The sequence below is a fragment of the Podarcis cretensis genome, assembly GCF_951804945.1.
Source record: "Podarcis cretensis genome assembly, chromosome: 1".
Lineage (NCBI taxonomy): Eukaryota > Metazoa > Chordata > Lepidosauria > Squamata > Lacertidae > Podarcis > Podarcis cretensis.
Genome location: NC_137170.1, coordinates 68,797,973 through 68,930,345, shown reverse-complemented (window position 1 = coordinate 68,930,345; position 132,373 = coordinate 68,797,973). Strand labels below are relative to the sequence as shown.

The window sequence follows — 132,373 nt, the reverse complement described above, 5'->3', positions numbered from 1 at the left end:
CGGACGATCTGCGGGTAGAGCAGCCCCCTGGCCCTGGGGTTGGGAAGGATAATTATTCCCATATTATCCTCAATTAGCCGCACAGAAAGGCTCTGCTGGAATGGGCACAGCCATTTGCCATGGCAGTTAGACAGGAAGTCTGGGTAGCCCTTGAAAGAGAGGACACTTTTAAGCAGAGGATTGTCCTCTGATAGGGCTTCAAATGGAGAGTTGCTCTGGAAAATAGGGCGCATGGCCACCCTAACAATAAATAATTCAAAATACTCCTGTCCTGAAGTGGAAGGGAGTGTGCACATGGATATATAAAGAACAACTCTCAAGGATCTGAGATTGTGTATATGATGATGTGCATATGAATCCGTCAGTGTAGATTATCTTTAGAGTGGCATTACTTAATATTAATAACTAAATCACAACTGATGAATAAAATGTAAGCCAGTATATGAACGGGAGATCATGAGGAAACAGTATGCATCCCACTCAGAACTCCTTTGAAGAATGGTGGGGGTGGGACACAAACATAACAAATCAACATATAGAGATGTATTTCCTCTTTTAAGCTGTATAAAGTAGTTTTCATGAAGAGTTTAACAATAAAAGTTTTGCTGGGATGGGCATGGGAAAGATGCTGACAGATATTTAGGCTCATTAAAATGGAAATCTATCATCACATTAAGAAATAATCTTGGAAGACAGAGTAGCGCCGCTTTAATCTTGCAAAATTGGTGAAGAAGTGAATCCGTCAATTACTGGAGCTGAAGTTACTGACAACATGAAAATGAGCTGAGAATCACAGAATATATGTTAATGGAGAGGGGAGGAAATCAGGACTATAAAACCATCCTAAATTTGTCAATGCAACAAAGCAAATATATTGGAGAAGACAGTCTTCTTTGGAAGTAAAGGGAGATTTTTATTGCTAATTTAGAAGCCACAGATGTTATGGCGTTTTGAGACTGTTTGAAGTTGCAAATGGAGTCTGCAGCTTCCATCCTAAGAGTAAACCACAATAAACTGGAAGTCACCTCAGCACTGGCTCAACTTCAAAAAAAGAAATGGTTGTGGGGGGTTTCTGAAAGACTTGTTTAGGTATTAAAGATGGTCTTTTCAGGAGCTGCTTGTCTCAGACACACTTTCAAAAGCTCTGAAAGATGTGCTTGAAATTAAAAAATAATTAAAGATGGCTTGCTTTCAAACTTTGACTTGACAAGTTCAAAAGTGAGCCAAGGAACATCTCCATGATAAGACTGATTAAATAATTCTGTGTGGGTGGCCAGTATCCAGGAACCCTGCAAGCATAACAAGATTGGCATTTTATTGGAGAGCACAAGAGAAAATTGAGTAGAAATGATATTATATCACAGTGGCTCACAATTTGAAAAAGTTCTTTTGAGGTAAAACCCATGCCATTTCTTAAAGCAAGTAGGCTACAGCAGCTTTGGAGATTTTCTGTCGTCTGGTGCCATAATTTTGGCTCTGACCATACAAGCCTTCTCTTCACAAACGTAAGATGAAAACAGATTTCTTCATTCTCCTTGTTATTTATTTCATAGGATTCTGATTTCTTGAGCCTTGTTTAAACTTTCACCTTTTTCTTCTTTAAATGACCACTTTGCCATTTTATGTCTTTCTTATTTTGCCCTACCTGTATGTTACCTCTTGTTCTTTTCATTCTTCAATTCTTCTTATTAACATCTATTCTACCCAAAACTTTACTGTTTGGTCCCTTTTGCTTTTGCCTTCTTCAAACATCCTCCTATTTCAAATTCACTTCCTCCTTCCTTTCCCACTTCCTGCATTTCTTGTATTTTAGAGAAGCCTGCGGAGAGAAAACATGTCTACCCAGAATGTGTGAAATTGAGACTCTAATTTGAGCAAATAAATTTCTGCAAATTTATTAAACCTAATTCTATTTAATTCAGATAATTCCTTGTTTTGATGGTTCTACCAGACCAAAAAAAAAAAAAAAAAGAGTGTTAAGGAGTTCTTTTCACAGGGCACTGCCTAACAAGGAAAGGCATAATGTGAAAGCTAGCAGCTTGCTTTGTCTAGTTGCCTTAGCAACACTAGAGGAGGCTGATGCCTGTGATCTGCATTCAGAACAGCTGCTTCTGTTTGCAGACTACAGAAGAGCAAAGTGTCAACGGAGTATGTCAAAGGCATGTAGCCTAACAATCACAAGATACTTCAGTTTGGCTTCTGAGCTGAAGAGGTGCCCCAGAGTACTTCAGGAGGTCCTGTTTCAACTAGGGGTGCCTCATGGAGATTTCATCTAAGGCAAGCCAATAATTCCTCTGACGTAACCGGCTGTACTTTTGAATAAATAAGGTATACTATTCATTGTATCGATTTGTAGATTTCAACAGAAGTCTCATAAAGTTCAACGAAAAAAGCAGAAGACCCAATGGATCAGTTCATGCATAAGGTCCATACATGTATAAGTATCTGTCCCATCTATCTGTTGAAAGAGTCCAATAATCCACATGAAGGGTTGTTACAGTTCCACAGAATCCTTTCATAGTCTAAGATAAGGAATACTCCGGAATATTAGCCTTGTTTCGCCCTCCTAGGCTTCATCAGTAGAACAGGCTCTAGCTAATACAAATAAATACAATATTGTAATCTCACACATTTTTACAGCAAAATTAATGTAAAAAAACATAAACAACTGTACATACCATATGCAATATTACAGGATAGTGGATCTTATATCACAGTAGTGGTTGCAGCAAGCAGCGACTGTTACAAAGCAGGATTATATGGACAGACACAATATTGGTTTGAGTAACAGGTGTTGGCAATCCACAGATACAAAATTTCTTTCTTAAAGTGACCCATATGGCACAACAGAAGTAAAGCAATCCATGCTCAGATGTTATACATGTAAACTCATACATAAATGTAATCAATTTTCAGATCTAAAGTAATAGCAGTCCACAGATACAAAATTTGTATACCTTATTTATTCAAAAGTACAGCTGGTTACGTCTTGTGTGTTTTTTGAGTATGTTCCACGTAACTATAGGTATGTTGTTGTTGTTTTGCGAATAATTCCTCTGAGGCACAGTGCTTCAAACTGGAGTTTGGGATTTGTCCAAATCTGATCAACATCCAGATGTACTGACCTTTCTTGTTTTCTCCGTCCCCCACATTTTCACAGGTTCTTAGCAAGGATGGCCCTTGTATTGAAAGGTTCATTTGGGCACAATGATTCACCTTGTACAGTGGTACCTCTGGTGAAGAACTTAATTCGTTCCAGAGATCCGTTCTTAACCTGAAACTGTTCTTAACCTCAGGTACCACTTTAGTTAATGGGGCCTCCCGCTGCCGTCATGCCGCCACCGCGTGATTTCTGTTCTCATCCTGAGGTAAAGTTCTTAACTTGAGGTACTACTTCTGGGTTAGTGGAGTCTGTAACCTGAAGTGTCTATAACCTGAGGTGTCTGTAACCTGAGGTACCACTGTATTTCTTTTGTTACATTATGAGCGGGTGATAGTCCAGGATGGCTGGCTAAGTCACCAGAATATAGGGACAGTGGTACCTTGGTTCTCAAACTTAATCCATTCCAGAAGTCCATTCCAAAACCAAGGCGCACTTTCCCATAGAAAGTATTGCAAATGGATTAATTCATTTCAGACTTTTAAAAACAACCCCTAAAAAAGCAATTTAACACGAATTTTACTATCTAACAAGACCAATGATCCATAAAATGAAAGCAGTAAACAATGCACTGCAGTCACACAATCAATCAATCAATCAATCAATCAATCAATCAGTAGCTGAACTGGATTCCACTCAGTTACAAAAACAAAACAAAAAGAGCTGCAAAAACAAAAATGCAAAATAAATAGGAAAAACAGACAGACTTCACCGTAACACTCAAAATGGAAGTGTGGCACTCAAATTGGAAGCATAACACTCAAAACAGTGCGCGTTCGGCTTCCGAAAATGTTTGCAAACCGGAAGACTTACTTCCAGGTTTGCAGTGTTTGGGTTCCAAGTTGTTTGTGTACCAAGGCGTCTGAGAACCAAGGTACCACTGTAAGAGGAAAAAGGATTCCTGCTTCCCACCCCACTGAGCACTGCATTTCAGTTAGAAATTTCACTTTGTTTCATAGAAGATCAAAGGAATGGCACAAGGTTTATCCTTATTCTCCAAAAGCATGAAAATTTAGACTCGAGTATAATCTCAGCTGAAGAGGAAATGCCAAAGAACTGAGAAAACTGAAAGCTAACAAGGCTTCCAGATACTAAGTGCAGACAAGGACCAACTCCTCTCACAAACTCTTAACCCACTTTCTAGTCTCACATATGAGAGGAGAGAGATCCATTTACATGACTGTTGAAACTTGCTCTGTAACTTTGGAGCCAGAGCCAGAAAGACACAGTAATGACACTGAATGGGTAATTAGTATCTATTAAAATAGTATACAAACTAGGGCGTCGTCAAGGTGCTAGCATCTGGTTGAGCCACCTGGAGGGATTTGGCTTCATAACAAAGAATCCAAGATGGATGGTGCCTCTGCAAAGTTTTTTATATAAATAAATCACTCAGAGAAAGACTTTCAAAGGCGAGAGAATGCACTGAGTTTCATATTCTGCACCCTCATATTTAATAGCCAAGGAGCTGGTGCTTCACACAGTTTGGCTCCCTCATAGAAGAAGAAGAAGAAGAAGAAGAAGAAGAAGAAGAAGAAGAAGAAGAAAGCACCTTCTAACTAACTTCAGGATACCTGGGGAAAGGTCTCCACTTTCCACTCAGGTGGATAGACTTCTGTCTTTTTCTTGCAATTTCAAAGGACTGCAAGGACCCTCTTTTCATTAGTTGTGTGGGAATAGAAAGAAGATTAAAAGAAAAGGAGCCATTCTAGCCTCTCTTTGCTGTAGATGCAGAGCAAGCATTCCTTTCTGATCCTCTACTTCAAATTGAGAATGAATGGCACTTTCTGTATTCCTGCTCAGGAAAGGAGGAGAGCTGATAATTGCCTTCTGAAGGCAGCACTTAACACCTATCCTGTAGGTGATAATTGCAGTGTTCCATGAGGATTAGCCAGGCACTCCTGGCATAAATCCCGTGTCAGGCAGAATCACTGAAGTTAGTCCTTCAGCAGCAAATCACTGAATGGCTAAGAGCTGAATTCTCTGAAGCAAATTTATACTAAAGGCCCGTTTCTCTAAGTTGTTATCTCCAAGAGGAGATGAAAAAAAGGAAATATTCATCAAGTAAAATCTCTGCCAGATGTGGAGCACAGTCCCCTTTTGGCCTTTCAACTGGAAAACAAAGGTTTAGACTTGTTTTTAATGCAGTTGTACCTTGGTTGATTAACGCCTTGCAACTTGAACATTTTGGCTCCCGAACACCGCAAACCCGGAATTGAGTGTCCCAGTTTGCAAATGTTCTTTGGAACCCAAACATTCGGCACGGCTTCTGCAGCTTCCAATTGCTCCTGCAGCCAATTGGAAGCTGTGCCTTGGTTTCCGAACATTTTGGAAGTCAAATGGATTTCCGGAACAGATATGTTTCGACTTCTGAGGTACCACTGTATTGGCTTTTATTGGGTATTGTCCATCAATTCTGTGTCTAGTGAGCCTTTTTTGTTTATGAAACATCTCCTCACTTAAAACAGAAATGCACCATAAAGGCCAGGCCAGCTTTCCTCCTTTACTCATAAAAAGAAATAAGTATTGTCTGCTCAGATGGCCCCAAGGGAGGATTCTCTGACAGATAAACAACTGAGCTTAACTATACAAGATGACAAATTTGTCCTCAAATAAACTATCCAAGTAATTTTGCCTTGGAATATGTACAAGTTATTGGAGGCATCTATAGCAACGCTCTACAGGGTGCCTTCCCCCCCTTCCCAGCACCCTGCCACGAAAAATAAGATAATCAAACCACCTTTTAAAATTTATTGAGAAGAAGGTGAATACTACAAGAGGGGGAATTTGTGAAATAATTTACTATTACTAGTTGCAGAGTTACTAGTTGCAGAGGCAGGTTTCCCAATTTACAGAGCATCTGTAATATGGATATGGGCAAGTTGTAAATTGATTCTCAAAGCTAAATAAAATGTAGGAGATTCCTGCTACCTCACCACAAAAAATGCAGCATGCTCATGATACCGAAAGGTGAAGATATTCTCTCCCCCTCCCCAATAAAAGAGAGGTGTATTTGATTAGGAAATAAGTGTTTAAGGACACAATGTGTCTTCTCTAGAGGAGACAAAAAGACATGAAGAAAGGCAGACTGTGAGGTGCAAGTGTCCTGAAAGTACGGTGGCCAGATTGCATCACCAAACAGATAGACGATAAAAAGGGACAGAGATTCACATAAAACATGTATATGCTACTTTATCCATAGAAACTGAGAAAAAAAATAACATAATTTTAATATAAATACATCTCACCATAGTGAGATGCCGTATCTGCCCAAACTGGACTTCCTGTCATGATGTTTCCTGTTTTAAAGCTATGTTGGTTTTAATGTATCAGGCTCTGGGGTTATATTTCATAAAAACCGAGCTAAAATGAAATAGTGGGAAAAACTGTGACCAGGGGATGTATCTGGACTTTGCTGTGCCAGTTCCAACTGCTCTCGCTCCTTATGGTTCTTTATCATTCAACCAGACCTGAACCAGGCTGCTCTTCAGATAGAGGCCCTCTTCAGAACACCTTCTATTTGGTCCATTATTGTCTACACAGACTGACAGTAACTCTCTATGGTTTCAGACAGAAGACATTCCTAGCCCTGTCTAGATATGCTGTGGATTGAACCAGGGATCTTCTGCATGTAAAGCAGATGCTCTGCCACTGAGCAACAGGCCTCAAAGAGTTCCCTGTAGGACACATGGCCACTTTGCCTGAGCGCCTCAGACAGGCAACATCTCTGGATGAAGCCCTGGCGGCCTTAACTACCCAGACCAACATTAACAGACTACACAGAAGGTTACAAGAGGCAGCCCGGCTGGTTTACGCTCTGGAAGTCTGACGGTTTATAGCACTTCTTTTTAAAAAATCCCATCTAATGCATCTGTGGAAGTTCTCATTATCTTTAAAGATGTCTAATCAGCATTTGAACCCTCTTAAGCCCTTGACCCCAATGATATCCTGTAGCAAGTTAGAGTGTTAATGACATAGTAAGTTAAGCCTTCCCTCTTAGGGCTTAAAGTATGTCCCCATTCAGGTTACATGGAATATTTTTATTTCTCTCCTTGAGAATGGAGCATCTAAATAAGGGTATTCCCAAGCAACCCTGCCCAGATGTAGACTTACTTTAGCTTCTCTCTCATTTTCCTTTGACTTTAGTTAAGCATGCATACGGGATAGACACATTTTGAAAGTTAGGCTTATTGGGGCAGTTTAGTGTTGTTTCCCCAGATTTTCTCCAATGCATCCGCTTCCCCAAAGCTGTGCTTCCTGCTGAGAGAAAGCATGAAAAATGCCATGAAATGGCAACAGAAGAGCCTCTTCATGAATTACCTGACAAAGGAAGCTACAGCTGCCATCTGCATTCCCTCAGTCTCTAATGTCAAAGGGAGTATAAATCTGATCTCTCTGAATGGAAGTGTACACACCCTGCCTTTACAATGTGATGCAGCTGGGGTCCCGGAGCCTTAATTTTAATCAGGCAACTATACATCCTTGAGGATTTCATAGAACTAAGATGAAATGATTTGCTATTTTGTATGCCACTGACTTGAATCCAAGCGGTTGGTGTGCATAAGCCTGCTTCTGTGGGGCATCGGTGTGCTTCTGATGCAAATCACTTCCTGGATGAGGGAGTATGGGCATAAATCTACTTGGCATCTGAGTGCAGGCACTGAGCTACATTGCCTTCTGTAGGGCGCACATTTGAACGCCATAACCCCGCCCACATTCTGCTAACCTTGCCATGCACGACTGCCTTTTTGAAAGCAGAAGTAGAGTTGAACCAGAGCACATGGCCTCAGTTGGCAGCAATCATCTTTAAAAACATGCTCACATAAACATATAACAGCACTTGGGGAAGTTTCTCCAATTAGTCTAAATGCACTGCTGTGTGTGTGTGTGTACATACGGAAAAACCACATGAGCTCTACCCCTTTATCCACCCATCTCTCAGCCCTTTAATCCAATTGAGAGGATTTCCGCTTGCATCTGCTTGTTTACATGCTGCTAGTCACGGCACAATTGAATCACTGGGCTCTGTTAGTGCAAGACACAACTTATTTGGGATAGTTACAGATAGGTAGCCGTGTTGGTCTGCCATAGTCAAAACAAAAAAAATTCCTTCCAGTAGCACCTTAAAGACCAACTAAGTTAGTTCTTGGTATGAGCTTTCGTGTGCATGCACACTTCTTCAGAAGAAGAATCTGAAGAAGTGTATCTGAAGAAGTGTGCATGCACACGAAAGCTCATACCAAGAACTAACTTAGTTGGTCTTTAAGGTGCTACTGGAAGGAATTTTTTTTCTTATTTGGGATAGTACTTGAATGTGCGCAACTCTTCATAAACACCATACTTTTAAAGCATGTTCACTACCCCCTCCCCCCTGATTCCTAGGAACTGTGGTTCATTAAGGGTGCTCGGAATTGTAGCACTATGGTGGTTAAACTACAGTTCCCATGATTCAGAGAGGGTGGTTGCTTTAAATATATGGTTTATAAGCAGCAAAAGTTAACGCCCAGTGATTTCAAATATGCACTAATATGTGCCCATACTAAAGAAAAAGATAAGGTGATGTGGCAAACTCCAGCAATAAGCAGGCATTTCTGACTAACCTGCTTGTCTTACACCCTAGGCGGTTCCCACTTAAACATTCAAAAACTAAAACAAATCAACCCATGCTTTATCACTGTTCTCCAGCTGGTAAACAGGCCCCAAACTCTCTTAAAATGCATTAGTGATATGGTCTTGTTCTCCTACACACAAATTGGCTTGAGGCATCTGTTGTCAGCTTTGGGAAACTTTCGTAAGTTTCAACACGATATATCAATTATGATAAAACAAGGGTTGCGGTTTTTGGGTAGAAAGTAATCTTCTCATGCACAGTACATTTGCAGCCATTGAACAAGCCCAGTCCAAGTGAAACCAAAGGGTAATGCTGTCTGCACTTGGCAGTTGGGAAATATTTATTTAGGCTATTAGGATGAAAGCCAAACAATCTGTCCAAAACGTTATTAAATTACTGAGAACCTAAAGCCAGAAACATGCTCTTCCTGTCCTCAAAATCCTCGAAGGTAAAATTCACCCTAAAAGTTTATATGAGGTTTCAATTTGAGGGTATCATCATATGACAGTATTCCAGATTTGGATTCAGTATAGAGCTGGATCTTTAAAACTACCATGGGTTCCCCAAAGGGAGCACCTTTGGTTCTTTGGGGTTAGAATAGTTGCATTTCCAGCAGCCTTATGAAGGTATTTGAATATTTTACATCCCTGGTTAAAGATACAAAATGTGGAGAAATGGAGACTCTCTAAGAGCAATGTCAAGTTAGGCTTTACATATGGGGTTACTCTTCTATATAGAACTGTTTCCTTCTTGGAATTTTATTTCCTGGTTTACTTTCTATTTCCAAATTGGCAGCTGCCAAAGCCGAGCGTGGCACAGCACTACTGACAAATGCAAAATCTGCATGTTGATTTATATTAATCTAAGGGCATTTTAGGAGCGCAGGAAGTTGCCTTATACTAAATGAGATTGTTGGTTCATCTGGCTCAGAATACTCTATGCTGGCTAGCAGTGGCTGTTAGATTTCATAGTTTAGTTCTTCCCAGCCCTACCAGTCAAGAGAGGAATATAGAAACATGGGGAAACGCCTTATACCAAGTCAGATCATTGATCCATTTAGCTGAGCATTGTCTGCTATAGCTCAGCAGATTTCCAGGCTTTTGGGCAAGGGACATTCCTAACCCTACCTGGGCTTGCCAGGGACTGAAGATGGGGTTTTCTGCATGTGCTCTGCCACTAACTATAGCTATATATAACTATACTACTAACACTAATGGCCCCCATGGCCATTTCAGCACATGACAGCTGTGTAGAAAGGATAATTCCTACTTAGATGCAGCCACCACAGCCTGCGATGAACCTTCTATGTATACTTGCAACTATGACTGGATCTAGACACATCAAAGAAGTGTTTCAGTTTAAAGTATTGTAAATTTAAACAGGGAAAACAGGTAGAGAAAAATGGAACTCCACATCACCATCTGGTGGCACAATATTATATCACACATACAAGGCATATAAATTGCTAGCTAGACTGGTAAAGAAAAAACCATTTATATGCGTTGTATATGCAATATAACATTGTGCCACCAGATGGCGACATGGAGTCCTGTTTTTCTCTACCTGTTTTCCCTGTTTAAATTTACAAAGCTTCTGAAACGCTTCTTTGATGTGTCTAGATCTAGCCTAGCTGAGTCCTAAGTGCTGAGAATGGGTTTTTGGAGCACCATTGCTGCCTTATACAGCCACCCCCCTGAAACATGGCAGCAGGTCACATGACTGCTTCAGTACGGGCTGCGCTAGCAAAAGCTTAGCATGGACTAGAGCTTAAAACCCTAAAATTCCTGTTTTATGGATAAGCATTGATTCAGGCATCGTGACCTTTCTTGTTAGCTATTTCCAATCATCCACCTGCGGATTCTGAAGACTGAGACTGCATTAAGCCCAAAGTAAAATTGTTAAAAGTCATAAAGACATTTCCTGGAGGCATCATATAAATTTATTATGTGCATCAGCATGTAGATTAAGTTTATCTCTGTAGTTCCTATCATTAGAAATGCAAAATATTCTAGTAGATCACTCTTTTGGCACACAGTCAGAAAAGTTCATGTTGAAGCACAGGCAATATTGCCTTTCAGAGAATGAATGTGTATGTTGCATGGGCAAAAGTGTAGCACCCTGCTTGTGGTTAACGCTTAGCTGGAATGAAATATTCAACGCAGCAATAGAGAAATTAAAATAATAATTTATTTGTCAGACAAATAAATATGAGGCACAGTGGTATATGGTTACCAAGCTCTGGCCTGGCCTCCTGCCATTCTGGCCAGCACTTATATTTCCTTAATCCAGCCCCCTTGCTCCTCCTGTGGCTGCCTCTGTCCAATCAGCCTGGTTGAAATTCCTATTGGCTGTTTGCTAGAACCAATCACAAAAGATACACCCATTTCCTTCTGTCCTTTTATGGGAATCAAAAAGCTATATATTCTTCTATCTATAAATGACAAATAAGTAGTAATATATCTTACATGTGTCTCAACAAGGAACCTTAATTACCAGCTCACCTCTTGCCCTCCTTGCCCTATTGCCCTCCAAAACAGATGGTTTAATCTTAAATTTTTATCTTAAACAGATGTCAAGGATCATCATTGAAAGATCTCCTTCCTTTGGAGGTCTCTAAACAAAAGCTTGACAAATGCTCTAATGATGTTTCCTGCTTGGCAAGGGGGGCTGGTGGCTGATGGCCCCTGTGATCTCTTCCAACTATATGAAATAAGAATCTAGCATAAGGATTTAACATTTCTTAGCTTCTAATTCCTTTGCATAATTACATTTAAGCCAATATATTTAATACATAACATAAATAGCCTTTTAAAAGGAAAAGAAATCTTAAAAGGATCTCAGTTTAAGAAAGAAACAACTTTAGAAAAAGACTTCCCAAAATACTCTCTTCTCCAGCCAAGCCAGTTGCCTTTTTCACTGCTCTTGACCTTTCAACCTTAGGAAAATATGGCTCAAGTTTAATGGGAGGCACATGGTTTTATTTTACTATTTACCCACTCTTAATTATGTTTATCTCTTTTTTTATCTTCTGTAATATGTAGGGTCAGTGTAACCTTGGCTGTCAGCCTGTAATTCCCTTTTTTACGACTTTGAGAATTGTTTTCTGCTATAAATCAGGGGGCCCCCTTGTCTAGGAGAAAAACATTTTGCCAAGGTTCTTAGGCAGCTGCTCTTCTGCCTGGCATGAACATTTGAAAATCTTTAAGCTTATTTTAAGATACAGGCCCTGATCAAGCCTTAATAAAAATGCAGGCCTATGATTAGATGCCTCAAAAGTAATATCTCTCCATTAAACAAGTAATCCTGAATGAGACTCTAAAGCAAAGGCAGCTTAATTAAAATGATGATATATTATTTTTTGTCATTTATGCTTTTCAGTCTTTCTAATGTTCAAAAGAGTATTGTGTATACTCAAAGCTGTCACTTATATGCCAGTTTAAAAGAAAAAATATATCTGCACAGAAATTAGTGAATGGATGCCAGTAAACAAGTTCTTTTTTCCCCTTTGTTGTTCACTAATGAATTGGAACATCTATTAGAAAATTTTTATTTCCTGACTTCGCGTGTGTGTGTGTGTGTGTTTGTGTGTGTGTGTGTGTGTGTGAGAGAGAGAGAGAGAGAGAGAGAGAGAATGCCAGCCTCTCTCTCTCTGTGTGTGTGTGTGTGTGTGTGTGTGTGTGAACTATTCTTGCTTCAATTTAGAATTACATTGAGTCCATAGCCACTCAAGAGATGCTTTTCATCAATCAAGAGCACAGAGCAGTTTGCTGGATATGTTGTTTGTTGAGGCTTTGCATGGAATTTGGCACCTAAAACAGGCAATTTAGAAGCTGCTTGTGTGCCATATATTCTTTACAGTGTCAGATACGGTATTTATTTCTCTACGTTTTCAGAGTCATAACCTAATTTATACTTCAGTGAAATGCTGAAACAAGCCCTTGCTCATAAGAATTTGTAATCTAAAGTTGTCAGGTGTTTCCGCTTTAAAAAAGATACTTTGTTAATAATGTTTGGGAGAATTTTTCACTTGTCATAAAGTAAAGTGCCATAGCTTCGTCCAGGTAACGGGCCTCCATTATTTTTGGCCGTTTCAAGTGGGGCCTGGGGGGGTAGAAACATTTAGAACCCCTGTTCTGGAACCTTTCGTATTAGCAATTATAGCGCTCTAGTTCAAGGCATCTCTGAAGAACAGCTCCTATGTTTCCTATGTGAGGAATATAATGCTGCAGTGATGTGTGTGCGTGTGTGTAAATCATAGGTAAAGGTAAAGGGACCCCTGACCATTTGGTCCAGTCGTGGCCAACTCTGGGGTTGCGGCGCTCATCTCGCTTTATTGGCCAAGGGAGCTGGCGTACAGTTTCCGGGTCATGTGGCCAGCATGACTAAGCCGCTTCTGGCGAACCAGAGCAGCGCACGGAAACGCCGTTTACCTTCCCGCAGGAGCGGTACCTATTTATCTACTTGCACTTGACATGCTTTTGAACGGCTAGGTGGGCAGGAGCAGGGACCGAGCAACGGGAGCTCACCCCGTCGCAGGGATTTGAACCACCGACCTTCTGATTGGCAAGTCCTAGGCTCCGTGGTTCAACCCACAGCGCCACCCGTGTCCCCGTGTAAATCATATATACGCATAAATAATCCACACGACACATCTCCTCTTTTGTTGGAGATAGTAGATTATACAATGAGACATGCTTATAGGAGATTGCACAGCAATACATGCTCAATGTATTGTGTGATGTCTTACATACTGTGGGAAAGTGCATGCAGATGCAAGTTTTAGTCTCCTATACCCTGTATACAGAACTTATCAGCAGGGATCTGTATGAACCAGCCCTGGAAGAAAGTAACAGGGAATGTGGATGCGGGGAGAATGGAGGCACTGGGAAAGGTCTTGGGTGAGAGGGAGATAAGTAGGCAATACAGAAGGATGAGAGAAGAGTATAAGGAAACAGAGACGTCCGTCACTTCTTGCATGCATCACAACCAGAACTGTTTCCATTCTGCTACAGTTCAGCTTCCACTACAACCTACCTCATTCATCTCACTATCTGCTACAGCCAAAGGAATGTAATTAATTATGTATTGAATTTCACTGCATTTCAATGGGAGGGAAATGTCAAAAACAGTGTAGAAAATAATGTGCTTATTTACATAATGTTTGCAAACTAAAAGAAGAAGAAGATATAATTCACCTTCAGTTGCATCATTTCCTTCCTGCCCTCTAACAAACATGCAAAATGCTGCAATCTCCACTCTTCTTTCTGATGGAATTCTCTGACATCTCTACTGAAGACACAATTAATTTTGTAGGTGTCTTTTCATTCTACTGCACATCATTGCCTCTGCAAAGCTGTGCTATTTCCCAACATTTAAAGATTGATACAGCTGGATAACCTAGGTTGTCCTATTACAGTATGTCCAAAAGGGGAGAATATTTGTAATTTTTAGATAGGGTGGGAAAGCATTGTTCCACCCCTTGTGACAAGATCCATAACTAATTCAACATTTACAGAGCAGGTGAAAAAAAATATGGTCTTCATTGTGAAGTAAGCTGATTAAGTTCTTTGTCTCAATCCATCTGCTCATTTCTAGATACAGACATATCCAGACACAGAGTTCCTTTGAATTTGCCAGCTCTAGGGAATATTCTTGCTTGACAACAGGGGGAAAGGGGAACAAATTGTCTCCCAAGCTCACAATCACAGGTGAAAACAAAGTAAAAACAACAAAATGAAAACAGAGACCTACATATAAAACAGAGCCAAGTATCCCTACACATTTTCTCACAAGAAGAAATGAGGCTGGGGGGAAATGTGTGAATTCTCCTGCAATGTCAAAAAAAAAAACCTGCCCACAGGAAACAAAATGTCGGGGAGAAAGATCCTACTCCCAACATAGCTTCCCTCTCTTTTTAAATAAATTTATTTACAATGATACCTTGGTTCTCAAATGCCTTGGTACTCAAACAACTTGGAACCCAAACACTGCAAACCCGGAAGTAAGTGTTCCAGTTTGCAAACTTTTTGCGGAAGCCGAACATGCTCCATTTTGAGTGTTATGCTTCCAATTTGAGTGCCACACTTTTCTTTTGAGTGTTATGCTGAGGTCTGTCTCTTTTTGCTATTTATTTTGCATTTTTGTTTTTGCGGCTTTTTTGTTTTTGTGACTGTGTGGAACCCAGTTCAGCTACTGATTGATTGTGTGACTGCAGTACATTGATTATTGCTTACCTTTTAAGGATCAGTGGTCTCGTTAGATAGTAAAATTCATGTTAAATTGCTGTTTTAGGGGTTGTTTTAAAAAATCTGGAACGGATTAATCCATTTTGCATTACTTTCTATGGCAAAGTGTGCCTTGGTTTTGGAACACTTTGGTTTTGGAACAGACTTCTGGAATGTATTAAGTTTGAGAACCAAGGTACCACTGTATTTGGTTTTTCAAATTAAAGTTTTACAGTCACATATCCAACATACAACATGAAAACAAGATTCCAAAGAATCTCCCTCTTTACAGTGGTACCTCAGGTTACATACGCTTCAGGTTACATACACTTCAGGTTACATACACTTCAGGTTACAGACTCCGCTAACCCAGAAATAGTACCTTGGGTTAAGAACTTTGCTTCAGGATGAGAACAGAAATCATGCTCCGGCGGTGCGATGGCAGCAGGAGGCCCCATTAGCTAAAGTGGTGCTTCAGGTTAAGAACAGTTTCAGGTTAAGAACGGACCTCCGGAACGGATCAATTACTTAACCCGAGGTACCACTGTATTGAGTTTTCCTGGTTTCCTCCGATTCCCAGGGGCGAAAGGCTCACCAGATGAATGCCATGTGGTCCTTGTTCTTTGGCGATCACTCGTAGCTGAGTAAGATTGTCTTCCAGAAACATGGTTTTAACAGTTAATCCGTAAGTGACTGTGGAGGCCAATTCTGGATCCACACATCCTTCCACAGTGGGGACATTGGTTTCCAGGTGGGAGTTGATCACGGTGTGGATTTGCCAAACGTGCCTTCCTTTTAGCACGTTTCTCCCTTGCGTCCTGAGTTTGAGTGTCTTCAAAGCCCATGAAACCTTGGGTAAAGGCTGCCATGTGGTAACTGCTAACCCATTGTCTAGCTATCTTTATTTAAACTGGAACACAAAAACTTAAAGGATATGACTGATATACCATACCACACTTTCCAAGCACATCCAACAGACATTTAAAACACATTACTTCCCCACAAGAATCATGGGAACTGCCGTTTCCCTGCCACAGAACTACAATTCCAGTATCCTTCAACTACAGTTCCCAGGATTCTTTGAGGGGTACAATGTGCCTTAAATGTCTGTTGGATGTGCTTTAAAGGTACAGTGTGGATCTGGCCATAGTTACACTGGCTTTTCCACAACTGCTGGAGGAAAAAGGACCTCTGGGTGGACGTGGAAAGGACCATCAATTCCCCAGCTGTGGCCAGGTTCTCAGGTTATGCACAAGCTATAGGTAAGTACATGGAGCTCCTTTGCAGCCACTTCACTCATCCCTTTGTGTAAATGGCTGCACAAGCTGGAATTCAGCTCTCAATCCTAGCTTCCCGTTACACCGAAAAATCTAGAAATTATGGGCTACACAAGGACTTCCCCTCCCCTCCCACACTCCCTAAAATTGGCTTTGGCAGGCCAGGAGAACCCTCAGAACAACATGCAGGGGGAGAAGGGGAGGGCGGGTTGTCCCATCTGTCAAGCTGAAAAGCTTGCACTGATGGAATGATCCGAAGAATCTCTTTCACCATAGTAGAACATGCTCAGAAGTCCCTCTAATTTGCTCCCTGCAGTGTACAGTATGTGATTTATTTATTTATTTTAGATGAAGTGATTACCATTAGATTTTCTCCCCAGATGGCTAATCTTTAGCTTTTCATTGTTTTAATTGGATTTTTATGTTGCCACCACCAAAGCTTTTAACACAGGCATATTTTGTTTTTTCATGGGGAATGTCTCTTAATTTGAATGTTCTGTTTTCATATATTGATGTTTTTGGCCGCATATACTTCCAGTTGCCTATTTATTTCTGTTTGTTGTTTTTTTGTACTACAGTTTTAAAATTCCTAGACTATTATCCAGCGGATCCAATTCACACTAGGAGATTTGTGCATGAATGAGCCCCCCTCCTTCTCTATTTTATAATGTTCCGTAAGCACAATAAAAGAATGCTCATGCAGGCTTGATACATTCCCTGTCACTAAATGGCACAGGAATTTCTCATGGAGTGTCTCACTGCTCACAAGCATCTAAAGGGAGATACCTTTACTAAAACAACAGACAATCAGTAACAGTTTATCTGTCATTCCTCATCCCTTGTCGCAGGCCACTTGATATCTCAGAATCAAGGAACACTCCAAAGCTGTGTATGTGTTCCTTCAGAGGGAGTGCAACCTCATCCAAAACAGGCTGTTTACCTAATTCCCAGAACCAGGAACTTCCTACCCACAACTGCAATTAACAGGACATTCTTTTGGGGGAGTGGGAGTACACGGAATTAGGCAAGAGATTATTTCAGGCCTTACATGTTATCATTTCAGAGAGAGAAATTAATGTCTCCATCAGGAAAAGTATAATGTTTGCAGGAATATATGGTGAGAACGTGAATCAGGAAATGGTTTGCACCATGGTTAACTTAACTTGCATTTAGCTTTCCAAAAAGCTATCTTTCTGCCCCAACTATAAGCAATGAATTGTTTAAAAGTACTTTTTCCTGACTAGTTCTAAAGATGGCTTTGTCTAATCCTACCAATTTATGTCTCCCAAGAATTTGTTCAACCTCAAAGTAATTGTGCCTCTGATGTCAAAGCAGCAGCTCATCCTAACAATTTGGCTGATGACCAAAGAGTGCTTCTTTCTTTCCAAAGCAGCAGTCCTTGACATTTAACACAGCTACAATCCAACACGTCACTAAAGGCATAAATGAAGGATCATGTATATGAAATTTTATTTGCTAGGCAAGCAGAGAAACACATCCAGCATCAAAGGTATCTTTATATAAACCACCAACTTATTTTTCAACACAGGCTTTTCAACAGTACTTATCTATACATGTGAAAAACCTCACCACACATAACTTAAATACATGGTCTTTCAGCAAAATGGCGTATCCATAGGATTCAAAATATATAGAAGGGGGAAATAAAATGTCATATCTTCAACAATATATTCAATAATGTGCCTTATTTAAATGTGCCTAAATTAAGAAGATATATTGGCAAGCAGAAATAACCTGCAGCACTATGAAATTCTGGAATCATTGCGTAACTCCATTGTATGGATGATAATCATAAGATTACAAATTTAATGAAGTTCTTAATGCTCCATAAGTGGAAATAAATTAGCCACTTAAAGGCCTAATTTGAAATAATACTTTCTCACAAACACGACACTTTTTTTGCTACTAATTGTCTTTGTATTAGAATGATTCTAACAGGCAAAGATTTGTTTGAATGTGTTATCAGTGTAGAACCAAAACGGTAAGATACTAGAGACTAAAAAGTATTGTATTTCCTCATCTGCAAATTCAATTTTAAAGTATGCCAGTGAATTTTGTTTGCAAAAGATTTAAGCCAGCAAAGTCTTAAGTTTTAGCTCCGGATAATTATCTATGGAAATATGTAAACAAATTATGTGTGAACATTTATAAACCAGATTTTTATTTCAAATACAGGTATGAACTCAAACAACAAAGATGCTAAAGTCTGTTTGCAACACAAGGCAAAGCCAATTTTGGGGAAAAACCTATAGTAGTTCTTAATGCTCAGTAAGAACTATGCCACCCCTAAGTCATGTTCCAAAAGAACTCAGCAGTGACAATGGCATGTAGCAAACGAGAAGAGACAAGCAGGCAATTAGAGCCATGCGTCCCAATCCACTCAGAAATATTATACAGAACAGTCATTTAATTTAATCTTCAAACAATTATTGGTAAATCCCCATTGTGCTCGCATCTTAATTCCTCAGCTACAAAGTCACAAAGTTGTGCTCAGCAGAGCAAAAAGGTGAACGAGGCTTTAACAAGTGAAAGCCAAGCGGCCATCTTACACAATGGTTTTATAAGCTAGCTAAGACATAGGACAGTACCTACAGGGAAGAACACTCTTCCCATGGTGACATTCCAACCTGCTAATTGAAATCACAAGCTTCTAAATTTGGGCCAAATCAAACAATAGTCAAATCCTTTGACCTGTGACTTTTGAGCATCAGGGATGCAGTCCTAAATAGCTGAAATCAAAGGCGCTTACTTCACAAAGCTGTGTTTTGCTGCCAAATTCAGTATGCGACAGAATGGGTAACACAGTTTCTAAAGAGCCAAAATAGCAATGAAGAATTCAGAGACACCTGCAGCTGCCTAAATCCTGAAGAAGAAAATGTTAAGGTGAAGAGTTCAATTACGTACAATCACTAAACATCACAAAATAAAGAAAATCAGACCATTGTGGTTAAGACTCAATGAGAGATGGGTAGAAGATATTTCCGCCTGAAAAAAAAGTTTATGGTTCTAGATGTTGCATCTCAAAGTTTGTTAAACTCGCCACCTTGAGTTTAGCACGAAAAGAAAGAAGGCAAAAAAGCAGTCTGGTCTCCAAAGATCCCAGCACAAGCCAAAATCTGTTAGAAAAACTCAGAGCTAAGCAAAACTAAAATTAGGCAAATAAGAAATTCACTTCGGGTCCAGTTTCTTTTTGGTTTCGCTACACCTCCCAATTTTGTTGTCTTGATTTACCTTTTTCCTTTCAGCCCACCTTTTCTCATGGCCATTCAATTCTGTATTGGCAGATGGTGTCAGGAGTGCAGTCCTGTGAAACAGGTGTTTCATCTTATTCCATTTTAATTTTAATGGTTTTTGAGGAGTGACGTGTTCTCACGCCTTAGCAGGGTACAAGGAGCCCCGGGAAGGTGATTTGGAGCCACTTATGTGCCTACTTCATCCTGGTACATAATCTCAGCCACATTAAAGTCTTGTCAGTTTTTCTGATCTCATGGTCGATCACAGGGTCACCAGGCACTCATGGTTGGAGGGAGTATCATACCTTGCACTTCCTTTGCACAGGAATACTATCTCAGCTTGACTGAAGCATTGCTAAGCCTTCTGTATCCCATGAACCAGCAGAGTCCAGTCAAACAGAGACATTTCTGCTTTTGAAGCAGGCATCTGGGCCTGCTTAAACTCTGAGCCAGAGTCCTCTTAACCACAGTTTGCCTCCATTCCATTCCCCATCCCCATTATTATAATTTTATTATTTATTGAATTTATATACCACCCTATACCCGGGGGTCCCGGGGCAGTTCACAGAATAAAATCAAAACATAAAACCACAAAATACATAATAAGAATTAAAACAAGAACCCAATAGCTGCCCTGCCCCCCCCAAAAAAACACATTTTAAAAGGGCATAGGATGTAAATCAGATAAACCAAAGGACTGGTTAAAAAGGAACATTTTTGCCTGGCGCCTAAAGGTGTATAATGAAGGCACCAGGCAAACTTCTCTGGGGAGAGCATTCCACAGGCAGGGTGCCACTGCAAAGAAGGCCCCTTCTTGTATTGCCACCCTCTGGATCTCTTGAGGAGGAGGCACACGAAGGATGTGGCATACATGCAGATTTGCTCCCCAAATGACCTAATTAACACTAACCACACACGCCTGAAAGCAAACTGAACTGAAATGCTTTCCTCCACTGGAGGAACCGCTCTCAATTCTGCTGAATCTGGCCTGTTTATATTACTGTATAACAACCAACAAGGTAATGTCCTGCTTTTGGTGAAACAAGGCAAATAACAGAGCTTCATTCTCTCTAAGGCTGCAGCTAAACAAACCTGAAATTAAAGTTGCTTTCTTTAAGTTTGTGACAAAAATAGAGAGCCTTCTCAGCAAGAACTGCATCTGCTTGGCACAAAGCTTTCATCAAATGCTTAGGGATTCTTGGGAGAGAAGGTTTTATCTGCTTATGTCAGGAAATTTAAAACTTTCTATTTGCTATGTGAAAACCCTAAAATATCAATTAAATCTGATTTCCAGTTATTAACATAATTGTAGAGAAGCAGCGATTCAAGCTGCGCTAGGCAATTTTTCTTTGCCTGCTCTCTCACAATGCAAGCTGAAGCATTTTTAAATCCAGAGGCAGCACTTTACAGTACTCACAAATGCAAACTGTGTATACATGGCAGTTCAAAGTGGATTTGATGCACCGATGATTTGATGATTTGAATATTTAATTTCTATACCGTTTAATATATTTTGAAAAATCTCTAAGCAGTATGCAAAAAACCGAAGCAACAACACACAACTTAAATTAAATATTACAGAAATACAGCTACATATGAAAACGTTCTATTCACACAAAGTTTCATATATATGTACATCAATATCAATTCATTTTCCTTCTGACATATGCTCCCTCTCAGCTGCTGAGTTCTCACCCAGGGTCCAAACAAACTCTCAGCTCATCCACAAAAGTCTCACAACGAGAAGAATTCCTGGAAACAGCAGACATCACCCTAGTTTCTCACTCTATTCTTGCCTTAATGGGCAGACCCAAGATGAATGGTAATTCCTCAGGCTGCTCACAAGCTGTGCCCCATCCAGCTGCACTCTCCACACCCAGTTCCAGGTACAGAAGGTTTCCTGAGTTTCCCAGGGGCTCCAAAGGATGGGGAAATGGTCCCTCTCCACTCAGAGCTCTTTTGTCTCTCTCTGCCTCATCCTCCAGCTGCTTTTTCTTCCTTGTTCACCTGTCTTATCAAAATCTTGACTGCCACGGGCTCCAAATGAAGGAGTGAAGCAGAAGGCAACTCTAGCACCTGCAGGAGGGAAGGAAAGTAGGTTTGTGTGATTGCCCTGATGAAAAGAAATGGAAAGATGAAAGAATCCAGAAAAGGGGAAGTCGTAAGAAAAAGCTGAAGAGCAACGAAAAAGACTTGCCAATTCTCACACTGGTTGAGTGTGTGTCTATTTTTAATCACATTGGTGAGATGCCGGAGATTCCTGCCTCGCTCACCTGTACTCCTCTCTTCCCCAATAGTGCTGAATGGGACTTTCCAGTTCCTACTACTTAAGGTGAGAGAGAAGGATGGAGAAAAAGACCCAGCAAAAGCAGGCTGGAAAAGGTGCAGCTCATCTGCAGTATCTGCAGCATTGGAGGTGTGAAATACTAACAGCTACGTCTTCTCTTGTTTTATCTGAGCATTTTCATGCAAGAAGCTGACTCTTTTCTTTCCCTGCTTTAAAATCTCAGGACAGTGGTTGTCAACCGACTTAATCACTCTGCTTTTGTGCATTTCCGTGCGCTGCTCTTGTTTCGCCAGAAGCGGCTTAGTCATGCTGGCCACATGACCCAGAAAAACTGTCTGTGGACAAATGTCAGCTCCCTTGGCCAGTAAAGTGAGATGAACACCACAACCCCAGAGTCATTCGTGACTGGACTTAACTGTCAGGGGTCCTTTATCTTTTTAACTGTGAGGTGAGACGTAAAGGAAGCCTTTCTCAGCATAAGGACAAAATTATTGAGAAAAGCTTCATCTGCTGAATCAGGGGTGGAGAGCAGGATCAAGACAGCTGAACCCGGACCACCCCCTACTCCCCCTTCCAATGGGGCATTTTGACAGGTGGGTAGGGCCACCACCTGTCAGTCATGACCCATAGAGCTGCCACCTTCTTTTTACTCATCTTGCTCCTATGCTAAATGGCTATGTATCATGCTGCCGTTAAAGCACAGTATGTAGGGGGGCCACTAGGTGGCGCATTGGAAGATGGCTGACAATAACACCTCTCCGACCCACACGAGGTAATTTGGAGGCTATGATGGGGGTAATTAGCCTCCTTAACCCCCCCCCAGGATTATGGGGGGGATGGCCCTTGCCTGCTGTGCCCTATACCACCCCCGAATTTGTGGGGGTGGGGGCACTAGGCACAAAGCCCTCCTGTGGGATTTTCGGCACTCCTCGACGCCGTCCCCGATTCGCGCCGCTGGTTGCAATGATCTTTAAAAGAAATAATTTGGACATGATTAATTGCACATACATCAAGGAAAAAGGGGAGTAAATACTGCTGACAGAAGAGATCTCTGATAACAAGACAACAATAAAATACGAGAAGAACGTCAAGATACGGTAATGACTGAGGGGGGAGGGGGGGAAAACCTGCCTCTACCTTTTTATGCGATTTAACAAGAATCCCCCTCCCCTAATGAGTCAGAAATTAAGGACTTAAGCTGTGGATTTAAGGCTGTGTGGAGATAAACTTTCGATCCAAAGCAATGTTTCAAGATGAAGCTGGAAAGCTAAGTGTTTTGGAGTGACGCAGTCAGGAAAAAATGCCGTTCACCATTTTGTGAGGCATTGTGGGAGCTCTTGGGTCTGGGAGGAGAAAGAGAGAAATAGAGTTGTTTACATATCGTGAATCAACTCCTCGGTGGGACTTAAGAGCGACAAATGCCAAAATTTACGATGGATAAAGTGATGTTATCTACGAAGGAGATATATGGAAACCATCTGGACTTAGTGGAGGAACGGGAAATCCACACAGGATGTTATCTACGAAGGAGATATATGGAAACCATCTGGACTTAGTGGAGGAACGGGAAATCCACACAGGATTATTACACTTGCTATCAGCTTAAGGAGACTAACAGAAGAGATCGTAAAGGAAAAAGAGAAATTATACGAACAAGATATGATGTGGCAACACCAAGATAAGACTGGATAGAATTATGAACTTTGTTTGGACTGATTGGGACTGATTTGGACATTAACGCAGTAATAAGATGATGATCTGAATTCCCCTTTGGATCTTGAAGTATGGGTTCCCCCAACAAAATTTAAAAATTTGGCTTTGTAATTCGGAATTTATATGATGTGATTTAATTTGATGTGATTGGCCAGTTAATAAAAATTATTTTTTAAAAAAATAAAATAAAGCACAGTATGTAGGCCAGTACAGTGGTACCTTGGGTTACAGATGCTTCAGGTTACATACACTTCAGGTTACAGACTCCGCTAACCCAGAAATAGTGCCTCAGGTTAAGAACTTTGCTTCAGGATGAGAACAGAAATTGTGCTCTGGTGGCGTGGCGGCAGCAGGAGGCCCCATTAGTTAAAGTGGTGCTTCAGGTTAAGAACAGTTTCAGGTTAAAAACGGACCTCAATAATGAATTAAGTACTGTACTTAACCAGAGGTTAAAGAAAGAAAGCTGGAACTCTCTTTTTGGGGCTCACCTAAAGGTAATTATTCCATTCTCCAGGGTTTCCTAATCAATGTTGCTGGTATTTGAACATTCCAAGATCCAATGCCAAACACTTTGCACCACAGCTCCTTTTCAAGCAAACTAGATTATTGTACTACCTAGGAACCCAAATCAAAGTAGTGTTTTGGGGTTTTTTTTTAATGATAGAGAGAATGGGCAGGGAAGCAATGCAGCTGCACACTCTCTTAGTGCCTCAGGCCACTCGAAAGCGTAGCCCCATGTCCAGGCAGGTACTAAGGAGCAACCTTAATTAACCCTAATTAATATCATAATACAAACACATGACGATATGACACTGCCTTATTATGAATCAATGCATTGATCCAACTGGCCCAGTATTGTCTTCTTTGCTTGGCACTTGAAAAGGGGGTAATTGCTCCACAAAGGGGAGGAAAGGCAATGGCATTTGGGGCTTCTTAGTTTAGGGGAAAGGTGAGTTAAGAGGTGACATGATAAAAGTGTATATACAATTATGCATGGTGTAGAGAGAGGTTTCCACTCCACCTTACAAGAACATAAGAAGAGCCTGCAGGGCCAGGCCAATAGCCCATTGTGTCCAGCATCCTATTCTCAGTGGCCAGCCCTGATGCCTGCAGAACACCCGGAAGCAGGACTTCAGCAAAAGAGCCCTCTCCCCTCCCGCACTTTCCAGAAGCTGACATTCAGAAGCTGGCTCTTTCCGACAGCAGAGGTGGAACATAGCCACTGACAGAAGACTCATTTCAAACCATCTAAGTTGGCGCCCATCACTGCCTCTGGTGGGGATGAACTTCAAAGTTTAGTTATGCGCTGTGTGAAGTAGTACTTTCTATATTGGTTCAGCTTCACTGGATGTCCACAAGTTCTCGTGTTAGGAGACGGATAGGAAATAGATTCTCTATCCACTTTCTCCACAAGTGTGGAATGCAAGCAATGATGCCTCGAAACGTATATGCTCAAATGCCTGTCATACTGGTTCTGAAATCAATGGGAGAAATTGGAGTTAGAATGATGAATGTGAGAAAAGAGTTATATGTATAAGCAAACAAAAGCGTACAATATATGCACGGTTCCCTTAAGGGGGAAAGTGCACTATATTCAGAGTTTTAAATGGCACTGTGCTCTGAAAGTGTGTAAACATGAATTTCATTCCAGCTTATGATTACGTACAGTTCAATCTGAGTGCAGGCTAACACAGTAATCATCAAGCCCTATTCCCACCCCTTTTGTGTTTAAAAATGTACTGTTTCGTGCCACAGGTCTGGGCACTGTTCCCAGGAAATCTTTCCCCTGGTACACACTCTTCAGCAGCTCATTCATATGATGATATATGTAGCAAAGCTATTCCCACTTTGCACATTCTGGAGCTTTTCAAATGTACTTTAGATTATCGTGAGACAAAGTTGTACATTTCAAAAAGAGGAATGAATTCCTACATCCCGCCCCCATGCTAGTTGCAATTCTCATTAGATTACTGTGTAAAACTGCTATCAAATACTTTTGTTTCTTAGAAGTTATCTAAGAACCTGGAATGTGATAAGCCAGTGTTTCCATAATTCTGTTAAGGAACTCCCCCCCCTCCCCGATTCAATTCATTCTTAAAAACAAAGTAAGTGAAAACTACACTGCTGTCTAAACCACAGAGCCTTAGGGTTTGCCGATCAGAAGGTCGGTGGTTCGAATCCCCGCAACAGGGTGAGCTCCCATTGTTCGGTCCCTGCTCCTGCCCTCCTTGAAGTTTGAAAGCACATCAAAGTGAAATTAGATAAATAGGTACCGCTTTGGCAGGAAGGTAAACGGCATTTCTGTGCGCTGCTCTGGTTTGCCAGAAGCGGCTTAGTCATGCTGGCGACAAGACCTGGAAGCTGTCTGTGGACAAACGCTGGCTCCCTCGGCCAATAAAGCGAGATGAGCGCTGCAACCCCAGAGTCATCCGTGACTGGACTTAACGGTCAGGGGTCCCTTTACCTTTACAGCTGGTAAGAAACAGTGATTTAACCAGAAGTTCGTAAAATTGACCCTGTAATTTGAGGAGAATGTTTCAGGAAATGCCCCACCAACCTTTGTTTCACCAAATAATTTCAGTGATTCATCATCAATTTTAATTTGGAATGAGTCTCATTGGGCTCAGTAGGACTTACTTTCATTAGACATGCATAGGATTGCATTGTTGATTTGAAAACAGTTTTCACAAAAATGAAAATACAACCTAAAACCAATAAAACTAGTGAGTAAAGAATATAGAAGAAAACAACAAAACCTTGAACATGGCCTGGTGCTGACTGGCAAGCCAATGCTGTTCCCTCACTTCAGGTGTAATATCTGCGCATCCAGATATTCCACTCAACAACCTGGTCACAATATTCAGCATTCATCCTTATCCTTCACATAGTGACTTGGGAGTAAGATCAACTGAAATTAGCAGGGCTTTTTACCAAGGAAACTTAGTTTGTGGCCGCAGGACAAACTAGTGATATTGAAAAAGCAATACTCAGCCTCATATTGAATCCTGGCTGCTGAGATTAGGTTTTCTGGCATCAGCTGAGCAAAGGGAACTGCAGCCAGATAGAAATCAAAGGTGGAGGGCCTTCTTAAGACTCATGATGAGCTAAATTTGTAATGTGTTATTTGCAAAAGAAACACAGAAAGGCATTTGAGGGTGCTGAACTGAGAGGTTGTTGAATGCTATAAAAGCATTTCAGTATCATAACAGTAGCTCCATGCAAGGTCTGTAATTTGCTTAGCACAGTTGAACTGAATCAGACTAACATCACATCAAAGCCAGCATTTTTTGTTGCTTGCAGTAACCAAATTTACATTCCTGGGAAGTTTATAACAATTTGGGAATCTCATCAGAATCTTCCATGGGTATGGGGAAAAAGGTTCCCAAGTATTCCACAACTAAATATTAAACTACAAATGTTTTATTATTTAACAGGATTTGCTGTAACAGAAGGTTTGCTTTTCTGGTTTACTTTCAAATGTATCATAATCTTATTTAAATTTTAATTCCATTCAGAATAAGTTGTAATATGTAAGGGTAAACCTTTATACAGTGGTACCTCTGGTTATGAACTTAATTCGTTCTGGAGGTCCGTTCTTAAGCTGAAACCATTCTTATCCTGAAGTACCACTTTAGCTAATGGGGCCTCCCGCTGCACATGCACCTCCAGCGCGCAATTTCTGTTCACATCCTGAGGCAAAGTTTGCAACCAGGAACAGCTACTTCCGGGTTAGCGGAGCTTGTTACCCAAAGCGTTTGTAACCAGAGGTACCACTGTAATTTCTTCCTTCTTCTATCTCTAATTTTCCAATTGGATTTGATTATTGCTTCTGGCTCTGTTTTTGTACCCTTTCCCCACCTCCCTTTAATAGACCTGAGATGTGTTGAACCTGTAAAAAAAGAAAAAGTAAAGTAAAGTAAAGTACTTTTACAAAGTAAAGTTTACATCTTCACAAAAAGAAAGTTTGCAACTTCAGAAGTTCTTAGAGTTCTACCCAGTTCTTACATCTATTGCTATAAACCTATGCAACTATGCCCCCTTGTGTTTTGATAGATATATACAAGAACAAATTGGTCAATGATACTGTATTTCTCAGAACCATTTCAGGGGTATGAGTTAAAATCACTCCTCCACTCACATCCGCAGTCGTGTCCTGGTTCCTTCACAGGGCGGGGGGGAGGGGGAAGAAACTAGATGTAGCAAATGCAATAATGTATTAAACATATTGTCTTGCTTGACTTGCACTCACTTTCTTATACAGTTATACCTTGGTTGTCAAACGGAATGTTTTGGAAGTCTGTTCGACTTCCAAAAACATTTGACAATCAAGCTGCGGCTTCCGATTGGCTGTAGGAGCTTCCTGCACATAATCAGAAGCCGCGGAAGCCCTGTCAGACATTCAGCTTCCAAAAAACGTTCGCAAACCGGAACACTCACTTCCGGGTTCGCGATGTTCGGGAGCCAAAATGTTTGAGTCACAAGGCATTTGGGATCCAAAGTACGACTGTACAAACTTCTATAGGAACCTAATCAAGAGAAAGGTTGTCCGTCCGTCCCACCGCTTTGGTTCTTAACCTCCCCCCAATTTCCTAGAAATCCTCTATCAAAGCCTCACTGACCAGAAGCCCACAGTCTGCAGCAGTTCCTGCAGGGCTGGTCTTACCATTAGGCAAAGTAAGATGACTGCTTTATGCAGCCACCTACCTGTGCCAAAGCAGCAGGGGCAGCCCCTCAGCCATTCCTCCTGAGCTCCCAGCTATCCTCCCACTGAACAACAGATCAGCGTGTGCCAGGCAGCGTGCCTTATATCTCTTAAGCAAACCTGCCACCTTTGGGATGCTCTCCCATCACCACTCCTGAAGTAATACAGGGTGGGACGCCTGCCATCTTACCCTTCGCCTCAGGCATCATGACAGCATCACCACCTGCACAAACACTTCCAAATGCATTTGACACCAAAACATTGTGTGCTTTGGCTGTCTCCTTTTTCTCCCATGTTCCACCACCCCCTTCTCTTGCACCTGCCCACACTAGCCGCCGTCCATGTCAAACACTGATTTATTGATCTTATGTATGATATTCAATATCTCATAAGCTGAGGCACAGTACGATCATGTCTTACATGCATTTAACTTGTGCAATTTCAATTATACACAGTAGAAGGCCAGCTGGTTGAAATCCCACAAGTTAAATATGGATCGGGCACGTGCAGAGGGCCATTTTTTGGGGAAGCAAGGTAGAGAGCTTAAAAGAGTAATGTTTGCATCAGGGGATTTGGTCACAAAAAGAGCTTTTAAGTTCTGTGCCTTGCTTCCCAATGGGGTGAGTCCAGCGGTTTGGATATACATTTTTTTAAGTATATGCAGAACCCTTGGAACCAACCTCCTGTGTAAGATGAGATTGTACGGTATATTGGATCAGCCATTAAGCCAGAATCTGCAGAGGTTTTTATATATATATCTCTATATATGTATGGAACTTTGCATCACAATACATATTTTGAACACATTTTCTTTCTTTCTTTCTTTTAAAAAAAGGTATTCCTAAACATTTCCTTCTCTCAAAATGCACATTTCTAAACTGTTCTCTTTCAAAATACACATTATAGAATGCATTTTGATACTTTTTTTCAGCCATGAACTGCTGCACAAAATCCATAGAAGTGCCAAAGCCAAAGAATGGCAATATTCTGATTTGCACATTGGTCCAGGTGGTGCAGGTCCATTTGTACTTGGGTTTGCAAAAATGAAATTCTGCAAACATCCATTTGCTTTCTGGTGGTTTTGATACATGTATGCCATTGCTCCACATTGCCTGATGAATGTGAACATATGAACCTGCAAGGCTTTTGTGGAAAATGGGGAGTAGGAGATAGACAGCATAATAATTTCTTCAGTCTGCAGATTCTGATGAGTTTGGTTCTAAGTAATCCTATGCGGTTTCTTTGTGTGTGTGTGTGTGTGTGTGTGTGTGTGCGCACACACACACATACAGAGAGAGAGAGAGAGAGAGAACCATATCCATTCAGTATGTTGTATTAGGCCCAGCTGCTAAGGTAGTAAACTCAGTGCTTTTGTTCTGGGGGTACGCAGGGGTACGCATACCCCTAAACATTTGGCCTCATTGAGGGGCAGTATTTCATTATGAGTAGGAAAATGAGAGTACCCCTAAACATTTTTTTAAGGGAAAAAAAGCACTGAGTAAACTTATACAGAATTTGGAATTGTGGCATCTCTCGCTTTGAACAGCAGGTGGAGGTAAATAGCTAATCTGAAAAGGGAGATAAAGCAGGGATCTACTACTACCATTAGTTTGCTCTGATGGAGGGGGCTGGGACAAGAAGTTGGTTAATCTCAAATAAACCCATCTTGACTTGGGCTTGCTTGTGATATTTGGCTTGTTCTCTTCTCCCTATGAGCAGTGTCCAAGCAGTCCATGTGCCCTTGCATGAACTGTGTGCATAAGGCACTGGTGGGAAAGGAGCAAGCACACCGTGGAGTGTTTGTTAAATGGAAATAACTGTGAATATGACCTGGGAAAATTCTGGTTACAAATTTCACTTGCACGATCCCACTGTAATTAAATGTGGCGCTGTCGGGAGGATGCAAATCTATGATGCAAACACAGTTGGAATACTGAGTACAGTTCTGTGTGCGGTGCCTCAGCAAGGAAGGGAAGGGCAACCAAAAGCTCTGATTCTGGGAGAGGAGGTTTCAGCTAAAGAAAGAAGGTAGGACTCAAGAACCCCTCCCATGGTACCCAGGGTGAGCCCAATACATTTTGCTGCTTGATGACCACCATCACCCTTCTGTACACAGAACTCAAGCGCAGCGGCTGCTAAATATTACTTCATTGCTGGCAATGGGACAGCCTCCTTCAATGCATCTGAGGATAGGAGGCTAGTTATGCAGGTGCAGAACAGACTGTGTGGCATGTACAGTTCAGTCTTCCAACAGTAGGATATAGCTAGGGGGCTCAGGTGGAACACATGCTGCCTCCTTGTATATACCTAACAATAGGGCTGGCCCTGATAGTACAATATTTTTTTTTAATCCTGTACATTTATATTCTTTGGCATAGGTTTAGCAAGTGGCTCACCAGGGCCAGCCTATCACAGAATGGTGAACAGCTCCCCTAGTGATGGGTGAATGTCAGTTTCAGTTCCTATCCATATCTCGTTTTTCCAACACTCACAAAAATTCATCAGCATTTTAGTGCAAATTTCTCCTTCTATAGGCACATTTGTATTTTTTGCATACACTTCTGCAAAGCAATTTCCCCTTAATACAATGCATTTTGTATGTTATTCTCACTAATATGTGCATTTTAATGCACACATTAAAATGCACATATGCATGTTGGCACAAGTTACATGGCTGGAGAGCCGCATTGCAAAATTCAGTCCACATATTGTTTCAAAAAGTGTAAATAAATCAGATTCACCTTTAAACATGAAATGAATTGAACTTGTCCCCAACCCCAGGACAGCCAAGTTATTCTGGCATCTGAGGGAGAAAACCTTGCAAGTAATTCTCCCTTTCCCAGGGAGTAAAAATAACCCCACAATAAATTTAAGATTTTAACTGATGCAAAGGATAGAGGGGGGTTTGCCCTGCCGGACTTAAGACTTTATTATGAATCGGCAGCTTTCTGCTGGTTGAAACACTGGCTACTTCTTGAGAACACTGACATTTTGGACCTGGAAGGGTACGACAATAGCTTTGGTTGGCATGCATACTTATGGTATGACAAGGTAAAGGTGTATAAAAGTTTTAAAAACCATATTGTGAGGAAAGCATTGTATAATGTTTGGATTAGATATAAAGATCTGCTGGAAAGTAAAACCCCTAGGTGGGTGTCACCAATGGAAGCTAGGGAAGTAAAAAAGCTTAATATGGACTCTAAATGGCCAAAATATCATGAAATTTTAGAATATGATGGTGAAAGGGTGAAACTTCAGAGTTATGAGAAACTAAAGCCTAAGGTTCGAGATTGGTTGCATTACCATCAGATAAATGAGACATTTAAACAGGACAGAAAAATAGGATTTCAGAAAGAGAAGTCAAAACTAGAAACAGAACTGTTGGAACCCAATACTAAGAACTTATCAAAAATGTATAACTTGCTGTTGAAATGGAATACACAGGATGAAACGGTGAAATCAGCAATGATTAAATGGGCACAAGATATTGGTCATGATATTATGTTTGCTGACTGGGAACAGTTATGGACCACCGGTATTAAATTTACTGCATGTAATGCTTTAAAAGAAAATATTATGAAAATGATCTATCGGTGGTACATGACCCCAGTCAAGCTTGCAAAAATTTACCACTTGCCTAATAATAAGTGTTGGAAATGTAATGAGACTGAAGGCACTTTCTACCACCTTTGGTGGACCTGCCCAAAGGTTAAAGCTTTCTGGGAAATGATCTATAATGAAATTAAGAAGGTCCTTAAGTGGACTTTTCCTAAGAAACCAGAGGCTTTCCTCTTGGGCATGGTTGGCCAAGTGGTGTTAAGGAAGGACAGGATTTTCTTTATGTATGCCACTACAGCAGCAAGAATTCTACTGGCAAAGTATTGGAAGACGCAAGAACTACCTACTCTGGAAGAATGGCAAACAAAGGTGATTGACTTTATGGGACTGGCCGAGATGACGGGCAGAATCCGTGACCAGGGGAAAGAGACAGTGGAAGAGGACTGGAAGAAATTTAAAATATATCTTAAAAATAATTGTAAAATTGAGGAATGTTAAGATGTCAGGGGGTAAGAGGTAAAGAATTGCAGCAGTAATCAAAAAAACTAAAGGAATCTTTATGAAAGGGAATTAAGATAATGGACCTAAGGGTTGCTAAAGAACTATTAAACAAGGATGCAGGGATGGGGAGGTATGGGGAAGTCAAAAGAAAGAAGGGTATGAAATGATGAGATTGAAATTATACTGTTTTGTATTGTTTTTGGTATCTATCTGAAAAATGAATAAAAATTATTAAAAAAAAAACCCACAATAAATAATAATAAATTAAATAATGCACCATTTGCTGCCATTTCATGCCACCCAAAATCAACTGCCTAAGGCAGCTGCCTCAGCCTACCTAATAGTAGGGCTAGCACTGAGGCTCATATATACATCCCCTTACATTTTGATTTTTCTTACAGAAATGAAGAGAGATAGCTATCCTGAGGCCAACAACTATAACACTGGGGAAGGCCTTAAGCAGTTCTGTTAAATAAATACTATCGTGATCAACAGTTGTTAGTTGACTTTTTTTAAAAAATAATAATCAATGAGGAGCTGATCTGTACCTCAGATCACAACATGGGGAGCCAGACTGACATTTGAATGTAACCTAATTGGCCAGTTTTGTACTACATTCAGGAAAGGAGAAATAATCAGTGTGCCATTTGAGGGGTGTTAACACAATGATGGTGACTAATAGTAACCATGGAAATGAAAAGATAGCGGATGGAGCCCAGTGCGCAAACCTCACTGGCGTCCTCAAAGAGCAGAAAATAGGAGCATGATTAATTTTGTACACATCAAAGCAAACTCTTGTCAGTGGCAATTATATGAAGGACAAAGAAAGCGAAGTCCATGGAGCCTTTTCAGTGGTCTAAGATATTCGGGATATATTATCATTTCCCATTGCTAACAATGAAAATGCCTTTGATGTCAAGCACTGAGTGTGCACAGTGAAGATTTGCCTTGAATTTACAGCATGCAGAAGTCGTGAGGTAGAAACCACAAATTAGCTTTGAAATAGGATTGATAACAATGCGCATTAATGAGGGGGGGGGGAGAGAATAAATAACAGCATCAGTGGGTGAGAGTTCTTCCTTGAAATGGAAACCAGGAAACTAGTGGCCTACACCAAATGACATCCCATGGGCGATGCATTGTTGAGAATTTAAGAGAAACAAAAACCTGGAAAGTCATCACTTGAGCCGTGAGGATGCTAACCAGGCATCTCATTATATATGACTGCAATCTACAGAGTGGCTTAGTTAAAAGAAAGCAGCAGGTTGGTTCATTTTGAGTCTCCTCATAATCAAATTGGCTCAGAAGTCTCCATTGTTTGAAAACATTAGCTGGCAAGACCTAACAAATCAGAACAGAATGTGTTTGCAGTTCCCAATAACATCTTCTGCCAATTTGGAAAATGGAGTGTCCCACCCTGTGTACTAGGAGTGGCTAATATTTTTTGGTTCAACTACTGGATTTGTTTTGGGGCGATCATCTGGGGTGGGAATGCCATACCAGTGAGGAGTGTGACCACCTCACTGTCTTGCATGGACCCCCACCACACACACATGCATACAGAACAAAGACACATGTGCAGGATTCACCCACCCACAGGGGACACAAAGACACGCATACCCCCAACTGATCCATGCATTCACTGGGGATGGGTTTATCATGCCCTTCCCATTCATCAAATGACTAGGGAAGGGCACTGGGCTGGGTGGAGCCTTTTTGAAATTCTTTTTCCACCACCAAAATCAGCAGGGATCTTGGGAGAACAATTTGCTTACAAGTCAGATCATGCACCTGAGATGGGGAGGGCAGCCATCCCTGCTCTCCACATGATCTAAATCCTGCACAATTGAGGTTCCAGGTCAGACAGAAGCCTTTGTGTGTACAGCTGTATGTTTGGAAGCACCATCCTTGCAGGCATGCTGGATAAACAGATGCCAGGAGCCTAGTTGGTGTAATGGCTCCCATTCCTGTAGATGTTTGTGTGGTACCTAAAGATGCTAGAAGCAGAGCAGCTGGCGTGTGTGATGCTGGTGGCAGGGCTATGGAGTGTAGTCCCATTCTCACAGTGGGAAAGTGTGTGGGTGGCCTTCTGAATCGCATTTGTATCACTGCTCAAGTGGCCATGGAGAGCCCTGTTGTTGTACTGTAATAAGGTAAGGTAAAGGTACAACTCCCATCATCCCTAGCTAACAGGACCAGTGGTCAGGGATGATGGGAATTGTCGTCCCAAAACATCTGGAGGGCCGAGTTTGGGGGTGCCTGTCCAAGAGGCTCAGTGGTTTAGACCACAGCGCTACCTAGAGTCCAGACTCCCTCATTTTGTATTTGTTTGTTGTGCACCTGAGGATCCTCCGTTCTAGAGCCACCCTGTTCTTTTGCATTTCTTTGTTTTCTATGGCTGCAGCTGGCCTCGGATTCCGGAAGCCAGAATGGCTTTTTGGTAAGCTGGGGTAAACTCAATCTAGCTGGCTTCTGATTTAGGTGTCGTTTTTGCACATTTGAACCGTAGGTAATTCCAGAAGAGATCACTGTAGCCTGACTCTGCACCCCTGGCTGTAGGTGATCTTTTCTTTTCTTTTCTTTTCTTTTCTTTTCTTTTCTTTTCTTTTCTTTTCTTTTGCACTTCCACATCCAGTGGTCTGTGCAAGGTAAAGCCATGCTATGGATAGTGAAAGCCTGCTATTTCTACCTCCTTTTTTTGGATTTATCCTGATGCCAAGGATAAATCCTGCTCTTCCTGTGCTTTTGCCAGAACATTAGGAAAGAAAGGTATAACTATCTCCCTCTCTTCTTCCAGCTAGCTTTTCCAATTTTCCAACAGTTTCATTATCTTGCTTTCCCCCTGAACGCGGAAGCATCACTGCATAACCTCATTTGACTTCTTGCACCTTCATCTCTAAACCCCCTCAAGGTGTCTTCTGAAGTAGGTCACTCCACCCAGCTGCATGGCAAGACCGGCCCTGCGCTGGCATGGAAGATAATTCAATGCGAAGGAAGAAATTCTGCTAAAGTTGAGCAGCTCCATAGCCGAGATCCTGAAAATCTCGGAAGACATTAATTCTGTTCAGCATTTACCATATTTTTTGCTCTATAGGACGTACCCGACCATAGGACGCACCTTGTTTTAGAGGGGGAGAACAAGAAAAAAAATTTCTCCCCCTCTCTGCTCAGCGCCCCTTCAGCGAAGCGGCAGGAGAAACGGAGCCCCTTCCATTTCTCCTGCCGCTTTGCTGAAGGGGTGCTGCACAGCTCTCCCTGTCTGGTGAAGCCAGGAGAGTCTTGCTCTCCCGGCTTCAGCAAAAGGAACCCGAAGCCTTTGGAGCACAGCACGAAGGCCCGCTGTGCTCCAAAGGCTTCAGGGATAGCCACCTGAAGCCTGGAGAGCGAGGGGGGTCAGTGCGCACCGACCCCTCTCGCTCTCCAAGCTTCAGCAAAAGCAACGCATAGCCTCCAGAGCACGGAGGGAGTGTTGCTATCGCTGAAGCCAAGGAGCCTGCATTTGCTCCATAGGACGCACACACATTTCCCCTTAATTTTTGGAGGGGAAAAGGTGTGTCCTATAGAGCGAAAAATATGGTACATTTTGGCAAAGTTTGCTTAACTCTGCACAGAGGCATCTTTCCTACTGGGCTTATTGGTGCTTTGCGCCAGGGTGCTGGCCTCTCAGGGGCACCCCAGCAAGTGGAGGAGCTGCGCGGCTTTGCCAGCGGCCTCCCCTTTCCCTGCACCCGCCAGCTGCGCCTCGCCAACCATATGGCTGGCGGGCGTGCAGCTTGCCTCCCAAACCTCTGCAGGAGGAGAGCAATCTCTCTTTTTTTTAAAAAAAAATAATTTTTATTAACTGGCCAATCACATCAAATTAAATCACATCATATAAATTCCAAATTACAAAGCCAAATTTTTAAATTTTGTTGGGGGAACCCATACTTCAAGATCCAAAGGGGAATTCAGATCATCTTCTTATTACTGCGTTAATGTCCAAATCAGTCCCAATCAGTCCAAACAAAGTTCATAATTCTATCCAGTCTTATCTTGGTGTTGCCACATCATATCTTGTTCGTATAATTTCTCTTTTTCCTTTACGATCTCTTCTGTTAGTCTCCTTAAGCCGATAGCAAGTGTAATAATCCTGTGTGGATTTCCCGTTCCTCCACTAAGTCCAGATGGTTTCCATATATCTCCTTCGTAGATAACATCACTTTTTCCATCATAAATTTTGGCATTTGTCGCTCTTAAGTCCCACCGAGGAGTTGATTCACGATATGTAAACAACTCTATTTCTCTCTTTCTCCTCCCAGACCCAAGAGCTCCCACAATGCCTCACAAAATGGCGAACGGCATTTTTTCCTGACTGCGTCACTCCAAAACTCTTAGCTTTCCAGCTTCATCTTGAAACATTGCTTTGGATCGAAAGTTTATCTCCACACAGCCTTAAATCCACAGCTTAAGTCCTTAATTTCTGACTCATTAGGGGAGGGGGATTCTTGTTAAGCCACATAAAAAGGTAGAGGCAGGTTTTTCCCCCCCTCCGCCCTCAGTCATTACCGTATCTTGACGTTCTTCTCGTATTTTATTGTTGTCTTGTTATCAGAGATCTCTTCTGTCAGCAGTATTTACTCCCCTTTTTCCTTGATGTATGTGCAATTAATCATGTCCAAATTATTTCTTTTAAAGATCATTGCAACCAGCGGCGCGAATCGGGGACGGCGTCGAGGAGTGCCGAAAATCCCACAGGAGGGCTTTGTGCCTAGTGCCCCCACCCCCACAAATTCGGGGGTGGTATAGGGCACAGCAGGCAAGGGCCGTCCCCCCCATAATCCTGGGGGGGGGGGTTAAGGAGGCTAATTACCCCCATCATAGCCTCCAAATAACCTCGTGTGGGTCGGAGAGATGTTATTGTCAACCATCTTCCAATGCGCCACCTAGTGGCCCCCGAGGAGAGCAATCTCTGCAGAGGCTTAGGATGGAAGCTGCAACCCGCCAACTATATGGCTGGCTGGTGTGCAGCGCTCTCTTTCTCTTTCTCTCTCTCTTTCGCCCACCTGCCCTGTGGGAAGAGGGAGGCGGGTGATGGCAAGGGGGAAATGGAGCGCGAGGAGGAGGAAGGAAGGAAGGAAGGAAGGAAGGAAGGAAGGAAGGAAGGAAGGAGAAGAAGAAGAAGAAGAGAGGCATCCCCCCCCACTTGCCCCCTTTCTTCCTCTGGCCGCAGAGCCTCCGCGCTGGGTTTGCAGCCCTGCTTGCAGGGTCCCCTTGCCCGTCCTGTTCAGCTACATCTAGCCCGAGCTGTGAGTAGCAGTAGCTTCTGCCCTGGTTTCTCTCTCCCCCTAGAATCAAGCCCTGTGTTTAATGTTATGGGCAACTCTATCCCGGGGAAGGGAAGCCTTTGCTTTTCTTCTTCTTCTTCTTCTTCTTCTTCTTCTTCTTCTTCTTCTTCTTCTTCATCATCTTCTTCTTGGAGGGTGGGCTCCTTCTCTGCCCTAACCCTAACCCCACCAACAAGGCCCCTAGGGGTTGTAAAGCAAGCCAGATCATTTATCACCAACCTCATTCATTCCAGCAGCTGGCCATCACCCACTCCAAGCCCTGCGAAAAATATCATCACCATTATTAGTATTACTACTAGTAGTACTAGTACTATTACTACTGCCCTCCACCCATAGATATCAGGACGGCTCACAGCCTGAAACTACAGTACTAAGCACATGCTAAAAATTAGAACAAAGGCAAACCAAACCAAGCCAGCAACCCTCCTTCTCCCTTATTTGTTAATTGCCTATCCAACTAAAAAAAAAGGCACTGAAGGTTTTTGAGATCAATGCAAGCTAAAAAGCATTGCAGGGGGTTGGGCTAGATGACCCGCAGGGTCCCTTCCAATTCTACGTTTTTCTGAAAAACACACACGCACAACCCAACTGTGAGACTTGCTCCCCAGAAAGTGTGCCTTGTCTTGCTACCTGTGGTTTTTGGTCTCTTGTCAGCCCCCTCCCCCCCAATCTATTCATATTCCTTTCTCCCTAATCTCCAATATTACATTTCCCTCTGGTTGAGACTTAAAACAGAAAGCTCTAATTCCCAACTGTGTTTCTTGCTGCAGTCCTACTGTCTACTCAGAAGTAAGGTCCTATTAGATTCAGCAGGACTTACTCTCAGGTAAGTGCAGTTAGGGCTGCAGCCTTTGTGACCCATGTTTCAGGTCCTTGTTAGGTTCAGGGTGTCACTACACAATATTTGAAAACGTCAGCTTTGTACTTAAACACAAATTGGCCGGGAACTGCATTGTCTGTGTCTTTATTAATTTATTTAAAGAACAACAACAAACACGTGATTGCTTTAACTTTTTGATATGTGGTTATTTGAATCATGAGAATGAATTAGAAGAACTGCTGAGTCTTGAATGAGTCTTGTTTTAGAATTGAGGACTTAATTAGATTTTCTTCTACCTTTTCATTTTATTTTGTTCTAAGGGCTTGTTAGAGATAATGTGTAAGAGTGGTGTCAGCTCCCAAAAAAAAGGTTAACAACTCTGGGGAACCTTTCCTTAAAAAGGTCAAAAACTTTGGGGTTCCCCCCTTAAAAAAGGTTGACAACTCTGGGAAACCGGGGTGGGGGGCGCCGGAGGGATCTTTGCACCACAGCTCTGGATATGCTTAAGACGGCCCTGTCTCTGCAATGCTTACAGAATTGGGGGGGGGAGGGGCGTGACTAAGGTTTGCTTGGGTCTGATCTAGCAAGCTAAGTGGAACTGTCCAAGACACAGCCAAAGTCTGGAGACTAGCTTTCAAAAGGAAGAGAAGGAGATAAATCAATTGCCCCCCAAAGCGAATTTGCTGATGTGTTTAGAGCTCCTTCTCATTGTTTCTATTTGCTAGGATGCCATCTGCTGCTGGCAGATGGCACAACTTAACAGTAGCCCAGCAGCTATAAAAATAAGGATGCAAGGAGGGAAAACAATAAAATTATTAGTGAATGTGAAGGTGTAAGGAAACGAGATATCTGACTGGATTTCACCCTTTTAAGAAGTGCCTGCTTGGAACAATTGCCATGTAAGGGCGAGGTTTTTTGGACCCCTCTCTCTTTTAAAGGTTTAAGGTAAGGGGCTGAGACTTTTTTATGTCACCAAGCTTTTAGTATAGGTTACAATCCTGTCTCCCTGCTATAATGCTGAATGCTTTTGACCTCTTCTTGATTTTAAAGCATTGGTTTTAGTAATTTGAATTGGTTTCATTGTGTCCTGGTTTGTTTTTTCCCTTTGTGATTTTGAAAGTTGCTATTGAGTTTATTCTAGAAAGAAAAGTGGGGCATAATTTTCCTTTTTAAATAAGGCTGCAAAGCAAACCCCTGACCCACCATGCTTAGTGACTGTGTGGATGTGTGGATGGGGCAGAAGTATCTCTTGGCTTAGCCCAACACTACTCTGCTAGTTTCTGCTTGTGGAGGGATGCTTGTGTCATTCCTCCAACATCAAGCTCTGTATTCTGCCCACTGAAATTACCACTTAAAACAACAAATTGGGGTCTGTATAACTGCTTGCAATGGGACATGTGCTATTGCTATATACCATAATTCAATCGTTCTCAATTAGCTAATTACTGAGGAACCCCTATTTTTCAAAAGCCAAGCCATGGACCCCCTACTTTTGAAAATTTTGATAACTCTATGGTAGTTACCTGTGCAAAGCATTTTTTTTTTTTGAAGAAAATGTGGGGTGAATCCTAATAAGCAAAGGTATACTAAAAAGCAGACCATAAAATTTGTGATATTACCACAAATTGCCTATCCCCAGACAGTAGGGAAAACGTCTCTCCATTGCTCCACTACAACTGAATTTTTAAAAAGCAATTGTTTCCTTAACTTGCAAGTGTTCTATATGCAGAAGTCTTTTTATATGAGAGGGTATTCAGACATGCTATTCCTTACTTGTAATCTGAGATGGTACACCTTAACAAAAACTTTGCAGCATATGGTTCTGCTAACTGAGGGATCATGCACCTTCAAGACATAGGTGAAGGCTTGGTCGGGGCTTGATGAAGTATTGGTGAAGACGGAGTAGAAAACAGCTGGAATTTTGTAATGTTGGTGATAGTAGTAGTAATTTGTTGTTGTTGTTGTTTAGCCCTCCTGTGCCCAAGTTTCATCCCTGGTTTAAAGAGATTAATTAGTTAAATACAGTACTTACTTGGAGTGAGGTTTTTATTCTTGCTGATTACCCAATAGGAACAACCAGCTTTTTAATTTATTAGGATCTGTTTCCTCCCACCCCCAAATGTAGCCACTTTGCTTCCTACAGAAAACAAGAAAACAACATCCATGCAGACTATCTTCACACAAAATAGGCCTGGATGATGTATTGATGCATCGCGCATGACTGGTATGAGGGGCAGACTGCGATGGCGAGTGAAGCCACCACTGATTTTTACTTCCTCCAGCCGGCGCTGGTAGCAGAGGGACTCAGGAGTGGCAGCGGTTTCACCAATATACTGTACCACTGAGTGAAGCCATCCCACTCTGCCCTCATACTGGCAGAGGGAGAAACAAGCTGCACTGGTGAGGCACAATACAGCTTATTCCTCCCTCCCTCTGCTTCTTTAAACTGCTTGGCTGAGGAGCGTGTAGCTGCCCTTGCCTAAGCCAAGCAGTTTTATGGAGACCTGTCCTGCCACCGGCTCACACGAAACCGCTTCACTGAGGGGTTTATGGTTGCTGCTCCCCTCAGTCAAACAGTTAATGGAGTCCCAGCCCGCCATTGGCTCGTTCAGCTAGGGTGGGGTGGGGTGGAAGCCCTCTTCCATCCCCCAGCTGAGCAGTTAAGCAAAGACCCGATGCTCCTCAGTTCGCCCGTGAGCCCGATAGGCATCAGGACTCACTCACTGTGCAGGGCTGGAACTGTCCGAAGATGGGACAAAGCAGCCAAGAGAAATTCCAGCCATCATGATATATCAGCATATACTGGTGTTTAGTTGCTGATATACCACAAAGTTGAAAAGAAAATATCGCCCAGCCCTAGCACTAAACTAAATCATCAGAGGGTGAGCTGTTGTGCTAATCATAGTGGCAATTAGCTTAGCTATTTCCCCTGTTGGACTTCCAAGATGAGACATGAATCCCAAACTCATCAGGAAAGATTCACTGAAAACCCTACCTACAGTACAAGCAGTGTGAGAGTCCTCTAAACTTGATAGCTGTTGAAAGCAATTGGTTCTTTTCAGTTAAAAAGTAGAGAGCAAGGGAAAGGAATCCCTTACATTTTTTTAAAAAATGATAAGCTTGTGAGCTGTTTGCCTCTCTTCCCCCCACTCGCCCCATCCAATCACAAGAACCCTAAGAAACTGTGTCAGAGGTTTGTGCCCAATCCCAGCTCACTTGCCATCCAGCAGCTCTTTCACAAGTTTTCCCCCTGCCAGCAAGCAGGTGCTGGTTGTGAGCAGAGGCTGGATGAGCCATGGAAGGCTTTCACTGTGCAATTAGAAAGATAAGTGAGTCCCCTCGGGTGCATTCCATGGACCCCCAGGGATCCCCGGGCCCCTAATGGGGAACCACTGCCATAACTGGATCCCTTCAGACACCCTGTTTCCTAGGGATCCAGCTGAACTGGGCATGAAGAGTAGTCTTTCTTCCTTGTCTGCACAAGGTGGGTGGCATAAAAATGCTTTAACTAAACATTTGAAAGTTAGTACAGAAGGCTGTTCCATTAGAACAGCAGTATGTAGGAGTAGGAGTATGTTTAGAAGTTGTGTATGTGCAACAGGTATTCTGTGCATTAAAGAGCACTGTGCAATTTATGGGATTCCCAAAGTTCACTCATAAGTCAATGGTCATGGAGAGGAAAGATGTCAGAAGCATTTATCAGGATTGTGTTTTAGGAGGAAGACTCTAAGAAGATAATCAAGATGAGTCAAGTAAGAAAGGCAGAGTGGTGAAGCAAGAAGAGCCAGTGGAGCCAAGGGATCAAAACCATGAAGTCAGACTGTAAGGTAGACAATGTGGACAGGAAGATATGGGCAGGAGCCTGGGTGGAGCACAGCCCAGGAGAACTGAATATGAAATTAGGCAACAGTCATTGCTGGAGTGAAACTGGAAGGTACTTTGGTGTAAGAACAGAAGAACATAATGCGGGCGGCCACCCTGGTCCTTGTGTCTGGGAAGGCAGGAAGAAGAAGAGTGCATGAACACATAGTGAAACAAAAAGGACAGTGGTATAAATAGAATATTATGCTTGGGGACATTGATTACAATTAATGGAGAACTAATGCCTTATAGAAGTATCTGAGAATCTTATCGAGAGTTATACAGCCTCGTTTAAAAACAAATTTATTGAGCATAATCATTATTTGGGGTTGTAGTAGATAGCTCAATGAAGACATCAATTCAGTGTGCTTGCAGCTGTGAAGAAGACAAATCCCATGCTAGGGATCACTAGGAAAGGAATTTAAAATAAAACTATCGACACTGTAATGCCATGGTGCATTATCTATGGTGCATTATCTATGGGCTCTTGTGCTCAGGTCCTGCTTGCAGGATTTCCACAGGCATCTGGTTGGCCACTGTGAATACAGGGGGCTGGACTTGATGGACCCCTGGCCTGATCCAGCAGGCTCTTCTTATGGTGTTGTCATTGGTGACTGAGGGCTTTAACAACATTTCAATCGAGAGGTCAAGTTCCTTAATTATAAAGGTGAGTTCACACAAGTTAAAAGCAAAGTTTGGGATTTTATGCGACTCTGGGGGGCAATATGCAACAGGGAACACTTAGATGAATTTTACTACAGCACTTGACTCACAAAACTGCCAGTCAGCAGATTGGCTGATAAGATTAAGTTGCATTGATTGTTTACTGCTCGGCCCATGTTGGGCCCACAATGGCTACCATCTGAATTATGGATAGATGGGGAGAGTCAGCCGCAATGTTGTAACTAGTGTTATGCAAAATAGGTTTTATAGTAAAAGAACTTTTGAAAAGGCTGTAGTTTATTTCTTGAGCATGCCCACAATACATTATCCAGCTTTCCTGGTTTTCCAGGATGAATGACTGTGCTGCTTGTGCAGTTAAGATCAAGTTCAATAGGATTGTTCAGCACTCTTAGGGAACTCCCTTCTTGACTACAGTCTGATTCACAAATACAGATGAATAATGTTCCTGGAATGTTTCCCTAAGTACTTCCTGTCCTCCTTCATAAAAACACAATAAATATAGGGTGCTCCCATGTTGTGTATTTACCAATTATCAGGCATACACCCTTGGGTGGAATGATATAGGTTTTCATGGGTGCAGTTTAGAACACCAAGGGCACAATCCAGGCATATTAAACCATTTCAAATCCCATTCATCTCAACTCTCAATAGGAGTGTTAATAGTTAGCGCTTTCATTATAAGTGCTTAAGTTCCGCTGAACCCATATTGCTAGTTGCTTCTGTTCTCTACACCAATATTTCCCAAGTTGTGGTCCGTTAGCTCCATTCAGATGGTTCACAGCATATCTGTAGATTTGTTGTTGAATATGGGAGATAGAACATCCATCACATAAAATGGTTTTAATTTGAATTTTTGTTGCTTTTTTGGTTTTTTAAATATTGTATTTTATTGTATTACACTTTGAATTGTAAGAAATAGAAAAAATAAAAACATAATTAAAAAGCATACAGCCTCCGGTGCAGTCTGCTACAATTACTACAACAGATAGAAAAATTGTTAAGTTGGTCCTCCAAGACCCAAGGCATTTTTCAGGTGGTCCATGGAGGCAGGGGAGCTTGGAAAACACTGGAAACACATGGGGTGGTTTGGGGAGCAGATTGCACAAATGGAGGGGAACGAGGGGGCATGGGCATGGGCATGGGGCAAAAGTGAAAATTAGTGCAAAATGGGACTGCAGAGAGAGAAGCGGCTTCAAAAATGGGGTTGGGAAGCTGAAAATTGATCTCAGTAGTTGCGCGGAGTGGGAAGGGGAATCTCTAAATAGCCCATGCAGAGCTTGTCTGAAGCCCGGGGAAGGAGTCTTGTTCTTGCCATGACAGCCTAAGTTCAGCAGGGCCCTGGTGCCCACCGCCTATGGTCAGCTTAGCCCTCTGAGGCCCAGGGCAAGTGTACCCTGCTCCCCCCCCAGGCTTGGTAAAGGGGGGCAAGTGGAGCAAATAGGGGTGCAGCTACTGGTATAAAATATGCACAGATAATTTAAGTGCATAGGGCAGTAATGTGTTTGTTATGCTGATGTTCCTATGTGCCTTGTGAAACTCTGAAATACTTCAGTGGCAGTTTAATGTTACGGCATGTGAAGATGGCGAGGATGGGCAGCATCCTTGGCAGCATGATGTCATTGCTATGGCATTACAGCAGTGCTTCTATGGCACTTTGCGGAGGTTGATGTTGCCATGGCAACTACAGAGTTGAAGCTGTGGCAGTATGAGGGGGTGGTCACAGTAGGGATGAGAGAAGTTACTATTGTAGCAGCACACAATGATTTTTGTGGGAATCTTGCAGCATATTGTTGTGATGTAGTCTGAGATACACTGCAGTGGAATTGTGGGGGACAAAAATGGCAGGACAGATAGAAACTGAAGAACAGCAGGATACTACACTCTGCTTAAATGGTAGAAAAAAGTAAAAGGCTTGGGAAAGGGGGGGGGGAGTATTTTCCTGACACTGTAATAGCAGCAATGGAGGCAACAGATGAACTTCTCTGGAGAGTATGATCCAAACACTGGAAGCCACAACTGGAAAGGCTCTATTTCAAGGTGTCACACATTAAACTAAGAAAGTGGGACACCTGGAGAAAGGCCTCAGCTAAAGATTTCAGTGAACGAAGGCATTGAAAGTATACAGTAGGCATCTGTGTGGGGTTTTAAAAATAAGCAAAAACACTTGGAATTGAGTTTAGAAAGTAACTGAGAACCAGTGGAGATATTTCATCAGATATATGATCCCTTAACTCAGCTTCTGTTAGCAGTATAGCAGCTGTAAATGAAATCCTACTAATAGTGAACCTTTAGTTTGTAAGCTGGGACGCAGGTGGCGCTGTGGGTTAAAGCCTCAGCGCCTAGGGCTTGCCGATCGAAAGGTCGGCGGTTCGAATCCCTGCGGCGGGGTGCGCTCCCGCTGCTTGGTCCCAGCGCCTGCCAACCTAGCAGTTCGAAAGCACCTCCGGGTGCAAGTAGATAAATAGGGACCGCTTACCAGCGGGAAGGTAAACGGCGTTTCCGTGTGCGGCTCTGGCTCGCCAGAGCAGCGATGTCACGCTGGCCACGTGACCCGGAAGTGTCTCTGGACAGCGCTGGCCCCTGGCCTCTTAAGTGAGATGGGCGCACAACCCCAGAGTCTGTCAAGACTGGCCCGTACGGGCAGGGGTACCTTTACCTTTACCTTTTTAGTTTGTAAGCTTGATGGCAGCGACTGTCTTTTATATCACTGACATGCAAGCTGCTTCTGGCTAACAGGAAGATAAAAATAGTTATAAAAATAATCTAAAAATACAATCAAGGGCCAAGAGAACTGATGGGTTAGTCCCTTTCCCACCGCCCTGGAGCTGTTCAACACCCATCTGCCCTGAGAGGAGGAAGAAGAGGGGAGGAAGCCCAGGCCAGAGAGCTTGTGCCACCAGCTCCTAAAGGGGGACCATTTGCACCATTCCTCAGTTTTCGTGTTTCACAACTGTAAGTCCCCTGGGCAAAAGAAAGAAAAAAGAAAAGGAACCATGCAAAGAATGTAAACAAATGACTAAATTAAGGAGCATGCATCGTGGCCGAAGTCGCAATGCATCTGTTCGGTCTCTTATGGCACCGCAAAGAAGTCCGTGTGGGCGTTTGCCGCAATAAGCCGTCCTCTGGAATTTGTCGAGATGGAAACAGAGGGCGATGGATGGGGACGTTTTCACAGCGCACGTCGGGAGAGGCAAAGGGTCCTGCATGCGGAGTTGCACAAGGCAGCGCAAAGGAGGCTTTGTTTGCGATCAGCAAATAATTTTTCCCCACGGGGGTATTCCGTGTTCATAACATTAACTTGTGCCGGCGATCCCTCAGGCGGAGCGGGAAGCCAATAACGCTTCAGCACCGGAAGCAGCATCTGCCCGAGATGAGCGGAGGCTGCTCGGGTGAACTGACGGGCAGCCTTGTCCGCCGTTTGGCACAGGCGCGAGAGGGCGCCGAGAGCGGGAAGCCGCGCGCCATTCCCGGGGGAGGGGGGCGAAAACGCGCGGAGGCAGCGAAATCCCTCAGAAGAAAAACAGACTCCGCTGTCTCCGCCCAGCTCTGACGACAGCGCTCTGACGACAGCGACGCTCGCGCGCGCGCAGGGAAGGCTGGAGCCCGCGCTCGGCGATACAGCAGGGAGACATCCGGGTCCCACCCGTCCCGAACAGTCACTTACGCAACCGTTAAGAGGAGCAACAACAGGCCGGCAGGAAAGAGCGCGCGCGCGGGGGGGGGGAGCCTTGCTCCTCCCCCCCTCCTCCTCCTCCTCTTCTCCTCCGCCCCCTCGCTTCCCCGCCGCCTCACAAGTTACAGCCCTTTAAACAGGCGGGAGGAACGAGAGCGTTGGTCCCCCGTTCCGACGCGTTTCTCTCTTCTGCCGACGCCGCCGGTTGGACGGCCGGGGCGGAGGGCGGGACCGCGAAGCCTCTCCTCGGCTGCCCATTGGGCGTCGTGCCCGCGTAGCTTTATCCCGCGATTGGTCGGGAGGCGGGCTGGGGCTTGGTGCGGGGGGAGAAGCTATTGGCTGGAAAGTAGGTTAGTGGTGCGACGTTCAGTGGCAAGCCAGGCGGAAAGTAGGTCAGGTATAGGGGGCTGCTCGCGCCGGGCGTCGCTTGTGTTGCCATCCCGCGCGCCGTTGTGGGGGCCGCGCACTGTCACCCCCACGCACCTCCCCCCCCCGCTCGCCGCCGCCGCCCTTCTGAAACGGTGAGGAACGGGACCGGGGGAGCGCTTCCCTTCCGCAGCCAGGCTGGGGAGGAGGGCGGAGATGGAGGTGGCGAGGGAGGGGAGCGGGAGAGCTGGTGGAGGAGATTCCTGCTCGGTGACTTCAGTGCGGGGAAGCGGGGGATCCCTGCCGGCGGCGAAATGCGGAGCCCCTCTCGACTCCTGACAGGTGTGGGGAGAGGTGGCCCTGCGCTGCTGCCCTCTGCGTGTTGCCCGTGGGCGGGTGGGAGTGCGCGGAAAGCGCGGGTCTGGGTGCATGTGTGAAATCTGTCTCACGCAAAATACCAGGGCGCTTATGCCCGAGACTTTTCCGGGGCGGGCGGGTTGCCCAACAGATTAAACGCATCTACTACTCTGGATGAGGACTTGAGGTAGTTTTCCTCCTCGGGGCCTCCGGGTCGGTGCACTGGAGAGGGAGAAGGGGGCTCGCATGCACACGCGGGGAAATTATCCCCTTTCCCTGTGTTTCTTGGGCTTATTTCTGGGATATTTGCTAAGGAGCGATAAGGAAACGGGATTAGATTGTCTTCTTCTGGACCAGAGAACAGGGAGCGGAGTATGTTTACCTAGGGCTGTCTTATTAACAAAACAACAGAAAACCTATATACATGCAGTGTTACTTGGGTGGTATTCTGGACAGAGGTTTTTTCAAACAAAAATTCAGTGGACAGGGTGGGAATGGTACTGGCATTGTAAATCCACAGCCCATCCTCTTCTTATTATTTTAGAAACAAAGTTGTGGTCAACTGAGCAACTAGTAAGGCCTTAGTAACTGACCTTAATTTTAAAATATAACTTATGCAAACTTAGTAAGAGGCAAAACTTGGGAGACAAAAGATGAATGGGCCTTGTGTTTCTGGGAGGATAAAGCTGACTTGCAGTGGGACTTACTCCCTGCTAATTATACATAAGATCACGATCTTATTTCCTTTTCCTGGGTTCTGGTTCTTTTAGTGGGGATGTCATATGTATTTCTTAATACACTGTTTTTTGGTTCAGATTTATGACCAAGGGAAATAATTATGTGTTGGGTAAAATGATTTGTCCTGCTCATAAATCTGAACTAGATACTATGATTGTTCAATAAAGATAGCATTTGTGTCTTCTTTCTTGCTCTTATTGAGTTTGTATCCATCAAGCATATTACACTCTTAAAAACCTTGTCTTTTGTATCATTTTAACCAATACCAAAATCACTCTCTTGCTACACTGCATCTTAATGCATGGCATGGTGATATATTTGTCAGGTGGCCCCTGAACATAGGAGGATTTACTCAAACTCACTCTTAAGTAAAGTTTGAAAAGACCCTGGTGTAAAATAGCAAAATCTCTGATGTATTGTAATTTTGTCAAGAAAAAGTACCGAAAGAGGATATTAAAATGCTTGAATGGGAAAAAGGCAAATAGTTTTGTAAGTGCTTGGTGAGTTAAATTCGTAGTTATTAATGAAGTTTCCAAAGCTCACTTATAGGGCATTTGCTTGGCATGCAAAATCTCCAAGTAGGGCTGGGAATGTCACCAGTCTGAAACCTTGGAAACCCACTCCCAGTCAGTATAGAGGATACTGAGCTGGATTGACCAATGATCTGATTCAGTATAAGACAGCTTCCTAGATAAGAGTGATGCTTAAGAGCATAATCCACTCTTCATCGGGGTGGATAACTGGTGGCCTTCCAGATGTTGCTTGACTGTAACTACCGCCATCCTTGACCATCAGCCATGCTGGCTGAGGCTGATCAAGTTGTAGTCCAGAGGTTCTCTACCCCTGTTCTACATGTTATTTGTAAGTCCTACTGTGTCCAGTGGAGCTTACTCAAAGTGTATTTAGGATTGCAGCCTATATATTCATGTATGATAACCTGTTGACTGAAAACCATCTAGTGTATGCGCCACCACGCAATAGGAGTATGTTCCATTGTTCACATTATCTCTGCTGGGGGATTCTGTGCCTATTAAATTGAGTCAGTAATGGATATATTGGCCATTTGCGTAACCTTCAGTGGCTATGTTAATTTAGTTTCCCTGTTTTCCTGAGCAAAGTGAGCTCCTTGATTCCAGACTTTGATCAAAATCAACATTTGTGTTGTGCTGATTGCTTATTCCAGCAATTAGAGCAATCAGAAGAGATATGGAAGGTGCTTACAAGTTGTTCAGATGAGGTAGAGGCGAATTTAGGGCAATACAACTGGTTCTGCCACATTGGGTACCAAGCCTAGGGGGTGCCATAGGATGTCACTACTATGAAATAGTGAATTAAGCAGACTGGAAGGTGAGAAGGAGTGGTACCGAATTTTGACCATGCACAGGGCACTGCTGAAATTTAAAAGACCAAAGTCCACCCCTAGATGAGGCATATTATCAGTCCATTTGTCCTTAGATGAAAGAGAACCAGAGAGGCAATGTACGGACTAAGAATCAATTTCTTACAAGATTAAATGCACTTGTTCTTATGTGTTCTGGATATAGTATGATGCATGTGTAAGCCCACAGGGTATATGTAGTTCTGCTTGATACATTGAAACTTGTTGAGGCTGCAATTCTAACCATACTTAAATTGAGCCACACTGAGGTCCAATGAAGTTCTTCAGTGGTAATTACATATGAATAAGTATGGTTAGAATGGTAGCCTCACCTGGGATTAAGAGATTTCTAAGCATTTTATAAAGTTCACTTTAGTGTTGTACTTGCATTGGTCCCAATGCAGTGCCATTAATATGACATCCTGAGTTCATGTAATAGATGTGGGCTGGTGGAATTCCCTTGCTGCTGTTCAGAATATTTATATTTGTAAACAAGGCAAGATGACAGCTCTAGTTCTGGCTTTGCACCATGGGAAGTCCACATCAAGCATGCACATAATACTATAATTGTAGTTCTATGTGCACTTACTTGCTGCATTGAACTTTGTGGGACTTTAATTTATGAGTAAAAATGTGTAGGCTGTTGTAAAAATCAAATTTGAGTTAATATTTTTTAAATGCATGGTGGGAAAAGGGGGTAGGAGTTACTGCTTTAAACAAAAGAAACAAACTAGTGCTGCATCAGCCCTCTAGTGCTTTAGCAGCATAGAAAGGAACACACAGCCACCAAGGGTCTGCATTTCCAAAAATAGCATGGATATGGGTCAGGAGCCATGGTCTTGTCACTTAATGCCACAGGCACTATCCAGTGAGTGCTCACCATGTTTTAACACCATGTTTCAAGAGTAGCAATGAGTGCTTGCTTAGAGGAGGATCACTTCCCCAGCAACAAAAATATTTTGAGTACTAAAAAAATCACAAACAGAAATATTACCTTGAGCATAGTTCCCATGCAACAAATTAGTCACACATACATTTTGCTGTAAATTGATCACCTAAGAGATTACTGAGTGCATTGAAACCAACGGAAATGACTTCCAAGAAAGTGTGTTCAGAACTAGGTTGTCAATGAAAGAGGATAAATCTAATACTTCAGATAAACTGTTACTTGATGTAGCTGTAATGGTCTAAAAATAAATTGTTTTATTTGGTTTGAGAACCTAAGGTAAAAGGTAAAGGTACCCCTGCCCGTACGGGCCAGTCTTGACAGACTCTGGGGTTGTGCGCCCATCTCACTTAAGAGGCCAGGGGCCAGCGCTGTCCGGAGACACTTCCGGGTCACGTGGCCAGCGTGACATCGCTGCTCTGGCGAGCCAGAGCCGCACACGGAAACGCCGTTTACCTTCCCGCTGGTAAGCGGTCCCTATTTATCTACTTGCACCCGGAGGTGCTTTCGAACTGCTAGGTTGGCAGGCGCTGGGACCGAGCAGCGGGAGCGCACCCCGCCGCAGGGATTCGAACCGCCGACCTTTCGATCGGCAAGTCCTAGGTGCTGAGGCTTTAACCCACAGCTACCCAGTAGTAAACTCCAAATTGATAGCCATAAATGGTGCCCTTAAATTAAACAGAGTAGAGAAGGTAAAAATACTACAGTTAAAAATGCTGCATTTATAAAACTCTTCATGCTTACTGCATGCTTAACCACAGTTTCTAGGTGACAACCCAAACAGAAAATGCTACAGTCTTTTTTTTTGAAATAATGGCTTTGGGAAGGCTAGAGTTCTGTAGTGTAGGGCATTCTAGAACTGGAGTATATGGTGTTACTGCCTTGCATGGTATTTTTTCAACTTTCGAGACCATGTGGGAAAAGCCAGATATGTAAGGACCAAAGCATGAAGGTCATATTTATTCGAACCAAGTACAGAATTGGAAGCCTAATGGTGTGTTTCACTAGGTGTCCATAAAATTGATCTTGTGCCTTACAAGTTGTTGTTGAATACACACACACACACACACACAGAGAGAGAGAGAGAGAGAGAGAGAGAGAGTTGATATCCTCATAGGGAGTTTATTGAGCCTTCCCACCCGCTTCCTCCTCACTGAACTCCATGTGCTCTAGAACAGACCCAACCATTGCCATGAATGTGAGGCCCTTTGGTGCTAGAGAGGAGCAGATCTCTTGATAACTTCATGGGAAATGTTATTCAAGGCACCTCTCAAATGTACATAAGTATATTTCTGGTATTAAAAGAGCTAGAAAGTTTTCATGTGGGTAAGGGGCCAAATCAAGAAAGTGAGGAAGAAACAGTCAGTGCTTTAGAATAGTATTTATATTACTTCGCAATGCATTTTACCAACTCCCAGGGTAAACAAATAACCAATTGTGTCTTGTAAGTGATAGAAAAGTGTTACAAGCCACATTTAGTAAGTTTACATTTTTTTGCCTTTTTGATTTTGTTGGAAAGCAGAAAGCAATAGAATACACTTATCTAGATTTTTGGTAGTGCATACTTCCTTGATAGAAATTAAGCCCATTGGCTATAAAGGTATGCTGTGGTAATTCTAATAAATTCTTTGAATAGAGAATATGGGCAATATTTATTCTGTACTCAAATTTTAAAGTTTGACCTACTTCTGTATAATTTAGGTGGCCACAAGCTCTGTAAAATTTTCATTTTTTGAGTCAAACATTCTGGAAGGTATTGAACATTAAATTTAAGAGCTTACATTTATGTAACGATACTTACAGGGTGTGAAAGGTACCTTCTACCTTTTTATAGGGTATGTATGTAGATTGGAAATACTGCTTCTGCCATGCTCCACTAACAACCACAATGTCATTGGCTATTGTAAAGATGCAACCTTTGTTCCCCTTACCAGAACTTCCCTGGTAAGCCTATCCTACTGCATAATAGTTTTACAAGGTACATTTAAAGCATCTTCCATCCTAGGTTTGTGACTTGATCCTTTTTCCTGCAAAAGGATAGGAAAGTACCCTCCTACTGAGATAAATGGAAAAATCCAGCAATTTCCTCCATTTCCTTCCATTGATTTGTGTGGGTATATTTTTAATGTGGTTATATTGCCACTGATGTTTACCTTCTTTTTCTATGCAGAATGCCTGCAGCTCATTTTTTCATCATCCCCACCACACACACATTGTTATGAGTTCCAGCAGTTCTCCCCACAGCTCTCTTAAGATGTGAGTTGATGCTGGCTTGTGTTTCATCTCATTCTCACCAAGTTGGGGGGGGGAACCACCCCAGGTTGGCAACATATTAGCTTGGTGCACATGAACTTGCAGAGAAGTTACGGCAAATGCTGTTTGACTACTAAGTCATTCTTCAAGGTTAAGATACACTTTTGGGGTTACTTGTTTGGAGATGGAAAGTGTGCTGGTTAAACAAAAAGACTTGCCTTGCTTGTGAACTGACTTAAGTCAACGTTCAGTGGAGTAATTTTTCTTAGTAATTTTTCACCTCTTACTAAATGTACACAGAACAATGGGAGAATGTATAGCACAGAAATGAGCACATGTGTTGCAAGTGGAAAACCACAGAGACAATTTCTGGCATTTATCTCTGGTTGCAGGGATGGAAAAGACTTGTGGTTGAGAACTTAAAGACTTATCAGCTAGTCAGCATAGACACATGGACTTGGATTGGTAAAGGTTTGGTATAAGGCAGCCTCATTTATTCAGTGAGAGAATCTCTGTATGGTCCCTATTGCATTTTTCTAACCTGTTTTTCATTTTTTCCAACTACTTCTAATGTAGCATACACTTGGCAATAAAAAAATATTCAATATATGTATTCTTCTCTTTGGAACTTTGTTATACTTAAACAGTTTATAATGGAAAAGGAAAACCCTTTGATATCTAATAATTGAGTCTCAATAACGTGATACCTAGGATCCCTAAAAGCAGAGCAAAAATGTTTGTGACCTTTTCTGTAAACCTGAAGGAGAACGTCATCTCCTTTGCGCTGCTTTGGGCAACGAGTAATACCTAAAATGAGCTTTGAACTCCTTTAACACTGTCAGACTCTTGGCTGTCCTCCAACAGTGAAGCAACTAACATGAAGAGCAGTAAAACTTGTTGATAAATTATCCCTCCTTCCTGCTTTGTTCTTATAAATAAGCCAGTGTGTAATTCTGAGTTAATTGTGTCCGGAAAGATCATTTTAGGAGAAAAAGGAGACACTTCCAGGTCATCTTTTCTCACCTATGATGGCAATGAGTATTAGCTGGCACCCACGAACTTGGTAACCTTTTCAGCCTCCTGCTATTTGAGAAGTTTGGTATTAAGAGACTCAACAGCCAAGAGATGTTTCCAAGTCAGCTGCAGGAGCTGGAACAGCTTGTGATGTTGGTGTGATGCCACACTGTAGTGTGTTGGGTTAATTTCTAGTAGGAATGGTGCCAGTGGGCTACTCCTACAGCAAACAATATTGCCTGTGAATGGCATATCCTAGTCTAAAGATCTTGTAACTCCATTCACAACTCACTGAAGCTTATTCACACTCTAGTATACACATTAACAGCCTGATCCTGTGTGTGAATACTGAAAAGAAAATCCTATTGATTTCAGTGATACCCTCAGGTAATTTTGCAGTCTTACTTGAAGGGTGAGGATTATTGATAGCATTGGAACTTGCTTTCTAATCAGTGCTTAGGTTACCAATCTTAGGTTCCAGTCCTGGGTACTTTTAATATATTGATGTGATTGATTGATTTAAAAGCATTTCTAGACTGCATCATATTTTTAAAGTTCCCTAAGTGGTATATGAAAACAGTATAAAAAACAAAACAAAAAACCCCAATATAATAAAACCAAATCAGGTAAACACAGGAATTTAATAGCACAATCCAACCTTGTGTATAAATGAAAGCCTGAGCAAAAAGATATGCCTTCACAAAACATCTGAAGCAACTAATATATGGCAGGGGGAAGAGCATTCCATAGTTCAGGGGCAACAGCAGAAAATGCCCATTTTCTGGTCACTGCCCTGTGATAGTCTGTTGGGTATAATTTCCCTAGGTGATATAAGTGATTACAGGTCTATATAGGGCAGCCGGTCAGGTTACTTGGTCCCAAGCTGTTTAGAGCTTTATATGTTAGTAGCAATATCTTGTTGTCTAGCCGGAATTAAGATTGCCGGAAGAAATATCAACAACCTCAGATATGCAGATGACACAACCTTGATGGCAGAAAGTGAGGAGGAATTAAAGAACCTTTTATTGAGGGTGAAAGAGGAGAGTGCAAAATATGGTCTGAAGCTCAACATCAAAAAAACGAAGATCATGGCTACTGGTCCCATCACCTCCTGGCAAATAGAAGGGGAAGAAATGGAGGCAGTGAGAGATTTTACTTTCTTGGGCTCCATGATCACTGCAGATGGTGACAGCAGCCACGAAATTAAAAGACGCCTGCTTCTTGGGAGAAGGGCAATGACAGGCCTAGACAGCATCTTGAGAAGTAGAGACATCACCTTGCCAACAAAGGTCCGTATAGTTAAAGCTATGGTTTTCCCAGTAGTGATGTATGGAAGTGAGAGCTGGACCATAAAGAAGGCTGATCGCCGAAGAATTGATGCTTTTGAATTATGGTGCTGGAGGAGACTCTTGAGAGTCCCATGGACTGCAAGAAGATCAAACCTCTCCATTCTGAAGGAAATCAGCCCTGAGTGCTCACTGGATTGTGAAGCTGAGGCTCCAGTACTTTGGCCACCTCATGAGAAGAGAAGACTCCCTGGAGAAGACCCTGATGTTGGGAAAGATGGAGGGCACAAGGAGAAGGGGGCGACAGAGGACGAGATGGTTGGATAGTGTTTTCGAGGTTACCAGCATGAGCCTGACCAAGCTGCGGGGGGCAGTGGAGGACAGGAGTGCCTGGCGTTCTCTGGTCCATGGGGTCACGAAGAGTCGGACACGACTAAACGACTAAACAACAACAACAAGCAATATCTTGGAACATGGCTGGTAGCTGTTCTATCCCTCAGTACAGCTTTAATATTTATGTGTCCAGGTGCTCCACTCAGCAACCTGGCTGCAGCTTTTAAACCAGTCTTGAGGGAAGCCCCACACAGAGCACAATTCAGTAGTCCCATCACAAGGTTATCAATGCAAGGATCATGGTGGTCTAGCTTTCCCTTTCCAGGAAAGGGCGTAGTTGGCATACCAACCTAAGTTAATAATAGGCTACTCTTGCCACAGGGGTTACCTGGGCCTCCAGGGACAGATGAATCTAGGATCACTCCCAAACTATGTACCTGTTTCTTCAGGAGAGAGCAACTTCATTCAGTGCTGGCAAACTCCTCACCTCCCAGATGTGGGAACTGCTCACCCACAGAGTCTCCACCTTACCAGGATTCATTCTTTCATAGCTGGCCCTCACTTAACACACCACTGCATCCAGGCAGTGGATAGGTATAGCCTCTACTGATTCAGATATAACAGAAAAATAGAACTGGATGTCAGCAGCATAGCGGTTATTTATTCTACTTAATGGTAATACTAGGCTAGACCTTTTTTTATTGAAAAACATCATTATTGCTGGATAATAATTCTGAATCATTAGCATTAAAATGGTTTGCTTTTGCCTTCTGGAATCTTCAGGCATTATCCGAGATGTTTCTGAAAGCAGGTTTGCTCTGCCTATATCACTGTCTACAATTATTTTTCCTTTTAATGTTTGCTGGTAAGCCTATATTGCTTACCATTTAAACATGGATTCATACAAAAGCCCACTAAACCTGCAGCCCTGCTTGTATTCTTAGGGCAAGATCCAACATTGCACTAGCAGACCTTCCCCTTCCTCTTCTTCCCCCATGCCTTCAATGTGCTCCAGAGGTTTTGACAACTCCTGAAGCAAATTTTAGGGGCATGCATGGTGGGGGAAGGAGAAGAAGGGCCAGTCCTATCTGCACAGGTGAAGAGCCATAATACAAGTGGGCAGCCAATATTTCATATCACCCTTATTATTCTCTCCACTCTATAAACCCAAGTTTGACTTGGGTATAGCTGTTCTGCATTTTGGCAAACACAATCATATTGTGCCCTCTGTCTGGAGCAAACTTTTATTTTCCTTTTTATACCCATGAAAAATAAGGTCGAGACAATGGCATGGAACTGAAACAGCACTGAATATGCATGGGTTATGTGCTGCCTTCTGATCCTCTGGTGAAGGATTGCAAGTTGATCTCTGTCAGAATCCCTGAGAAATTGTTATCCATAAGTGCTCAAGTACTTCACAATCTGAAGACCCAGTTTGGCATCAAGTTATGGACTGGTTGCAGCCTGAGTTACAAACTGACTTGAGATATCAGAAGGCAGCCTTCCCAGCCTGTTGGCCTACAGCTTCCATTGTCCCTGACCATTGGCCATGCTGGCTGGGAATAGTGGCAGTTGTAATCCAAAACATCTGAAGTGTTGTCCTAAAACAACATTCCACACACTGCTTCCTCCTAGGAATTAAATCAGTTTACTCCCATTGATTTGAGCGGGACTAATCTAGATGTTGCTTGGATTTGTATCCAGTTGGGTTTACTGCATAGGAAGCCTGTTTAGAATTGAAGCCTAAATTTATACAGCTAGGAGAATTAAAATTTTTAGAGTTTTTTGTTTGCTTTGCACAGAACGCGCATCTGTAATGTTTTTTATTTTGCTTGTCACATAATTGATTTGGTGACATTTGTTCCACATAAGCAGTACTGTCAGTTCCCATATGTTCTTGGCATAGTGCATTTTAAATTGGTTCATGTAAGCACTCATGTTTCAGTAAGTGAAGGGTAGTTAATAACTTCATAAGGGCGGGGGTAGACTTTAGTTTCAAAAAGAAAATCTGGAAACTACATTTAACCTCATTCTCTGCTGCAGCCTGTCAATCTGATTTCTGAATTGTCTAGTACATCTTTGCCTTAGTTAATTTGCTTAGTGGAGAGGTTGGGATCTAGGATGGCAGCTCCAGTCCTTCTCCTCCTCCCCCCCCCCCCCATTTCCCTCTCTTTCTCTTTTTTCTGTCTCCCCATGTGGAGAGCCCTATGGGCATCTGATGGCTCATTGATGAAGAAGTTTTAGATTAGATGGCTTGATCCCATAAGACGGTGCCTGTATTTTTAGGCAGTACCAATGGATCTGTGCAGGTTTCATTTTGCAAATCATAGAAACCCAGGCCAAGTTGCAACATTAACATATACTGTATGCAGCCCCTGATGTTTGAAACTCCTCTGTTTGGAAAGGGCCAGCGGTAGAGCACCAGCTTTGCACAGTACAATTCCTGGGATCGCCTGGATAAGGGAGCAAGTGAGGCGAAGGGGAAGTCCTCTGCCTTTGGAGATCTGTTTCCAATCAGAGCAGATCATATTGGATTAGGTGATGCAACTGTCTGATTTGGTATAGGGCAGTATTTTCCATTATAATTACCTATTTGGGTAAAGGGTGTATAAAATTGATAGCTTAATTTTTTAAAAAAACACACACACACTGTAATTCGAGGTAGGGTCATCTAGATAGCAAGCTTGAAAATTTATTTTTGGTATTGCCTGAAGTTGAAGGGTGGTTGTTTTTTTTAATCATCGCAATGGCATGAATAATATCCACTGCCAAGTGGTGACTTGCCACAGTAGGTTTAGAAGTGTCCCGACAGCAACTGCTCACATTATGAGACTTTTACTCACATTTCTGCATAGGATCTAGAATCTAAGGAACCGTTGAAAATTCTCCTTATGCTGTAGACAGCTACTACAGTAGGTGGTTGCCCATGTAATTGTGTGTGCCTGCAGAAGGGTGGGAAACCTCAGACTCTCTGTCTAGCCTTTGGGACTCTCCCCATGCTACACCCCATCTCCAGCATTATTTTCATCCTCCTGGAGTGTTGGTGCCTGGCTGGAATGTGTACTTGGAACATTATAAAGACTGTTGTTTGCCTGGGTAGAGGGTATAACGAGGTATGTGTAGAAACCAGTGTATTTTACACAGGTCAAATGTCTATTAATTACTCCACCCACTCTTACCTTTGTCACTGTCCACCACTGGCATGCAACCCTGGAAGACTGCCCAGAAGGCCTTTGGTCCTAAAAGGTTCCCACCCCAGCAGTAAATCCAGCATTTGTTGAACTCTTATCTGCTTTTGCCCAGAGTGTCTCTTTTCTGGCATAGGCCTCATGTCATTCTAAGGCTGCAATCTTAAGCATGCATTATACCTGATGCATGGTTGTAATCCTAAGCATACTTGCTTGGCATTAAGCCCTGTTGGAATCAGTGGTTTCTGTTCCTAGTAGACATAGTAAATATAGTCCTAAAAAGTTGCATACTTGATCCCTTGGGGGACATTCTATTAATTGAACAATGGTGGACAGGCTTAGTTCAAGGATTTATGTTCTTTATTCCAGTGATTTCTCTAAATAATGTTGTGCATAAAGCACATGTTTTAGGATAAGTGACTGTGGCAGGTCACCAATTCAGATTCTTCAGGAAATACAGTTTGTTTTGGTAACTGACAAGTAATGTGAAATGCTGAACACAGAAATATGTGTATGTCTATCCTGTTATTATGTGAGGTGTAAAAAAAAATGTGGAAGTCAATGCTGCTTTTGCCAACTTGGTGCCCCATGTGATGTTTTGAACTACAGCTCCTATCAGACCTATTCAGTAGAGCCAAGCAGGCTGGCGCTGGTGGGACTTATAGTTCTAGACATCTGGAAGGCACAAGGTTGGTGAAGGATGGCTGGCCAGATGTACAGTAATGGTTTATGTTTAAAACTTAGATTTCAGAATATCTTCCACTAGGTGAATAGGAAGCTCTATTTGATGTTCACAAGGTCCATAATTTATAACTGTAGATTAGAACGAGACCTTTTCCAAGGTTTTTGGCTTAGGGTGTTGTTTACATACGCAGGAAAAGTCAAAGTGCAATCCTTAGCACCTATGCTAGTGAGTAAGGCTAAATGAAAATTTCCTCTGATTATACATGCCTGGATCACACTGCATGCATCCCTTTAAAATGTACCAAAAGCATCATGGCGGTCCTGCCTTTACAGTGATTGTTATGCAGCTTGAAATACTGTTTTTGTAAAGCTTGAGGTGCATCTTTTGCTCACAGTGTACCTCTGTGAATAATCCTTACCAAAATGCATAAATGATATGGGAAGGCATTATACAAGCTAATGTCAAACCATGGGCCAGGAGGTTGGTTTGGTTGAACACTTAACTGTAAAACTCGAACCACTTCCCCTGGTTTGGATGCAGTGCATGTTAAGGGAAAGTGGGAGTAAAAGCTTTCAAAATCCTCCCCCCTTTAATGAGTCTGGGAGGAGGCTAGTTTTGATCATGTCTCACTGAACCATGGTTCAGTGTAACAACTCAATGTGATTAAGTGTCTTATAGACACTTGTTTCTTTTATAATCAATCCTGCAGTTTTTGGATAGCGTGAGAAACAAATATACAGAATAAGCAAACATGAAATGTAGGGTGATAGATTTTTACTACAATTAAGGAAAAATGTAAAGTAAACTGGGACCTTTGCAAAAAACAATTTTCTAGTAAATTCTCTAATTCTCTAATAAATAGTGTAAATCAGAACGCAGATGTTTACGTTCTCTAAATTTGTTTTGTTGCTCCATTAAATCTGGGTCTTTTAATATGATACAGTTGACACAAGTATTTTCACAATTACATGAAGTGTGTGTGGTTCATATGATTGTGTCCCTGTGTGATGAAATGGGCCATTTTGAGGGCGGGCGAGGCTGAAAACAAACATAGAAAATAGTTGCCGATGGCTAATGCCAATGGCTAATGGAACTTTGTATAGGCATGCAGGCAAATAAAAAATGTAATGAGCTGGTTAGTAAGATCATTGCCTACTAAGAACATTTGGTGAAGTCTTTCTGCATGTCCCATCACCTGCTGAGGTACAATTGGCAGGGATGTGCAAGAATCTCTTATGTCATGCCATCAAGAATGTGGAACTCTTTGCCTTGGGAGGTTTGTTTGGCTTTTACGAGCTTTTGATTTGGTAGCCTAAGGTAGAGGCAGCACAGGTGCTAGTATTGCTCTTGAAGTACTAAAACAGATTGTTGCTAGCCACAAAGCTCAGAGCTGCACTAAAAATCAGAATGGATGTCTAGAACTGTAAATTGTCTGATACTGTAGCTGCTTAAAGATTTGCTTGCACTACTTGCAACAATGTATGAGGTTGTGATTTGTGGCCAGTTGGATAAAAAAAAGCACTTACTCCTTTTTGAACCTTTATTGTGTTTATAATTCCTTGACTGTGTTTCTTAACCATCCCCTTGGACTTGTTCATATCTTTCCAAACCTATAGGTAGGTCAGGTTTAACATGGCCAGAATGCAAGGCGGTAACTCAGCTGCTATGGAAAGATGTCAGAGCTTTGAGTGAAGTTCAGTACACTATGAAAATGTGTATTTAACCTCAATGTGTATATATTTTATGTAATTGCAGGCCTTTCATTCATTAACATTTCCTATTGTTTATTTGGGGGGGGGGGGAATACTTTATTATTTTGGTGAGCCATGAGCCAACTTATAGCTACCTCCTGAGAGAAGTCATTTTAACATTCCGTATCTCAGAATTTTATAATGTCTTTTTGGTGGGCTTAGACATGCTTCATTCTGGGAGGGGCAGTCTTAGCATCCTTTTTTTAAAAAACCAAACCCATTACATGTTGGGAGGCATTGGGAAGGAATCATATGCACCACCCTCCAGTGATAAGCGTACATTCACCAACTTGTAAGCCAGCTCGATCCTACTCACCTAGCAGCCCACCATGGATGGACAAATCCATGTCCAAGCTTGATTGATTAATTGAGAAGTCTATGAGAGGGTCATATATGGTTGTATAATGAAATCAACTACATATCTATCTGGACAAAATATGGTGAAACATCCATAATAATGGTCTTCAACTTAATATAGATGCTGACAGACACTAACTTGTGGAGCCAACTTGGGGTCTATCCCATTCCAAGGCATCAGAAAAGGTGTTGTCCCTTTGCCCGCTCACTTAAAGCAAAAACATTCATTGAAACAGCCTCCTCTCTCCTTTGAACAAGCTACAGTATGTTTAAAAGTGAGAGAGAAGTTGCTTCAAAAAGCACCTTTGCAAAGGGCTTTAAAACAGCCTTGTCTCCTGTTTGTGCCTCTGGAGGTTCAAATGGGAGTGGGGGAAATTTATCAAAGCCTTTACAGGTCTCACAGTGCTCTCCTTTTAATTTTAATGGGATTTGTATTATGGACCAATGGCAGACTTTTTGCTTCCTAATTTCTGATTACATTACGGTTTCTTAGTTTTGTCGTTATTTTATGTGCTTTATTGGGATAAATTATGTGGATTGGTGTTGCCTAATTCTTGGGTGTGGGGTGTGAGTTCTGGCCATTTTCTGGTTTAAGATATTTGGGAAGGCAGACTTTTTGGGTCTGTTGTTCTAAGTAGCATTTGCTGCCAATGCCTGCTGGCTTATAAAAAAGGAAATATAAATACAGATATGGATTTCATTGAACTATACAACTGATAGTCCAGTGTGCAGGAATATTTTACATTAGTGGCAATAAAGTTTAGGTTAAAAGGGGGCTCTCATTCTAAAGGTTGGGAATTACTGCTCAGTTTTCTTCTGTCTCTTCTGCCTCCTCTTCCCACCAACCTCTTCCTTTTCTCACTTCCTCTTCCTAGCCTTTCCACTTGCCCAAGTACTCACTTCCCTCAATCTTTCCCCCTTCAGTTTTACTGTTTGTTTGAAAAACCCTTTAAGCATTCATTTCAGAGAAGTGTTTTTGAAAACAGGATTGCATATGAGGCTGTAATGAAATGGCTATTAGTCATGATGCCTTAATGCATGGGTAGGCAAACTAAGGCCCGGGGGCCAGATGCGGCCCAATTGCCTTTTCAATCTGGCCCGCGGATGGTCTGGGAATCTGCGTGTTTTTACATGAGTAGAATGTGCCCTTTTATTTAAAATGCATCTCTGGGTTATTTGTGGGGCACAGGAATTCGTTCATCCACCCTCCCAATATAGTCCAGCCCCCCACAAGATCTGAGGGACAGTGGACTGGCCCCCTCTGAAAAAGTTTGCTGACCCCTGCCTTAATCAAACATCCATAGTCGGAGACTTTTTGCAGCTGAATGCTAGTTTCTGGGGTGTGACATTCCTGCTTGTGGGTTCCTGGAGGCATGTGCTTCTCCCCTTTGGGGCAAAGAGTGCCAGTCTAGATGTACCTTTGTTTTCATCCTGCAGGGCTACTCTTACATTTTCCATAATTTTCCGTTCACAAAACATATGCAGAGTTATTTGTTGGGAAGTCTGCATTGTATACTTTTGTCATTTTGGGGTGCATAATGAAAGCAGGCACAACTTTCATCGTCGTATTTCTTTTGCTAAAAGAAGTGCAGTGCAGACATTGTTGGTAATTGAAAAAGAATGCCTTCGTGGTGTGGTGCACTTGTGATTCAGCAAGTGAGGAGTGATGTCTCGTTGGAAAGAAACAAGCATTGTTTTATGGTGACAGTAATTTTTCCTGTAGGCAGTGTTGGAGCTGGCAGCGCTTGCGTGTTGAGGTCTCACCTCCCAGATGGGTGCCTCAGCAGACTTTTTAAGTTGACCTACTTTTTTTTTTTTTTGCTCTGACCTTGATTTGCTCATTGAGGTGTTTATGTGCTCATGATCTGATTTGCTGCGTGATTAAATCAATCATGTGACGATGGGCAGAAGCCCTGAATCCAAATGCAGGCAGAGTCTGTGACTTGATCCCTGATTTCTATTCAGTATCTCTCTGAGAAAATGTTTTAAGATAAAATAACAGAGGGAGGGTTGCAGCGGCGGCAGAATGCGATCCATCGAGAGCATGCCTTGGTTCTCTTCTACCAGGACTCTAATCAGGAAGTGGCCTAGATGGCATTCTTTCAAATAAATCCTTGAAGTATCTTGGCAACAGGCTTGGGGTCACAATATGAAGAACTTGGCTGTGTTTGGGACTGTGGGTGTTCAGAGTATGTTACAGCAGGGCAGTGTTGCCTTGTTTGTGAGCTGTTTTGTGCAGTGCCTTGAGAAACAAGAGGAAAGATCTATTGTCAGTGTTCCCTCATTACATTGTAATAAAATGAGTAGCTGCCGCCTGGCAGTTAACAAGTATTATACCAGAGGTTACTAATGACAGAGTATTTTTTTTAAAAAGCAACCTCAGTGTAGTGGATTTTATAATGGTTATTGTTTTTAGCACACGGCTAGTGTGAGGGAAGCAGTGCAGAGGGGGTGTTAAAGAAAGCAGAGTTAGAAGACATCCCAGATATGCATTGAAAAATATAGTGGCTTTCAATACATGTCCCGCTGGCTTTGTTGGAAATTTGTTATTGTTGTTGTTAAATTTGTTATTGTTGTTGTTAAATTTATAAATAAGCCACTCATCTGACCCATTAATAAGCCCACCCCAGCAAATTAATAAACCATAGTAAACCATCACACATAAAAAAATTCCCTATACAAGGCTGCCTTAAGATGTCTTCCAAAAGTCAGATCGTTGTTTATTTCCTTGACATCTGATGGGAGGGTGTTCCACAGGGTGGACGTGACCACCGAACAGATTCTCTGCCTGGTTCCCTGTAACCTCACTTCTCACAATGAGGTAACTGCCAGAAGGTCCTCGGAGTTGGATCTCAGTGTCTGGGCTGAACGATGGGGGTAGAGATGCTTCTTCAGGTATACAGGGCTGTGACCACTTAGGGCTTTAAAGGCCAGCACCAACACTTTGAATTGTGCTTAGAAACGTACTGGGAGCCAATGTAGATATTTCTGGACTCGTGTTATATGGTCTGGCAGCCGCATTCTGGGTTAGTTGTAATGTCTGAGTCACCGTCAAAGGTAGCCCCGCATAGAGCATGTTGCAGTAATGATAATAATAATAATAAATTATTTGTACCCAGCCCTCCCTGGCCGGAGCCGGGCTCAGGGTGGCTAACATCATAAAACTAACGCAATATACAAAGAACATAAGAACATAAAAACAGACAATTAATTAAAATTAAAATAGTAGTCCAAGTGGGAGATAACTGTAGCATATCTACTTAATATTTTACATGATTCTCGTACCTTAGTTATGTTAGGCTTCCTAGCCTTTCATCTTGATAGTGTAAACATCTTCCTGTTTCTTACTTATACCAAGAGTACAGCCATAAGCCCCACTGAATTCAATAGGACTTACTTCCAAGTAGACATGGTCAGGATTGCCGTGTAAATCATTAGGGCTGCCATGTTAATTTAATCCAGAGGTGGCTAACCTAAGAGGTTATTTTGTACCAGCTGTCAAGACTCCTAATCACCTGGCAGTCATTTTATTTTAGTTCATTTTAAAACTAAATGAAGTGAAAGTCCCCTCAGCTTTGGAGAGACCATCAACTCTTCAAAAAATATAGGCACCTCTACCTTGACTTGCCTTGCAGAGACAACTCTTCTTGCTCAGGAGCAACATAATTTCAGAAAGGTTTTAGGGCTCAGGAAGGAGTGCTCAAGCTGATGGGCCACAGACTGTAGGTTTATGAATTTTTCTATACTACAGTTGGCTACAACAAGAGAAATCTTTTTCACATCCAAATTATAGAAGTCCTTGCCCTGTGAAGCTCATTTGGGCCTTTTGCCACTTTCCACTGGTTGGTAAATGCTTTTTTCTTCCAGCAAACTTTTACCTTAATTAGTAGATGCCATTTTACCTCATTATTCTTGTCTGTTCTGTCTTAAACTGTTTGCTTCTAATATTTTATTACAAAGGAGCTATTTTAATGGTTTTTAACCACCCTGAATTATGAGTAAATATTAAAAGGGTGGAGATATACATTCTTGTGCAAATAAGCATACAATGTGTTCTTCTTGGCTGCATATCAGTCTTACTCTAGAATATGAAAATCTAACAATTAAAAAAGTTTTAGAAATTATGTAAGGCAACATACAAAAAGCAATGCTAACACTGAGAGCAGGAGGCTAAGTAGTAAAATTACATTTTAATTAGAAGTTATTGAAAAAATTGTGTTTTGTGAACATGTAAATATTGAACCACAGGTGGTTTGCATAGTACGCTTTGTTGGGTTGGATACAGAGTAAAGTGTATAGAGATGGGCTGAAGGAATTAAGCTTCCCAACTCCATCTTTCCTGGAGGTCAGGAAATGTTGTTGAATGGGATGAGGGGCTGAGGGAAAAGGAGGTTCCCAAAATGGGGCTGAGAAGCCTTCTGTAAGCAGGGTTTCCATTCGTGGAAAGTGCCTCAATCTAATGTTTGGCTGTCTGTGTGCCCCCCCCCCCCATTTCCAGGGGCTTCATTTCAGTATTGACCCCCAATTATGTTCCAGTCCATACAGGAGAGCTTCTGTACATACATAGGTTAGGGGCCTGGCAGTTGCCCAGTCACCTATCTATAAGAGTCTCCACCAAGGAAGTAACCAGGCTGAGAAACTTTTCTAAGTTGGGAAAGGATTGGTACTTGTTCAGGCTGTTGAAAGTGCCTGGCACAGGCATGCTGAGACTTGTGAGTTAGTAAAAAGTTTTGCCAATATAGTTGCAAGGTTGCACGAGTGAGTTCCTCATTCACAGTAGCTCTGCATGGCCTTCCTTTGTGTGCATGGAGCTGTTCCATTTGTTGAAATTAATGGAGATGGGGAGTTTCTGTATCTGAGCACACATCCTTGCACATAATTTCGGACTGGGCCATACAATCAGATGCCAGCCTGAAGATACATTTAATTTTGTTTGACTTCGCCTTGAACTATGAATATTCATCATCCAATGCCATGACGCATGGATGTGAGGGGTGGGTTTTGTTTATGGTCTCTTGGTTTAACTGATTCTTTCATTCATCTTTATTTGGTGTAAAGAGAGGCAGCATTTGGGTCTGTGTAATGACAGACATGCTTATGTGTCTGTATTCCTGACTACTATGTATGTTTGTATCTGTTTAAAATACAGTGGCACCTCGGGTTACATACGCTTCAGGTTACATACGCTTCAGGTTACAGACTCCGCTAACCCAGAAATAGTACCTTGGGTTAAGAACTTTGCTTCAGGATGAGAACAGAAATCGTGCTCCGGCAGCATGGCGGCAGCAGGAGGCCCCATTAGCTAAAGTGGTCTTCAGGTTAAGAACAGTTTCAGGTTAAGAACAGACCTCCAGAACGGATTAAGTACTTAACCTGAGGTACCACTGTATATGCTTTTCTGTTGAAACAATATATAAACAGAAACAGAACTATGATAAACATAATATCAGGCATCTTTCAAAACCAATAAATGAGCAAAGTTTATAAAGCTTAAAACAGAATCCATAAAACTCACTTAAAATTCACCTATTGCAGCAGCAATACTTAATAAACAGAAAGCTCTCTCAAAAACACTTAAACCACTATTGCACTCTAGATGTTCTGGGCTACACCTGCCATCAGTTCTAGCCAGCATGACTAGTGGTTGGGGGTGATGAGTGTCGTGGTTCAAAACGTTCAAAAATGTTCAAAAATGTGGAGGGCAGCAGGTTGGGGGAGGTGGGCAAAGTCTTGAAGAACAGAATGGGCTTGATTGTGTTCAAATGATATGTGTTCCCCTCACCTATTGTGCGAAGAGCATTCTAGGCAGACATCACATATAAACAAAAGAGCCTTTTTGCACCCATACAACCTTGGTATGGGTATTTGCCAAAGGGGTATTTGCAGGAGGGGTCATTTGGGGTGGGTTTCTATGGGACAAAAGGGCCTCAAGCCATTTAGGGATTAAAAGGTTAAATTCAACACCTTAAATTAGTGCAGTGCAGATTTTTTTTTAGATGCTGTTAATTGTCCAGAACGGCCATTTCCTTCCCTGCTGTGAACCAACTGAAATTTCTGAGCTGTCTTTGCCAGCCTCATGTAATGTGTAATGCATTACAGTATTACAGCCTGGGTGTTACGACACCTCTGATAAATTTGATGTAACTAATATCTGCCTAGAAAGTGCCAGACCTGGTACATCTCATGGATGGTATTTTGACCACCCACAGTATCAGCTTGACGTAAATGCTTTTCCAAACTACAAACTTGCTTCTTCATTGGGAATACAACCCCATCCAAAGTTGACAGCTGAAGGCCAACTATGAACACCTCTCTCTTGTCTGGATTGAGCTTCAGTACGTTAGCCTTCATGCAGGGCATTACTGAGTCGAGGCATCGATTCACCACTGCCACCCTCTCACCTGATTCTGATATAAAGAAGTGGAATGTTTCCTAGCAGATTAAGGTGTGGACCCTTTGAACTGAACAATGTTAATTAGTTGTCACCTTGAACATTTTAAAAAAAGCATCGGAAGAATATATCTGGTGATGTAATAAAGGAAATTGACAGTGTGACATTTGTTTTCTACAACCCAGGCATTTAGAAGCTGCTGAGAAACAAGGCTGGAGGAAATGAAAGGAGGGTTAAGGTGATTGGCTGCTTTGCACTGGCAGCAGGAGTGCACATCCTTCCAGAGTGAATCTAAGATTCCAGAAATCAAGTCTACAGGTAGGAACAGCCATCGGGGTTTCGGTGCTTTTGGCTTGCGTTTCTATATACTCTTACTATATTTCACAAAGATGGAAATAAGAGTGGACTGCTTTGTTTGCTGAACTCTTAAGAACTCTAAAAATGCTTATTACACAAAACCATAATTGAAAACTAATTATATTGCCCCACCTCTTTCCCCTTTTAAGTTACTTGAAGCTTTTGCAGCTCTTTTTCCATGGAGAAATTTGTTTGCTTTCTACTACTCTCTTTTATCATTTGCCTGTATTTTACAGATGTCTTGCCATCCTGTCAAATAAAGTCCCATCACTTTTTACCTTTTTTTAATGTATCAATTCTAGGCTTCATATAATATTTCAAGAACTTGATATCCATGGTGTGTTTTATGAATATGAGCACATGATGCAACGTCAGCTGGTATACATTCAGAAGTCACCAGGAAATTACATGACAATTAGTTTTTCAGAGCAATCTTCTTGGCTACAGCTTTAGTTTAACAAAGAGTACTGTAGCACTTTGAAGACTAAAAAAAGCATAGCAAAACCATTACCAGAGTCACCTTTCTCTTTACTCGAATTGAAATTGTAAGCTTCAGCCATGGTCCCAGTGGCAAGAGTGTTAGACGTGGACCTGGGCATAACCACTCTGTTCAGCAGTAGAGTACTTAGATGATCTTGGCATGATGACTTTAAAAACAGTCTGTAAAAATTCTCAAAGGATTATGGTGATTAGTCTTCATGGAACATCCAGGTTCGGAACCCCATGTACTTTTGACTGCCACCTCATGGGAACAAACAAAATGGCTGTCTCCATCTTACCGCTCTTGTGAGCTTTTTGGGAACACCGGGATAGACATTATTTCTGATACTGAATGGCATTTCTTATCTATTCCTTCCAGTAGAACAGGGGAAATGATTTCTTATTATACTTAATAGAATTGTTGTGGGCTGAGGTGAGAAATTATTGTAATGAAGTTAACTCTTAGGGATAGCAGGGGCTATATGAACCCATTAACTATTCTTGTGGTGTAGCCATTCGGTAAACCAATTTCCTGTGCTTCTTTTCTTCTTCTTTTTGTGGTAATTCTAGACAATCCAATGGCTGACCAAAGGATGGACATTTCTTCTACAATCAGTGATTTTATGTCACCAGGCCCCACTGACCTAATCTCTAGTTCTCTTAACTCTTCAGGAATGGATTGTAATAGGAAAAGGAAAGGCAGTTCTACTGATTATCAGTAAGTGCATTTCCTATTAGTATAACCTTTCAGCTGTGCCTGTTGTTCAAATTCCATTTTTATTTGTAGTCCGTTTTCCTTCCAGAAATAGTGGAAATAGATGAGGTGTTTTTCATCCTGTAAAAATTTCCTACAGTGATCTATTAATTCATGGGAAATCACAAATACACTCTTTTGAAGAGAATTGAGTTTTGGAGGACAATGGACTTTCATAAATAATGACTGCTTTGTAAATGTGGCACAATGGGTTCTTATCCCAAATATTTGCATTTATAGGGGCTATTATTTGTTGTATTATTTGATAAACAAGTCTTTACTTGTAAGTTGAATTAAAGCTGAAAATATGATTCAATTCTTTGCTGATTATTCTAGTTCTGCTTTCAGAAAAAGTTCAGAGCTGTTTTGTCAGGCCCAAAGCGCACATTGTTCACACATTACTTTCTTTAGGTGTCCACCTGAAACAAAATATCATGAAATAAATAAAATATTTCAACTTTTTCCAAAGTCTTAACTTATTGTTGTTAATTCTTATTGATAATTTTATTGGGGGTTTTTTGTATACCACTCTGAGGTGTCCTCCCCGCAATCAAGCAGTATATAAATTTTGTGAAAGAAATATAAATAAATAAAAGTTGTGTGTGAATAGAACAGACCTGTACCTATGTTTGCAAATGCAAGTATCCTACTGAAACATTAGACAGGAGGATCAGATTTTTAATAAAAATCTTCTCAAGGTACACAATTGCAATGATCAAATAGTAGAAATTAAGATTCACTGAAAACTGAATGTGGATAGAAAACACTTTTCATCATTTAGTATAAATTGAACAATATTTTTCTCTCTTTTCAGACTCGATGGCTTTTCTTTTGAGTAAGTACAAACATCATATGGGGAAAGGGGGGCCTTGTTACAATGCTCACTGTGTAAAAGAATTGCAAGAGAAAAAATATGATTGTTTTCAAGCACAGTCTATATTAACTGTTGTTTATCTGGCTAGTCACTAGTAAACAAAGTTCATGATTCTGATAAAATGCCTTTTTAAAGAAAAAAGCTCTTGGGAAGGTATATATATATAAAACACAGTACTTGGATTCCTGTTGTATGATTAGTATTGCACCCTCTACGCTCTGTCCTCAAATGTAGAAAGGGCTAGCTGAGGGGGAAATGGTTTGCCATTTTCAGTGGCAGGCCAGTCCTGTGCAGGCATTTCTCATCAGATGATAGAAATCTTGTGCAGAAGAGACAGTGGGCCTGTAGGTATCTTACGCCAAATGCACATAGGCCACCCCCATGAGAGCATATAGGGTTCCAGATCATGGCGATAGCCTATACATATTCTGTAGATGTACAGTGTTGAGAAGGGGACATTGTGAAGCATAATGGGGAGACAGGGCATATGGCCCCTTGTCACTTGCTGCGCTATATCAGTTGTGTGGAGAGAAATGCCTGAACCAGGCTCATGTGTTTAACTAGATAGTCCTTAATGTATCCACCTCCTAAAGTCAGCTGCTTTTTCTTTTAAATTAGGTGGATATATCAATGCATTACAAAGGATGGCCAAGTTCCAAGGATACATTTAAATGTGGGGTGGAGGTGAATGTCTGCTCATGGCCATTCAACAGCCCGTTTTTTATCTTGGTTATTTTCAGAAAATATAGATATAATGAATGCTGCTGCAGCACACCATCTGCTTTTACTTGTGTAAATGATTATGTTTTAGCAAGGTGTGGGAGTGAGGATCATTGAAGCAAATTCTGCTGCATTTTACTATGTTGATTTTTCTTTTGTTCTGATTTTGTAGCGAAGGTATGGATACAGATAAAGATGATCAACATGGAAGGTATTTATTTGTGCATCATTGCTGAATTGATTGTGCATCTTGAAAAATAAGTGTATTCAAAGTAAAGCTCGGATAATTCTAGAGAGTGAGATAAGGAGATGTGGAGTGTAATTGAGGTCTGTGAGAATCTGGAGAGTATACAAGGACTGGGGTAATCCTACTGGAAGATCAAGTCTTAATATAACACCTAGATGAAATAGAAATCCTCACTTGGTGAGAAAATGCGAAGTTGTGATCCTTCTGAAATGTAAGTGGCTGTGATCCAAAGCATTGTGCAGTTAGTTTTACATATTCAAGTGGGCTTTGGGTATAGCATCTTTCTTCCTCACCTTGTCTCATGGCAAAGATTATATTGCTGTATCGACTTGATTTGTATCACTTTTGTTCTCTGCTAGGTTGGAATACACAGACCAGCAAGGCAGAATAAAAAATGCAAGGTAAAACAATGAGTCTTTATTTTAACTCCGTGAACAGTGAGTGAGCTTATGATGTGATCCATAAAGGCCTTTTGGATGTGTTCCTATAATGGATTTTTATTTCTTTAATAGAAAATTATGCTCCTACACTCATGAGAAATGAGCGTACCAGGTTATATTAAAAAGCCATTTCATTTTTTGATCCAGAGATTACAACATTTATCTCTTCTGCCAGCGCATCCCATATAGTTCCCACTAACAAGGATATTTTTCAAACCCTGCAGTTTGTGCTTCCTTAGTGTTTCCAGTTTATAGATTGTGGATTAAGTTAAAGATTTAGCTAATTATGAAGTATTTAAAATATATCACGTGACAGAGAGATTTATACAAGTAATAAATGTGCCACGTATAATAGATGTGAATTAAACACATAATTTTACAATAATGTTTGCTGCAGCAAATCATAGAATCACTTCAGAGTTTGAGACCACGACCTTATGTTGGGTTCAGATTCCAAAAATGTTAAACAATATGGTAATTGAGTTAGAAGTGCAGGCTCAGGTTCATCCCATACTTTTCAAGATCAGCATCACTAAGATTCAATACAGTGATGTACCTTTCTTACATGATATGAAACACTCTTATGCAAAAAGGACATTTAATTAACTATGAAGTACATATCTTCAGAATATATATAAATTATAAATACATATTCATGCATGATATTTATTGGCATGGCAAAGTTATATTAGAACAATTACATTTTTAACTTTACATATTTTCGAATATTTGATGAGTAGACTCATCAAAATATTTTGCAATACGCACCTGACCTATATGATCATTTAAGGTTTTTGAGTTTGGTAGGTCCCTAGAATCTGTGGGTGCTTGTGCATCACACACACGGCAACACCTATATGATCATCACTGAGCATTACCCATTCAGCATCTTTCTGGTGAAGCCTCGCCTTCATGCTGTGTGGAAGTCCAATTTAGAATTTGATTGGCAGACAAATTGAGTGTTCTATATTGTATGTGAAATGGCTTGAAAGCTCCTCTGAAATGGTCTGTCTGTTTTCCTGCAGGCAGGCATACCCGAGGCTCAGGGTTGTCTAAACTAAAATAATTCATTTCAGATAATTGCAGTGATTCTTGAATTCTTTTTCCCCCTTTACATGACCAAGACTATATCCTCATTTATAGTTGGTTTCCCTCAATTTACTCATCAGCTTTCATCCTCCTATTTACTTTGTTTCATTTTTTCATTATGTAACCAATGCAAAGTAAATAAAGGTTTATCTCCTGATAACTGATAATGTAAGCAATCAATCCTGTCTCTTTTTTCACAAAAGCAATTAAGATTTGTGATGTAACTCTGGATACCTGAAATGTCATGATCCTTATTTCATTATTACTTAGGGAGGCTCACAGTCAGATTGAAAAAAGACGTCGTGATAAGATGAACAGTTTTATCGATGAATTGGCCTCTTTAGTGCCAACATGCAATGCTATGTCCAGAAAACTAGATAAACTTACGGTACTAAGAATGGCTGTTCAGCACATGAAGACGTTAAGAGGTAAATTTTAAAACAACCTGTGTAGTTAGAGAGGTTCCTTGTGGAACTTAAAAACCAGGGAAAATGTTGGTGTGTTGGAGCAGTGAAAGCACTTTGCACTTATTATTTCAGTATTGCTTACACCATTGTGGTAAAGTAAATTAGTATTATTTTAGATGGGAGAATGAAAGAGCAGCAGTTTACCTGAGGGCACCTTGTGAGATTTTGACTGAAGTGAGATTTGAACTAGCTTGCACCATGTGATCTACAGATTTGTTAAAGGTGCTTTCATACCGGTAAAAGATACAAAATAGATATTTTATCATGCCAACCTTTATTGGTAAAAGGTTTGTAAGTTTCTGAATAGAAAGAAATTACTACTGTCTCATAGTAGCTTTGGGGAGCAGCATCTACTTGGTTATTAGTATTTGAGACATCATTCTAAGCATTACTAGAAAACAGACTAGGGACACTGAAAATAGTTGTGCAAATAGAATGTAACACATGCTGCACCTCGCACAACTGGTTTATTTACTCAAAGAATAATTACTTTTCTTTCCTTTGCCTTGAAGGTGCCACAAACCCATATACAGAAGCAAACTACAAACCTGCCTTTTTGTCAGATGATGAACTAAAACATCTTATTCTTAGGGTATGTGTTCACTTCAGATACATGAAAGCATGTATAGTGTGCAATGAAAGAGAAGATTCTTGTAAGTATGGTGGCATTTTCATGTAGGGTGGAGTTCTCTTATACCAGACACTGCAACCATAAATTCCTCCAGTGTAGGAGATGCATGCTATATGCAAAAGCTTCAGTCCAGGGCTTTCTTCAGCTGGAACGTACTGGAACACAATTTCTGCACCTCTCAGGTGGGCGCCATTGTAAGAGAGCAGGGGAGGCGTTCATGGTGAGTTCTGGCACCTCTTTTTCCAGAAAAAAAGCCCTGCTTCAGCCCTTTTTAAACCAATGGACTTACCAGCAAGTCGCTGTCTACCTGTTATGAGCACACTGTGCTAACCCCAATATAGTGTTGAGTAAGCTTCCCAGTAACATGAAACTCTGGATCAGTAGCCAGCAAACCAAAAAATCGATAATAAATTACCAGGGACTACAAAAAGTGATTATATAATTCATAATGCTCTATTGTTTTGAGGTTGACTAATGTGATTCCTGAGCAGAAATGCTAAAGGGAGAGGAAGTACCTTGGTTTCTAGAAACTGGCCTTTGATTTCGCTGTCTATTCACCCCACTCCAGTGTTTTCTTCAGGCAACAATGTATTCTGTATTGAATAGGGAACCTCTGATTTTGCTTGAAGTGCATGTGAAGGATGACACTGACTATAATTTCTTGTCAGGCTCAAGGTGTTTTTTATGGCAAAGTGTGATATTTAAAACTTAGTGGAAACTGACTTGATGTTTATTAAATTTGGGGTGTCCATGCTGTTTCAGTGAATTATAGTAATAAAGCCCATCTGCTTACCTGTCGGTAGAAACATGGTATCCAATAGTATCCTATACAACATAAAAATGCTCCTTTTCATTGGTTGCCACAAATCTTCAAAATCTCATTTGCGTTCTGCAAATTTGATCTGACTGCCCTGCAGGTTTTACCCTCTGGTAAACGAATGCCGAGTCTCTGCCCTGCCGAAGCAGCTTTGGTGTGCAACTGATACAAATATTCAGGCTTGACTCTGTATGCTTCCATATGGACAAGCACTCCAGTGAAATTAAGTAGGATTTATAACCCTATTTTTAAGGTCGGAAGAGAACATCTCTTATGAAACTTTAGAGAAAGGCATCAGTAAAAGGAACCCAACTCTCTCCCACCCTGGGTGAGATTCATCATGGTCAGATAAAAGGTATAAACCAAGCGATAAAGGGGTGCCATCTTGTGGTGTAAGACAACTTCTTCCCTCCTCCCCTCTCTAATGTGGTGAAAAGATCTAGCAAGATCTTCAAGCAGTATTTTCATTCTTTGTTTTGCATGCATATGACCCCTTTCCAAGTGTCTGGTAAGATACTCCACAAGAATAATGTTCTGGAGTCTCCCTTGCATTAATCTAGCCTATTTCCAGCAATTCCTTTTCTCCTGGTTTCCTAGAAGCCCCTTTGGAAAGATTGCTGGCAACGGCCCAATGAAAGTGAGTCATTTTTGCCTTCCCTGCTTCTATGGCCTTTTCCACCCACCCACATGAACAGCTCCTGGCAGACTCTTAAGATCCTGACAAAGGTTTTGTTAGAGTGAGAATAGGAAGATTAGATGATCCCTTACTCTCCACCCCACCCCCCACGTCACCTCCTGCAGTTTTTGGAACTTTCCCTAAAGAAAGGTTTTTTAAAAAGAAAAGATCAAGTGCAGTAAGGTGGTTTTTAAATAATTGCTTAGGTGTGACTGAATGTTACCCTTTACAAATAGACATTTACCAATGACATTCAGCCATTTTGCCTTGCCATTTTCTGGCATTATTATTTAAAAAATAGTGTCGCCATACTCAAGTCCCCACTGATTTTTTTTGCCGTGTGCTAATCTAGTTACATTTAAATGCAAAGTGTTTGGTCACCGAAATTCAACTGCATGTTGTGAATAATTTTAACAATGTGTAAATAACACACTATAACAAAGTGGCCATCCTGTGTTTCCCAATTAGGCTGCAGATGGTTTTCTCTTCGTTGTGGGTTGTGACAGAGGCAAAATACTGTTTGTGTCAGAATCAGTCTTCAAGATCCTCAACTACAGTCAGGTATATTTTGTCTTTCTTATGATGTAGAAAAGAACAGAGTCTTGTAACATATTTTGTTCAACTCAGTGGTGGATGTAGATGACTCTGTGCTTAAGCTATCAATATTGTTCTCTGTTTTATTTTATGGGTTGAAGTGAAATATTTCAGTTTACAAAAACAGTATTGTTTTCATTCATTTAAAATATCAGTTAATTGAAATGTTACAAAAATGCCATTAACAGTGTTTCTTGCATGCCTGTAATAATTTAATTGGTTGTTAACATTATTTATTGACAGAATGATCTGATTGGTCAGAGTTTATTTGACTACCTTCATCCTAAAGATATTGCCAAAGTTAAGGAGCAACTTTCTTCTTCTGATACTGCACCACGGGAAAGGCTCATAGATGCGAAAAGTGAGTGACTGGAATGTTCATTGAGCTCCACAGGCTAGTTCACAGGTCCTGATGATTTTAAGCTAGCGCAAAATAAAGTGGAACTATTACCTTTTGTTACTTGGAAACTGTGGTTCAACTCAGGAAGCATGAAATCACACTGGTCCTTTTTACAGCAGTTTCACACTCCTGACTCATGTTTGGTTTGTAATCGACTGAAATTCCATTATCCTTTTCATATGTATTGTTGCTAAGCCAAGTATTTCCAATCCCGTAATTGCTTTCCCTGAATGCAGAACTTTGCTTTTGTCTCCATTCATTCTGTTGAGTTATGTTCATGGATACGAAACTATCTAGTTACAGATCTGTATATTTGAAAATAGAAATTTAAAGCCAAGCCAGATTCACCATTTTGGATTTGTGTTCTTTCACTCCACTGCAGCTGGACTTCCAGTTAAAACAGATATAACGCCTGGACCATCACGACTATGCTCTGGAGCAAGACGTTCATTCTTTTGTAGGATGAAATGCAACAGACCATCTGTGAAAGTAGAAGATAAAGACTTTCCTTCCACCTGTTCTAAAAAGAAAGGTACCAGTAGTATGCCTTGATTAATCTAGAAAAATAATTTTGGTTCATTTCTACCAATTAAGGTGTTTATCCGAGATCAAGTAAGACCCTGCAAAGTTGTAACTATGTGAAAAAATAAAGAAGAAACCTGACTCCCACTGGCTTACAGTTTCTGACCTTATGAAGCAATTCATAGGTTTTGCATATGGGATCAGATTTGCACTGGCTACATAAAGCATCATTTGGAAAATGAGACTTAGCTTACAGTCCTTCCATGACTTTTGAGTCCACAAATGGTTGAAATAATAACATTATAATAATGCTATTGCTAAAAACAGTCAATTCTCTTAAGAGTTTCTAAGACTTTTTGCTCTCAAATAGTATATGTTTGGTGACGCAAGTCAAGTTGCTAGTGAGGTCAGAATATAGTTTGTAGACATAACATTTAAATTGTTGATAGCAAACTGCATTCAGAGCCATAGATGACAAAACGTGTAATTTTCTCTGATTCGTCCTTCCCCCTGTGTCCCCTGAAACTCTGCTCTAGGGTGTTGGTTGCCCTCCAAAGGCGGATGGGAAGAGATACAGGGAGCTTCAGAGAAAAGGGAAATCAGGGAAATATGTCTTCCCTCCCCTGAGAATTTCAGCTAGATTGCAGTTCCTTCTGAGAATTCAGAAGGAGTCCCAGGCTCCAGCCCCAATGGCACAGGAAGTTGCTCGGGAGCCTGGGGGCGGCATGCCGAGGGGTGGCAGGAGCCGCACAAAGGGGCAGCATGAGGGTGGGGTGAACAGCCCTCAGGGGTGGGGTGCACCTCGAGGCCCCTGGAGTCTGCCTGCCTCCTCCCACTCAGCCTCCCTACAGCTGGGGGGAGGCAGCAGGCAGACCGTTTGGGCAGCTCAGCGCCTGCATGTGCCCAAGCCAGCGCGTCTCTCCCAGGAGAGACGCGTGGCTCAGGCGCACTGCAGGCCCCACAGTGAGTGCCGCCCGGCACTTTGTCACCCCCCTCAGTGGTGACACCCGGGGCGGCCCTCACCCACCGCACCCCCCTTCCTCAGTCCCTGTCCAGCCCATTGACATGAATATCCTAACCATTTTACAAAGACCAGAAAGGTTGTACTTCACCTACTACAGGTAGAAAACCAGTATCACAAACATGCCCAGGAAATTCAACGTAAACTGTCTAAATTGGATGTATTGGGGATTCTATGGCAAGCTTGTCCACTTCTGACTTACAAAGTAGCAAAGTTGACTTATCCAGCAGTAGTCCTTCTCTTCCTTTTCCTGTATTGCTCAGATTATGTTGCCTTTGCTTGGAAACAAAATTATTTGACAATCTTAAGCATGGATATTTTTAAGGAAAAAGATTGAACCAGCCAAGTACACCATAATGAACTCAGCCTAGAAAATCAATATCTTTAAAATAAAACTGCACTTTGGAAGTGCATAATCAGAGTTATGCTATGTTCTAAACACTTGAAATGTTGGTAACTCCGGATACGGAGGGGATTGCATAATTTAATAATTAAATGAGTTGATATTTCAAGAAAATCTAGATAGACCTCAAACCAGTGAGGAGTTCATTCGCATGAAACTTATTTTTTAAAAAAGCTTAGTATTTTTAAATGACCATTTTCTCAATATATCTATAAATTCTACTGAAGCAGTGTGCATTACACATACTGTCAGAATGGGGTGTGTAGTCTGATTTTCTTATTAACAAGGCAGCACATGTCCTCTTCTGAAGGTCCATGATCACAACTAGGTAGGTGTGCAAGAGCTGGACTCTGCTAATGGGAACCTGATATTGCTGCCTGTGGTGGGCCACAAAACAGCATTGGCTTCTTTTGGCATGACCCTTTTGGAGCCCTCCATGAGGAGCTTTTCCTGCAGACTGTTGATGGATCTCTGGTTTATGGTCAGATAAAACTACCAGCTGCTGACCGAGATGATGATCCAAGAATTGCATGATACCACTTTGGCAGATGTCTTTGTTCAACACTGCTGTAGCACCTTCTTGATCCTCTTCCTACCCAACCCAGGAGTTCTTGGTTTCTTCAGGGCTCCCATACTTTATGGGAGCCCTGAAGAAAACAAGAACTCCTGGCCCTGGACCAAGCATATGCATGGAAGTCTGCATACATACAGCCTGTTGCACATTGTACAGCTCTTCAGAAGTTGAATGCTTAAGATGCCAGATGTTTCATGTGCCTGAACCCCAAGCTGCCATTTTCCTACCAATGCAGTACTGATGACATAAACCTTATTTTCTTTTGTAGCAGACCGGAAAAGCTTTTGCACTATCCATAGCACAGGATATTTAAAAAGCTGGCCACCAACAAAAATGGGACTAGACGAAGACAATGAGCCTGATAATGAAGGCTGTAATTTAAGCTGTCTCGTTGCAATTGGACGGTTACATCCTCATGTAGTTCCTCAACCAGTAAATGGAGAGATCAGGGTTAAACCGACAGAATATGTTTCTCGGCATGCAATTGATGGGAAATTTGTATTTGTAGACCAGAGGTAAGAACAACATCTTTAATTCATGCTATCAGGACAATGGTCTGTTGACTTAAGTTTATTCTTTTACCTACTAATGTTTTTATTCAGAACAGCAATAATATTAGTTATGGAAATAAATAATTGCAAAGTACTTTTGGAGCAATTATGTATCCACAGTTTGTGACTCTAAATTACTTCTCACCCTGAAAGGCAGAATGCCTGTGGCATAAATGTAATCATTTGTTGCTCAAGAATATTGACACCTAGTTTGCTGAATAATAATTAAACTTTTTGGTTAGAAAAATGGGATGCAATCCACAACCCCCCATGGTGCTCATATTATCTCCTTTTCTCCTAGCATAGCACAGGAAACAAAGCACAATCTGACTGATTTGTTTCTGGGCCAAATTCAAAATGCTGAATTTAACCCACGAAGTCTTCAATGGCCCAGACATTAATAAACTACGAACCTCCTTTACCTATATCTAGGGCTTGAGGTAAACACTGGAGGCCCTTCTCAGCAACAGTCCAAAGGGCCTTTTCAGGGGTGACCATCTATTTGTGGAATGCTCTCCTCCGGAAGGTTCACCAGCCCCAGGCATTGGCATCTTTTCGGTGCTTGGAAAGTCATTTCTCCCAGTCAGTTGTGTATTTATCCCTCGTTGCATTTGTTGTTGTTGTTTATTACCTGCCTTTTGTCCTAAGGCCCCAGAGCAGGTAGCAACCATTTAAAATGCAACATTAAAAACAGTTTTAAAAAAATTACAATTAAAAGGGTTAGTCTTTGGCAGGGATGCTTACGTTGTGGGGGAGAGCTCGTGTTGTGTTTATAATTTGATTATTTTTAGTGTTGCTTTTTGATTTTAAGATTATTTGTATTATGGAATGTTATTTTTATAAGTCGTTCTGAGACTCCTTGTGGGAAGAAACTGATAAATTAAATGATGAGACTGGCCAGAGTAGGTGCAAGAGCTCTCAGTCTTACAAGATCATAGTTAGCCCCACTGGGTTGTAAAAATACACCCATGGCTTCCCCAAATTAAATCCTTTGAATTTACTTTAACTTTATAAAAGGTGAGGAATAGAAGGGGTTGCTGATAAAGAGAAAATACATGAAACTTCCACATTTGTTGCATTATCATTCATTTGCACTTGATTTATTAAACCAAACTATGTCCCTGCTTAGTATTTAGAAGGGAGGTTAAGAAAGGGATATAAAAGAACAAATGTGATTCTTTTATGCAAAGATGCACAACCTGCCTTTCACTCTTTGTTTGGTGCAAGTGAAGGTTGTTTTGAGGGTGAAGGAACTTTTCACAGTCATAACTGAATAATTAGCATGGCTGTGTGGCATATTTGCTGTGCACCCCTTTCCCCCTTCATTTTTGGCATGCCAAAGAGAACATGGCATGCCACAAAAATAAAATCTTGACTACAATTTCAGCTTTGGTTGAAAGCTTTCTGTAACGTTACAGCAAAATGCCACCTTTGTAGCCTTCTACTGAAGTGAGCAACATCATTGTGGGCAGCGAACTCCATTTCTATGTTGGAGCTACTGCTCTCACATGTTTTCAGTTTTGTGCAAGGAGGGATTATATCACTTTGGATTTCTAAATATATGAATACATTGGAGAATTGCTATACATTTGTTAATTTGGTAGTGTTTCCATTTTAACCCTTGCCAGTTAAATATTAAATGGTAAGAGCTAATAACTGGAAAATGTTCTCCAATGTTAATAAGTTACCATGGGAAGTTATATCCCTTATTGTAATATGAAAATAAACCTTTAGCTTTCTGGACTATAATCTATTCAGCCAGTTGGCAGCTGGAAGAGCTAATCTGGATTTAGTGGAAGACAGGAACTTATTTGGATCTTTAACCTCATCATGTTTATTTATTTCCTTGAGTACTTTCATAAGTGAGTTTCTCTTTTATGCCAATAGCTAAATTGAAAATACTTGGCAAAGCCTCCTCAGAGTTATCTGGAATACAGATGCTAAAACAGATGGTACCTTAAAAACTACTGATACAATATCAGAAGAAATATATTTGCATGCAAGCGATTTCCATGCCAACCTACTGTCCTGGCAACAGGAAGGAAGATCCTATTACTAGCAGCTAAATCATAACATGCAGATTACAGAGCAGAGGTGGAAAAGAAAAGGTTTCATGAATAATCTCTCAAATAATATACATTTTTGTCACTTCTTATTTTACATTTCTTTGTACATTTGGTCTCACACTCAATGCACATTTGCTATCACCCCTTTTTTAACACTGCACCAAAATCATGCACATACATGAACTTAATTTCTTGATTTGTTAATAGACTGAGTTTTGACAGTAACCACAAAATCCAACATCCAGTTACTGGCATTTGAAGCCCATTGAAATCAGTGGCATTGTGCTTGCGTACCTCTGTCCATTTGTGGTTGACATATCTCTTTTGGGACACTGCTTGGAGATTTTTGAAATATTAAGTAGTTTATAAATGCCTTTAAATAAATCCATTAAGTACATGCTTTTGCTCCACCCCTCTGCCACATTTTCTGAAACTGTGTTCCCATGTTGAGCTGTTATATACTGAATAATTAGCATTGGTTGTGACAACAAAAGGGAGAGGAAAGAGCTTCAGTGTGAGGGCCCATGTTTTTTGCAGTCTTTCTCTCTGACAGTAAAAGTTTATCCTTGTAGGCAAAGGAGCAGGCCATGCCAATCTGTTTCTGGTCTGTTGGCACTCCTTTTTATATAGTAGTTTTTGCCTAAGTATTATTTTTTTAAACTAAACAACTTTTTATATTTTAGGGCAACTGCAATTCTGGCATATTTACCACAGGAACTTCTAGGTACTTCGTGTTATGAATATTTTCATCAAGATGATATAGGGCATCTTGCAGAATGTCATCGACAAGGTAAAATAAGCTAAACAAAAAATAAAAATGCAAGGGGGTGGTAGTTAATTCCAAACTCTTTTTATTTCTGACTTTATTTCTGTTTTTTTATTAAGAAAGAGTAGTTAGGAAACACAACCTGGATAAATTGATTAATGGGAAAATTTTAAGTTGATGTTGTAATTATAATAGTGCATATGTAGGAAATTTGCCACAGTGGGAAGGAACACACAATGGGAAGTGATGAACACACAAGACTATCTAGGGAGTGTGCATTTATATTAACTTTTGTCCCATTTCCCCCTTCTTTCAGTTTTACAGTCGAGAGAGAAAATTAATACTAATTGTTACAAGTTTAAAGTCAAAGATGGATCTTTTATTACACTGAGGAGTTGTTGGTTCAGTTTCATGAACCCGTGGACCAAAGAAGTAGAATATATTGTCTCAACTAACACAGTAGTATCGTAAGTATTTTTCTTCAGCTGATAAGCTGGGCACTTACCGTAATCCTCCGTTCTATGTCTCAAAGGAGTTATAAGCAGACATAGAAAATCAGCACATTGTTATCTGCTTGGTAATGAAACATACACAGACATTCCCATTGACTTCACAGTTTCGTTAGGTCCAGCAGTATGAAGTGGCCTGCAAAACTGGACCCTACATGCTGCCTGGTTTGGGGCTTCAACATGTCGACAAGACAGTATTTTACGTAGGTCCATACCACTTCATTGAGCCACTTGATCTGCTTTTCAATGTCAAGATATATTTAATCAAATAATGACAGAACTGGAAACAGCCAAATAGTCCTGATGTTCAAATATAGCATAATGCTCCAATTTAGACTAATTGTTTTCCTATCCCAAAGTTGCCGGAAGGACAAGAAAATATTTAACCTTCCGCAAAATAAGCGTCTTTACCTTGTTGATTGCCTTGTGTCATGGAAGACAACTACTTCTGTTGCTATGCTCCATTGAAATGTAGGCTCTGGCCTATAATTTAGGGGTATCGTTTCAGAATTTCTTCAAGGGACAAAAAATGAGTAGGAAAAACAGAAGCATGAATGGGAAGGGGCAAAGCTTGGTGGCGAAGCATCTGCCTTGCATTCAGAATGGCCTTGGTTTGATCCTTGGCATCTCCAACTAGGGGTGGGAGAGACTTCTACCTGAAACTCTGGAGAGATGCTGCCAGTCTGTGTAGACATGACCAAACTAGATGCTTTGATTCCACATAATGCAGCTTCCTATGTTCCCTAATGCTCCAAGCATGTAAACGGCCTTTCTGCCTTCCTTGATTCTGCTGTAATGTGTAGTGGATCTCACCCCTGCTGCTGCTGAGATCTGGAAATCCCAATTCTACTTTACGTATTGCAAACAGAAAGACAGAAACGTGATATTTACATTTTTGTCTTTTGTGCAACATATGATCTGTTTCTTGATGATCAGTTTGTAATGCAAAGCTTGTAATTTCTTCTGTGTGTCTTTTGCTTTGTGGCTATGATCTGAAAAGAGAAAACACGGTGACTGGCTGCATTCAAGCCAAGGGTCTCATTTGTCTTTCTGTTTCTTTTGAAACCTCCCTCCCTGCAGTGCCAATGTACTTGATGGGGGAGACGCGACTTTCCCACAGCTTTCAGCTTCACCGCACAGCATGGACAGTGTGCTCCAGGCTGGAGAAGGTAACTAGAGCACCGAACAAAGCCATTCATAGTCACCTTTTAGCCCCTTTAGCCAATTTGGTGTTCCACCATCAAAGCTAAGTCAGCCAGTCAAGCCCATGTTCTAAGTGGCTCTTTTTGAAGCCAAGAAGCTCACTAAATTTCATGAGCCTCAAGTGCCAAATATCAGAGTCCAAATGAGCCCCTGAGCCAAAGAACACACATGAAGTTAGTGTAACATAGAAGTTAAGTTTTACTTCATTACTGAGTGAAGATTTGAAGCTGGATCTTCCTAGTCTTACTCTAACAAACTCTAACTTGGCTCACTTTAGCTGTTAATAACATATCCCTTGTTGGTCAAAATATGTAGGTGTCCTGTCTGTCATTCTATATGCCTTCCTTTGGGAGTCATTTGAACAAGTAGCCCAAGGAAGGAAAGCACAGACAATTTCACAGAAGTTGCTCCTCTTGGTTGTGGCAGCAGCTAGTTTGAACTTTGGGGGGGTGCATCTCATAACATCAAAGCATAGCTAATTAGGATCTGCATCACGATTCTAAAATCTGTGAGCATTATTTTTTGTGTATGACATTGGGGTCTATCTTAATGCTCAAGCAAACACACATGGCACTTAATGTAATGTCAGAAGGGGGCCTCCAGGCTTCTACTGCAATGATTGGAATCATTGGGCTATATCCAACAAACTCGTCCCAACGGTGCAAGGATTTACACAACAGGATCTCACCTCTTTAATAATAATAATAATAATAATAATTTTATTTATTTATTTATTTATACATACATACATACATACATACCCTGCCCATCTGGCTAGGTTTCCCCAGCCACTCTGGGCAGCTCCCAACAGAATATTAAAAACATGATAATACATCAAAGATAAAAACTTCCTGATACAGGGCTGCCTTCAGATGTCATCTAAAAGTAAAATAGTTGCTTATTTCCTTGACATCTCGTGGGATGGCGTTCCACAGGGCGGGCACCACTACCGAGAAGGCCCTCTGCCTGGTTCCCTGTAACTTCACTTCTTGCAGTGAGGGAGCCGCCAGAAGGCCCTCAGAGCTAGACCTCAGTTGGGGGATCCCAGAACAGATTTAAAGGATGCACAAAGGAATCGGGGTGGGGGGTGGGGAGTCCTGTTGTGCAAGCAGAAATCCTTGCACTGCCAGGACCCTAACTTGGTGCTACATTGGATACAACCCAATGATTACTGAAGTAAAGTATTTAACACTGGAAATGGAAGAGAGAGTGCTGGACAAGGGACATTTTCTGCTTTCTGCTAAAATTTTCATGTGTGTTAAAATTTTCATGTGTGTTTATGTTCTCTCCTCCCCCCTTTATAAAGGTGGTCCTAAAAGGTCCCTTCCAACAGTCCCTGGTATTCCAGGTGGAACAAGGGCAGGAGCCGGAAAAATTGGCAGAATGATTGCTGAAGAAATTATGGAGATTCACAGGTGAGGAAAGCCCCAGTGCTGTTCTTCCATCTCAAGCTCTATATCTCGAGAGAAAAAGGTGACCAGCTGCTTCCTTTCCATAAATAGCAAGTATCCCTGTTTAGTTGCTTTCAGGTTACAAGAAATCAATAGCTGCTGTAGTGTTACTATTGGTCGCTGCAGGAGCAGGAGGCAAACCTGACAAGCCCAGAACAAATATGCATTCACTTTTATCACCAAGTGTGTTCTCTCTCGATGCATTTACAGTAGTCTGTGTAAGTGGTGTAGCTGTTTTTGTAGAAATGTGGAGAGAAAAATGTGTGGCAATATATTGGGTTATGTTGAGAGCAATGAGCCAAAATGGTTAAAACCTCTGCCTCAAAATTATGTTGATCACTGATAGGGGAGAGGGAGAAAAGAACCATAAGTGGTATAGTCAGGGCTTTTTTTTCAGCTGGAATTTGCCGGAACTCAGTTTTGGCACCTTTCAGGAGGGCACCATTGCCATTCTAAGATAATGAGGGAGGTGTTCATGGTGAGTTCCGGCACCTTTTTTTCTAGAAAAATATCACTGGTTATAGTCAGTGGGAAATTCCTCATGTTATGTTTTCTACTTCCAATAATGTACACAGTTGAGAACACCAAGGCAATGTAAACCAGAACAGGTTAACACATCTGGCAGGTTAAAATTCAAAATGCTAAGCCCTAACCAGAGCATCATCTCTCTCACACCTGATAATGAGAGAGATAGGACCTCCTTGGGTACAGTGTTCCAAGGTGGGTAGGGGACAGGTTGCCATGAATACGATAAGTTGGTCAAACATTAATTGCATTGTTTAGCATAAACTTTCTAATCTGACTGCTTTTGTTTTGACAGGATAAGAGGCTCTTCGCCTTCAAGCTGTGGCTCTAGTCCATTAAACATGACCAGCACACCTCCCCCTGACACTTCTTCGCCAGGAGGCAAAAAGGTGAGATGGGGTCATTAAAATTGCTAGGCTTCTCTCAGCAGTCTCACATATTTGTTCTGCGCATGCGCAGACATCCTGTGAGAACTTCCTGTTGCTAAATTGGTATTCTGTAGGGCTGAATTCTCAGCAGCTCAATTCAGGGGAAGAGTAAGGTCCATTCTGAATATTTTTGGAACACGTACAGCCAACAAAGTTACTTTTCAAATTGCCGGAAAGTTATCTCTCTACAGCAAATGCGCAAGTTTTCAATTTTCAATGTGATTTGCCGCCTTGGCCCTTACCCCGATGCGCTGCTGCTTTCATGCACCAATTCAGCATTAGCACAGCTCCATCTCATGGTCTAGAGAGATAGATCTGGATGCTATCAGCATATTGATGCCTCTGGGCTCCAAACCACCTGATGACCACATCCAATGGCAGTAGCACTGGGGACAAGATGGAACCTTGTGGGACTCCACAGCTCAATTCCTGATGGGGCCAAGCAGAAATTGGCCAGTCCCACACCCTAGAAACAACTCTGCAGGTAGCAGCAGAACCACTCTATCTCAGTAGCCTCCAGACCACAGATCCACTCCAAGAGGATATCATGGTTGACAGTATCAAAAGCTGCTAAGATACTGAGGAAAATCAACAGGGTTATACTCTCCCTGTCTCTCTCCCAATGCAACTCTTGCCACCCTGTAGCAAGACCAAGGCTTCCACAGGAGTGTCAGATAGGCCAGCTGGAAACTCACCCAAAGCATTTAGCAATCACTGGAGTTGGTACTGCCACCATTAGTCCAAACCACCAGGAAGTGGCCTGTCCATGACACCTTCAGCCACAGAGTCACATCCAGTCTACTCAGTAGCATACATCAGATGCAGTGCATTAACCTGCAACCCGTGTTGAGCCCATGGTGTACTGAGACAGCCCCATGGCTGTTGCCCGATAGCATGCCTTTGGTGTCACTGCTGGTCCCTCAGAACAAACCCTTTGGGGTTCTCCAACATTATTGCTGCAACCAGATTGGACAGGAAGACAGTAGGGTGGTGGGACAGGCAGTGCACCAATAACATTCCTATTCTCTTTCCCTGGCCCAACACCAGGCACATTGACTTCCTGTTGAAAGACATAAATTTAGGAATGACAGTAATGGCCACCCTTGAGTTCTCCAACCAATGCTCGTGCGGCACTGAATACCCAGGTGTGCTCAGCTGAAACAGGTCAAGTCTGCTCACCCACCTTCCCAAGTTTCCGTAATATTTGCCACCTCAGTCCCCTGAGCCATGGTTATTGTCATGGATGATAATTTTTTTATTGTCGGCCAACCTGGCATTCGCCAGCTCCACAAGGGAAGTAAGTGGGCATGGCTGTCTAGGACTGACAGTTATTTGGTGGCCTACAAGGGACCACAGTCAGCAAGTGCCAATTGGCTCTTTTGCTCATCTCGCCACACCCTCCCGCATTGCAATATTTCCAGTGTGGTGTAGTGGTTAAGAGTGGTGGACTTGTAATCTGATGAACCAGGTTCGCTTCCCCGCCCCTCCACATGCAGCTGCTGGGTGACCTTGGGCTAGTCACGCTTCTCTGAAGTCTCTCAGCCCCACTCACCTCACAGAGTGTTTGTTGTGGGGGAGGAAGGGAAAGAGAATGTGAGTCGCTTTGAGACTCCTTAAGGGGAGTGACAAAGCAGGATATCAAATCCAAACCACCACCTCCTCCTCCTCCTCCTTCCTCTTCTTCTGCCCATGACCCTCCTGATTTGCACACCCCAACCCTTCCTCCCTGTGAAGCAGATTTTGATAATGCTGCACACAGATCCACCTAACACAGCAAGCCTTTCAAACATTCTTACTGATGCGATGACTCCTTTTTGAAATGTGCTTCTGCCATCTCCTGGTGAACATTTAGTACTGGCATGATCTTCCCGGCTGGGTTTTGTTTAGGTTTTAGGTTCCCTCCTCTCCTCCCTTGTCCTCATTTCAAAAGTGCAGAGTAGGTGCTGAAAGTTTCCTAAGCGACATTTCAATTGAACTTTGTTTGTATATGAAATGGTAGTAAAACATGCCAGTAGTAGTTACAATTAGGCTCCCACAGCAAAAATTCTGTGTGTGCCCAGGCCCCTAGGGCCCCCTGGAGGTGGCACCAGTGCCTGCATAAGAGTGCAAGAGAACAAAACTTATTTAGACAGGGACTGAGTCTTTTTTTAAGTTTGCAACCCCCAAATAGGTATGTGACTGCAAACCAGGTGACAAACCACATTAGGAATCTGTCTTTCTACCAGGTTAGACCAATGGCCCACCTAGCTCAGTATTCCCTACACCAGAGCTTTCCAAACTGTGTCGTGACACGAGTGTGTCGGCTGCAGTGTGTAGGTGTGTCGTGCTCCCCACACTCCTCCAGGAGCTAGAAAGGGGTTAGTTTAACCTCCAGTTTGCTAGTGGAACTGAATTACTGTGTCGCAAAATGATGCATATCTAAAAAGTGTGTCCCCAACATGACAAGTCTGGAAAGCTCTGCCCTACATTGACCGGCAGTGGCTATCTCCAAGTCCTGCCTGGAGATGCCAAGAATTGAACCTGGGGCCTTTGGAATGCAAGGCAGGGACTTACCAGGTCATTTTACTGCCAGAAATAAAAATTTAATTCCCTGTAACACCATGTTTTGTAATTATAGTGCTAAAAAAATAATTTGGCTATTCAGAGATTTTGTATCGATCTATTATTGTTTCACTTGCAGCACATTTAAATCATTCCGATGACAGTATAGCTTGACTAGCAGAGCTATTAACATAAGCACTAAAATAAGCTTTCATCACATGTTGACTCACCTTTCATTTCCGCAGCCTGGCAGGTTTCAGTGGGAAGAAAAACCCCATGTGATGACTTGTTACATTGTGAATGGGTTGTTGCTAGGCCCAAAGGGAAATTCTTGCGGAGTCATAATGTAAATTTGAAGTTAATAATATCCTCCGAAAGTTGACGAATGGTTCCTCTGCTTCAAATTCAGGTGTTAAAGCCACAAAGTTCCTAAGATTCACCATAGCATGATACCATAACATGTAGAAAGCAGGAGAAATTATGAAAAGGTGTACAATTTTTTCGGTTTTTTAAAAATTTGGCCCGTTTATTGTTAACTTGCTTAACTTTCATTAGTATTGTGTAAGTCACTCTGTCCTGAGCCAGGTGAAGGGCAGCTTAATGGTTGAATAAATAAGTAATGTCAGAACATAAGCTCTGTAAATGTTAACAGTTTGTAACAGGGTCATGTGTGCAAAACATGCTACGATCAGAGCGCTCAGATCATGCTAGAGACTAAAGTCTGTTATGTTTTATCTGTTTCTCTTTAGATTTTGAATGGTGGAACTCCAGACATTCCTCCTGCTAGTTTACTATCTAGCCAGATCCAAGACAATCCAGGCTACCCATATTCTGACAATTCTTCCATTCTTGGTAAGTATATAACCATGTAAGACAAGGTAAGACAAATAAGGAATGGAGAATTGAACTACTCACTCCCAGTCACTATGTAGTAAAAATCCTTAGGGTTAGGGTCCTATCCCTCTAACTTAAAAATATTGGTGAATTAAATCTTGAGGGCAAACTTCTCTTGATAGAATCCTGGGAAAACTTCAGGGTCACCACCCTGATGTCACTGATACAGGAAACACTCTCTCCAGATGAGTCCCTCCCAACAAGTAGTATTTAACCCTCTGCTTCTTCTCTTATAAAGATATTCTACAACTTTTCTAGAGCACCGATTCATTTGCATGTTTATCTGCATCAGATTATTATTTTTTTTGTAAGAAAACTAGGAATATTTCATCTTTAAAACTTGATTAAATTTCTTAGAACAAAGTATGCAGAACAAAGGGAAAAGTAATGCCTCTTTGTAGTTTGGCATTGTTTTATCTCAGCTGTTTTTATTTATTAAATTTATATACCACCCTATACCTGGGGTCTCAGGGCGGTTCACAGAATAAAATCAAGATATAAAACCACAAAATACAGTGGTGCCCCGCAAGACGAATGCCTCGCAAGACGAAAAACTCGCTAGACGAAAGAGTTTTCCGTTTTTCAAGGCGCTTCGCAAGACGAATTTCCCTATGGGCTTGCTTCGCAAGACGAAACGTCTTGCGAGTTCTTTCCCTCCCCCCCCCTTTTTCTAAGCCGCTAATCGCCGCTAAGCCGCTAATAGCCGTGCTTCACAAGATGAAAAAACCGCAAGACGAAGAGACTCGCGGAACGGATTAATTTCGTCTTGCGTGGCACCACTGTACCTAATAAAAACAGCAACGCAATAACCCTCCCCAACAACAATAACAAAAAACACATTTTAAAAGGGTATAGGATGTAATGGATCAACCAAAGGTCTGGTTAAAGAGGGAACGTTTTTGCCTGGCGCCTAAAGGTGTATAATGAAGGCACCAGGCAAACTTCCCTGGGAAGAGCATTCCACAGATGGGAAGCCACTGCAGAGAAGGCCCGTTCTTGTGTCGCCCCCCTGTGGACCTCTTGAGGAGGGGGCACATGAAGGAGGGTCTCAAGAGATGATCTCAGGGTCTTAAGTATACTGTTTGGACAGAGTTCATCATACTACAGCTTTCACTTTTTTCACTTTATTTCCAGGGGAAAACTCGCATATAGGGATTGACATGATAGACAACGACCAGGGATCCAGCAGCCCCAGCAATGATGAAGCAGCAATGGCTGTAATCATGAGCCTTCTGGAAGCTGATGCAGGGCTAGGGGGCCCTGTCGATTTTAGTGACTTACCATGGCCCTTGTAAATGCTACCCAATAGCTTTAAAATATGGATATATCAAAGTGCATTATTGGTGGAGTTCTCCAATCTGTGAAGCTTGTTGAATTGCTTTGATGTTTTACTTTCATAAAAAGCCATATCAAGAGAACAGTCATCCTTCTCCCATGTGTAATTTCAGACCACCAAGTGGAGATCAACCTGCTACAGTGTTCCTCCTACGTCTTTGATTTGGTTAGCTGTGTATAGCTTGCGTTAACTGTATATTTTGGATTCTGTTTTTGTGTTGACATTTTTTTAAAAAAAGGAAAAGATCACTGTGCGAACTAAGCACTGGCATCACTGGTAGCTTTTATATGCAAATGGTCATTTCAGCTGTATGGTGTGTTTTTACACTACAAAAATGGTCCCCCATGTGGATAATGGATATTTCTTATACTAATGTATCAAAACTGTTTCTTGTAAGATCCTTTACTATAAATATTGTTGAAGTGTAATGTATTAGACAGTTAAATATTTTTAAAATAAAATGTTTTCCCTTGTTCTAAATTACATTTACTTGGATTGAAAAAGCACTTCTGGTTGAAGTGCATAATGACAACGGCGAAAGGAACAACAAATGTATTTCCGAAGCAAGGGGCCCCCTGAGCAAGTGATGACCTTACCTGAACAAGTATGCTTACGGGAATCCTTTGAATTGCCTGGCATCAATGTGGGTCTGCAATTTTTAAAATCACACACAACCAGGACTTCCTACAACGTATTTCTTCAGTCAAACACCTCCAAGTTTCAGCCTAGCTTCTGAAGCATGGGAAAAGATGTGGCGCATAGGAGATACTCTGGGGACAAAAGCAGGTGGTTAAGGTTTGACTGAAGAAATACAGGCTTATGAGATGAAGTTTTGCCTAAAAGCGACATGCAAAAACCTTCATACAGGGGAGGAACTACAGTGTTAGGTGCTGCTAACCACCAGGTCACTGCACTTGCCTTGTTGGCTTCTACTTATTCTTGACTCTTGAGGATTTTCATCTCATGATCATAATCTAATTGTCCTCCTGCACTTTACTGCAACACCTTCCAATACAAAGATGCACATCCCATCCAGTCTACCCTCATTACAATGAATAACTTCCACATACCATTTGTTGTACTGGTCTTTTTTGATTTTACAGAGCTGCATATATAATCTTATACTTTTAGAAATATAGGAAGTTGCCTTACAACAGCGTCTTTGTGTCCTCATATACTATGACTGCAACTGGGACCTAGGATATAGGTCCCTTCCATACCATTAAATGCTTTCCCCTAAAAAAGACCAGTCTTTTGTCAGATGTGGATTGTCAGGGCATTTTATTTTTAAAAAGAGAGGGGGAAAGGGCATTGATTTTGGCACTAAATTCTGTTACTAGTTTTACAAAAATACGTAATAAATTACTGTCACAGCTAATATTAAAATAATGGAAATTTTTATTTGAATGAAAAACTCATTTACAATCAGTTAATAAATGAAGAGTGAACAACTTGCATTTTCCTATTCCATGACACTTATGAAAAAACTCAGTAAATAAATATTTCTGTGAACAGATTTAAGGTAAGGCAGAATTTTAAGATAAAGCCCGTATCGTATGTTCCTGACTCTTGAACATAGCTCACATCAAACATGAAAAAACCCTTCACTGAATAAATCTGAAAAAGAAGGCTGTTGGATCTCAACCTCACAATCCAAAAGCCCCAGTGGCAAGAATTAATTTTGTGCTCGTCCATAAGAGAACAAAGTAGGCTCATCACCTCCATTCAGAACAAACTATTTACATTTAGCTGAATAGAAAGTCTCTGAAAGAAGCACACTGTTAGACTCAACATTGTGCATCATGACTATAAAAATGGCTTTGAGAATTCTTTTTGTCCACCATTAATAAAGTGCCACTATCAATTTTAAGTCTGCATTTTGCCCACTCGTGTACCAAAATACTGAATAAACTGTAACTTCCAAATCCTGCTGTGACAGAGAGCCTTAGGATGAGGACAGTCCACCATACAAATAACCAATACCACAAAACCTACTGGTAAACATATGCAGGTATGTAACTGAACCTCAGGATGTTGTTACACATGTACTCCCACAAACCATAATCAGATCCCACTTTGGTCTTTTGTAAGTCCATACTGCAATATCCTAAAACATTTTATGTTCATTACACAATGGAGAGAAGCTGGAATTGTAGTGCAGTATGAGCTCATTACAGCATCTTCATTTTTATAATAGCATGCTTTTGTTTAACCAAGAGTTCAGATCAGAGTGGCAAGTTGTGTCCCTCAGGATCCACATCACTGTTGCTGGGTTGAGGGGGGACAGGAAGAATATCCAACTCATCCACTTGGGGAGTGGGGTGCATCACCACCAGCTGGTCCTGGGGAATGTCTGCTGCAGCTGCTGCCAGGTTGGTAATAGATTTACTTTTTACACACTGGAAATCAACGTGCCGACTTTTCCCTTCTTCCTTCTCCCATGACATCCTGATGAAAGGTCTTTGGACGTAATTATAGATGACTTCTGGCCGTCCTCCAGGCCGCTTCTTAACCTTTTCCTTGTATGTGGGGTAACCTGAAATATTAAAAGACAAACAAAATTTGCACACATTTCAACCAGAAGTACTTCATTTCCAGGGCAGCTAAAAGGATATAACACTTTAAGACACCAGGCAGGTGTTTTAGCTTTAGGCACTGCTCCATGTAAGGACCTCCTCCACCCTCCACTGAAGATATTATTGGCACTCTGCCTTCAAGCAATATATTTTTGTCATTTGTGTGTAGGGTCATATAATATATAACAAGCTAACAGACCACAAGAGGTAAAACACTAACATTTCAAGCTATGCTTATTTATCAAGGTAGGCTTTGCACTGGTACTTACGAAGGAAGATTTACTCATGTACACATGAATCATTAAATGGTCCATACATTCAGAATGATCAACTACATTCTTGTTCAAGGCTTCTCTCTTTTTTCCTCTCTCTCTCTCTCTCTCTCTCTCTGTTGCTCTCTCTCAATCTAGTTATCTGCCTTCCAGCACTACCCTGTCTTATTCCATTTGTGTAAATGCAGAAGTGCACACACAGTGATCTGTTGTTGATGTAGCTTAGGAAATAATTCCAAGACCTCTTACCTTCTATACCTAATCGAATCTTCTTAAGGCCTCTTTCCTTCAGGACTGACTTGGCCACATCTCTGTTTTCAATGTACTTGAAGAATCGATACAACTTTGTACTATAAATAACTGGGGGGAGGGAACACAATGCACCGATGAATAAAATGTTATACAGTGTTTACTCCTGGTTCAGCAGCAATGGTCGATAAAGCAACGGATGCAGCATTCTCCTCCAGTGTTACAATGCTTGCAACTTTAATTGGAAGACAATCCTTTGTACCCACTTTGCCACACAAATAACAGAGGTCAAGCATTGTAAAACTGCAGGCAAGCCCTGTTCCCAGTGTCTCCAGGTACTTGGGCTACCCTTTACACCTTTGGACAATTAACATGAAGCTCTAAAGAGGTTTTTAAGTGTGTTCTACTGAATACAATTAGAAACTCTTTGTGAGGAGGTACCCTGATAAGACAGAAACCCTCTTGTGAGCAGCAGCTGTAAGAACATTCACTCAAACCCTTTAAAAGTCCCTTCAGGCCTTCCATCTCATCATGCAAAGGTTTAAAAAGCAGCTGATGTGCCTGGGGCCTCCTTCTTGAAAGCTTTTCTATTATTTAAAAAGTGCATGTACTCTTTTCCCAGATTTGTTTTTCTTAAAAGCATGTACAACGTGATGGGCCAGTGAGTGCTTTTTGCAAACTGGCATAGCAAAAGATTTTAATCCAATGTGAGATAATTAATAGAAATTGGAATAGGTTTTAAGCACTGCCCCCACCTCAAAATTTTGTGAATGCTCCCTTCTTTACTTCTAATTTAACTGGACTAACCAAAATTTGCTGCGATGTAGTTCACACTTTGCTGATGGGATTTATGCAAAGGCTGCATTTGGAAATAGCAATAGGTCAGTAATCGTGGTTAAGCAAAATTAGGCTTTGCACAAGTTCTATGCAGAACTTGAATGCTGTTGCTCCTTGAATGCGTCAGCTTGAATGCTGTCGTTTTGCTCCTTGAATGTGACAGCTTGAATGCTGTCATTTCGCTCCTTGCTTCCTCCAACTATCAAGCCAGGTTTGAGATCCTTGCATTAATTTACAAAGCCCTGAACAACTTAGGTCCTGGACACCTCAGGGATCACCTGAACCCTTATATGCAAGCTCGATCACCAAGATCCACAAGAATGGCACTAGTCATTCCCCAAGTTGACAAGGTTCACTTCATAACAAGACACAGAGCTTTTAGTGTCATCTAAACCACTGAGCCTCTTGGACTTGCCAATCAGAAGATCAGCAGTTCAAATCCCCATGATGGGGTGAGCTCCCGTTGCTCTGTCCCAGCTTCTACCAACTTAGCAGTTCGAAAGCATGCCAGTTCAAGAAGAAAAATAGGTACTGCTGAGGTGGGAAGGTAAACATCATTTCCGTGCACTCTAGTTTCTGTCAGTGTTCCATTGCGCCAGAAACAGTTTAGTCATGCTGGCCACATGACCCGGAAAGCTGTCTGTAGACAAACACCGGCTCCCTTGGCCGGAAAGCGAGATGAGCGCCGCAACCCCATAGTTGCCTTTGACTGGATTTAACTGTACAGGGGTCCTTTACCTTTTACCTTTATTGTGGAATACTCTTGCCAATAGGCACCTTCAGTGTCAACTTTTAGACACCTGCTGAAAACTTTTCTAATACACTAGTCAATTAAGTATGTTCTGTATAGATAAATAAATTCCCCACATTGAACAAGAACCTTAACTGTATTGCAATGTGCGCCTAATTCATAAACACCACTACCTATTTAGTTAAAAAAAAAAATCTTAGAGATCACCATCAGGTGTTTTCTAGTGATGTTTGTATTGTTTGTTTAATGAAAATTATCTGAGGATATGTGCATGTATTGTTGGAGAAATACCCCAGAGCCAAATTTACTTTCAAAAAACCTCAGTGACTTACTTTGTGAGTATTCTTCCCCCATCTGTGGAGGGTATTCTTCATCCCAATCGACCACATCATCGTCAGTGAGCACCACAATGTGGCACTCTCTTTCCCCGCTTTGAGCACTGGCTACCATCAGTGGCAGTATCATTTCTTCAAGGTAAAATTCAAACTGTTTCCGAGCGCCGTCATTTGATAATTCATGCATAAGAGCACCTGAAATCAAGAACACCAAATCAATATTACTGAACACTTATTTAAGAAAGACACTTTAGTCAGTACACTAAATACACTTTAGACACTAAATACACTTTAGTCAGTACAGTTTTTCAAGACCAAAAAAAGGAGAAAGCTTCTGCTGTCGTTCCCCTGACTAGGGAAACTGAACAATATGGTTTTTGTGGTAGAGAAAGAATTTGTTGGGAATGCTTCAGATAACAGGCTATGTAGGTTTAAAGATTCATTTCCCCATTGAGCCTCTCCTATGTATTTCCATGATGTTAAGGAATTATCTACAAGAAAATAATGCCATGATACATATGGAGAGTCATCTGGAAATGAGGGGTTCTTTTTAAGGAGATAGCTGTATTTCTGCATAAATATTATTCCAGGAAAATATTTTGCAGTTGGAACAAGGTATATTGAAAACACGTACATATAAATCCAGTTTCAGCTGTGTACTTACTGAGGTCTCTACATTTGATAGTGCTATAATCAAAAGAAATACAGAGATAGTCGCAAGCTTCTCTAAGTTCAGGAATAGATATTCCATCTGGACAACGGATCACCCCAGTCTTGTAGTAATCCTTAGAAAAAGAAAAAGGAAAATTATACTACCATGAAACACTGGAAAGGAGCATCTAATTCCTTACTGAAAAGTTTTTCACTTCTCCAAAAATTCTGTTTTACCATCTTAAGACAAAATTAGCTTACTATTATACCTTTACATGGTAACAGAGCAGAAAATAGAGCTAATGCAGAAAGTTGCAGCGTACCTTCTGTCAGGTGTGGCATGAAAGGAACATAGAAGGCTGAACCTGAAATGACTGTACTGGATGCCAATTAGCTTCTGGGTACAACCCAAATGGCCTGCATTATTGTGGTTTGTGCATCTCAGGGGATGCCTGCCTGTCCTACAACATTGGCCAAAGATTTTAGCTTCCTCTTGTCATGAATTCTACTCATATTGAACCAGAGCAGATTCCAAAGTATAGCTATCAGAGTAAAAACCTAAACATGTTGCAGGATTCCCCAAAAATAGACCAGAGGCAATTGTATTTCATCCAGCAGAGCTTTACTGCTACTGAAAGCAAATGAGCATAATGGTCACAAATCCAATACATTCAGGATTGGCACTGTCCATAAGAAATCCAGTTGCAGCAGACCTAACTGAAACTTACAATAACTTATAATAAAACTAAACCTTAACACTAAGCATAGTATATACAGAACACCACACCAGAACAGAAAGAGAGATAGAAAAGTGTGAAACCCAGGCTCCTTGTGCCCTTACTATTATAGTCAGCATTAACTTCACAGAAAAAGATAACAGAACCAGTTTAAGCCAGCTGTACTCAGCTTCTCTAAAGGAATAACCCGAACATCATGAACTAGTACTAGTTTCTTTCACACAGAGAAGCTTCCAGAACCCTCTCAAATTAATTAGACTAGGAAAGGTCTCTACACATCAAATCAATACTTTCTGCACTAAGAAATGCAAACTGACACCTCTTTCTATCTTTTCCTATTGGATTCACCCTCCCACTTAGCCATCCACAAACAACTCTGTGTGGGGGTGGGATCCTGATGTTCCTTGGAAGATTACTGGAGATTCTTCAATGAGAATATCAGTAATATTGAACAGTGGTTCTTGAAAGACAGCTTGCCTGCTATTCCCCCACAATGTTTCAACACAGTGGTGCTGGCTGTGTTCTATAACTCAGCTTACAGAGCTCACGTGACACTCAATAGGAATGGGCAGCACCTCAAGCAAACCAAGTGTGCACTGAAAAACACTCTGAAATACCCAGCAGTTTCATGGAAAGAGTTCTGTGAACAAGGAAAGATGAAAATCACTGGTCTAGAGTCAAACACTGCAGAAATTAATGTCTGGCACTAGAACAGTTCTCACAGTAATGAAATAAGTTATCTCAACTGCCATACTGTGATACAAAAGGTCCATAATAATAAGCTTTTATGTAGAACTTCTTTATCGTTGGAGACAATAAAATATCTAAAAATAGATACCACCTTTTATATCCCTCAATTTCAGTTGAAGCCTTTTGATTACACAGCTGGAAACAAAACTGCATTGTAAAGGATTTTCATATTACATTTATTCTTTCAAACAATGTCATTCAATATATGTGAGAATGAATGAGAGAGATGCCACACACAATGGAATAGCAGGAATCCTTAGTCACCCTCAATCACAACCCGCACAGGCCCTGGATATAATAGGATGAATGTTCAGGTGTTCTTTTTCAAGTCTACAAAACCATTTAAAAATCTGTACCTCTTGTACATAAACTTATGAATGTGGAAAGAGCAGCAAGTAATGTAATCTCACCAGAATAGCACGAAACACAGTAGAGCCAATTCCCTCGGCCACTTCATACTCTCCTTTCTCATTGGGCCGTGTGAAATTATGTTCTCTTCCTGATCCAAACATCCTAGATAGATATATATAAAAGGTTTGCTTAGAAGTCATTTCAGATATACAATGTTCATTAGTGTTCAAATCAGCAAGGTGAAACTGCAGAAAGAATAGTAGCAAGTTAAGAGCTACAGAAAATAATAACTCTTGCATCTTCTCTAAGATAATATTTGTGTGACTTGTTACTTCAAATAAAATATGAACACATAAAATACAAAGAGACTATTCAGGAGAGTGAACTAACCCATATTAATTATTGTATTTTTCTATGTATAAGACAACCCATATTTTTTTAAACCCGAAATTAATAAATTAAGTTGTTTAGCTTGGGGGGGGGGGTGTCACTTCCGCCAATTGCTCACCCACCTGCCTGCCACTGCCAATCGCACACCTCGCCGCAGCCAATTGTCTGCCCGCTCACTGCCACCAACAGCCCACCTGCCCCAGCCAATCGCCAGGCCTTGCTGCAGCCACCAATCACCCACCCAATCGCCACTGCCAATATCCTGCTTGCTGCTGCTATTAATTGCACATCCTCCCTCTGCATTCACTATCCGTGTATAAGACACCCAATTTTGCCTAATTTTTTTTTTAGCAAAAAGCATCGTCTTATACACAGAAAAATATGGTAATATAGGTTTAGTTCACTCTCCTGCATGGTCTTGTCATTTTGATCTACAACGTGTCCTTTAATCCATAAGTAGCAGGGACAAATACATGCTTTCAAGTAAAATGTCAGCTTAAAATGGACAATGATCAATCCATAAAAGGTTTATTACCTCCTTTGCTGAATTTGATAAGAGCCAACTCTACTCAGCACGGCCATTAGAAGTTACCTTACTGGTTTCTAGAAGAACAGACCTCGATATGTCCCTAATACTATACACTATCTAAAAATGAATCTGGTAATTCACTGCAGAACAATACCGCCACGGGTCACATCCCATGAGGAAATTCATTATAAGGTAATTAACTACTGTAGAGAAAGTCATGTAAGATATATTCCTCTCCAACTGAATTGCACCATGGACAGGTTTACCTAAGGATAAAAACACCCAATATCTAAGTTGCATTTCATGAGAGAAAAGGTACCAACTCTAAAAGAGGCTAATTTCACCTGAAATGTTGCACAAAAATATTTAATCAAGACAGCTGTAAAACTGAGGTATAGAAAATTGAATAATTTATTTCATAAAACAATTTATTTCATGATAAAAATATTTAAATGACTCCTATGAAATATGCTACAATTTGGAATTCTTAACAATCTTTTAGCTTTAAGAATATCATAAGACCTCAAAGACAGTATCTTGATATTTATAAATAATTTTTTTAAAAAAACGTTATTGCCCTCCAGCATCAAAATAATTACTGTTTTTTCTGGGGAAAGTAAATGAAACAACTCAAATTTGTACTTTGTGTATGTTTAATTTTAGTTTTCATTCATTCTGTTGGTTTTTCCTGTTCTTTTGTGTTACCAAAGTGTACATCCTTGTTTAAATAAATAAAAATGTTTAAACAAAGAAAAATATTGAACAAGACAAACATTTGTTCTGAGCAGCAATTCAGGGAGTACAGTTTATGCGTATGCAGTAAAAAAGAAATGCTGACCTGCCCAACATTGTATTTGGCTGTGCAGTAAAAACAGAAGGATCTACAACAAATCGAGTGTTGTCCACTATGAGCGTTACTCTCTCAGAAGTCCTTATGTTCCGAGCTCCCTCTTTTGCATTCTCGTATACAAATACCATTTCGCCAGCATTCTTGCAATTTCCGTCTGAACTTGACTGGCTGCTGTTTCTACTGTTCCCAATACTACTACTGGAACCATTTGGAGAGGTTTTCTGAAGTCGAGGGCTGCTTGGACGAGATGAGCTATGATCCTTCTCACGTTCTGCAACAAAAAAAATTTAAAATATCGTAAATGGTGTTGCAGTGTCCAAATATTCTACACTATCAGAACGTACATTCTCACAGGGGGCAGCTATTATTGTGACCCTACAAGCAGAGCTGCCACTGTATTGATTAAACCACATAGATCTTAGACTTAGGTACAGTGGCAGCAGGGTGTGACCTTGTGGTGTGAAGGACGACAAAGGGGGGAAGTCTCCTAACCTTCGCTCTGCTTATCATTACATGGGTGAAAGCTGCACAGAATGGAATCTTATTGTTATGAGCGGCAGTGGAAGGGTTCTCTGTGCACTTGTCCATGGACATAGGAAGTGAAGATCAGCAGTCATTATCGCTGCCACAGTATAGGAACTCCTGAGGTTAAGAGTGGAAGTGGGTGATCTGTTTCCCTTCCCACAGACTGCTGGGACAGAACACTTGGGGAGGGACAAGTTGTATGAATGGAGTGGTATTTCACACATACAACTTTTTCTCAAACAAGCTTCAGTTATCTCTAGTCCTAGGTATCAGTGTGCAAACCTATACATGCAGGGGAGGAAGGAATAGTCACAGCTTACATTCAAGACTTGAGATAATCAACCATGGTTTGCTGTTGGCTTATGAATCCTAGCCTGTTAGGGAACAAGCTAAGATCTCAGGTTCAGACACTGTGACAAGTTTCAAGTTGATTTCTTTTTGTACCGCCAGGCAAAGAAAGAAGTGAGAAGAGACTGGGCTGTGCACACCAGCATGCTGCTTGCTCCTAGTGAACCACAACAGGCCAGAAGCCCTGGTTCACTGTGATAAGCAAATAAGATCACCTCATTTTACAAAAGTGCAAATCAAAAGTATGTTCACTTAAAAAGTGCGAAGAGTGTGCAGTACTTGAGGTGGGTATGTTTAGCCTGAATAAGGGGAGACTGGGGAGGTAGGATAGCCATCTTCAAGTATCTTAAGGGCTGTCACATGGAAGAGGGAACATGCTTGTTTTCTCTCGCTCTGGAGGGTAAAACTCAAACCAATCGCTTCAAGTTACAAGAAAGGAGATTCCAACTAAACATCAGAAAAAAATTCTGATAGTAAGAAGTGTTCAAAAGTGGAACGGACTTCCTCTGAAGGTGGTGGACTCTCCTTCATTGGAGGTTTTAAAGCAAAGGTTGGATGGCCATCTGTCATGGATACTTTGGTTGAGATTCCTGCATTGCAGGAAGTTGGACTAGATGATCCTCAGGATCACTTCCAACTCTACAATGGTTGATTACTATCCCCTGATAATAATAATAATAATAATAATAATAATAATACTTCTTCTTCTTCTTTGTATAACACCCTACACCCACAGGTCTCAGGACAGTTCACAATATAAAACAACTGTTAATAAATCTATTTAATTGTTTTAGTGCTTTCTATTATCATATGATTCAATGAAGGCTCTGACAATATAACCTATTTGGGGTTGGGATTTCACATACTTTTGATCCAAGTTTTGCATATGAACACAGAACAAATTAGTGAGGATATTTTTCATATATGAAGCTTAAATAAATAGCCTCCGGGCCTCTGTTGCACTATTTATGTTCACAGCTAACTACTGGTGTGAAAATAAAGTGGAGGATGGACATCTGTAATGCCAATGAACATACTGGCCAATGCAGTTTTTACATTTGCATCACATGTGTGAAATAACCCTAGATTTAACCTCAGTTAAGAAGACAAACACATATGTCTTCAGGAAATGTAAGGATCCATTCATACATATGGCAATGTCAAGATTGCTATTGTTACTAAAAAGTACACTTAAAAAAAAGACTTTAGGTGCTGTTCTCTCCTTACATACCTCCTTGATGCTGTCTTGTTGGTGAAGTCACATTTCTGATACACGGGGTGAGCTGAGACTCGAGCCTTTCATGGGAGGAGTCACGTGATCTATCACTTGATCTACGTCGGTCTCGTGACCTTTCATGCCCACCACTAGCACCATGGAGACTCATTTTGCTACAATCTCCTTTAGCAACACGTGAATAAGAACTAGAAAGACAAATGTTTATGTTTAGTTTACACTTGTCATATTAAGATTTACAAAGCAATCTATACACTGGAATATCAATAATTAACAGGTCTATTTCCAATCTTTCGTTAGCTGAAATTATTTCCTAACCTCAGTGGCATCCTAACATCAAGTTCTATTTCTGAAAAATTTAGAAAGAGGCACATTGCTTGTGGGAAAGTTTAAGTCCATCCTGGCAGAATCATTATGTTGCTCACCTCTTTATTACAGCTTGCAATACCCTGTCTATAGAAGATCCTATGGACCATTCATTGGAGCACACTGAAAAGTATATTCACAACATGCAATATACTAAGAATATGTAAAACGCCTTTGAAACAAAATTTAAGATACTGACACAGAAGTAAAACAAAATTGAGATAAATATTATTTGAATTATTCCTATTTTTAAAAACCCTCAAACTTTTTGAAATAGTTTGACAGAAAGGATACCACAACACTAATATTTATAATTAGTACAATTAATAAGTTTTAAAGGTCAGCTGAAAAATTAATTACAAGGGGAACCAGAGAAATGCCACATCTGCACTCTAGTTCCACAACCTCTTCTACATGCAAGTGGGGAAGGAAGTCTATGTCACTCCCAAGACACATCCTTGTGCCACAGCCCTTGGCTCCATTCTCCCTTGAAGCAATTGTGACATCAGCAGCAGATCAAACAATCTCTCCCTGCTTATTTGCATGCTTGGAGCCTTAGACCATTTCCGAAAGCTTCAAGGCAGGTACCACTAACTTGTACATAATTCACACAGCTAATATAGCTCCTTCCTTTCTGCAGAAGTGGTGTCTTACCTTTAAAGAAAATTAACAGTGATTTGACATCATACACTCTGATTGACCCTAGCTTCTCCTCTAAAATCTGAGCAGTCAAATTTAAAAATCACCAATCCAGTCTACTTCTAACGCGGAATTGCTTTTTAATAGAATGCATATTAAATTGGATGAACAATAGAGCTGTAGGCAAATGTAGTAAAGCTTGTTCAAAACAGCAGGACAGAAACTGTCCTGGTGCAAAGTCTGCTTGTAAGAATGAAACACGGTACATAATCTTATTTGTAATATAACACAATTTAGTGGTCAGATTTGCACCACTCTTTCTCTCTCTTAAGAAATGTGAAACCTGTTTTAAATCAACTATTTAGATCAGCTTTTTGTTGCCATTTTAAATAGATATAATTGCCTTGATTTATCATCACCTCCCCCCAATAAGATCACAAAAAGAGCCAAGCAGACCAAAGGCCTCTTCAATCCAACAGTCCCATGCTGTCAACTAGATGCCTACAAAAATCCACAAGTAGGATAAAAGGGCAATATAAATGGTCCTGGTTTTTATATACAAATTATCAACAGATGAGCAACAGGTGGCTAACTGACCGTTTCAACTGTCCCATTATATTGCCTCAAAACCTGTGTAGTTCTGGGAGCAAGGTCCTGGTACAGGCAGAAGAGGACTGAAAACTGGTGGGTGAAGTTCATGTACATTCTGTCCCATCGCACTGGATCACAGAAGAGGCCTGATATGATGGGGGATTCCACCCCAATTAAAAATGACTGGGTGGAGGGAGAGGTGTGTGTGGAGGAAATAATGATGTGGTTAAAATGTGCCTGAACTTCAATGTAAGCCACTCACACAAATAGCCTCCTTTGCCTCACATGGATTGCTGCATGGATGAAACAGGTCTAAGATTAAATGTGACAAGCAAAAAGTATTTGCGTTCCACAGAATTATGTCTTCATCTATCAAGGAGGAACTGCAGTGTCAGAAAGTCCAGCCTCTAAGACTAGATCCTCCACACACTGGCTGACGGAAACTAGACAACGAGCAGATTACCCGCTAAGGTGGTATACTACCCCAACATATCCAAAAGACCTAAGAAGCCAACCCAAAGACTAAGAGGAATTAGCTAACCTGATGAAGGAGAAATTTCTTATCATCTCAGATCTCAAGCATGAAGCAAAGCCTATATATTTATTAGTTGCATGTTATGACTAACACATCGCAAACCCTCTCTCTAACTGTGATGGTCCTTTATGCCAAAAAGGGAAGGGACACACACCCTCAAGATCTTAGGTGGGAGAAAACCCCTTCTTGACTTCAGCAGAATGTAACTAATGCATGGCATCAAAGGGACACTTTTCATATTACAGGAAAGACAAGCTCCCACATTGCCACAATATTTCAACTAGGTTATTTCTGGAATGTTTTATATGTTTGCACACTGGAGGAAACAAAAGAAACCATGGCGTCCATATGACGGCATCCTCACCGCTCCCTTTACGATTGCCAATAAGAAGACACATCAGCAAGCTGGAGAAATACAAGAACCCTCCTGTTCCATAAAGTGTGAAGCAGGCCTCAGAGTGACAGACGGCCCACACAAAACCACCACAGGATGAATGCACCCTACGCCCAGTTGAAAAGGCAGGAGGGAGAAACACCCTCCTACGCATATTGACAAACCTCTCAAAACTTCTGCAAGATATGAGGGAGGGGACCGAAAGTGCAGTTACCTAGATCATTCAAGTGTGTGCCCGAAGTAGTTTACTGATGGAGAAAAAAGCTGGCACTACTCTGTGCTGTATTTATTATTACTGTCCATCCCTTCACTGCATGCTAAGCTGCTTTTCTGAAAGTCATTTTCCAAATCTATAAGCAGCTTAAGACAAAGAGTGAACATTAGTGAAAGATAGAGATCTCCAACTCTAGAATGGGAAATAAGAAAGCAGGAAACACGACGTGACACGACACATACGTTAGCTAAAGGAAGTAAAATTTCATAAAAGTCTAAGTCATGATTTTGCATCTGCATTTAGACTTAAGTTTTTGTTTTGTCCCCTAAAGGTCCATCCTGCCCCAGAGCAAGTCTACACAACCCACAGAATACAATTCTCTTTGGCTGTTTTCAAAAACAAGCCAACCTCATGCATATTAAAACCTGGATATTATCTACTGTAAACAGGTGCAACAGGAAGTATTGCAGATGACTCACAATAATACACTTCCTTAGGCAGCCTGAAACTCTAGAATAGAGAATAATCATGCTACTGGAATTTTATTCTGAACCACAGTAAAAAATATATATTTTAAAATCCCTAAACTCTTTGTCAAGCTACTGAGATGTGTATTTTGAGGAGGAAAATCTAAACTAATTTTAAAACATATTTTACTCCCATTTTATATTGCTAATATTCTCTATTTCCTCTACAAAGAATATGGCATATGTTTCCAGATGGAAATCACAGCAAACGTTTGTTTCAGAAATTTATACCCCAAAAATTATAGGCAAACAACAACGAAACAATAGCATAAATTGAAGTGTGAAGCTGAACTGAGAATATCCTTCAATTCTCTTCAATTATGTACAGGAGAATTAAAGAAACAACTCTACTCTTGAGTGCTTCAAGAAGTTATTTTCACTGGGAAGAGCAGAAATGAAAGAAGTTTGTATGCACTGAGTGTTGGCAGCAAGGACCAAGAGAGTATTGGGGATGAGCAGATACTTGCCACTTCGAAGGCTATCCCTGTGTGCCAAAGGAGGAACCATTCTGAGACTTCAGAATGGAAGATGTTTAATTTAATGAAACAATGAATTTCTAATAATTAATCTGTGACAAATCAAATTGGACAAACTGGAACGAACACGGAATCATTAAAATCTAAAATCAAAGTTGTACTTAGCTTTCCAGGTGACTACTCCTAGGAAGCTATTCGGGGATATTAAAATGATTTATTCAATATATTTATACCCTACCTTTCTCCCAAGTTGGGGTTCAAGGCAGCTTACAACATTAATCATAAAATATAGAATAATAAAAGCAAACTAGTTAAAAGCAAAAATAAAATACATTGTAACATATTTACAACCAACAATTAAGATACAATTTGCCCTGTGATCAGAACTGTCTGCACCTTAGTTTCCAAAGGCCTATCTGAAGAGGAAGGTCTTAGGCTGCCATGGGAAAGATTACAAAGAGGGAGCCATTCTAAACTTTGTTTGGAATTCCACAATATAGGAGCAGCCATGGAAAAGTCTCTCTTTCATGTCACCAAAACTGTGCTCCTGTTGCTGATTAGTGTATTAACAGGTCTCTGTGCCTTCATTTGTTTTCTTAAAATCTAAAAAACCTCTGAGTACGTTATTCAACTGCCATGACTCAGAATGAAATCAAATGTTTTAAAACATTTTAATAAAAATAAATTTCCAGGTGAAACATTGGAACTTGTTGAATGTTAATATTTAAACTCAGTAAGTGCACTTAATTGATTATTTACCCCCACATCAAATATTTCAGTTCAACTTCCTTTGGCTATTGGAAAAATGATGTATTTATTTATACACTTAAATTAATAATAGGTAGACACTGGAAAATGGAGTTGGCTCAACTCTTAGCTATTGGCATTGCAATGTCTGGTAAACTGCACAAGCAGAAAAACTTACGATGGAGGACCAAAAAAAGTGACTTTGCTGACACATGGTTCAACTTCCTATCATTTGTGAACACACACTCAACTCCAAGACCACTGACAACTCATTACTCAACCAACGAAAACTGCTATATCAACAGAATAACTTGTATTTGAGATTTTGTATACCTCCATTTGGGATATTCTTATTTGCTACTGTTTGCTTGTATTATGAAAAAACAGAAATTAAAATATTCTTTAAAAAAAATTACATGACATATTTTAGTCTTTGCTAAATATCAGTCAAATTACAAGTTACTTAGAGGAGCTGTTTGGAAACATGCACTGTAATGTAATGTAAGGGATGTGGGTGGCGCTGTGGTCTAAAACGCTCAGCCTCTTGGGCTTGCCAATCAGAAGGTTGGCGGTTTGAATCCACACAATAGGGTGAGCTCCCACTGCTCTGTCCCAGCTCCTGCATACCTAGCAGTTCGAAAGCACACCAGTGGAAGAAGATAATTAGGTACCACTGTGGTGGGAAGGTAAACAGTATTTCCGTGCACTCTGGTTTCCGTCACGGTGTTTTGTTGTGCCAGAAACGGTTTAGTCATGTTGGCCACATGACCCAGAAAGCTATCTGTGGACAAACGCCGGCTTCCTCAACCTGAAAGCGAGATGAGCGCCACAACCCCATAGTCGCCTTTGACTGGACTTAACCATCCAGGGGTCCTTTACCTTTTACTGTAGTGTAGGGGGGGCTAACCCCCCAGTTAGGGGGGCGTGACTCAGTCCCCCAAGCAGTTTTTCTGCCCTTTCTACAACCCCACCCATTTTAGTGCCCGTAGCCAAAAGAAAAAATGGAATTGGGATAGGCACAACCCGGGGAAGAGCTTCCAGTTTCCTACTGGAGATGCAAATCACCCACTTCCCAGTCATCAGACTGATCATTTGGGCTGTGTGTCTGTTGATATATGAATGGGGTGGGGGCACCTCCACCATTGGCATGCAGCAATCAGATGTTGATTAAGAATGAATGTGGCCCTCAGGCCAAAAAAAAGTTAGCCATAGTACTTTAACACATGTGCACCTAGAATACAGACTGCTGCCCAAACCTGGTAATTTGAAGGGGGCATAATCCCTCGTTTGTAAACTCAAAACATTATCACACAGAATCACCCAGCCATTCCCATGTAGTAGCTTGCAACATGAATGGATGACTCCACACTATTTGTCTTCCTACAACAGCAAACCACATAAAGCAACTGTTTGTTGCAAGTCACTTCACACAAACATATTGATGTGCACAGAGCACATGCCATACATGTAACCTTAAGAAGCCTCTATATGGTACAGTATTAGTTTTGAACTAATCCAAACTAGTCTTAAGAAAAACAACCCATTAATTTCTATCAGCTATTTTGTGTATAAAACCATCAATTTTCTCATATTTTAAACAACTTCATATCATGCTCTACACTACAAAAATAATGCACTAAAAATGCAATAAAAATAAAATGATGCAATAAATGATGCAAATACAAAAAAATATTCAAGTCAACTAAAATGAAAGCAACTATTTTATCAGCCATAAGCATTTATAGTATATACAGTACAACTCTAGGAGCTGTAAAGCAACATGTTAAAACTACAGATTTAAGAAGCATGTTCAATATTCATAGTTTAAAGAAGTGTGTAGGGACTAACAATGAGAAAACTCAGATTTTAGAGTACCTTTTTTTAAAAAAAAAATGCCAACACTTTCAGAGACTTACTAACCAAATCTTTTTATCTTCCTGATTAAGTGATAGAGTACATTTCAAATAAATATTACACCTACAAAAACTTTTGTCTATGAATCTTTCAAACAACAATAAAAGAATATTCTGTCTTGCACTAAAAAAGCTAGTCAACCAAACTTAAAAATAGCCCCTTCTAAGAAACTGTATTTGAGTGGATCTACAAACTTCCAACTCCTCTTAAATTAAGCTAAATAAATGCATCTTGACACCCAACAATAACATTTCTGTTTATATTACAGTCTTTCCTTGAGACAAAAGATCATGCACACACACATCTGCTCTTTGTCATATCAGACATTTAAAGAGATCAGACTACACAAAGGACAGTTAGTCTCCTTTGCATTCCAGCTCCTGCTAAATGCTGTTCAGATTATTAATGGTTACGCACCTGCTTTTGGCGTAGAACAAGGAAGAAACACAAAAACATGGGGAAAATATCGAGACCAAAGTACAAAGGAAATCCGCTCCCTTCCAGGCAGTAGATTTGGAAGCCAGCTCAGCATCCTCTGGCATTACTTGCTAAGTTCAGCATATTTGCTATTTCCATCCTCCTCTCAGTACTCCTCTGCACCATTAGCCTGCCTTACTTTCTAGCATCCTCTTTTCGTCTCACCCTCAAGGGTAACAATCCTGTTACAGCTATTCAGTTCATTAAGTGCTCAGAGACGCAAGCCCCCTAGATATTAATTCAATTCATTTTCTCACAGCCACTGACTCAGCCGTGCACAGTGCAGTACTGACGTCTGACCTCACAGCCTCCTGTAAGCTGAATTCATGCTTACCATTTCCTCATCTCTGAGCAGCCATTGGCTAACAGAGTTGATGGACAGTGTAAGGAACGCATAAGAGAAGAGATGCTTGGTATATTGCCAAATGCCATCTGTGAAGCTATTTCTAGTCCTGCCAGCTTGTCAGATTTCAATAAACTAACAAAACAAGGGAAAAGGTTTATTCTATCACACATCTTTCATGTCTGATTTTGTAGTCATTCAAAGCAACACAAACTATCAAAGAGCTTCATTTGGGATCATATGGTTTGCTTGGATATTTAAAGATATTTAATAAAAGCCACCCTGTTTAGAGATATAGGAGAGAAAGGCAACAGTCAAGATAACTCAGGTTAAGAAACTGCCTGTGCAGAATAAGCAGGAGCCACTGTAACTGCTCTAACCAGACTTTCTTACACAACTTCAATGTTTCTCAGTTATACAATTACAAACCAAGATCTAGGCTGCTGATGTGAGGGGACAAGACTTGCTTGTGGGCTTCCACAGACATCTGGTTGGCCACTGTGAACAGAATGCTCAACTGGATGGGCCTTTGGTCTGATTCAGCAGAGCTCTTCTTAACTCAAAAATGCAAGAAACTATTGAAGCAAACAAATATTTAGCTCTTTCTAACTCCAGAAAGGACGGAAGCCCCTCATAATAAATTATGCTCATCTGTAAAGTGTCACATGACCCCAAATGCTAGATTATTATTTTGTTTGGTTGTTGCAAAAATAATACAAGATTGATAGAGTATTTAATTCTCTAGCAAGCAGCTTCCACAAATGTTCTTCTGCCATGGCATATGTCAGGGAAGAGTTAGAAGTTTCCAGTTTCTCAGAGGGAGAAAGCATTCCCCAAGGGGGGGAGGGGAGCAGTGAATCTAATAGAAGAGAACAGGAGGAACAACAGGGAGGGACCGGCTGTTCCCAGGAAAGTCAAGGGTTAAGTTCTAGCTCAGATTCGGAGGAGGGGAGATACAAGCCAACTCTAGCCAGGAGGTTAGAAAAAAGAGCGGGAAAACAAAGGGAAGGGCGCGTTCGACATTTTGAGAGTGGCTGGTCATGGAGAAGCAGAGCTCAGAAGGTACAGTGGTGCCCCGCAAGACGAACGCCTCGCAAGACGGAAAACCCGCTAGACGAAAGGGTTTTCCGTCTAGCAGGGCACAGTGGTGCCTCGCAAGACGAAAAGAATCCGTTCCGCGATTCTCTTTGTCTAGCGGTTTTTTCGTCTTGCAAAGCAAGCCCATTGACGGCTTAGCGGATTAGCGCTTTAGCGGCTTTTAGCGGATCAGCGGCTTATCAGTGGATCAGCTGATAAGCGGTTTAGCGGCTTAGGAAAAGGGGGGGAAAGGGGGAAAAAACCCACAGGAACTCGCAAGACATTTCGTCTTGCGAAGCAAGCCCATAGGGAAATTCGTTTTGCGAAGCGCCTCCAAAATGGAAAACCCTTTCGTCTAGCGGGTTTTCCATCTTGCGAGGCGTTCGTCTTGCGGGGCACAACTGTATCTGAAATAAGTGACTCTGAGGAATAATATTTAAGAACTGTTTATAAGATTGTTTTGTTAGTACGCAATAAAAAGTTTTATAAAAGAACAAGAAGTGTTTGTGTGGTGATCTGAAGAGGACAACGACCAGGCCTGACAGCATAGTCAGTTTTTGCACTCTGCTTATCTGTGTGCCTTTTTCAAGACTTTTGGTGTAATCAAACAATTGTTCTCACACCCTGAGTCTAGAAGGGGAGCATGCCATAGTTTTGCAGTAGAGTACTTGCTATTGATGGCCCTGTACCCAACTTTGGTAACAAATGTTTGTTTGTTTGTTTGTTTGAGATCTTAAAATGCTTGAAAACAATTTTGTTGTGAGATTTTCCATAATATTCCAAAAAATAAACACAGCATAATGACCCATGTTCTCTGTTCTAAACGTTATCTCCAAATGTACACTTTTAAAACTAAAGTCATGCATTTTTGTGTTTTATACTGTAAACCACCCTGTGATCCTTCAATAAAAGGTGGTATAGAAATCAGAAAACAAAGCTAGTTGCCAATTAAAAGGTAAAGGTAAAGGGACCCCTAACCATTAGGTCCAGTTGTGACCGACTCTGGGGTTGCGGGGCTCATCTCGCTTTATTGGCCGAGGGAGCCAGTGTACAGCTTCTGGGTCCTGTGGCCAGCATGACTAAGCCGCTTCTGGCGAACCAGAGCAGCGCACGGAAACACCGTTTACCTTCCCGCCAGATTTATCTACTTGCACTTTGACGTGCTTTCGAACTGCTAGGTTGGCAGGAGCAGGGACCGAGCAATGGGAGCTCACCCCGTCGCGGGGATTCAAACCTCCAACCTTCTGATCAGCAAGTCCTAGGCTCTGTGGTTTAACCCACAGCGCCACCCAGTTGCCAATTACTTTTATTCATATAATACAATTTTATTTTCATTTGTATTACTTGCATGATTTGTTACAACAGAATTCGCTGCTTGCAGTTCAGCCTTTTGAACCAAGCCTGATGTCCTAGGCTCAGGGTAAGTAACAACATTTTTTTGCAGTGCCAATGCATATTAAGCAAACAAGCTATTCCAGCTGACCCAACATATCCCCATCTAGTGAAAGCCTGCTGAAATCGGGCTTTATATCACTTCTGGAAATCACCCAGAAATCACCCAGAGCTGAGGACCGAGTGGATTTTCCCAGAAACAGCAAATTTCAAATTGGAAAGTGGCTTCCTAGAATATGCCTGCTCACCATTCTTTTCTTAGATGATTCACAGACAGCTCTGTCGATATACACCAGCTGACTAAGGCCATCTAGGCTAAGGTTACCAGATTTTTTTCAATGAATCCAGGGATATTTTTCAACTTTGATGGATTTTGTATGGGGACTGATTTGTAAATCCGGGGACTGTCCTGGGGAATGGGGACGTCTGGTAACCTTAATCAAGGCAGCATATAAGCACAGTGGCCTCTAAGGTGTCCTGTTAACAGTCTTAAACCAACAGCATGTTTTTAGTGCTAAAGTAGCAATGATACCTTCTGCCAGTAATATTCTAGACTTCTTTTTCCATCTCTGCAATGAATACTTCAATACCCAGCGAGGCAGAGAGGATCATTTTGAAGTACAATGAATGTATATGAACTTCTAAATTTAAAGTTATTACATGCAAAGATGCCAGGTGTTAATTTGCTTAACGTTTTTTATTATGGCAATGCAAGCTGCAAAGCAATTATTTCTGCTATCAAATGCCTTCACCTATTGATTCAGCACAGTAAGAGTCAAGTTATAGAAGAAGAAAAATTATGTAGTTAGACAAGTATGTCAAATGGTCAATGGTTATTCAGATTATTCATTTGACTATATATATTGCCTTAGATGTGTATAATTTATACCTAGTGGCGTACTTGTTTCATTTAACATCTTTCTACCCAGGTAGGTGTTTTTGTTAAGTTTTAGATGACATAATCAATAAGTGGTCAACTGAATTCTGTATTTTACACATTCTCAGATGGCTACAGCTGGCAGAAGTGAGAAGTGATTAACAAGCTCAATAAAGATACAAAAAATGATACATTAACTCAGAATGATGTTTATCATCTGTTACTGAGAGTATCAAACTTTTCAATAGTTTTTCAGAATCAATTTGGATTAAAGTTTTGAGATGCTATACAGCATATGTGCTACCTACCTTGAATGCTTAGAAAGTTTACGGGGTCTACTATGCAATTTTCGATCACAATTCTCTGGATCACTGGAGTTACTGTCATAAGGATGAGGCCGTCCTGCCATTCCACTCCAAGCTTCCTCACACTACTGCTCTGAAAAGCATACAGCCAGCACTCATAACCTACATTAAAAGAGCAGCATTGACCTTTAAAATGCCATTTATAGTAATAAAAAAGCAAAATTAGAAGCATTTTGCTATTTATTCACATGCACCCACACAGTCAACATAACAAGACTTTTAGAAACAAACAAACCTGAACTTGGCAATGGTACAGAGACATTTCCACTATGGGAAGTCAGTTTTAATTATATGCATGAATGTTTGCCGACATGGAACATTGATAGCAGCCTCTTTAATTACCTTTTAATAGTACATACAGAAATGCTTAACTGCACATGCATCAACAGTTTAAGCAAGAAACTCTAGGTTCTTTAATGCATGACTCATAGGAATATCTGTCTTTGACAGATAGCAAAATGTGGTCTCATAGCCTCCCATTTATGCTATAACACTGGAAGTTTTCGCCATTTCCTTTGAATGGCTGGTACCTCCTCTCACCTAATCCAAGGTATGTTTTGAATTTATGCTTTGCCATGAAACCTGTTCAGTTCATTGTCTGAAAGAAGGCAAAAGCGCCCTTCACTTCATCTGATAAGGGTCAAGTTCTTTGAATACTGACCAATAATTAGCATGTATACAGAGCTTTTGAATATTCACAGCATTTCTCTTCAACAGCCTAGATGTCCATATGCATGGAGATAATATCCTGGTTCAGGCTTGCTTAGATTAAACTGGTTTATTGACTTGCTGACTCAACATCACGCTTGCCCCTCTCCCCCCCAAAAAACAATTAGGTACTAGATCAGGTGCTCCACAGCCAGGTCAGTGCGTGTGTACATGTGTGTAAACACAGCCCCAAAACTTGCAAATTACACTATTTAAAAAGCAGGTGCTTGTTTGTTTGTTTGTTTGTATCTGGGCAGTGCTGGGCATTCCCCACTAATAGTATATATTCTGATAAACACTTTGAATCTCAGCATAGTCCTAGTTTCGATCCCCATAAAAATCATCATCTGTTTGCACAGGTGAACAGAGGTGGGGAGGGGAATGAAGTTTCTTTAGACAGTGTAATCATCAGAGCTATTTAAAAAAAACCATATGAAGTATTTCAAAGCCAAACCAGATGTAACAAGTAGTTACTGAATTCACCAACAATCTGCTTCTTTGGTCTACAAGAGAATATATACAATGAAGCTCCGAGCAACGCAAAATTATCCAAGACTTAAAAGAATCAAGACTATAGAGGGCAGGAGAAGATCAAGGGAAGAAAACATCTCAAGAAAAATAGGAAATCATCCATTCACTTAGTGGTGTGACTGAACATGAAGGTGGGTAAGAAAAACAGAGCAAGTAGGTCCTGTGTGGCTTTGAAAGAAATAAAACTGGTAGCCTGCATGATTTGGAGAGGCTGTCAACTGACCACTAAAATATTGTTATCTGGACGGTCAGCTACTTACCATGTTGTGGTAATATGTGAAATCAATAATGTACTAGTTTAGAGGCATCTGCCAATCTAAATGCATTATGCTTCTAAGAAGAACAAAACTATATAATTAACGTAGTGACTTCAGTTTGTTACTGATAAATTACCATTTTAAGTACTTAAGTATGTGACCCTTCAAGTGACCAAGGGTCGACTTTTTGTTGTTTTGACCAGTCAAATGCCACTTCCATACTTTGCCTTCAAGGTATGAAGGCATTCAAAGGCTGCTCTGGGAGAAGGAATTTACTTAAGAGAAAAGAAATCTGCAGAGGGAGGGAAGGCTAGTCCCGTCCTTTTAGAGATGTGAACCCATCTCAAACCAGGACTCAAATTCATAGTACATGTAATAATACTGAAAGCCATTTTTGGCAAGGTCTCTCTGCTGAAGCTACCATAAGAAGGCAGATTTATACAGGAGTATAACTGTTGTTTCTACCTAACTGTCAGACTGTATTTGAATCACAAATATATAGCCCTGATTTCCCTTTGACTTGAAAAAAGAATGTAGTTTGTTAATATACACATACTGGGTCTCTGCTATTATACTCTAAATAGACGAGAGTGGTTAGAGAGAAATGTCATGATAAAGGCTTCATTAAAATCTTAATTCTTTTCATTTCAATTTGTAATTTATACAATTAATCTCAATAAATGCTAACGACAAGAAGAGACTCAGCAAATATCATCATTAGACATGGAAGCTCTGAACTGGAAAGACCATTGTTCAAACTTCACTTGCCTGAATTCCCAAGGTGGCCTAAGGCAAGTTCCTATTCTCACAGTTTCAGTTCCATCTCTACAATATGGGAATGACACTCACTGATTTTACAGTGTTATTGTAAAGTATATTTGAATAATCTGTGAAGTGCTTTGAATAATCTAAAAAATACATAAAAGTTATATTTGTCATATTACATACCCATCATATTAAATGAACCAGTATTAGACTGAGAAGCAATGTGTTACATTTAAGATCAAATCAATCCAATAATGAGACGATCAACTGGATCAGAAGTGTGATCATGTGAAGGAGCAGAGGTGTAACTTTTAGGCAGAAGGCCTTACGCTTCTGGCTCAAAGAGCACTGTATTTAAATATGGGTACTACTGATCAGGCTACTGACATGATCTCATTTCATAGCTTCACCTTATCAGATTTCTAATTAGCTCAGATGTAAATCCAAATACTAGCAAATGCCACAGCTTTCAGAAACTGTAACCATCTCTGACATTATCTAATATCTGTTTTCAGGGCCATTTCAAGCAAGGCTTTCATTTCCCTTGCTTCCAGGCTATTGAAGCTGACTGGTTATTCCTGGTCACTCCACTTTAGTTGGTCCATTTTGCTGACGGTGTTGAACCTTACAAATAAACAATATGCAAGGAACTGAAACTGCTTTAAACTTACAACTTCCCTATACAATTTGAGTTTTCCTGAAATTGGTTTTGCAATTCTCATGTCATGGGATAAAGGTGTCTGTCTGCTTTATCAAGGACAGCATCAGCGACATTGAGAACTGGGACAATCCTCCCCCTGGACTCCTTCTATGCCTTAGGCTTCTGCAACACTTTTCTAAGTCAATGCTCTTATAGGTAGATCTTTGTACTGTACAACTTTTCCAATGGAGGAAGCTCCTCCCCAGTCTTCTCCCTCCCTGCCTGGATTCTTATTATCAAGACACACACGCTTGTCTTTATCTTCCCAAGGGCTACATTTATATTTTCCCCAACAAACAGATAGTGGCTTGTATTTTCATTATAAAACTCTGTAAAGTACACCATCACAGGCATGGATAGCACCACTATGTAGCTAAATAAATGAATTTTGAACTAGATGGTGTGCTAACCACTAAACTCTGGGCTCTTTCTACGTAACAAGTGAAGGGACAATACCTGAAAGATATGGGGCATTAACAAAGCAACAATGCTTTATTCCACTTTACTGTATCTTTTTTAAGGAAAGGGCTTTAATAGTGCTGTGCTGTTTTTATTGGTTTTATCACTTGTAATTTAACAGATTTGGTTTTTATATTGTTTTCATTCTACTTGAGTTTAATTATTTTTAATGATTATTTTTATATGTTCTTAGCTTTTTGAATTTTATCTGTCTTGTTCTAATTTGTAAGCAGCCTTGAGTCCCAGTATGAAAAGGCAGGATATAAATATAATCCTCCTCCTCCTAATTGTAGAAAGGTGGTGTAATCTGAACTAGCATAATCAATGATGTCAGAACTTGCTGCTATTCCAAATTCCATTCAGGAGGCTGGGGGGGGGGGGGCTACTGTCACCTGAACTGGCAGGAAAGTGTGTGGGTCAGTCCTAAGCATTTAGCCCAAAGTCACACAATATGACCAAGCTAAAAGTTTAGAATAAGTATAAGTTTCTCCTTGCCCCATTCTACCACACTCTGGAATGCCCCTTTTGGGGTCTTACATCAGCATAAATTGTACTGCCCGAGCCACAGACTAAGCCAGGGTGAGATCAGCCTTACTACTGTTGTCTATTTGCTGGTAACCTCTACGTTAGATTACTGCAATTCATTTTACATAGGGCTGCTTCTGATAATGGTTCAGAAACTTCAGCAGGTGAAGAATTTGATGGCCAGGCTACTTGCCAGGGCAAGATGGTATGAACACATTACACTGATCCTGGCCCAATTGCACAGGCTGTCAACTAGTTTCCAGGCCAAATTCAAAGTGCTGGTTTTGACCTATAAAGCCTTAAATGCCTCAGGACCAAAAAACCTCAAGGACCACCCCTCCCCATATGAACTGACACGGACCCTGCAATCACCATTGGGAGCCCATCTTTGTGTGCCTCTACCACAACACAAGAACGGGCCTTTTTCGCAGTGGCTCCCCGAAGGAGGCTTGGCTGGCACCTTCATTATACACCTTTAGGCACCAGGTGAAAGTTCCTCTTCAACAAAGCCTTTGGCTGATTATCCTTTCAAATGTGTTTGTGGGTTATTGGTTTGTTTGTTTTTCTTGTCCTTATTATGTATTTCGTGTTTTTATCTTGTATTTTATGCTGTGAAGTGCCCTGAGATCTTTGGAAGAAGATATAACTATTTAATAAATAAAAATTAAAAATCTACCTGACTCAACTGGGAAAGACTAAGATCTGCCAAATCCAAACACTCGTATCCCAGCAAATCTTGGGTTAGTTACCGACTCTTCTTCCCCTTTCCTTTTCATCTGTCCTCATCTTCAAACATCTCTTCCCCATTTACCCTCACATTCTCTCTTCCTTGTTTCTTCTTACATGTCATCACCCTCCCTGTCCCACGGTACTAAATAGATGATTGGGGCCAGATAGGCTTGTCTGATGGAGTAAACTTCTCTAGGTTCAAGTCATGGCTTTCATACAAGATAACTGACACTTTATGACATAGTTTTGCACATGAAATTACATTATGTCAAGAAACTTCCTCTGGAGAACTTTTATCAATTAGCAGTTTATTTGTTCCACTGTGATATATAGGGAACCAGCCTCTTAAGACAACTGATGGAATGAGAAGGAGGGGTGGTAAAGCATTCTGCTGCTTCAGAATAATGAGGAGCTTACGCCAGTTAAGATACATTAGTGTAATGTTGAAGTTTTAGGAAACAGCACCTTATTTTCTTTTCCAGTTTAAGTCATTGTCTAAAGTTCTACCAAATATCCATTTGGACCGTCACAAAGTAAACATTTTAATAGCTGGTTTTCTATTTTAATGAAAGTTTTCATCATGTTTAACAGCATGACATCCCTTTTAAGTGGGCCGGGAGGACACATTTGTTTTCCAAGGCCTTCAGTGATTAATATAAACTGAACTGCAAAAGTGATACTGTGGTTTGGTTTTGTGTATTTAGGTATTTGTTGAGGTTATGTGCTGGCTTTTAGTAATGTTTATTTACTTTCTTATCTATCCCAACCTTCCTTACAAACAGAAGCACAGAGCAGCTTACAACTTAATTAAAATGCCATTTAAAACATTCCACAATAATAAAGAACTGAACAACCATTGTTAAAACTATAATATCACATCTTTAACTGTTGTGTTCCTGGGACAGCTAATTTTCAAATATCTTTTTATGTTATGATGAAGACATTTTAAATGTTTTAAACTATATTGTGTTGGTTGCATTTTGTAAGTCACTTTATGATGGTTATTGAAAAGCAGGTTATAAATACATAATAAATTACAGGCATTCTTTAAAGATCTGAGCAGCCAAAATGTGTTGCATTACCAATATTGTGGCACCTGCTAAGATTATTGGGGGTACTTCTGGATCCATAGCTGTCACTTGAGGCTCAGGTGGCCTTGGTGGCAACAAAGCACCTTCCATCAGTTGTGGCTGGTGGCCATAGCTGCACCTTTCAGCTATGCTCTGGTAACCTCTAGGTTAGATTACTGTAATACATTATACATGGGGCTGCCTCTGAAGATGGTTCAGAAACTTCAGCAGCCAGGATGCTCACCAGGGCAAGACGGTTTAGCATATAGTGACACTGGCTGTCAGTTAGCAATTGAGCCAAATTCAAACTGCTGGCAATACCTCAAGGACTGCCTCTCCTCATATGAACTGTCCCAGACCCTGCAATCATAATCTAAGGCCCTTCTTCATGTGCCCCCTCTACAAGACGTCTGGAGGGGGGCAACTGTTCTGTGGGCTTTTTTTGCGGCGGCTCCCTTGTTTATGGAATGTTCTCCCCAGTGAGGCTCACCTGGCACCTTCACTACATATCTTTTGGCACCAAGCAAAAACTTTCCTCTGTAACCAGGACTTTAACTATTTGTGGCCTTTTAGGAGTGGGTGGGATTTTTTAATGTACAGTATTTAATTTTCCTCTTGGTTTTATTGTATCTATGTGGGGTTTATTGTCTTGCTTGTTTGTCTATAAGTTGCTTTGGGTTGCCCTAGGCAACATAAAGTGACTAACAAATTTAATAAACTATAATAATAATCCACAGCAGCATGTAGTTATTTTTAAGAATTATGGACATTTTGCCTTTATGCCCAATGCCTCTAGGAATCACATTCTTGCTACTGATATTTACATAATTAAAATGCTCTCATAAATATATTCTTGTTTCTGTCCGGATTTAAGTCTCTTCTTTTACTTACCAAAGCCAGAATACTGTTCTACATTACTATGATGAAGGGGGCATTGTTGGAGGAGGCTGGAGAGAAATTAATGAAAAATTGTGATGGAGCATCTCCCAAAGTAAGGCAAAAGGGGAAAAAAGCATACTAGTTTAGTAGTTGCAAATATTCTGTGAAAGGAAAATAATGAAGTTGTAGGTTTTGAAGAAGCAGAGCAGATGAAGAAAACATAAAGGCCTGTTGTGCAAAATTCCAGGATCATAAGTGCTAACTGTTTTACAATAAAACGGGATGTTTATACTACAAAAGATACATGGTGTCTCACTGAAGCACCACACAGATTTAATGAGGCTTAAAATCTCTATTTAGGCAAGAATAACATTTTTTAAAATATTAATGGCGATATCCAATATTAGCTGTACTCAGAGCAGACCCACTGAAATCAAAATATGACTAGGGTTGGATGTCATCCATAATTTACTGTCATGTTACAATCCAGTAGATTAGTCTGAGGCGCTTTCTATTATTTTCCAAGAAGTGTATAGCCTAAACACAAATCTAAGTTAAGTATGTATATATTTGAACAAGTCCATTAATACACCCAAATTGTTTTGAAATATAAGAAAAGTACTCAAATATTTTACATGTCTTAAGTATCTATGGTTTAAAACTTTTAACACTGCAAGAATAAAAGGACTGACAAAATGGCCACATTCACACACAAGCCAAACCGCAGCTTAGCAGAAATGTGTAGGCTACTGGAGAGGAGAGGAAATTGTAACCACTTTGTTCCTTCCTAGTCCTAAAGTCAGTGCAGTGTGTCAGCTAAGCCAAGGTTTGGTTTACCATGTTATGTGAACCAATAACTCCTTTCCAAAAGAAAGAAACTGGCTAAGTATCATCTTTTGGAATTTAATTTTTGTCAGATGACGGATGCCAACAACAACAATTTATAAAGAAGGTATGTGGCATGACATCAAAAGTATTGTTAGAAAATATTTTTCAAAATACTGAAATACAATACTAAACAAAAACAGTGGCACCAACTAAGTTACATGAATGACACAAGGATCAAAGAATAAATGATAAGTCTGGAACGAGTGATGTGACAGATATGGGGATACTGGAATTACTGGACCCAACTGCATTCTCCTGTACTGGTAGCCAACTCTAATAATAGTAATAAAAAAAACTACAAACGACACTGTAAATGATTTGTGGCACAAACAACATCCCTTATCTTCCCAAGTAAACATTAGAAATATTTTAAGCCTGCTCTCTTTAGAACACCAAAGTCAGAATAAACCACAGAAAGAGCAGCACATATATTAGGAAAATTACAAGGCAACTTTCCCCATAAATCTATGTTTTCCGTTAAAAAATTCAAAACAGTCCAACTTTTTTGAGTACAGTATTGTATTCTTAAAACTCTCCCCCCCCCCCCACACAAGCTCTCCACCTCCTCATCCTGGGCTTTCCCCAATATGCCCCCCAACACCTTTCCAGAAGGGCAGGATGTGGCAAAGAAGGGGGCAAAGGTGAGCTACCCGTGACAAGGCACTTCTGTGGGAGCAGCCATACGCCCAACAAGCCCGTCGGTGAGGAGAGGAAGGAGGGCACTGGGAACCGGGAATCACCACGAACGAGGCCGTAAACAGCCTATAAATAAATTAATAATAACAACAAGTACCACCACCACCACCTCAATCCCGCCCTTCCTTCCTCGCAACTCTTTGTGGTCCACATGGGTTTTAAAACAGATACCCCCCTCCTAGAGAAACCTGTCTTGCCGCACTTGTCAGGTAGACGCAGATACACGCGCATCTGACGCGCGTCACGCATACACTCACACAGTCAGGTATGCGCGTGTACACACACAAACGTACCTTAATACCACGCGGCACTCACCACCACACGTACCCGGCTCCCCAACAACCGCTGACCCTCCTCATTTTATAGACCTCCCTGGTAACGGCCACCCACCCTCCGCCAGCACAGACGAGCAGCGCCCACCTGCCCCAACCTGGCCGCCACCGCGACGCTTCGGATCTCCGGCTCAGACTCGCTTCCGTGGGAGAAAACAACCGGTGGCCGCCGCCGCCGCCCGCTGTCCTGCCTCCGCCTGCCGACCACCGTCTCCCCGACCCTCCCATTCTGCCCCAACCAACCCCCGGGGGGGAAGCTTAAAGGGCCTCCCGACGCCCTCCCACTTTCCTCACCTGCTGCGCCCCACGACGCCCGGGCTCCAGCCTCGCCGTGCTTCCCCCTCACCGCCGCCGCCGCCACCGCCTCTCGCCGGCAACTGTCGCTGCTACTAGGCCCCGGCCGGCCGTCTGCCCCTGCTCTCGCGAGAGGTAGGCGCGGAAAGCTCGCGGGGCGTCGCCTGGCAGCAGGGAGGGAGGAGAAGCGGGTGGAGAGCGCGAAGCTCGCTTACCGCGCGAGGGCTGTTGCAGGCGGCTTGCCTCCGAGGCGGGGGAAGGGGGGCGCGGGTTGGCTGCTCCGCGGCGGCCGGCTCTTCCTGCAGGCGCCTGCCGCGTTCGAAGGAAGCGGTGGCTGCAGCGGCGGCATCGTCGCCCCTCGGCGCTCTCTTCTCTAGCCCCGCTCCTCTGGTAGCAGCGACGTCTGCTCCTTCCTCCGTCCTTTTCCCGAATCTGCTCAAGTGGACGGTCGTCCCCCGAGAATTGGGCATCAGTGGAGGATTGTGACGGCGCTTCTTTCATTTATTTCACTTTATTGTATTTTAATATTTTGCTGGAAGCCGCCCAGAGTGGTTGGGGAAACCCAGCCAGATGGGCGGGGTAATAATAATAATAATAATAATAATAATAATAATAATAATAATAATATAAACACGCTCGGACCGTGTGTAAGCATGACCGGCGCCTGGCTATTTGGCGCCCTAGGCAAGGCTAACTACTGGCACATCTCCACAACCCAAAAAGCATATTTGCTAACTTCAGTTTTCAGAAACAGATGTCTTGCAGGAAAAAGAAATGAGAAGCACAACCGTTGAAGCTGCTAAGTTTATTTTAAATTGCAAGAATCGGTGAAACAGCAAACTTTGATTATCTTTCTCAAATCCAAAACTGTTTAGAAACGTTGAGCACATTGTCCAGGAGTTTTTGTTGTAGTATGAAGAGAAGAAGCGTAGACTCTGAAAGTTTTCGAGCTATTGCTGTATAGGTCCACAGCACAGATCTTAAGCATCCATATCTTTGTTTCCATTGAGCATCAGTGATTTCTCCAAATTCTTGCAGGCCTTCAGTACATCTTGATTTTTTTGTTGTTGATACTGTATATATCACAGAGAAGGCCAAATAGGGAATTAAAGTGTGGTGGCTGTTGGAATCTGTTTTCAACAGGCTGTTATGGTCGTGTTGTGAGACAGCATAGCAGAAACCTAACTTTGGATTTCTGATTCGGATCTTGCAGTGCCTTTTCTTGGGCCACAAATTTAAACTGCTGTTTCTTTCTCCTTTTTCTAACTTGTTCTTTCTCAAAAGTTTGGTAGTATTTCTAGTTCCTTTGCAATCTCAGTAGCGTCTATTAAAACTTGTTGAAAACCCTCATCACTTCTGCAGCCCACAAGTTAATTCTAATCTACTAATTACTGGTACTTCATAAATGATAAAATTATTTAAAATTTAAAAAAATCAGAAATTTATAAGATATAACAAAAACTGTGCCCATCAAAGGTTAGTACTGTGCTCCTTCTGAGGTCTGTGCCCTAGGTGGCTATCTAGTTGGCCTTAATAATAATATCAGCCCTGGGTGTGAGCTCAACAAGTTGCTCTTCTTGGGCAAGTCCTTAACGCCTTATGTCAGGGGTTTTGCAAGTTGTGAACCTACAGGTGTTGTTGGACTCCATTTCCCATCAGCCTCAGCCAGCACTGCCAAGGATCAGTGCTGATGGAACTTGTAGTCCAGCAACATCTGTGGGCCCTTAGGTCAAAGCTTAGTTCCACATAACCGCCACTCCTACTCCTGCCATAATTGATTTCTGATTTGTAGTCCAGTTCAATGCATGGTTACTTGGAAGGGCAGAGCATATATCTGGTAGGGAACTTACCTTAGTGGTACAATGCATGCTTTGCATGCAAAAGGTCAAAGGTTCAACCACCAGCAACTTTAGGTAGCCTGCTTGTGTCACCAGAAACAAAATGGGTAGGTTGTGCTCAGCTGAGAAGCAAATGGAATTTGGAGCGTAGCAATGGAGGCCACCCACTGAAACGTCACCACACTGGTAGCAAACTGCTCAACAAAAATAATATGCTAAGAAGCTGCCACATCAGCAGTGACTGCAGATGTAAAAGAGGTTATTTTTAGTTATCCAATTTTCCATGGTAAGGGGAAACTAAATTGGGGTGGGGGGAATACTAGCTGGCATTTTTATTTATCTTGTATGGATGCTGTGAATAACTTGTGTGCATAAGTAACACTGATCCTACAATGAGCTCTCATCCGAAAGAGTTTCATCTGTGAAACTCTTAAAAGATTTCTCCACATGCTAGCACTGCTGGTCCACACGCTAGCAGACTAAGCCAGCTAAAAATGGCTCTTGTGACTTTGTCTTTAGGGCTCCTGCTTTGTTTGAAAAGCTTAATCATCTGTCTGTTCTGCCTGAAGATAATATCACTATGGGAGCAAAGTCCTTGAATGATTACGTTTATTTTTTTCAGCTACAATAATGACCTCTAATGGCAGGACTGTTGAGATGTTTCTTATTCTTATCCATTATATCTTGTTTTGTTTGGGCCCAAAAAGTGGCATGGTTTGGGCCAAACTCTTATCTTGATACCAAATCGAAATATGGCTAGGTCAATAAGGAGGGAGTAGGATAGACACTGCAGATAGACTGCCTCTCTCTGCCTACGCAAAACCGCACAGTTAACTCATCAAAATATAATGCTAGAGCATGCTGTTATGTATTGCAAGTAATTACAGACATTGTGGTGCTCAGTAAAAAATTTCCATTGTTGTCTCCTAGTTCTTCTCATGGTGTCATTGCAATAAACTTAAACAGCTGAGACTGGACTGGTCACAAACAGATGCATATTTGTCATTACCACTTGCAGAGCACAATTTTCACCCCTGGTAGGGGGCCACAGCTTGAGCTGCAACTGTCAAATGGAAAACCATGCACTTGGTGTTTTCTTCCTAGCATTTGAACATGTTACAGGGGGAGCTTGTCCTCTCAGAGTTATCCCTGCTCCCCCCGCCATGTTTTTTATCGTGTTTCAAGGTTAACATAAATACTTTGTTAGAATCATAGAATCTTAGAATTGGAAGGGACTACGAGGATCATTTAGTGCAGCCCCCTCCAATGCAGGCATCTTGCTCAACATGGGGCTCGAACCGAGACCTTGAGATTAAGAGTCTCATGCTTTACTGACTAAATACAGTAGGATGGATCCAGAATAAAAGGTGGGATTCAACTAGTGACTCCCATCAGTGGACTTCCACTTGCACAATGAGACTTCACCCCTCTCCTCTCCTTCCATGTCCACCAAAATTGGCTTGGGGAGGGGGGCAGGAGAATATTCAGAACGGCTTACAGGGGGTGAAGAGGGAAGATTGTTTCATCTGGCAAGCCAAAATGCTTGCCCTGCTTCAATTAAGACATTAGCACAATGATGAAGCCATCCCTAAGTTAGTTGAACCTATCCCCACTGAGTTGAATAGGAACTTAGTCAAAACTAATTTTTCATACTGATCTCTCCCCCTGCCATGATAGTATACTGATCTCAATGACAACTTGGTTCAACTAAGCTGAATAGTTTTATTTTCCGAAATTATGAGAAAGTGCATGTATAAATAATGACAAAAAGACCAAAGGTTCATGCTTTTCAACTACTACTGTCCAAGAGCTTTTGGTCCATTTTATTTGACAATTCATTAGCAAGATACAGATATAAAGGAATAAAGATACATTTGTGTAAGTTAGACATGAACATACAGCAAAATAATAAATAGAAAGTGCATATTAAGGTCTTAGTCCCACAAACATACCCTATCTCATGTCAGAACCTTGCTCCCACATGGAATGCCATTTGAATGCAGTTCTCTGCAGGTTCAAGGGTCTGTAGTAATGTATTGTCTGTTTGCAGAAACATGTCTTTAGTAGGGGTCCAAGATAATATTCTGACCCTGAATCGAAGCTTTGCCACTGATTTAAAGGGAGCCAGAATTTTCCTTGCTGTCTAGATATAATGAATGTCAGCTCACTATTTGCAAATACACTTCTAGTCTAAAAATGGCGGATGTGTTTTGACATTTATTATTTATTCACCAACTCTTGCAAAATGCATGAGGTGCCACACGTACAAACAGGTGAGACAGACATAAAAGCAACCATACTGGATTAGGCCAGTGCAGAGTAGCAGCGTCTGATCTTCCTTAAGTCTCACGTGAAAAAGAAACATCTTCAACTGGAAGTTTGTGGCTGCTGAGAATGCAAGATTATGGCCTCCATCTCAAATCTTGCACCATCTGCATCTCCAGTCCTGGATCAATTTGGGCAGTTGACTATATGTGCCCCATGATGCGTCCCTGATGTTTTCCCCTTATAGCGTAGGATTGTGTGCATTTTTACTCAGAGCAAGTCTCCACTAAGCAAGAATTTATAGGATTGTAGCCTCACAAATTTATGTTGATGTACTTCCTTTGACTTGAATGGGGCTCCCAGGTAAATACATTTCAGATCTGGGTGCCGGGCTCTGATTCAAAGCACACTTACTTGCAGGTAAGGTGCTCAGAGGCACATTTTGGGCTCTGGGTAAGCAAGGGCTACAAACATCCACCCTGGTGTTGGAGAAGCCTTTGTACGTGTGGTAGGAAATGTGCTCGGGGCTTGCAATGAATGTGGCAGCACATCCTCATACTGTGCTCCATATACTCATGCGGTGCGTCCAAGTCTCAAGTCCTATCTACACTAATGTGTGTTTTATGCCAGCTTAACTGCCATGGTTTGACCTAAAGAATCCTGGGAACTGTAGTTTGGTGTGGCACCGAGAGAAGTCTCTACAAGAGAGCTCTAGACTCTCCGCCAGAACTACTGTTCTCAGAGTTCCCCGGGGAGAGTCAGTGACAGTTAAACTAGATTTAGTCTGCTCCATGAGCGTGCTCCTTCGTTCCATATGGCTTTATGAAATAAAGTGCTGATAACTTGAGCCTATGAGCTTAAATATTTTACAAGCTAGCGTACTCTACAGGTATTAGAACACACGTCCCTTCCGATTTGGTTCTGCTGTGCACATTTATCTAACAATCCGAGTTCGCTGAATCTCCCATGTCTCCCCAAAAGCCCTTCGTCAGTTTGCATTGGTGCCAATCCAAAAGCCACTCAGGTCTCCTCTGCTTTTGCTTGTCTCCGTTACTTTCTCTGGGAAAACCCATTGTTTACCACTGAATCAGAACAAACGTCAATCCACAGAAAAACCAATGGACGTTTGTTCTGATTCAGCAGCAAACAGCTGTTTGTCCCATGGGAAAGTGGTGGGACGAGCCCTTAGTTTAGCACATTTGGAGACTTACTGAAATGTATGGTACCTTTGCAGGACGGCTACTCGTTTCTGGATAAAAACCATTGTCAATTTCTTAAGCTATTCAAATTTTACCAGTGACCGTGTATTAAGAATGGGGACAATTCCAAATCAATGTTTTTGTGCCATCTTCCACACACACACACACACACACACACACACACACACTGCTGATTCACATTATTGTCTCCATGAGAGATGGGAGTGAAAGCAGATCTCCACAGCTACTGCCTGCCTGGATACAGGAGGCTACCATCTCCCAGAAACTAAGACAGGGACTGTAACATCCCAAATTGATGCCTGGACTTCTCCATGCCACTCCCTTTCCTAACTGCCAGGAGAAGGCAACAAACTGCATTATTTCAACAAGCTGGATAGAAGATGGTAACGGGTGGGTGCCGGCACCAGCTTACCCTGCCAGAGGATTAATGGATCCAACTGGCTTGTCTGTGTTGCCTCCATCTGGAGATCCAAATGAGTGACCTGGGCAATACATGCTCTTCATTCATTTGGACATGTCATTACAGCAGCAGACCAATGTGTCAGGCTCAGTAGTAGAGCACTCAAGAAGTGTAGGAGATATCCTTGGGGAGGTAAGGGTCCCTCTCATGCCACCTACCCCAATAATGGAAGATAATAATGTAGACTGCTCAGTTTGCACCTGCCTTGCAATTCACCTGGTAAGCCATATGAAGAGCTGAAGAAGTAGTGTGTGAACCCAACCCCCACTGACATGTACACTAGGAGAAATGAGATGTACAGCAGAAGCACACCTAATCCCCATGCAGACATGCCCTTAAACATCATTTTATAAACAATAAATAACAAAATGCCCTAATTGCTCACTACTGTATGCACTTAGCTGGAAAGACAACACTATCGACCCTCTCACTGGAGTCTTGTTTTGAAGGTGGCATCTCTATAATTTTTGTTAGAACCCACTGCTTTCTTTTGCAGCTTTGCCTGCAGGTCATCAGGGAGCAACCTCCAGCTTCGGACCTCACGGGCCTTAACATCCACTGCTCCTGCAGCTTCATCAGCCTGGGGGTCATGGTGCACGGTCTGCAGTTTCTCAAGGAGCCAGTTTTGCCTGTTTGCCGAATGCAGGTGTTCCCCCAAATTATGCATCATTTGCATTTCACTCACTGACCTCTTCCTGTAATACAAATAAATAAGGTGGGATTTAAAACAAGCACATAGCATTAACAGCCCAACCTTTGGATGGAGAAAAGCAAATAAATTTCCTTCGTTTAAGTTTGTAATTAATGCATCTGTTACCTCAAACCACACAATGCCACTGTTTGTGTAGCAATCTAACCAGTACTTGCTTGTAAGCCTCTCTGTCTAAGTGAATTCCATCCCTAAAAGCCTAGCCATTTTGTTTGTCCTTCCCCACAGGGACATCTTAAGCATATCTGGCACAACAAAAAAATTCCTTCCAGTAGCACCTTAAAGACCAACTAAGTTAGTTCTTGGTATGAGCTTTCGTGTGCATGCACACTTCTTCAGATACACAGATCTGTGTATCTGAAGAAGTGTGCATGCACACGAAAGCTCATACCAAGAACTAACTTAGTTGGTCTTTAAGGTGCTACTGGAAGGAATTTTTTTGTTTTGACTATGGCAGACCAACACGGCTACCTATCTATATCTGGCACAGTTGTGCAAAGCTCCCTCCGGGAGGACAGCGCTGCCAGTGGGGCTGGAGGAGGCAGGCAGCGGCTGGAGGGCAGGTCCTCTGGCAGGGAAGAGGCGGAGGCCTGGACGTGGCACCTCCTGGCTCAGCTGGCCACTTTGTGCTGTGGTGGCCACGGCAGACAGAGGCTCTGGGCGAGGCGGAGGTGGGCTAGGGTGGCGAACTGATGCCAGGAGGTGCCACATCCAGCCTACACCTCTTCCCTGGTACCCTCCAGAACTTGGCGCCCTGGCGCCCCGCACCACTAGCCTCTGTGGGTAAGACGCCCCTGCTTCCCCAGCTTTGTTGAGACAGGATGTCTGGTTTCCCACACACACACCCCTCTCTCTCATCTCTACTCATCCTGTGAATAGTTCCTGCATGGATGAAGTTTTTGAACTCTAGAAACTTTAAGTAATTGCTTGAATCTAATTCACCCAGGCAGCAAAGTTTGCTAACACCTTTAACTGCACCTATGGGCCAAAGTAGACATGAGTTCACATAATTAGCAATTCCTTGACTTTTATTTTATTTTATTATTTTTTTTTTTTTGGAGTTAAAAGGCATTCAGGTGGGAGGTAGTTCCTGGTTATCACTCTGGTAGGATGTTTCAGGACTTCAACTCTTTTCTCCCGCCTGTGGCCCCAATTCTGATTGGCCCCTCTACACCTTTATATTTGTATCAAGAGGAATTCTTCCTTGGAACCAAATGGGGCCTCATCAGGATTCCAGTCCATCTAGTGGTCCCCATGATGGATTTTTACTCACAAAAAAATATTCATGCAATTTACTGAGGTGATCAGAGCAAGAAGCAGCAGCAGTCAGCTGCCACCCCATCATGTCTAGAATATGTTGCTCATTAACTCCTTTCACTTTCTAAACAAATTCAGCAATATACTGTACTTACACCACAGCCTTCCCATCGGAGTTGGCAAAGAAGCAGACTGCCCATAAAATGATTGCACTTTTAGCCATGTCTCTGATTGAAGTCATGATAACTATAAGAGATGAAAGAAAGTTATCACATGGTTGGATTGAGTTAGACAATATGAGATATTAAATAGAATGCTATACATAAATATCAAAGCATTCAAGAAGGTGATGTTCAGGCAAAAGACTGTGTAATGGTAGTGTATTTTTTTTATTTGAACAAAGAAGCAAACTGGGGAACAACTTCACTTCCCCACACTTTGTAACACCTTGGCTAAGCCTATTAGTTTCTCTCCCTTATAGTTTCCCCAGATTAGACTGAAGAGAACAGTACAGAACATTGGTGTTTATTAAAATAAATGTGATTTGTCTATTCCATACAGCCACTTGAGGTATTGCAGCCAGCCATTACGAGATTTGTCCAGTGAAAATAATTCTCCATCATATTCATATGCCAGCCATACAAGGGGAGTGCCCTTTGCTTCATTAGCCACCCTCTATGAAATGAAAAATACTGCATGGGCAATGAACATACAAACATAACAAAAGCCTGCTGGATCAGACCAATGGCCCATCTAGTCCAGCATTCTCACAGTGGCCAACCAGGAGCCAATAGGCAGCCCACAAGCAGGGACTGAATGCAGTGGAATTGTACCCCAACTCAAATAATATTTTGTTACAGTGATATTTTTACACAGGAATGCCTGTTTAAAAATATATGAAGTGGATTTTAGTGGTCTTGCCCTTGATGGATATTGACGCAACAAGCATGAGGGCTTGAAAATGCACAATACTTTACTGATTCTGTGAAAACGCCCGCATGATTAAAGTCATATACCTTGGTTGACGAACACCTTGCGACTCAAACATTTTGGCTCCCGAACACCGCAAACCCAGAAGTAAGTGTTCTGCTTTGCGAATGTTCTTTGGAACCCGAATGTCCAATGCGGCTTATGTGGCTTCTGATTGGCTGCAGGAGCTTCCTGCAGCCAATTGGAAGCGGCACCTTGGTTTCCAAACCTTTTAGAAGTTGAACGGACTTCCGAAACAGATTTTGTTCAACTTCCAAGCTACGACTGTACACGGAGACGCTTAAAACATATGATTGCTCTGCACCTGTCCAGCATAAGGAACAATCTGTCCGGCATAAGGAACAAAATGAGCCGTCCAAAAATAAATAAATGAGCCCAGGGCAATGGCCCCTCTTGCCCTGCCCATACTATGCCCATGCATTTTGAAACTCACTTTAAACTTTAAAGGAATATTTTAAAGATCTAACAGCCTACATTTCCATGCTTCACTTTGCTGCATATTTTGTGACTTTAATACTCTGCTGGGATTCTCTCACACATTACACCACTGCTTAACTCAATTTTGGCGTATTCCCTGGTGTATGACGAGTGTACATGGAAGGAGATGGCTCTGAGACATTCCAGCCCAGGTAGCTAGGGAGGGAGATTCAAGATGGGAGAGCCACACAAATCACATGCTGAACTCTACATATTCTACCCAGACTAAATTCTCTGTCAATTTGCGTTAATTTAGATCTTAATAGCATTGTGTCCCTTGATCCCATTAAGCTAAGGTTAAGCCCTGTCAAGTCCCACTGATTTTAATAGTAGAGATTTAAGCATGTTGATGAATCAATGGGCCATAAAATAGCACTGGGTTGTGCCTAGTGATATTAGCTTGCCTGTTTCTTGTCAAATGGCATCACAGACAAAAGAAAGGCTTGTTTCTAACCTGATTCTGGCTTGCTTATGCCATAAACTCCCCCTCACTCAGAGATTCATTGTGACATAGATAAAACTGCAGCAAACTCTTTCTTTTCTTTTCTCTACCTTCCTTATGGAAAGGAAATCACATTTCCTTTTGCTTTGCTCCATAAAGTTTATAGGCACAGAAAATCTGGTGCTCAAGCTACATGCCGGCATAAACCCATCACAATCATTGGATGTTTCACTGACAGAGCGCTGTGAAAATCTCTGCAGTGATCAGTATTGCTGCTGCTGATGCAAGGAGCAGAAAGAAAACAATCTGAGCCCAATTTCAAGTCTAGCTTTACATTTTGGAGTTATACTAAGAAAAAAGAAACAGCAGTAAGATCCCTAATAACTTTAATTAAAGTTTTCAATGTGTTTTTTAAAAGCAATACCTGTGATGCATATTATTTTTTACTACAGCGGCATAAGAATACCTATAGTTACATCTTATATGACTATGATCCAAACAGTTCCACGTTATTTACATGATTATTGAACTAGTC

The 132,373-nt window shown here is 41.4% G+C and overlaps 3 protein-coding genes across 9 annotated transcripts in view; 1 reads left to right on the top strand and 2 right to left on the bottom strand.

The window, feature by feature from the left end:
* The first annotated feature begins 46,997 nt into the window (after positions 1 to 46,997).
* BMAL1 (basic helix-loop-helix ARNT like 1) lies at positions 46,998 to 91,508 on the top strand. The gene is made up of 19 exons (XM_079966242.1): positions 46,998 to 47,170; positions 67,878 to 68,010; positions 69,100 to 69,247; positions 70,098 to 70,118; positions 71,050 to 71,088; positions 71,484 to 71,525; positions 72,924 to 73,081; positions 73,633 to 73,712; positions 75,713 to 75,805; positions 76,082 to 76,199; positions 76,621 to 76,770; positions 79,027 to 79,273; positions 82,059 to 82,165; positions 82,458 to 82,608; positions 83,731 to 83,819; positions 85,160 to 85,268; positions 86,125 to 86,218; positions 89,548 to 89,650; positions 90,827 to 91,508. Exons 3-19 carry the CDS (start codon positions 69,108 to 69,110, stop codon positions 90,985 to 90,987), a joined length of 1,902 nt encoding a protein of 633 aa, XP_079822368.1. The 5' UTR covers positions 46,998 to 47,170; positions 67,878 to 68,010; positions 69,100 to 69,107; the 3' UTR covers positions 90,988 to 91,508.
* Positions 91,509 to 92,408: 900 nt separating this feature from the next.
* BTBD10 (BTB domain containing 10) lies at positions 92,409 to 122,326 on the bottom strand. 7 transcript variants are annotated; one of them, XM_079966460.1, is made up of 11 exons: positions 122,181 to 122,287; positions 119,983 to 120,038; positions 113,291 to 113,449; positions 109,628 to 109,771; positions 102,411 to 102,601; positions 100,295 to 100,577; positions 98,597 to 98,699; positions 96,713 to 96,833; positions 96,046 to 96,243; positions 94,126 to 94,236; positions 92,409 to 93,564 (listed from the first exon to the last, which is right to left on the bottom strand). In XM_079966460.1, the coding sequence occupies exons 3-11, from the start codon at positions 113,389 to 113,391 to the stop codon at positions 93,254 to 93,256; spliced, it is 1,563 nt and encodes a 520-aa protein (XP_079822586.1). In that variant the 5' UTR covers positions 113,392 to 113,449; positions 119,983 to 120,038; positions 122,181 to 122,287; the 3' UTR covers positions 92,409 to 93,253. The 7 variants fall into 7 exon arrangements, with proteins under 7 accessions (XP_079822586.1, XP_079822585.1, XP_079822587.1 ...); XM_079966459.1 differs by lacking the exon at positions 119,983 to 120,038 and having other exon boundaries at positions 122,181 to 122,311; XM_079966461.1 differs by lacking the exon at positions 119,983 to 120,038 and having other exon boundaries at positions 113,291 to 113,420; positions 122,181 to 122,294.
* A 5,967-nt stretch (positions 122,327 to 128,293) lies between these two features.
* PTH (parathyroid hormone) overlaps positions 128,294 to 132,373 on the bottom strand; it is a 6,067-nt gene continuing 1,987 nt past the window's right edge. The window contains exons 2-3 of the mRNA XM_079953400.1: positions 130,085 to 130,175; positions 128,294 to 128,658 (exon numbers count right to left, since the gene is read on the bottom strand). Coding sequence (XP_079809526.1) covers positions 128,391 to 128,658; positions 130,085 to 130,175 — 359 coding nt within the window. The 3' untranslated portion in view covers positions 128,294 to 128,390. The remainder of the gene's footprint in view (positions 128,659 to 130,084; positions 130,176 to 132,373) is intronic.

Coding starts and splice junctions, on each gene's coding strand:
- BMAL1 (XM_079966242.1), top strand. CDS start 69,108: ATGGCTGACCAAAGGATGGACATTTCTTCTACAATCAGTGATTTTATG. Junction 69,248..70,097: donor GGCAGTTCTACTGATTATCA/GTAAGTGCATTT, acceptor CTCTCTTTTCAG/ACTCGATGGCTTTTCTTTTG. Junction 76,200..76,620: donor AAGGCTCATAGATGCGAAAA/GTGAGTGACTGG, acceptor ACTCCACTGCAG/CTGGACTTCCAGTTAAAACA.
- BTBD10 (XM_079966459.1), bottom strand. CDS start 113,391: ATGGCAGGACGGCCTCATCCTTATGACAGTAACTCCAGTGATCCAGAG. Junction 109,772..113,290: donor AAACTTTCTAAGCATTCAAG/GTAGGTAGCACA, acceptor TTGTTTTGTTAG/TTTATTGAAATCTGACAAGC. Junction 96,834..98,596: donor CTGTGTTTCGTGCTATTCTG/GTGAGATTACAT, acceptor TCTTTTTCTAAG/GATTACTACAAGACTGGGGT.